This window comes from Amblyraja radiata, chromosome 38 (assembly GCF_010909765.2).
Source record: "Amblyraja radiata isolate CabotCenter1 chromosome 38, sAmbRad1.1.pri, whole genome shotgun sequence".
NCBI lineage: Eukaryota > Metazoa > Chordata > Chondrichthyes > Rajiformes > Rajidae > Amblyraja > Amblyraja radiata.
The window spans coordinates 5899797-6027909 of record NC_045993.1 but is presented as its reverse complement, the minus strand read 5'-3'; the positions used below and the strand labels follow the sequence as shown (position 1 = coordinate 6027909).

Genomic DNA, 128113 nt, shown 5'->3' with positions numbered 1-128113 from the left:
TTTTATTTATGGGCGCCTTTCAAGAGTCTCAAGGACACCTTACAAAAATTTAGCAAGTAGAGGAAAAACATAGTACATCTAAACAATATAATAAGCGAGAAAAAAGTTCAGTGTGTGTATATATAAACTAAATATTATTTATATAGTATATATATACACACACACACATTGAACTTTTATACACACACACACACACACATATATTAGGTATGTTGCAAAGCCTACCTGAAGCGTCCTTGAAAATCTTCCGTTGCGGGTGTGCGCGATTTTGGCGCCGTTTAGAGGGGGCGGGTTTAAAACGCGATTTTCTCTAAGCTGTTCCAATCGAAAATGTTCAGCCTAGTTAATTATTAACGAAAAATCGCTGGAAGACCCCGTCGCAAAAGCTATTATTAGGTTTAAAGGCCTTGAATAATAGTTATAGTAGTTTAAAAATCAATCTTTAAACCCGCGACCGTCACCAACCGCTGGGTCTCATAAAGCAAATAGCAGAAGTTAGGTTGTATATTTTTACATTAAAAAGGGCTTCTAAAGATCCCGTTATACAAAGTTTACTATTGCGAGTAGCTCAATTTGGGCCCATTATATCGCGCAGTATTTTTCTCGGCATTTGAGGCACAAATCTACCGCAATGTGAACGTTCTAAACCAGCGCGTTCCACAGGGACCCACTGGAAAGCTGATTTAAATGGGCATTTATTTACAGCAATTAAACACTAAATTCCTTCCATTTGGCCTATAAATTAATGTAAATGAGATTTAAAAATCATGTTTTATTGTGAATTATTTGTGAATATTATTTGGACATTTAGGCTATTTAAAAATGTTAATCATTTATTAAGAAATGGATAGATGTTTAGATCTAGTAATTGAAGTCTGAAATTAGCTACAATTAGGTAACTAACTAATTATATGCTTTAATTTCAGGTCATCCAAGTAAGATTATTTTATATTTGTTTCAGAATGCTTCAATCTATGATAACTGAAAATTTCATTCAGTTCTCTTAATTTTTAAGAAAGTTATGGGCTTTTGACTGTTCACGATCACAGCTTTTTTGTTATGTCCATAGAAAATCAATAGGGAACAAGATGCTCATTTCCCAGTATGAAAATGGCCATAACTTTTTAAATACTTGAGATATGAAAGTGAATTAGGTGTCAAATTAAACTTATTTTTATGCTTTATCTGATGGGATAAATTACAGACTTGATTTTTAAAATCTCAAAATTTTGTAACATTGCTACATATATATATATATGCAAGCAACTAGAGATACTGCCTGACCCGCTGTTACACATTTTGTATATATATATACATATACAGCATCTGTATATATATCTGTATATGCATGTATATATATATACATACAGTGGTGGACTGGCCAGGGTGTCAGCTTGGCAAGTGGGCCCCTGATGAGTGGGTCCCCTTTGTCTCCTGGCAACCAATATTTTTAGACCCAGTCCGCCACTGTATATGTATATATATACAAAATGTATATCTGCAGTTCCTTCTTACACACACACATATATGTATTGCATATATATATATATATATATATATATATATATATATATATAATATATGCAATGCCTACACACACATATACGCATATATATAAAACAAACAATAATAGTGCTAGAATACAGACCTGATGCCGCAGATCTATGTAGTTCAGAGCTTATTTGAACAACTCGCAGCAGCTTATGGTGACAACGCGAGGCATCCACCGTAAACAGTCACCGCCGGGGCGACTCTGTGTCCTGGGGTCCGACGATACATCGAGACATTTTGCCGGCCTGTTAATTCAGGTCGTGGAAGCACCGCTTCCTGATTATTATTTTTATACAGGGTTAATATTGTAACAGGGTTAAGTTGTATCCTTCCTGTTTATTATCACCAGTTGCTGCTTCCTGTGGTTGGCAACACATTAAGAATCCGGACAAAGCGGTGTTTGTATTGCAGAAGACGCTGCCAAAATAAACGGCGCCTTCTAACAGCGGAGTCTCCGCGCACTGTGCTGCCCGCAGGAACAATAGAGAGGCGAGAGAGACCGAGCAACAGGCGCACAAACTCTGCCCTCTGTTAACATTCATAGAAAATAGCAGGAGTAGGCCATTCGGCCCTTCGAGCCAGCACCGCCATTCAATATGATCATGGCTGATCATCCAGAATCAGTACCTTGTTACTGCTTTCTCCCCATATCCTTAGATTCCGTTAGCACTAAGCTATATCTAGCTCTTTCTTGACATCATCCAGTGAATTGGCCTCCACTGCCTTCTGTGGCAGAAAATTCCACATTTCAGGGTCGGGCCAGCAGTTATAGGCTCCGGGCACCGACCTCAGCGAAATAATCTTCTCTGACACAATTAATACACAGAGACTGCCCGTCGCTATCCACGTTGATACACAATCTACACCAGAAGCTCCCAGACTTTTGTGTTTAAGAAGGAACTGCAGATGCTGGAAAATCGAAGGTACACAAAAATGCTGGAGAAACTCAGCGGGTGCAGCAGCATCTATGGAGCGAAGGAAATAGGCAACGTTTCGGGCCGAAACCCTTCTCAGACAGACTTGTTTTCTAAAACAACCCTCCTCAGTCTCCACTCGCAACATAAACACTGAATACAACCGATTATTTTTTTAAATATTTGATCCAAGACTCATCAAGAACTCTGAAGAAGGGTCTCGACCCGAAACGTCACCTATTCCGTTTCTCCAGAGATGCTGCCTGTCCCGCTGAGTTACTCCAGCATTTTGTGTCGATCTCATCAAGGACTAGTTTGAATCCCTACCAATAAATTTCAAGGCGCTAAACTGAGTCTGTATTTATTTCCAAACGCTGCCTGCCCACCAGCTTTCGGACACACAATTCTGTTTGCAGCGAGCCCTTGTTTCAAGCAATATCATTGAACACAAACTAAGTGCATCTCAGATATTGTGTTAGTACCTGATAATACCTGATAGAAAACGCAGGCAGGTGTGGGCCAAATGCAGGTAGGTGGGACTAGTGTAGATGGGACATAGAAACATAGAAAAATAGGTGCAGGAGTAGGCCATTCGGCTCTTCGAGCCAGCACCGCCATTCAATATGATCATGGCTGCTCATCTTAAATCAGTACCCCGTTCCTGCTTTTCCCCCCAAATCCCTTGATTCATTTGGCCCTAAGAGCTAAATCTAACTCTCCCTTGAAAACGTCCAGTGAATCGGCCTCCACTGCCTACTGTGGCAGATAATTCCACAGATTCACAAATCTCTGGGTGAAAACAAATCCTCATCTCAGTCCTAAATGGCCTACCCCTTCCTTATTCTTAATATTGTTGGTATTTGGTCATGTTGGTCAGTGTGGGCATGTTGGGCCGAAGGGCCTGTTTCCACGCTGTACGACTCTATGAGTGGTTAGTTTTTCTTCTCCAGATGCCTCCATCAGACCTTGCTCTCGGGTTACGGGGCCCCAGTAGGTTTCAGGGGCCACAACATCACCTGTGGATTAGATGAGTAGGAAGGAATTGCAGATGCTTGTTTAAACCGAAGTTTAGACATAAAAAGCTGGAGTAACTCAGCGGGTCAGCCAGCACCTCTGGAGAGAAGGAATGGGTGACGTTTCGGGTCGAGAGCCTCTTCAGATTTGAGGGAAGTTCTGTGGATTAGATAGCGGACCATCAGGATCTCTCTACACATGTAAACGAGAACTGCAGATGCTGGTTTAAATCGAAGGTTGACACAAAATGCTGCAGTAACTCAGCGGGTGAGGCGGCATCTCTGGAGAGAACGAATGGGCGACGTTTCGGGTCGAGAAGTCTTCAGTTTGAAGAAGGGTCTCGACCCGAAACTTCTCTCCAGAGATGCTGCCTCGCCCGCTGAGTTACTCCAGCATTTTGTGTCCACCTAGGATTTCCCCAGAGCCAGATTAGCAGAAGAAGTTTACTGATGGCCTTTGCATTCGCAGTCCGCAGTCGGCAGCGCCACCTTGTGCAGACTGCTACCCGTGTGTAGTATTTTTTTCTGGGGCAGCCGTCCGCACACCTTGTTTGTTTGTCAGTGTGACCGTGAGGGGCTGAGCCCCCAGCCCCGGGAGGTGAGGTGTCGCGGGCGGAGAGAGGCGACATTGCAAATTGCAGAAGACATTTTGTACTGATTCACTTCTCCAGTGTGATCGCGGGATATCCCTCCTCCCCACCCCGCTCCTGATGTCACGAAGGGTGGAGACTCCGCACAAAATGTCTGCTCCAATCTCCAGTGTCAACACTGAGACCGCCTGCTGACTGACGGGCTCTGAGAAGCGGGGTGGCTCATCTGGTGTGTGGGAAGGGACTGCAGATGCTGGTATAAACGGAAGATAGAGACAAAATGCTGGGGTAACTCAGCAGGACAGGCAGCATCTCTGGAGAGAAGGAATGGGCGACCCTTCTTCAGAATGAAAGTCACGGGAGAGGGAAACGAGAGATATAGACGATGATGTAGGGAGATTTAGGTTTATCTGACGTTAAAGCAATCGGCAGAGACAGAAACTCGGTGGTTGCCCAGACCTAGTTTCTGGTAATAATAAAAAATGAACTGCAAATACTGGTTTATACCAAAGATAGACACAAAAATCCCCAGAATAAGTGAACCGGGAACCAGAAGACATATGTTTAAGGTAGACAAAAATGCTGGAGAAACTCAGCGGGTGCAGCAGCATCTATGGAGCGAAGGAAATAGGGAACGCCGACCTCAGCGAAATAATCTTCTCTGACACAATTAATACACAGAGACTGCCCGTCGCTATCCACGTTGATACACAATCTACACCAGAAGCTCCCAGACTTTTGTGTTTAAGAAGGAACTGCAGATGCTGGAAAATCGAAGGTACACAAAAATGCTGGAGAAACTCAGCGGGTGCAGCAGCATCTATGGAGCGAAGGAAATAGGCAACGTTTCGGGGCGAAAACTTTCTCAGACAGACTTGTTTTCCTTCTTCTGAAACCCTTCTTCAGGCATATGTTGAGGTGAGGGGGGGGGGGGGGGGGGGGGGGGGGGGGGGGATTTAATCGGAAACTGAGGGTGACTTTTTAAACATAATGGATGGTGGATATATGGAACAAGCGGCCGGAGAAGTTTAAGTTTAGTTTACTATCAGGTATACCGAGGTAGTTGAGACAAGTACATGGATATGACAGGTTTAGAGGGATATGGGCCAAACGCAGGCAGGTGGGACTGGCTATGGGGCTTGTTAGGGTAGACAATAAGGGGTGTTTGGACGAAGGCCTGTTTCCATGCTGTATGACCCGATGACAAAATGTTGCAGTTACTCAGCGGGTCAGGCAGCATCCCAGGAGAATTCTCCACAAATGCTGCCTGACCCCCCGAGTGAATGCAAACACAAGAAATGGCAGATGCTGGAATGTTGAGCTAAAACAAAGTGCTGGAGGAATCCAGAAAAGTCATTCTGATTTCAACACAGACCCAGAACACAGATCCATCCAATTTCTTGCTCCAAGAGGTGAGGCTTGTGAGCATGCCCAGGATTCTGTTGTCCAGGCCCTGACTCACAACTCTGTCCACACCCGAAATGTCCTCTATCCATTATTCTCCAGAGATGTCCCCGCTACACCAGTCCCACCTGCCCGCGTTTGGTCCATACCCCTCCAAATCAGTCCTATCCATGTACCTGTCTAACCGTTTCTCAAACGTTGGGATAGTCCTCTATCCATGTTCTCCAGAGATGCTGCCTGTCCCGATGAGTTACTCCAGCACATTGTGTCTGTCTAGATTCAGAAGATGGGGAGAGGCAGAGTCAGGGCCATCTAGCCCCTGCAGTCAGTGACCTTCCATCCACTCCATTTTGGTCGCAGCCCAGGTTTCACCATTAATCTCACCGTACCACAGCGTTGAAACAAGTCCTTCGGCCCAACTTGCCCACACCAGCCCACTTGTCCCCGCTACACCAGTCCCACCTGCCCGCGTTTGGTCCATACCCCTCCTAATCTGTCCTATCCATGTACCTGTCTAACTGTTTCTTAAACGTTGGGATAGTCCTCTATATTTCTCCAGAGATGCTGCCTGGCCTGCTGAGTTTCTCCAGCAGTTTGTGTCTATCGCCTTGAGATAGACGTTGGTGAGACCACATTTAGAGTATTGTGTTCAGTTCTGGGCACCATGTTATAGGAAAGATATTGTCAAGCTTGAAAGAGAAGATTTACGAGGATGTTGCCAGGACTAGAGGGGCTGAGCTATAGGGAGAGGTTGAGGAGGCTGGGTCCGTATTGCTTGGAGCGCAGGAGAATTAGGGGTAATCTTATTGAGGTGTATAAAATCACGAGAGGAGTAGATCGGGTAGATGCACTGAATCTCTTGCCCGGAGTAGGGGAATCAAGGACCAGAGGACATAAGTTCAAGGTGAAGGGGAAAAAATTTAATAGGAAACTGAGGAGTGAATTTTTCACACAAAGGGTGGTGGGTGTATGGAACAAGCCGCCAGAGGAGGTAGTCGAGGCTGAGACTATCCCACCATTTAAGAAACAGTTATACATGTACACGGATTGGACAAGCTTGGAGGGATATGGACCAAGCGCAGGCAGGTGGGACTAGTGTAGCTGGGACATATTGGGCGGTGTGGGCAAGTTGGGCCGAAGGGCCTGTTTCCACGCTGTCGAGCCACTGCTCGCTGGCCAAAGCAGTGATTACAAAGATAGATACACAATGCAGGAATAACTCAAATGCATCTTTGCTCCATAGATGCTGCTGTACCCGCTGAGTTTCTCCAGCACTTTTGTCTACCTTCGATTTTGCAGCATCTGCAGTTCCTTCTTAAACACAAATGCAGGAATAACTCAGCGGGTCGGGCAGCATCTCTGCCCGTTTGCTTGTCAGCTGACTGCTCTCCCATCTTCCCGTTTCCACCATCAGCGAGGATTGCAATGACTTCGAGTCGTCGCTGCCGGCGGCGGCGGGGACCCGGGTGAATGGATGCGTCTCTCCTCCGCCGGCTGGACATGCAGGCTGCGGGGCCCGGGCAGCTGGGCCGCCTGCTCCAGCAGAGTCTGCCGTTCAGCACGGCCGGGGACCCGTGGCGCTTCGGCGGGCTGGCCGTGCTGCTGCTGCTGGCCGGGCTGGCCGTGTGCTGCTGCGGCAACTGGCTGCGCTGACTCAACCCCCGGGCCTGGGGGACAACTACAGCCCGGCCCTCGGCAGCCGCGACCGGCTGGAGATGAAGCAACGAGCCGGCGCTGACTGACCGCTGCCGCTCGGCTACTCTCCCCCCGGCACCGGGCAGCGGGAGCCGCGCCGCCCAGGATCAGTCACCGTGGGGCCGGCGCTGCTCGGATCACAGGCGGGGACTCACAACCAGGGGATGCCCCGCCACGGTGAGTGTGAGTGAGTGAGTGAGTGAGTGAGTGAGTGAGTGAGTGAGTGAGTGAGTGTCCCTGGAATAGGAGCAGCGGCACCGGCGGGGATTTCCTCGACCACGGGGGTTGAATGCACCCTGGACCGGGATAGGTATTCAGTATAGGTTGGTTGCACGAAAGGTCACTGGGTCATAGGGCTCGAAGCACGGAGCCGCTAAATCCAACTGGAAGACATCCGGCACTTTCGGTATAGGGTGATTTCACGAAAGGTCACTGGAGCGTAGATCCGCACCCACGTGAGCGCAAAATTTAACTGGAGTACAAGCGTCACTTCTGGTACATGTTAGTGAATGGGAAAACACGCACTTTCACACCCGTTAAAAACATCGAAAACGGCCCGTGTTTGAGCTGCAATTTACTGTACCAGTCGGGGTGACCGTGAGGCACAGCTACCTAAATTTACAGTCCAGAAGAAAGATAGAAACTAAGGTAAATTCAAGAGGGAGCTGAAGGTGCAAAAACAGCGGAAGTGCTTAGCGGACATTTGTCGTGGAGATTTAAAGTTCGAAATTATCGGGAATTATCGCGTTTGCTCGCTGCATTTCATCAAAAGTGGCATTATTGGCTTTTTATCTTTATTCATTTGTTATATGAAAAGTTTTAAAAGTGAAAAATCCGTCAGTAAAATTGCAAAATCGCCCATGGTTCTCAGGTGGGTTTTAACATGCAAAATGAAAACGCTTCTGAAGCTCCATTTACCATTTAAATAATCGTAAACTATCAATGCGTTTTGAAATAAATTTTACTGATTGTGCAGGCTTTAAACAAGAAACATTGAGAAATATATTTTGGCAAATAATAAAATCTCCTGATTTTGTCCAATGAACAGCTGACAATTATCCCATTCCTTAGCTTGCATCTGAGTAAAATTTATTTCAAAACGCATTGATAGTTTACGATTATTTAAATGGTAAATGGAGCTTCAGAAGCGTTTTCATTTTGCATGTTAAAACCCACCTGAGAACCATGGGCGATTTTGCAATTTTACTGACGGATTTTTCACTTTTAATACTTTTCATATAACAAATGAATAAAGATAACAAAGCCAATAATGCCACTTTTGATGAAATGCAGCGAGCAAACGCGATAATCCCCGATATTTTCGATCTTTAAATCTCCACGACAAATGTCCGCTAAGCACTTCCGCTGTTTTTGCACCTTCAGCTCCCTCTTGAATTTACCTTAGTTTCTATCTTTTTTTGGACTGTAAATTTAGGTAGCTGTGCCTCACGGTCACCCCGACTGGCTCAGTAAATTGCAGCTCAAAAACGGGCCGTTTTCGATGTTTTTAACGGGTGTGAAAGTGCGTGTTTTCCCATTCACTAACATGTACCGGAAGTGACGCTTGTACTCCAGTTAAATTTTGCGGTCACGTGGGTGCGGATCTACGCTCCAGTGACCTTTCGTGAAATCACCCTATATGTTATTAATGCTAGAAACGTGTACTTTCCTACCTGTTAAAAACCGCCAAAATGTTGAATTTCTGAGCTGAAAAAAATTGTGGGATTCGGGGTAAGTGTGAGAGACATGTACCCAACTTTAGAATTCCAAACGTGAAGCGAAATGAAGGTATAGAGAAGCGAGAACTGAAGGGACAACAGCAGCTAAAGTGCTTGGTAAACATTGAAAATATTGGGATTTATCGCGTTTGCTCACTGCATTTCATCAAGTAGGGCATTATTTGTGTTTTTTCTTGATTCCTTTGGTATCTAAAAATTCTCAGAAGTGATAAATCTGGCTGTAAATTTTTCTTCAGGTGCGTTTTCATTTTGTACGTAAAAACCCACGAGAACCATGCGCGATTAAAAAAATTACAGCCAGATTTATCACCTGAAACTTTTTAGATGCTAAAGGAATCAAGAAAAAACACAAATAATGCCTTACTGTTGATAAAATGCAGTGAGCAAATGGCCAATGTTCGCCAAGCACTCTGGCTGTTGTTGTCCCTTCAGCTCTTGTTTCTATCTACCGTCATTTCTCCTCACTTTTTGAATTCTGAAGTAGGCTAAATGTCTCTCACGCTTATCCCGATTTCCATAATTATTTACAGCGCAAAAAAAAGACAATTTCAGCGGGGTTTAACGGGCCCGCTACGCTGGAAACAATGGTAAGTGCCTACCTGCAGTACATCGCGTGTAATCCATTTGGAGTAGCCTAGCAACAGTACGGGTCATGGATCGTGACCTGACTGCCGTGAAACCTCCCTATAAGAAAGAACTGCAGACGCTGCTGGTTTAACCTGAAGGAAGATAAGACACACAGTGCAGGAGTAACTCAGCGGGACAGGCAGCATCTCTGGAGAAAAGGAATGGGCGACGTTTCGGGTCTGAAGAAGGGTCTCAACCCGAAACGCCGCCTATTCCTTCTCTTCAGAGATGCTGCCTGTCCCGCTGAGTTACTCCAGCACTTTGTGTCCACCTAGGTATTTAGTATGTATATGGTATAGACAACAGACAATAGGTTCAGGAGTAGGCCATTCGGCCCTTCGAGCCAGCCCCGCCATTCAATGTGATCATGGCTGATCATCCCCAATCAGTATCCCGTTCCTCCCTTCCCCCATATCCCCTGACTATTTAGGAATATTTAAGAAGATTTGGTAATTTTTGGATTTAGTGGTGAGTATGTTCTTACTGTTTGTATTGTAGATATTATTGTCGTAAATAATTGATGACATTTATTTTTAGTTGAAAAAACGGTGGTGGTGAGTGAGGGGCTCGAACTCGCGGCTGCAAGTGAGGCCGTGACGTCATATGGGACGTGGCGTCATGTGGGCGTGGTATCAACTGGGATGCGATGTCATAGGGGGGTGTGACGTCATACGGGATGTGGCTTCACGGGGTGGCATTAGGTGTGACATCATAGGGAGGGTGTGGCATCATATGGGGCGTGGTGTCACAGTTACATCATCACACTGGAGGTATCACCTCAGGGCAAGCAAGAGATCATAGTTACATCATCACTGAGGGTGTGACATCGTTGGTCAACGAGGAGGCGCAGCGGTAGACATAGAAACATAGAAACATAGAAAATAGGTGCAGGAGGAGGCCACTCGGCCCTTCGAGCCAGCACCGCCATTCATTGCGATCATGGCTGATCGTCCCCAATCAATAACCTGTGCCTGCCTTCTCCCCATATCCCTTGATTCCACTAGACCTACTGCCTTACAACGCCAGAGACCTGTGTACGATCCCGACTACAGGTGCTTGTCTGTACGGAGTTTGTATGTTCTCCCCGTGACCCGCGTGAGTTTCCTCTGAGATCTTCGGTTTCCTCCCACACTCCAAAGACGTACAGGTTTGTAGGCTAATTGGCTTGGTGTAAATGTAAAATTGTCCCTAGTGTGTGTAGGGTAGTGTTCATATGCGGATATCACTGGTCAGCGTGGACTCGGTGGGCCAAAAGGCCCGTTTCCGCGCTGTATATCTAAACTAAAGAGGAGAGATCAACAAGCGAGCTGACCAACAATCACTCATATATTAGTTCTATCCAACACATTAGGAGTAATTAACGGAGGCCAATTAACCTACAAACCTGGACGTCTTTGGAATGTGGGAGGAAACCAGAGCACCCAGAGAAAGCCCACGCGGTCACAGGGAGAACGCACAAACTCCGTACAGGCAGCACTCGCAGTCAGGATCGAACCCAGATCTTTGGCGTTGTGAGGCAACAACGTTACCGCTGCGTCACAGTGGCACAGCTGCAAACTCCTATTAGATCTGCGTTTTGGGTTAAATTTCCAATAAAATGCCCATACTACGTTGCAAAATACTAAATGGACAATGATTGTGGATGTGAACTTCAGCTTGTCTTGTTTCTGTTCCTGACTCAGGATGGTCGAAACCAATTGCTGTGTCTGCCTGCCACACCAGGGAACTGCAGGATCTATTCTGCCACAAGATCAAGTCAAGTCAAGTTTATTCGTCACATACACATACGAGATGTGTAGTGAAATGAAAAAGAGATATCTGTATCGATCAGGTTTCAGCTGCAGTAAAAGCAACAGGCTGCCTTCATTTTCTTTGCATTGTACTGTTGACTTCATTAGCACCAAACTCAATGCATAAGTTCTGAATTTCGTATGGTTTATGGTAAATTACACAAACTTCAGATTTGGATTGTCGAGTATCACTAATAAAAACAGTGATGTTGTGTCAAAAGGTTTGCTTGAGTGACTGCATATATCCCGTTTCCCTGTCTTTCTTATCACACTTGGTTTGGTGACATGGAGGAGATGTGGGATCGCTGTGGAAGATTCTCACATCCTGCTGCCGACTGTATTCATGTGGTGGGAACATGGCAGAATTGGAGAAATCTCCAGGCTCCAGAGATAATGCCTGACCCTCTGAGTTACTCCAGCATTTTATGTCTATCCCCACAAGGATATTTATTGGTCCCCCTCCAGTTCTGATGCAACCTGCTCCTCTTGCACAGGTCACTTCTGCCCCAGAAGACGTCTCGAAGGTCCCTTTATCTGAAGCCCTACCGCCTGTACCAGTTCTTCAGCCAGATTGTTTTGTGCCCCTGTCCCACTTAGGAAACCTGAACGGAAAGCTCTGGAGACTTTGCGCCCCACCCAAGGTTTCCGTGCGGTTCCCGGAGGCTTTTGTCAGTCTCCCTACCTGCTTCCACTACCTGCAACCACCTGCAACCTCCGGGAACCGCACGGAAACCTTGGGTGGGGCGCAAAGTCTCCAGAGCTTTCCGTTCAGGTTTCCTAAGTGGGACAGGGGCATTATATTCTCTCACGAAATGCAGGAGTAACTCAGTGGGTCAGGCATTATCTCTGGAGAAAATGGACAGGTGAAGTTTCGGGTCGGGACCCTTCTTCAGACTTTTTATTGATAGTGCTAACCAGGATGGTTTAGGGTGGCAGGGAGATGGGAACAAAATGTAGTGGTGTATCGGATGAGAATATTGAAACAAATATAGAGATTAATAATAATAAAAATAATAATAATAATAAATACTTTATTGATCCCCTCAGGGAAATTCAGATGTCCAGAAGCCCCCAACCAACAAACCCACAGATTCAAAACGAACGCAGACAGAAAATACATAGAATACAATGTGGACACTACCTGAGAGCAATAAATACTTAAAAAGACCAATAATTAACAATTAAAAATTAAAAATTGCAAAATGCATCCCCCTACAGCCTAGCGGTCCGAATTATAAAATCTAATGGCTGCAGGGGTGAAGGATCTCCTGAACCGCTCCGTTCTACAGGGCAGGGAGAGGAGCCGGTTGTTGTTCCGAGTGCTCTTTTGACTCTCCAGAATTACATGGAGGGGTTGCCCGGGGTTTTTCAGGATGACCTGCACCTTGTGCCTCATACGCCTCTCAAGCACATCCATCCCAGAGTCTACTCTCCCCTCCAGCACTGAGCTAGCTCGTTTAACCAGTTTGACCAGCTTCTTGTTGTTTTTTGCACTAATGCTGTTGCCCCAGCAGACAACAGCGTAGAAAATAACACTTGCAACCACAGTGTTGTAAAACATGTGCAGCATATCATTACACACATTGAAGGATTTGAGCCTTCTGAGGAAAAAGAGTCTGCTCTGGCCTTTTTTGTAGAGGGAGTCAGAGTTGACAGACCAGTCCAGTTTTTTTATCAAGGTGCACTCCAAGGTATTTATATGTCTGCACCACCTCAATGTCAGCCCCTGCAGCGTTGACCGGCTGAAGGGGGAGCTTGGACCTGCCAAAGTTAACCACCATCTCTTTAGTCTTAGTTGTGTTCAGGATGAGACAGTTCTCTTCACTCCAGGCACAAAAGGAACTGGTCAAGTTCCTGTATTCCTCCTTCTGCCCGTTCCTTACACATGCCACAATCGTTGTATCATCTGAATATTTCTGTACGTGGCATGTGTCAGACTTATAGTTAAAGTCTGCTGTATACAGGGTGAAGAGGAACGGGGCCAGAACCGTTCCCTGTGGGGCTCCAACATTGCACACCACTGTGCCAGAGACACTGTCCCCCAGCTTGACAAACTGTGGTCAACCCGTCAGGTAGTCGTATATCCAGGAGATAAATGTGGAATCCACCCCCATCTTCTTAAGCTTGTCATTCAGAATCAGGGGTTGGATGGTGTTGAACGCACTTGAGAAGTCGAAGAACATAATCCTCACATAGCCACCGGGTTTGTCCAAAAAGGAGTAGATCCGGTGCAGCATGTAGAGGACTGCGTCATCCACCCCAATGTTCTCCTGGTATGCAAACTGTAGTGGGTCGAGTGCGTGCTGGACTTGTGGTCTCAGGAGACGAATGAGTAGCCGCTCCATTGTTTTCATGATATGGGATGTAAGGGCCACCCTGCGGTCTGTAGTCGTTGATCTCGGTCGGCCGCCCTGCTTTGGGAACCGGCACGAGACATGATGTTTTCCACAGACCTGGTACCCTCCCTGACTGGAGGCTCAGGTTGAAAATGGTCTGGAGCGACTCCGCCAGCTGAGCCGCACAGTCTTTTAGTAGCCTGGGACATACACCATCAGGGCCAGCTGCTTTACCAGGGCGCAACCTCCTCAGCTCAGCTCTCACCTCGTCCTCCGTGAAGAACAGTTGAGGAGATGCCGGCATAGGAGGTGCTGCAGCTGTGGTGTTGGGGGGGCTGCCTCGTGGAGGTGATGGTGGGGGAGAGGCTGCACCTGTAGAAGTGGGAGGGGATACCAGATCAAACCTGTTATAGAACAGGTTAAACTCATTGGCCTTGTCCACGTCTCCTGATGGCTGGCTTCTCTTCTCCTTGAAGCCAGTGATGGTCTTCATTCCTCTCCACACCTCTTTGATGTTGTTGTACTGCAGTTTCTTCTCCAGCTTCCTTTTATAGTCCCCTTTTGCCTGCTTCATACTCCTTTTCAAGTGGTGCTGTACCCTCTTGATTTTTTCCCGATCACCAACCTAAAGCAAACAATTCTAGTGGACAGGTCAGACAGCGACAGGATAGGGGGCGAGGAAGGTCAGATAGGCTCATCTGCACTTAATCCAAATATTTGTTTGATGAGGAAACCAAAGTTATGGTATCGATGTTGCGTTGACACCAAGAAATGCACTGGATCTTCAGGAGAAGTAACTTTATTCGGAGTGTTTAGAATGTAGAATGCATTATCAGATCGGTTGTGATAAATGGATGTCTTGGAGTCATAGAGCTGTACAGCATGAAAACAGGCCCTTCGGCCCAAACTTTGGCCATGGCGACCAGGTTGGCTTGCTGGGCTAGTCCCATTTACCTGGCCCATATTCCTCCAAACATTTCTCATCAATATATCGCTCCAAATATCTTTTCAAAGCCTTTGGCAGCTTATTGCAGAAATGGATAACTGTGCTTGAAGATGCTGCCCTTGAGGTTCCTCTTAAATCTCTCCTCTCTCACTATGCTTCTGCCCTCTGGTTTTAGACGGCTCAACCCTGGGAAATGATGAAAAGTATTCATTTTGTTCGTGCCCCTCATGATCTTGTACACCTCAATAAAGTTACCCCTTAGCCTGCTGCACTCTGAAGAAAAAAAGGGCCAGCTTATCCAAACTCTTCCTATAACTCAAACTCACATAGAAACATAGAAATTAGGTGCAGGAGTAGGCCATTCGGCCCTTCTAGCCTGCACCGCCATTCAATATGATCATGGCTGATCATCCAACTTAGTATCCTGTACATGCCTTCTCTCCATACCCCCTGATCCCTTTAGCCACAAGGGCCACATCTAACTCCCTCTTAAATATAGCCAATGAACTGTGGCCTCAACTACCTTCTGTGCAGAGAATTCCACAGATTCATCACTCTCTGTGTGAAAAATGTTTTTCTCATCTCGGTCCTAAAATACTTCCCTCTTATCCTTAAACTGTGAACCCTAGTTCTGGACTTCCCCAACATCGGGAACAATCTTCCTGCATCTAGCCTGTCCAACCCCTTAAGAATTTTGTAAGTTTCTATAAGATCCCCCCTCAATCTTCTAAATTCTAGCGAGTACAAGCCGAGTCTATCCAGTCTTTCTTCATATGAAAGTCCTGACATCCCAGGAATCAGTCTGGTGAACCTTGTCTGGCAAGAATGTCTTTCCTCAGATTAGGAGACCATAACTGTACGCAATACTCCAGGTGTGGTCTCACCAAGGCCCTGTACAACTGCATTAGAACCTCCCTGCTCCTGGACTCAAATCCTTTTGCTCATAAGCCTAGGCAGCGTCCTGGTGAATCCTTTTTACACCCTTTCCAACATTTATGTCATTTTCCTATATCTGGGTGACCAGAACTGCACAAGTGTTGTCTCACCAAAGTCTTGTACATCTGCAGCATGATGTCCTACATTTAGTACTCAATGCTCTTTTAGCCACTTTTAGGAAACTGCACTCGTGCTTCCAGATCTCTAGGCTCTACCATTTACTGCTTGACATAACAAAGTGCAACTCCTCATTACGGACGGAAAAAATAAAGGAATATGCTGATGTGGGACAAACAGTATTCAGAGGAGATTTGTGTGTGGCATAAGTATAGAGATAGACCACCCTGCTTACTGGTCATAGAGTCATATAGCATCATTAGAGGCTCCGCAGTGACCATCAAGCACCTATTTACACTCCTCATAGACTAGTCATAGACATGTTTTGGAAGATCAATAATTTGTAATCTTAACTTAGTTTTTCTTTTCACAAAATGTTCTCCCTGTGATTTTCCTGTGGGTTTCCTCCAGTTTCCTCCCACATACCACGTGCGGGTTTGTAGATTCTTCGGACTGTGCAAATTGTCCCTAGTGTAGTGTAGGATGTAAAACATAGAAAATAGGTGCAAGAGGAGGCCATTCGGCCTTTCAAGCCAGCACCGCCATTCATTGTGATCATGGCTGATCGTCCCCAATCAATAACCCGTGCCTGCCTTCTCCCCATATCCCTTGATTCCACTAGCCCCTAGAGCTCTATCTAACTCTGTAAAAGTAAAATAACATAGAACTAGTGTGAACGGTGTGGGCTGAAGGGCCTGTTTCCATATTGCATCTTTCAATCAGTCAAAAAATGCTGCCTGACCTGCTGCGTTTTCCTGGTATTTTGTTTTATTTCTGTTGTCTAGACTCTGCAGGTTTATCGTATTATCCAGTATTTTCTTCTCTCTCCTGTTTTTACCCATGTCCTCTGCAGAGCAGGTCAGTTACAGTTAACATATATTTACTATTCTTTCTCAGTCAGAACCATGACTACCCACAACATTCAGTCACTCTCAACTTCCCAATCGCAGGCACTTCCTTGTTCGTTCCACAGGTCTCTTTCTCTGTAACAAAGCATGCTTGATTTCTAACTGTTCTCAATTCTGATCAGCGATTCATGTAACTCTAAAGCCCCTGTCCCACTTAGGAAACCTGAACGGAAACCTCTGGAGACTTTACGCCCCACCCAAGGTTTCCGTGCGGTTCCCGGAGGTTGCAGGTGGTTGTCGGAGGTTGCAGGTAGTGGAAGCAGGTAGGGAGACTGACAAAAACCTCCGGGAACCGCACAGAAACCTTGGGTGGGGCGCAAAGTCTCCAGAGGTTTCCGTTCAGGTTTCCTAAGTGGGACAGGGGCATTACTCTCTTTCCAAAGACATTGCTTAACCCTACTTTTTCAGGTTTCCATCTGCAGTCCTTTTGCATCTTGTTATAAAACACAAATTGATTTTCCTAAGTCCTTTCGAGAAATGCAGAATTGTGGACAACACAGGAACCAAAAGATATGGGGATAATAGGAGAAATGAAGTTGACGTGATTTTATTGAAAGGCAGAGAAAGATTCATGGCTAAATACCTGTACACAATCTGATTATCTGTACACAGGCAAACATCAGTGCAACACACCTGTATGCAATGGTAGTGTTAAATTACTGGACCACAGTCAAGATTTCTGGATCATCGATCTGGAGGCGCTAGTTTGAATCCCACCTCAGCAGATGAATGCAGCGTTAATGTAATTAGTGGAATGAAAACGAGTCCCAGTAATGGTCACCATGATACCAGCAGATTGTGACAGAGTACCCAGTTGACTAATGTTCTTCAAGAAAGGAAATCAGCCAACCTTACCTGGTCTAGCCCACATGTAAGCCCAGACTCTCCACAATATTGTTGAATCTTCACTGCCTTCTTAGCTCAAGAGTAATCAGTAAAGGATGATAAGTATTAACATTGGTTACATCCTCCGTAATATTGGCTATATCCTCTGTACTAATAAATAAAAAACAAATCAATGATGTCACACAAAAAAGCTGGGGAAACTCAGTGGGTGCAGCAGCATCTATGGAGCGAAGGAAACCATCGCTCCATAGATGCTGCTGCACCCGCTGAGTTTCTCCAGCTTTTTTGTGTACCTTCGATTTTCCAGCATTTGCAGTTCCTTCTTAAATAAAAAATCAAAAAAATCAATGATGTCCCGCTGGCTCAGTTATCCAGGAGGAAGAAAGTCTCTTGAGCTGTTCTCTGTTCATCTACAGCCTGAGACTGGGCAGGTACTGTTGCAAAAGGGATAACTGAAGAAATGAACATACATTTCTACAGGCACTACCATTTACCGTGTAAGTCCTGCCCTGTTTGACATGCCAAAGTGCAACACCTCATATATATTTAGAAGTTATTAACTGGAGTAAGTGGAGATGGGAACAAATTAAATACACACCAAAACTCATTTTTCAATTATGGGTTAATAACAGCAAAAAAACTTATACTTAAATTTTGGAAAAATGCTAATATACCAACATTTAAAATGTGGATCAGTAATATGCTGGACACAGCACATTTGGAAGAAATGAGACTCCTCCTAATAGACGAACAAGACCAATTCTTAATGAGTTGGTCCCCATTTATCGATTTATTGGATTCATGTATTGACATAGTATCATGAAAACTAAAAGTTTCAGGTATGGGTGAAAGATGATTTAGAATATAAAAAATTCATCTCCTTGTGGCGAATGAATAATCTCCCTCCTGCTTTCCTTCACTTATTCCTTTTTTTTCACTTAAAAAAAAAATCTGTTTTTCTCTCACAGTCACTAGACTATTCACTTTTCACAACCTCTTTTTCCTCTCTCTTTTCTCACTTCTCTCTTTAAAAAAAAAAGGAAGTTGTACAGAGAATGTAATATGTTAACATAATTTTTGTACCAATGCATTGTACTTACTTCTAATAAATAAAATTTAAAAAAAAACCAAAAAAAAACCAAAAACATTCTGGGGGAAAAAAATAAAGGAATATGCCGATGATTCCTTTGGGTACAAAACAGTCAGAGGGAGAAGAGCAACCAGAAGGTCCGTCAACATTTCAATATCAATGGAAAACAGATAAATGTGCCCAGGGAAACCTTTTACCAACAGAGAGGGTGGTTGAGACAATTTTCCGGAATCAAACTGGGTATAAGGACAGGGTCTCAGCATGGATCAACTTAGCTGATCGCGATCATAACTTATCAATAGACAATAGGTGCAGGAGTAGGCCATTTGGCCCTTCGAGCCAGCACCGCCATTCAATGTGATCATGGCTGATCATCCCCAATCAGTACCCCATTCCTGCCACTATTTTTAAAAGCCCTATCTAGCTCTCGCTTGAAAGCATCCAGAGAACCGGCCTCCACCGCTCTCTGAGGCAGAGAATTCCACAGACTCACATCTCTCTGTGAGAAAAAGTGTTTCCTCGTCTCCGTTCTAAATTGCTTACTCCTTATTCTTAAACTGTGGCCCCTGGTTCTGGACTCCCCCAACATGAGGAACATGTTTCCTGCCTCTAGCATGTCCAAGCCCTTATATGTTTCAATGAGATCCCCTCTCATCCTTCCAAACTCCAGAGTGTACAAGCCCAGCTGCTCCATTCTCTCAGCATATGACAGTCCCGCCATCCCGGGAATTAACCTTGTAAACCTACGCTGCACTCCCTCAATAGCAAGAATGTCCTTCCTCAAATTAGGGGACCAAAACTGCACACAATACTCCAGGTGTGGTCTCACTAGGGCTCATAAGGTAAGCACAATGTTAGGAAAAGACCAGGACAGAACTGCCCTACTGGCTGTGATGGGCATCAGCGAACTGCAAATTGCCACTTAAAGGTGAGCCAATGTCAGGGCAGTGGGAAGCATTTGAGCTGGAAGATCGGATCAAGTACCAAGCCCCAGATGAAAACGGTTGGACCATGTGTATATGCAGTACTTTAAATTTGCTGGTCTTTGGAGAGCCATTTTATGCTTTTTAAGTCAAAAACTGGGGTGGAAGATTGCAACCTTCACGTGGTCCGCCCTGTTTCGACTAATGCAATCAACTCGACGTGCACAAACGGAAGATCAAATAGAACAAGTTGTCCAACAACTTTAGGCTGTGCACGCCACACGAAAGAAGAAGTCAAAAACTAAGAAATGTAAAGGATAATTGGGAATTGAGATTTTACTTTGAACCTTATGCGTGACAGGTTCCCGAACCCAATGACTGACAGAGTGACAAAACCTTCAGCATATTTTTGAAAAATCCTTGTATACGTACTTGAAACACAATAATCGAAGGTCATGAACCCAGGACAGAGCTGTGAGAATAATAACACATGGATCAAATGGTTCTTGGTGCCATAATTTGCTAAGATTACAGTTCTGTGAAAGGTCAATATCAACATTTTAAAGAAATGGTAATGGTTTGAAGGGCAGTTGAGATTATTATATCATTGAGCAAGTGATGAGAGTCTGGAGCTCACTGCCAGCAAGATAAAAATGGCAACAACTCTCATCACATTAAGGATCTACCCAGACACTGTTGTGCCCAACAATGGTATGGTTGAAGGGGTAGAGAGGAGGATTAACCTGGGTAAACCCTGCTTCAACCAACACGTACGTTCATGATGGGCTGAATGGCCCCATTCTTTTCTTATGGATGTCAGTCATTGTATGGGGGCAGGCAGCACTGAGGGAATGCTGGAGAATCGCAGCTGCTGCCTTTCAGATCAAATGTTAACTGGGGTTCTGACTATCCACAACGTTAGACATGAAAGATTGCATTTGAAGAAGATACTTTTGAAGAAGAGAAGGGGAGTTTTCCCTTTATCATTCAATCAACAATCATGTTCTCTGGTTGTTATCGTCTCATGTGATCTTGCTGTGCACAAACTGTCACGGCATTGCCTCCATTACAACAGTGACTATAGCTCAAAAGTGTCTCATTAGCTGTAAACTGCTTTGGGATGTCCTGTAGTCATAGACATGTATGTCCTTCCCTCATAGAACAAAGCGAGTTCCTAACTCAATGGCCACTTGATTCCATTTGAAAATATCTCAGAGATACTGTGTGACTCTAATCAGAGGTGGGATATTTTACATCTGAGCAGTTGGTTCAGTTTTAAGGTAACAGAATGCTTAGGTGTCCTGGGACTCTTTGATCCACTCCACCAAACTATATTCAGGTAGATGCATGCGTTGGACAGCTTCAGTCGTGAAAGGGTCGGGTTCTTCATGATCATACCGCTCTGTGTTTTCATCCACTGATGTTGGCTGTGACCAGAACTTGCAAGAGATGTCTTCCTTGACAGCCTGGTCTTTGAGGTCCAGACTCCGTGTCCGAAAGTACTTTTTGTCAGCCTTCCCGTGTCTGTGCTGTTCACTGCGGAGAGCGCAGTGCGTCTGTGGCTTTGTACAGTCTGTGTCTCTCGCATTCTCTGTGCCCCAGTGATGGTGCTCTCCGGCTACGGACCACACTGGATCCAGCTGTTTGGGAGTGTGGACCTGCTTGGAATCATAGTCTCTTTCCATAGGCAAGAAAACGTCATCTTCATCCAGGATTTCTTTGCAACCTACAGAAAGTGGAGATGGAAATGGTGATAGTTCTGTAGAATTTCACAAAATTCACACGGCAGAAACAGGCCTAACTGCTCAATGCTGTTACGCTGTCCCCTCCCTTTCATTTGATATTCTCTGCTTCCCTTCCACTACTTTTGGCCTCTCCTGTTAATCCAGTTTCCCCCACACGTTGCTCAAGGTCACTCAGAGGTGTTGCGTTACATTCTAATCACTGTCTTAGTAAATACCTTTGACTTAAAATCCTATTTGATTTATTTGTGGTTACCTGATATTTATAATACTCACAATTAAGTGTAATAAAAGCTCTATTATGAAGACCGAGCAGAAAGAGGATATACCAACTTCGTATTTTTCATCCCCCCTTTCCAGATCCTGACACCATTTATTTTTAAAGTACTGTTGCACCTTATACTTGTAGTATGTCGATAAATGCAGACCAGATAAATAGAGCTTTTGTTTCTTTTTCTCTTTTTTCTTTTCTACGGCCTATTTCTTAATTTTTTTCCCTAACTCTTTGCTTAATGGGTCTTTCTTTTCGATCACTTTTTCACAATATCAAGACTCTTTCTCACTTTCTTTACTTTCTTTACTTTTTTTTCTTTTTAAAGCTTAAAAAATGAAGTGGTACAATAAATGTAATAAGTTATATTTGGCTTGCATTATTGTAATGTACTGTACTTCTAAATAACTTCTAAATAAAAAAAAATTTAAAAAAGGAAAAAAAAACACAAAAAAAGAAAAAAAAGAAAAAAAAGAATTAAGTGTAAAATTAAAACCCAACCCCAAACCACCCTGCTCACAACCACTTTAGTCATGTGGTCATGCAGAACGAAAACAGACCCGTCAGCCCCCACGAGTCCATCTTACCATCAACAGCCCACTTAAACCCGACATGCATCCCATTTTTAATTCTCCCCACGTTCTCATCATCTCTTCCCGAATTCTATAATAGGACTGGACAAGCTAGACGCAGGAAAATTTTTCCCAATGAATGTTGGGCGAGTCCAGAACCAGGGGCCACAGTTTTAGAATAAAGGGGAGGTCATTTAAGACTGAGGTGAGAAAAAACTTTTTCGCCCAGAGAGTCGATAATTTATGGACTTCCCTGCCACAGAGGGCAGTGGAGGCCAAGTCACTGGATGGATTTAAGAGAGAGTTAGATAGAGCTCTAAGGGCTAGTGGAGTCAAAGGATATGGGGAGAAGGCAGGCTCGGGTTATTGATTGGGGACGATCAGCCATGATCACAATGAATAGTGGTGCTGGCTCGAAGGATCGAATGGCCTCCTCCTGCACCTATTTTCTATGTTTCTATGTTTCTACTATGTTTCTACCATTCACCTGCACACAAGGGGCAATTTACAGTGTCTATATAACCTACCAACCTGCGGGTCTTTGGAATGTATGAGGTAACTAGAACACCTGGGGAAAATCCACATTGTCATGACCTTCAGAGAAGGGAACTGGATAAAGATCTGAGAAGATGGTCTGGAGATGATATAAAGCATCCAGGAGATGGATTTCTCTATGAAAAGACTAATACAGACATGAAGGTAGACACAAAATGCTGGAGTAAATCAGCGGGTGAGGCAGCATCTCTGGAGAGAAGGAATGGGCGACGTTTCGGGTCGAAATCAGATAATAAAGCTTAATAGGCCTGAAATAATGGAAATAACGTTGGCTCATTGTTTGCTGCTGATGAGAATGGGGGTAGTTCTACATTGGGTGGTCAGTCATTGACAATAGACAATAGGTGCAGGAGTAGGCCATTCGGCCCTTCGAGCCAGCACCGCCATTCAATGTGATCATGGCTGATCATCCCCAATCAGCACCCCGTTCCTGCCTTCTCCCCATATCCCCTGACTCTGCTATTTTTAAAGAGCTCTATCTAGCTCTCTCTTGAAAGCATCCAGAGAACCCGCCTCCACCGCCCTCTGGAATTGCTCTGGAATTGTTTGTGAACAGTTGTGGATAGTGTTGACCAAGACCGAGAGGCAAGATGCTGCACAAGCCCATGTGAAGTAAGGATAGTTAAGCATGCACTAAGTCCCAAATGCATCTTTGTAAAACACATACCCAGAGTCTTCTTCATGCCTTTACAATCCGGAGAGGAATCAGCGGAGGTCTGGAGGTTTGTGACTGTATTTGCTCTCCTACTGTCCACTGTGCTTGGGATCTCCAGGATCCAGGATAAAGGGGTCCCGGTGGGAGGCTGGCGATATCGGGCATATTGCAGAACATCCGTGATCCAACGGACTTCCTTCCAACTATCATCCAATTGCTAGAGTTGAAACAATTCCAGTTTGTTATTATAAATATTGTGGAATAGGGAGAGAAAGGCATCAGGAATGGAGAAGGTGGAAGAGGGACAGAGAGGGTGAGAGACAGAAGAAATGAGGAAAAAGGATTTATGGGAGCAATCAGGAATGACATATTAAGATGGTCTTTATTGCAAGAGGAAATACAAGAGAAGATTACGGAGAGTCGGTTTGTCAAGGAAGACTCTCTCGAACTTCTACAGGTGCACAGTAGAGAGCACGCTGACCGGTTGCATCGTGGCTTGGTACGGAAACTTGAGCGCCCTGGGGAGGAAAAGACTACAAAAAGTAGTAAACACTGCCCAGCCCATCATTGGCTCTGACCTTCCTTCCATCGAGGAGATTTATCGCAGTTGCTGCCTCAAAAAGGCTGGCAGCATCATCAAAGACCCACACCATCCTGGCCACACACTCATCTGCATGCTACCTTCAGGTAGAAGGTACAGGAGCCTGAAGACTGCAACAACCAGGTTCAGGAATAGCTACTTCCCCACAGCCATCAGGCTATTAAACCTGGCTCGGACAAAACTCTGATTATTGGTGGCCCATTATCTGCTATTTGCACTTTATCAGTTTATTTGTTTATGTGTGTATATATTTATATTGTGGTATATAGACACACTGATCTGTTTTGTAGTAAATGCCTACTATGTTCTGTGTGCTAAGCAAAGCAAGAATTTCATTGTCCTATCAGGGACACATGACAATAAACTCACTTGAACTTGAACTTGAACTTGCTCTCACTATCCAAGGAAGGATATACTTGCAAGAGGGAATACAGTGAGGTTGAGCAGACTGAGCCCTAGAATTGGGGGAAGGGTGGGTGGAAGGTTGTCCTATGACGAGAGATTAAACTAACTGAGCCGCAGACTTTTTCCTATAATTTGGGGAAGTGGGTTGTCCTTTGAGGAGACATGAAGCAAACTGAGCATGTACTCTCTGCAATTTAAACAGAGAAGTGGTGATCTCATTGTAAATTCTTACATGGTGGATGCAGGGTTGATGTTTCTACTGGCTGGTGTGTCTGGAACAAAAGCTCACGGTCCCAAAGGAAAGGGTCGGCCATTTTGGACAGATATGAGAAGAAATGTCTTTATCCAGAGGGTGGGGACTCTTTGAAATTCTCCAACTAGAAAAGCTGTGGAGGTGTCGTCAATTAGCACAGTTGAAAGAGAGATCAGCAGATGTTTAGTTATTAAGGGAATCAAAGAAGATGGGGTTAGTGCAGAGAGTGGCAGTGACATGATGACCCTCAGTGGGAGAAAAGATCGAAGGACTGAAAGGCCCACGCCTGCTTCTATATCTTATCAGGGAAGGAGAAGAAGTGTGGGAGGATGGAAGGGTAAGGGAAAAACGATAAATAATAATAATGTATCTTTATTGTCATTGAACAGAGGTACAACGAGATTTGGAATGCAACTTCCATCCGATGTAATAACTTAATTAGCTAAAAATTTAGACACCCAGAGAAACAAGATTTTAAAAAACAGTTAAAGCAGTATAAAGTGCAAATAGGTCTGTGCTGGGTTGATGTGCGACGTGACCATCCGAGGGAGACAGTTCATGGGGGGGGGGGGGGGGGGGGAGGGCACTCAGCAGGACCGGTTTAGAACAGCTATAGCTCTGGGGATGAAGCTATTCCTAAGTCTGGAGGTGCAGGCGTAGAAGGCCTTGTAACGTCTGCCGGATGGTAGAGGTTCGAACAGACTATTGCAAGGGTGTGAGGAGTCTTTATGAATGCTGATGGCCTTCCTGAAGGAAAGTCAATATCATACATCACAGAAGTTGGCATTTTGGCCGACCATGTCTATGCTGACTAGCTGCCTATTGATTTTTATTAGTTATCATGGGCATATTGGCCGAAGGGCCTGCTTCCTTGCTAAATGGCTATATGACTAACCCATTTGCCCATATCATTTATCTTTCCTTCTATGCCATGCTTATTTACGTGCACTACTCTTCAATGTAGTAATTATATTTTGATTCCACCTCCTCCTCTGTCTACACATTCCAGACATCAAATGAGTCAGAGACCATGAGGGAATAAGAGGAAAGATGAATAGACGGGGGGCAAAGGGAGTGGTTCAACAATTTTAAGTCAGTTTCCTACTTTACTATCTGCAATTTACTTTAAGGATGGGCCAGGATATTGAATGCATCTTTACCTGAATAAGGTCTGTCACCTGGCCATGTTTCTCCTTTGCTTCAATCAGTTCCATGTTATCAATGGCTTCCCTCAAAGCTTGTTGAGACAGCAGAGAATCAAGTTCCAATAAAATCGAGGTCTGGCAGTATTGTGCAAAGAGATCTTGTTCATAGGTGCAGAAGTGTACTGCAATGACCAATTGTAAATGCTTAGAATAACACATTCTTCATAAGTATGTACAAATGTATATATTTATATTTATATCATGGTATATGGACACATTTATCTGTTTTGTAGTAAATGCCTACTATTTTTCTGTGTGCTTAAGCAAAGCAAGAATTTCATTGTCATATACAGGGACACATGACAATAAACTCACTTGAACTTGAACTTGAACTTGAAACATGAAATCAATCTGTGTACTCTGACGACATTAAGATTCTTATAACGAGTCTAGTCAAGATAGATACCCATTAGCCTGGATAGTCACTGGGGTGGATAATGTGAGTAGGGGATTGGGGAACAGGAGATCCTTGGTTGTCTGAAGATCCTCGTTTGTAGTTTAAGTAAGTAAGTAAGTAAGTTTCGGAGAAACTCAGCGGGTGCAGCAGCATCTATGGAGCGAAGGAAATAGGAAACGTTGCCTATTTCCTTCGCTCCATAGATGCTGCTGCACCCGCTGAGTTTCTGCAGCATTTTTGTGTACCTTCGATTTTCCACCATCTGCAGTTCCTTCTTAAACACATGGTATTGCTGTCTACTCCTGACAGCTCCACACATGAAGGGAAGTAAAGCCTGTCAGACAAACGGGGGATAGAGAAAAAATGCTGGAGAAACTCAGCGGGTGCAGCAGCATCTATGGAGCGAAGGAAATAGGCAACGTTTCGGGCCAAAACCCTTCTTCAGACTGATGGGGGGTGGCGGGGAGAAGAAAGGAAAAAGGAGGAGGAGGAGCCCGAGAGCTGAGGGATGTTTGGAGCGGGAATCCTTCCAAAGCATAGGGATCTGGTGGGAGTGGGTAGGGGGTGGGATTGCGAAGGGGGTGTGTATTTAGGCCGCCAGGACTTATTCTGTCCCAGGAGGATGGTTGTAGACAATGGCAGGGAGGAAGGAGTGTACGTAGAACATAAAAAACGTACAGTGCAGGAGCAGGCCCTTCGGCCCACAATGCCCGTGCCTAACATGATGCCAAGACTTGGGGATTAAATTAAAACACAAGATTGATGTACCCATGGTCACAAGATACTGAGCCAAAACCCATGATCATTTTATATAAAGACTTTCTGCCCAGCAGGCAGTGTGAAATGTAAAGACTAAAATGTGAGGAGAGTTGAGTTCCACGTACTGGGTGATCAATTATTCAGTTACAGATTGATCATGACAATGGATGACTTGAGGAGCTGACCAGCCTCTTCTTGTTTGTCAGTAATGTGGATAAATTATCAACAGTCATACTCACCAAGTTCGAAGATCTGAAGAGGCAGGGTGAGAAACCCCGAGGGGTGTCCATCCTGACCTGGGGCTGAGCATACATCATCTATTGGAGGAAGCAATAAGAGGAAGGAGACCTTATCTCCAAACTCCAGAACTTCCTGCGTGTACAAGCGAAAATCCACAGCCTGGAGAAAATAAAATACATTTGATTCTTCCTCTCTCTTTAAATAGTTTTGACTGCAGTTGCCAAAACATGAGTTCTACTTCATCCAAAAATTAAAGCTAGAGTTCTCTTTGCGATTTCACTGTGAACCCAGCTTCAAGAGTTGAATGAGACATAGCTGTTATATGAAGTAAGTAACATAATAATCCAGAAACTTAATGTAATATTGGCTCAGCTTTGGAAATAGATTGATGCTGGTGTTCTGCACCGTGAGTCAACACTAGCACGATTGTCCGGAAATTCAACTTGTCCCGATATGACTTTGACATCGGCAGAAGAATGGAGAGAGCAGGGGAGAGACAAGACTTTGCCTTCCATCACAGTGAGGAGGAGATTCACTGTGATGGATGTTCGTGTAAATTGTGTTGGTGTGTCTTGGTTCTTTTTTTGTTGTATGTCAAGGTGATCCAGAGCTGAATGTAGTGCAATGAATGTAAGATGGCGCTCACTACCTATTTTTCCTATATGGAAATTGCAGGATACTGAGTTGGATGATCAGCCATGATCATATTGAATGGCGGTGCAGGCTCGAAGGGCCGAATGGCCTACTCCTGCACCTAATTTCTATGTTTCTAAAATTAGGGTCTATCCTAAACAGAAACCTTAGATGAGCTGGGAGATTCACTTGCTGCGACAGGTCAGATCCAAGGCTTCCTAGAAGGATGATCCTGCACTGCACAGGAAGGTTAAGTATGATCACCACAAGGCTATCTGTAATGCCAAGATCAAATCAGGCTCAATTAATTCAAGCAGATGTCAGGCGACTGTGGCAGGGCCAGAATAACATTAGAGATGATAATCTGCAATTTCCATATAGGGAAAATAGGTAGTGAGCGCCATCTTACATTCATTGCACTACATTCAGCTCTGGATCACCTTGACAATAAGAACATCTATGTCAGGATGCTAATCATTGACTACAGCTCAACCTTCGACCTCATAATACCGAATGAGCTCAGGTACAGGATATTAAGTTGGATGATCAGCCATGATCATATTGAATGGCGGTGCAGGCTCAAAGGGCCGAATGGCCTACTCCTGCACCTATTTTCTATGTTTCTATGTTTCTAATGGGTAATAATGAAATAAGTGGATTGGATGGGATTACTCTCAGACCTGGCATGGATTCAATGGACTGAGTGTCCTCCTTCTGTGTTGTGAGATATTTTGAGGGATATATATAACATGAGGTTACCTGGCTGAGGGATACATCCACTTGCACGAGGAGGTTCTTCACAGCCGTGCGGACTTCCGCTAGGAAATGGCACTGCGGGCTCCCTGCGTTCCCTTCAGTGACGATGGAGTCATTCAGAGACGACACCTTTTGCAGCCACTCCCACTCCTCCCTGCAGAATATTAGAGATATATCATGAGACCTCGCTAGATCCTGTGCTGGTACGGCTGTTTATCTTCATGCATCCTCTAAACAATGCGGCTGAGTGCACAGGGTGAGGGATTTTAGTGATGGCTAGTTTTTACCATCAGGATTGTAATTTCAATGGGCACCCTGAAACATTTCCCACCTGCCAAAGCCTGGGCATTTTCCGGGACCGCTGGGCTCCGCAGGGTGTTGAATGTATCCTCAATAAGGATTGTATCATAGGTGTATAGTAGTTTATTACATGTTTGTATTGTATTATGGTGGTGGGTTCTGGCTTGTTTTATTGTAGTGTAATATTATTTTTTAATAATTGAATAAATTTATATTAAAAAAAAAAAAAAAAAAAAAAAAAAGCCTGGGCATTTTCACTAGGTTATTAGCTTAGCTGCTGCATAGATCACTAAAGTTGTACGATAGGTGAGTAATGCCCCTGTCCCACTTAGGAAACCTGAACGGAAATCTCTGGAGACTTTGCGCCCCACCCAAGGTTTCCGTGCGGTGCCCGGTGGTTGCAGGTGGTTGCCGGAGGTTGCAGGTAGTGGAAGCAGGTAGGGAGATTGACAAAAACCTCCGGGATTCGCACGGAAACCTTGGGTGGGGCGCAAAGTCTCCAGAGGTTTCCGTTCAGGTTTCTTAAGTGGGACAGGGGCATAAGGCATAAAAAAAGCCAACTAATATTTATTTCGCCAGGCAGTGAATTAAGAAGTTATACAAGCAGTACTGAACATTGTTTAGACCACACTGAGATGACTGTGTCAGGGTCAGGTTGTCATTTTGTGAAAGGGGCCTAGAAGGTAGGGTAAACACCAGGAATAGTGTGTGTTATACATACATCAGGATAGGATGAGTCTTTTTCCTTTGAAAAAGGGGCAAATTAATAGAGGACTTCAAAAGGATGAGGTTTGTCAACATGAGCGCTAAGAAAACATTTCCATTTGTGTGGAGAAATTGGAGGTTAAGGATTCAGGTTGTAAGATGGTTACTGAGGATAAGTCAGGGGTAAAGGGGCTGTCCCACTGTACGAGCTAATTCAAGAGTTCTCCCGAGTTTCCCCTTGATTCGAACTCGGAGAATTACGGTAATGGCCGCTCGTAGGTACTCGGGGCTCTCGTGGACATTTTTCAACATGTTGAAAAAAGCTTCACGAGCTCACCGCGTTTCCCGTGTACCTGCCGTTAGCGTTACGAGCCGCTGAGGGACGTCCCCGAGCTCCGACGTGCCCGCTACGTAATTCTACGTGCTTACCACGAGTTTGATTTTTTTCTAAACTCGGGAGAGCTCTTGAATTACCTCGTACAGTGGGACAGGCCCTTAAGATTGCTCGGGTCTGGGAGAAGACTGTCTGCCTGGGAGAAGATTGCCTGAGGCAGTTTGTCCGAAAACCGCTAATTAAAGGCAGGAAGAAATATACACAAAAGTTTATCATCCGACACAGTAAGTGAACAACTATAAGAAAGACAGATAGCAGCAGAAGAACAAGTAGTGTGATAGAACACAGGCAACAACAATTATGGATAAAGAAAGTCATTAAATAGGACTTGGATCATTCAACCACAATGACTCTAGATTTCCCCAGGGAAACATCCATTGCTTCTTAATTGATTCCAATGATTAGATCTCTGTCAGCCTTATCTCTGTCCCTGACCTCTTATCATTCTGTATAAATTCTGTATATTCTGTATTCTGTACATTCTGTATATTAGTCTGTATAAAATGTTCCTGAGAGCAACTGCAGTTACCTTTTACTGATTTGCTGTCGTCTCCTGTCAATAGACAAGGGACAATAGGTGCAGGAGTAGGCTATTTGACCCTCCGAGCCAGCACCGCCATTCAATGTGATCATGGCTGATCATCCCCAATCAGTACCCCGTTCCTGCCTTCTCCCCATATCCCCTGACTCCGCTATTTTTAAGAGCCCTATCTAGCTCTGTCTTGAAAGCATCCAGAGAACCTGCCTCCACCGCCCTCTGAGGCAGAGAATTCCACAGACTCACCACTCTCTGTGAGAAAAAGTGTTTCCTCGTCTCTGTTCTAAATGGCTTACCCCTTATTCTTAAACTGTGTGTGGCCCCTGGTTCTGGACTCCCCCAACATCGGAAACATTCCTGTTATCGGAAACATCGGGAACTGTCCTGTTATCGTGCAGTTAATAGTATTTCCCATAAGATCTTCTTAAATCTCCTGGATAAACGCCTGCTACATAATACTGGAGCAAAACACAAAGTGCTGGAGTAACTCAGCAGGTCAGGCAGTCCCTGTGTTGGGAATGGATAGGTAACGTTTTGGATTGGGACCCTTCTTTAGACCTTCTGAAGAAAGGTCCCGACTTGAAACGTCGCCTTTCTATTCCCTCCACAGATGCTGTCTGATCCACTGAGCTACTCCAGCAATTTGTATTTTCCTCAAGATTCCAGCATCTGCAGTTCATTGTGCTACAAAACACTACACTGTTTGGCCCTACCTCTGGAGATATTAAGGCAAATTGAGTTTATTATCACATGCTTAAGCATACAAGCTATTGTACGTATTAATATGTACAATGAATATCTTGTTTGCAGCACCATCACAGGCACATAGGCTCAGATAGCAACAAAAAACATAATCACATAACCCATTCCATTAACCAACCTGTTTTCTCAACATGTGCATCTAAAGATGCATCATTCCTCCTTCATGCTAAACAGAAACCATCCATATCCTTCATTCCTGGGTGGATGATATTTAACTGGAGCCAAACAGATCTCATTGCCAAACAAAGTGAGTTTCATGCACTCCCAAGAAAATAAATAATTGTACAAAATAACACTAATTTTTCCCCAGGGTTACTGAAAGCCACATCACGGGGATTAATTCTCACTTGCTGGAGATTCCTGGCAAACCTGGAGAGCTGGCATCCCACGAAAGGAGGCTTGGTTGGGAAGCTCTTACCAGTTACTGTCTAATGGGATTGTGGAGCAGTAGTCAGAAACACTTAAGAAAACATAAGTCTCTTGAAGATATGAGACTCGTCTTAGCGGGAAAATCAGAGCAATTTTTAAAGATATGGTCTCCTTTTATTGATTAATTACAAGTATAGTATGGTGCAACACAACTCTGGAATTAAACTGATTCACGAACAGGGTGATGGGTGTGGTGAGAAATGAAGCAGGTATATCAACACAAGGGTCTCTTTTTTTATTTTTATTTATTATTTTTGGTTTTTGTCTTCCTACTCTTCTACAGGCTTTTACTCGTTCACTCCTGGACTGCACTATCTGCTAGTCTAGGGGTTTACACATCACTATTTCTTTCAGTCTGTCTCTTTCTCGCTCTTTCTCTCTTGTTCTACTTTTCTCTTGTTAAATTTAAAATAGAAGATGTACATTAATTATATGTTGTCATACGCCACGGTCTATACTATTGTACACTGCTTCTAATAAAATATATATTTTTTAAAAGAAAGAAAAAAAGAAAAAGAAAAACAAATGTCTTTGAAGACAAAAGAGCCTGTTTAATTGGGAGAGCATCCAGGTTTAGGCTTATTATTAGGTACACAAAATTGCTGGGGAAACTCAGCGGGTGCAGCAGCATCTATGGAGCGAAGGAAATAGGCGACATTTCGGGCCGAAACCCTTCTTCAGACTGATGGGGGGTGGGGGGGGGGAGAAAGAAGGAAAAGGGGGGGAGGAGGAGGAGCCCGAGGGCGGGCGGATGGGAGGGTGGGAGGAGACAGCTAGAGGGTTAAGGAAGGGGAGGAGACAGCAAGGGCTAGCAAAATTGGGAGAATTCAATGTTAATGCCATACGGACGCAAGGTCCCCAGACGGAATATGAGGTGCTGTTCCTCCAATTTCCGCTGTTGCTCACTCTGGCAATGGAGGAGACCCAGGACAGAGAGGTCGGATTGGGAATGGGAGGGGGAGTTGAAGTGCTGAGCCACCGGGAGTTCAGGTAGGTTATTGCGGACTGAGCGGAGGTGTTCGGCGAAACGATCGCCCAACCTACGCTTAGTCTCCCCGATGTAAATCAGCTGACATCTAGAGCAGCGATGCAGTAGATGAGGTTGGAGGAGATACAGGTGAACCTTTGTCGCACCTGGAACGACTGCTTGGGTCCTTGAATGGAGTCGAGGGGGGAGGTGAAGGGACAGGTGTTGCATTTCTTGCGGTTGCAACGGAAAGTGCCCGGGGAGGGGGTGGTGTGGGAGGGAAGGGAAGAATTGATGAGGGAGTTGCGGAGGGAGCGGTCATTGCGGAAGGCAGACATGGGGTTTTTTTGAGGAGGAGAACTTCTTCAAAGTAGGCATACCTTGAGGAGATTTTTTGAGGAGGAGTGTCAGGTGTACAAAGGTACAAAGGTACAAAGGTACAGTGAAATAAATTGTTTTGCATGCTTCCATACAGACCAATGCATAAATACAATTGTCAAACTCAAGTACAACGGGGGAAGATACAGTGTACCGAATCTAGTTCTCACATTATTGTAACACATCAGTTCCACCACGGAACGATACACCCGGCTGGAGTGTGTTTAATCTACAAAATGTGGTACAGTTAATCGCCTGGACTAATCTGAAGCATCCACCAAGATGGAAAAAAGCAGCAGCAACAGCAGCACCCCACCAAGCAACACACCATACTGATTTAAAAATACACTAAGTAACTCAGCGGGTCAGGTAGCATTTCTGGAGAATGTTTCTTCTGCAGTTGTATAGGGCCCTGGTGAGACCACATCTGGAGTATTGTGTCCAGTTTTGGTCTCCTAATTTGAGGAAGGACATCCTTGTGATTGAGGCCGTGCAGCGTAGGTTCACGAGATTGATCCCTGGGATGGCGGGACTGTCATATGAGGAAAGATTGAAAAGACTAGGCTTGTATTCACTGGAGTTTAGAAGGATGAGGGGCAGGATCTTATAGAAACATATAAATTTATAAAAGGACTGGACTAAGCTAGATGCAGGAAAAATGTTCCCAATGTTGGGCGAGTCCAGAACCAGGGGCCACAGTCTTAGAATAACGGGGAGGCCATTTAAGACTGAGGTGAGAAAAAACTTTTTCACCCAGAGAGTTGTGAATTTATGGAATTCCCTGCCACAGAGGGCAGTGGAGGCCAAGTCACTGGATGGATTTAAGAGAGAGTTAGATAGAGCTCTAGGGGCTAGTGGTGTCAAGGGATATGGGGAGAAGGCAGGCACGGGTTATTGATAGGGGACGATCAGCCATGATCACAATGAATGGCGGTGCTGGCTCGAAGGGCCGAATGGCCTCCTCCTGCACCTATTTTCTATGTTTCTACGTTTCTAACATGGATAGGTGATGTTTCGGGTCTGGACCAAGGAGAGTCCCGGCCCCTGAAACATCATTTTTGCATGTCCTTCAGTGATGCTTGCTGATCCTCTGAGTTACTCCAGCACTTTGTGCTTTTTTATTGTAACCACTACCTGCAGTTCCTTGAGTCTTCTTTTTGAAAATGAAGACAATCTTTCACCATCACAGGGACTAAACCCTGCAACTTCCTGAGAAGGTCTTAGAGTTCCCACGATAGACTCACGAGACACTAAGGTAAATGCACGGGCTACTACGTTCTTAAAACGAGTTTAAGTGTTTCAATTTTTAACTTCAGCAGTACATTTTACTCGTGGAAAACTTTAAACATGTTTGAATTTTTCCAAGAGTTAACAAGTTTCACGGGTACCTGCTGTTAGCGCCACGAGTCGCTAAGTTGCGTCCACGAGTTCCGACGTTCCCGCTACGTTAATTGTAACTGATTACCACGAGTTAAATTTGTTTTAAACTCGTGGTACCTCGTGGATCAACTCGCACCGTGAGACAGGGGTTTTAGTCGTTCATGGGGCTTATCGCCACCTCCTCAAGGGCAAGTAAGAAGGGGTAATAAACACTAACCTTGTGGGATCAGTAAAGTGGGATTGAAGGATGAGGGGAGAGAACTGAAAGAGGACACAAAGAGGAAAATTCCAGTATTCCAATTACCTGGACACATTTCTGTTGTTCCGTATCTTGGTGTGACAGAGAATGTTGGGGACCCTGTAAGGAACGAGGACTTTAATCTGGTCCACAGAGCTGCAGAGTTTGAGGTAGCCGAGGTAGAGTCCGGCAGGCAAGCTCCGCCTGCTCCGCTGGTGGTACTCTAGCTTGTCCTGGAGAGGAAACATGAAGAGTCATCATGGCTGGGTCCGTGACATGCGGCATGCCTCACACCATACTATCATTTGTGTGTTCGAGCGGAGATGGAGGTTGGAGCGGCAAAGCTGGCAGTGCGGCTGCCTCATAACTCCCAACAACCTGGCTTTGATCCTCTGTTGTCAATAAGATGAATCAACTGTTGTCAAGTGTCCCTTGTAAGTTTGCAAGTGGTAGCGTCTGGGAGGAATTGATAGTAAAGTTGGGAGACTAAAGTTTGACGTTCAGGGCTGACTTGGTGTGCTGTAGACCCCCGTTGTGGTGGTATGTGACTCTATTTTATCCTGACAGGGAAGGTAGGAGTTCCTTCTGGAACTGTGGAAACACCAAGTGATTAAAAGATAAGAGTTGCAATTGATCTGCTCAGTCCTGCTTGGCTGATTAAGTTAATATTGATCTGAACAAGGATGGGCTCATTACTCTTCCATTCCCTGTCAATGATGGCCCAGGGCCCAAACATTCCATGGGAGTGAGGAATCTGTACCCACACATACACTGACGGTGAAAGACGTATCCAATTCCAATAGAGGAGAGGGCCTGTCCCACTTTCCCGAGTTAGTCACGAATTCCCCAGAGTTATTCACGAATTCTCCCGAGATTTCAAACTCGCAGAATGTTCGTAACGAGTCCGTAGGAGTCTGTGGATATATCGTAGCGGCTCGTTATGCCAGCAGTAGGTAATTCGGGCCGTTTTTTCAGCATGATGAAAAATGTCCACGAGTAAAAAAAATAGCCCAGAGTACCGACGGCTGGCATAACGAGCCGCTACGATATATCCACGGACTCCTACGGACTCGTTACGAACATTCTGCGAGTTTGAAAACTCAGAGAACTGGTGAATAACTGGGGAATGTGGAGCAGGCCCTTAAGGAATCTATACTCAATTTGTTCTATGGATGTGAGAATCCCACACATTCCCAGAGACAGTGGGGGTAATAATGAATGTGGTGAGAAGCAATGAGCAATATATGGTGAGGGAGATGGCAGGTGAAGTGGGGAACAATGAGGAGTGTGATGGGGAGTGTAATGGAGGGACCATGAAGAATATTATAAGTGAGGGATTCATTGAGAGGGAGTTGAGAAGTATATTGATAAAACTATGATTTATTCAGCAAAGCAACCAGCAGGGATATTGTGGGAGAATAATGAAGGTCACTAAGTGGGGAAGAAGGATATATATAGTAATGCCCCTGTCCCACTTAGGAAACCTGAACGGAAACCTCTGGAGACTTTGCGCCCCACCCAAGGTTTCCGTGCGGTTCCCGGAGGTTGCAGGTGGTTGCCGGAGGTTGCAGGTAGTGGAAGCAGGTAGGGAGACTGACAAAAACCTCCGGGAACCGCACGGAAACCTTGGGTTGGGCGCAAAGTCTCCAGAGGTTTCCGTTCAGGTTTCCTAAGTGGGACAGGGGCATACGGGGGGAGTGATGGAATAGAGTGAGGCAGTAGACAGAGTTTGTGAGACTTTTCCAAATCTGACCCTTTCCAAGTACCTTCATGGTCATGAGCAGTATGTCCAGTGCGGTGAGACAGTCAAGGGCAGACACGGATTTCCGATAGTTGTGAAGCTTGGACAGTGGGATCCACCGGACACTGTCCAGTGCTTGCGACGGCAGCAGCTCCTTGACCGTGAGGATCAAAACATTACCCAGCTTGTCCTTGATGGGCTCAAAGTGCACCTGGCCCAGGTCTTGTGTCCCCAGCATGCTCTAAAGAAAAGAATGGCACAACGTCAGCTCGTCTCCATTCACCTTTGCAGTTTCTCCTGCCTTCTGCCTTATAAAATAACTTCTCTGGTAGACAAAAGTGCCGGAGAAACTCAGCGGGTGCAGCAGCATCTATGGAGCGAAGGAAATAGGCAACGTTTCAGGCCGAAACGTTGCTTATTTCCGCTCCATAGATGCTGCTGCACCCGCTGAGTTTCTCCAGCACTTTTGTCCACCTTCGATTTTCCAGCATCTGCAGTTCCTTCTTAAATTCCTTTGATCTCTTCTTTTTCCACTTTCTTTGTAACCTATAACTTGTTTTATCTCTATATTTTCCCAGTTCTGATGAAAAAACATTGACCTAAAAAGTGAACTATTGCTGCTTGACTGGCTGAGCATTTCCAGCCCTTTCTCCTTACACCTTACATTCCCTTATCTTTGTTTCGTCCTCTCCCCCGATTCAGCCTGAAGAAGGGTCTCGACCCGAAATGTCTCTCCAGAGACGCTGCCTGTTCCCGCTGAGTTACTCCAGCACTTTGGGTCTATCTTCGGTTTAAACCAGCATCAGTAGTTTCCTTCGCTCCATAGATGCTGCTGCACCCGCTGAGTTTCTCCAGCACTTTTGTCTACCATCAGTAGTTCCTTTCCACACCAATTTCAAAATTCAAGGGTTCACAATGACGACTGCAGTTCTGCTGAGTGACACCAGATGGTGCTACAAAATCATGGGAACCACAGACAAATTGTAAAGTTCGGATAAAAATAGTAATACATTTATTTAAAAGCCGAATCGCTGACGTTTATAGAAGAGGGAGTACAGAGAAGGTTCACCAGACTGATTCCTGGGATGTCAGGACTTTCATATGAAGAAAGACTGGATAGACTCGGCTTGTACTCGCTAGAATTTAGAAGATTGAGGGGGGATCTCATAGAAACTTACAAAATTCTTAAGGGGTTGGACAGGCTAGATGCAGGAAGATTGTTCCCGATGTTGGGGAAGTCCAGAACTAGGGGTCACAGTTTAAGGATAAGGGGGAAGTCTTTTAGGACCGAGATGAGAAAAAAAATTTCACACAGAGAGTGGTGAATCTGTGGAATTCTCTGCCACAGAAGGTAGTTGAGGCCAGTTCATTGGCTATATTTAAGAGGGAGTTAGATGTGGCCCTTGTGGCTAAAGGGATCAGGGGGTATGGAGAGAAGGCAGGTACAGGATACTGAGTTGGATGATCAGCCATGATCATATTGAATGGCGGTGCAGGCTCGAAGGGCCGAATGGCCTACTCCTGCAGCTATTTTCTGTGTTTCTATGTTCATCCTATAGCACAGGTTTTGTAGCATTACCCAAAATTAATGATGTAAAATTAAGTCATGAAAATTAAAAAACTCCAGACTTTGAAAATCTGAAATAACCAGAAAATGCTGATAACACTCAGCAGGTCAGGCAGCATTTGTGGAGGAAAACAGAGTTGATGTTTCGGGTCCGAAACCCTTTGTTAGAACTGGGAAAGTGAAAATAAGTTTAGTCTTCAGTTGCAGATAAGTAGGGGAGGGTCGGGACGTTGGTGGAACAAAGGGTGAGACCAAATGAGGTAATGTGTAGTCGGAAGCAGACTTTATTTTTTGGTTTGCGTTTAGTTTAGTTGAGAGATACAACGTGGAAACAGCCACCGAGTTCATGCCGACCAGTGGTCACCCATACACTAGTTAACATTAGAAACATAGAAAATAGTTGCAGGAGGAGGCCATTCGGCCCTTCGAGCCAGCACCGCCATTCATTGTGATAATTTGGATATTGTGCCCTGAACACGCGTGTCCAGTTCAGGGCAGCACTTATCCTGATACTAATCACTCATTGTACTTCGCTCCAGACTCCAGTCAGAGAAACAACCTTTCACACTGCTCCTTGTTTTTATTTCTCTCGGCCAATGTTTTATACATGTTGCTGCAACCTCTTTCATTTCCTTGGTTTCAATCTTTATGATAACATTGAATATGATTCGATCTTCATCATCACATTATGATAACATCAATCTTTATGGTAACATTAACCTTTTCATTTTTTTAACAGCTTTCTAAAGTCCTTAAACATCAGGTTAACCACATTTCCCTCATCAACATTCTCTGTTGCTTCATCAAAAAGATTTATTGTTAGATAAAGATGATTTTTTAATAAAGGGGCTGTCCCACTATACGAGTTTACCCAAGGGCTTGCCCGAGTTAAAAAAACAAAAAACTCTTGGTAAGTACGTAGAATGTACGTAGCGGGTACGTAACGCTAACGGCAGGTTAGCTCGGGAAACGCGGTAAGCTCGTGAAGTTTTTTCAACTTTGAGAAATGTCCACGAGAGCCCCGAGTACCTACGAGCGGCTATTACCGTAATTCTCCGAGTTCGAATCAGGGGAAACTCGGGAGAACTCTTGAATTACCTCGTACAGTGGGACAGCCCCTTAAATCCACTCCTCTCCAACAGTACAAATATAATCTGCTAGAGGAACTCAGCGGGTCAGGCAGCATCTATGGAGGGAAATGGACAGACTAGTTTTAGGTCAGGACCCTTCTTAGGCTGCTGACGTTTTGGGTTGGGACTCTTCTTCAGATCTAAATCCAACCTAAGATATTGTTTGTCCATTTTCCTGATTCTGGCGGCTGTCCGAGAGCAGTCTGCATATTCTCCCAGTGACGCAAGGATTTCCCCAGTGTGCTCCATTTTTCCCACATCAGAAAGTGCTGCAGATTGGTAGGTTAATTGGCCACAATAAGCACATGAAAGGGCATGTTACTAGAAAATATGCCTGCGTTCTTTAAGAGATAATGATATCCGATTGCTGTGGGATGTTACACGACCACAGGCTTTTTCCAGATTGGATCTGATTTGCCCTTTAAAACCCGATAAGATAGAACGATTACTAAAAGTGGAGGGAAAGAGAAAACTAATTCTGCTGATCATGGGATTTTTGAATTTAATAATGTTATGGGAGCTCGTTCGTATGAATGGGAATTCGTAACTCAGGCACGGCCTGTAGACTCTACTCCCATTCAAGCAACATCCAGGTATTGAAATCACCGCAATCTGCTCACACCCAGGCTATGCTGCTACATCCTCTCCTATCCCATGTACCCAAGGTTTATCTCTTGTATTTATTTTTATTTAGCGAATGCAAAGTCCTTTAGCCAAGCAGTTGCCTCTTGATCTGCTGTATGAAGGGTGACAAGTCCTTGTACAACACATTATATGCTCATAATTCATAGATTTCGGTTAGCTGAGGTTTCAAGCCAATACATAAGCCTGGTTGGTAGTTGGGGGCTGAGGTAGACAAAAGTGCTGGAGAAACTCAGCGGGTGCGGCAGCATCTATGGAGCGAAGGAAATAGGCGACGTTTCGTGCCGAAATCCTTCTTCACACTGAACAGACTGAAGTTAGCCACAGTCTAATGAGTGGTAGAACAGGTTTAATTTCTCCATTGTCCTTCATTTATCTCAGATGCCATCTGAAATGTGTGCGGTTTGCACATTCTCCTTCTGACCGATGGACTTTGTGTGGATGCTCCAGCTTCCTCCCGCATCTTAAAGATGTGCGGATCGGTACATTATTGGGCCACTGTAAATTGCCCAAGTGTAGGTGGGATGGGTACGTGGGGACTATGGGGTTGCAGTGGAAATTGATGGAAACAATGGATTATTCTGCAAACTTGCAGAGACTAGATGGGCCAACTGGCCCTCTTCCATGTTGTAAGGAAGTGGTCATTTGACAAAAAACTGACCTGTACTTGATTACCCGTTTAAGAAAGAACTGCAGATGCTGGAAAAATTGAAGGTAGACAAAAATGCTGGAGAAACTCAGTGGGTGAGGCAGCATCTATGGGGCGAAGGAATAGGCGACGTTTCGGGTCAACCCGAAACGTCGCCTATTCCTTCGCTCCATAGATGCTGCCTCACCCGCTGAGTTTCTCCAGCATTTTTGTCTACCTTTGTACTTGATTACCTTGTATATTTCCAAACACCCAATCACAGCTACCTCATATTAATTACAGGAGTTCATAGTCAATCCTAGTCAACAAAAGAGAATGATATTTTTATTCAGGATGTCCAAAAGGGCAGAAAATGAAAGTCCTTGCTTCTCTGGTAAGATCCTGATGCTGGGGAGGTGCTGCTTTCAACTCGAGCCCAGAACCAGGGGCCACAGTCTTAGAATAAAGGGGAGGTCATTTAAGACTGAGGTGAGAAAAAACTTTTGCACCCAGAGAGTTGTGAATTTGTGGAATTCCCTGCAGTGGAGGCCAAATCACTGGATGGATTTAATAGAGAGTTAGATAGAGCTCTAGGGGCTAGTGGAAGGAATCAAGGGATATGGGGAGAAGGCAGGCACGGGTTATTGATTGGGGGCGATCAGCCATGATCACAATGAATTGTTAAGGGTTTGGACACGCTAGAGGCAGGAAACATGCTCCCGATGTTGGGGGAGTCCACAACCAGGGCCACAGTTTAGGAATAAGAAGTAAGCCATTTAGAACGGAGACAAGAAAACACTTTTTCTCACAGAGAGTCTGTGGAATTCTCTGCCTCAGAGGGCGGTGGAGGCAGGTTCTCTGGATGCTTTCAAGAGAGAGCTAGATAGGACTCTTAAAAATAGCAGAGTTAGGGGATATGGGGAGAAGGCAGGAACGGGGTACTGATTGGGGATGATCAGCCATGATCACATTGAATGGCGGTGCTGGCTCGAAGGGCCAAATGGCCTACTCCTGCACCTATTGTCTATTGTCTATTATCTATTGAATGGCGGTGCTGGCTCAAAGGGCCTAATGGCCTCCTCCTGCACCTATTTTCTATGTTTCTATGAGTGAAGATGCCACATACCTGGAGCTGCGACACTGCTACTAACATCTTCTGCCTGGTCTGCAGGACCGAGGAGGAGGAAGAGAGTGTGGAATTCATTCCCTGCTGCAGCCACTGGATGTCCTTCCACATACAGGAGAGCTGGAAGGAGAGAAACAAAAGCACAATTGCCGTCAATTCACCATCAGGAAGAGCAAACAACTGGCCACAGCCCTCCCACAACTCCGTCCTCTCACCACTGGCTCCACACCTCACGATGGCCTCCCTCCGAGGTGCGACAGATGGTTCACATTCTCAACGATCTATTGAATCATAGAAATTTGCAGCATGGAAGGAGTAGATTCTGCATAGATATGGTAGACAGTCACCCCTTTCCCCCCCCCCCCCCAGGGTTGGAATGTCAAAGACTAGGGGGAATAGCTTTAAGGTGAGAGTGACAAAGTTGAAGCAGTTATGATAGGGGCAGATAAGAGGCTAATGGATAGGCACATGGATGTGCGGGGAATGGAGAGACATGGATTACATGGAGGGAGAGGAGATTAGTTTTACTTGGTATCATGTTCGGCATGAACACGATGGGTCGAAGGGCCTGTTCCATGTGCTTATTGTGTTAATGCTGAAGAAAATACATGTCCCAGTTTTCTATGTGTGGCCCCTGCAGGCCACGACTCTTCAAGTGGTCAACTGTTTCAATGTGATGGGGAGTTTGGCCACTGTCATCCTTTCAGGCAGTGAGTTCCAGACACCACTACCAGTTGAGTGCAATATTTTTTTTTGCTTGACTTCTATCAGATCCTTCCACCAATTATTCCTGGTTGCTGGCCACAGGTTGCAGACACCTGGTTGCTGACATCTCTCCTGAGAGAAATAGATCAATTCTGTTTCACCTACTCATATTGTGTGGGAAGTAACTGCAGGCACTGGTTTAACCCGAAGATAGACACAAAATGCTGGAGTAATTCAGCGGGACAGGCAGCATCTCTGGAGGGAAGGAATGTCAAGTCAAGTCACTTTTATTTCTATAGCACATTTAAAAAACTACTCTCGTTGACCAAAGTGCTTTACATTGGTGGAGGTACTAACGTTATACAACAGAGGTTCATGGATTAAATACATACATCACTACATACATATAGCCCTCGCTAAGAGGATGTCAAGAAAGGCTTGGGAGTAGAGATGAGATTTAAGTCTTGACTTAAAGGAGTCGATGGAGGGGGCAGTTCTGATGGGAAGAGGGATGCTGCTGTTCCACAGTCTAGGATCTGCAACCGCAAAGGTTATGCCTAGACTGTGGGATGTTCAGTAACCCCAAGTCGGCCGATCTGAGGGACCTGGATGGAGGTGGTGTGGTGGGTAAGCAGACTTTTGATGTAGGTGGGGGCAAGCCCATTAAGGGCTTTGTAGACATAAAGGAGGACCTTGAAATTTATTCGTGGGTGACGTTTCGGGTAGAGACCCTTCTTCAGACCTACTCATATTATTTGCCTCACATAAATGTTCCCATAGTCACCTTTGCTTAAAATAAAATAATCCCGCCTGGCCAAGACCTCTTCACGACAAGTATTCTACTCTGCATCCTGTCAAGAGCTATCACATATCACCAGTAGTGTAGTGACCAGGAACTGCACCCTAGCTCCGGCTGCCTTCTAACTGCTGTTCCAACAAGCCTCCCTGTTTTTATAATCAATGCCTCAGCCAATAAAGGCAAATGTTCCAGATGCTATCTCACCAGGGTCCTTTATAATTGAAGGAAGAAGCTCCGCTCTTGTATTCAAATCCTCTTTCAATAAAGGCCAACTTATTCTTTGCTTTCTTAATTGTTGCTGCAGCTGCAAGCAACTGACATTCTGATCTTTTGAGATTGTACAAGCAATTATCAAAAAGTAATTCATTCATTTACAAGGACAATCGGGTGTCTCTGAACAGCAACACATTTCAAACTCTCAGCCGTTTGTAAAAATGCTCCACCTTTCTATTTTTACGAGTAGAGCTGACCTCTTCGATACCTTCCATCTGCCATGTCCTCGCCCATTCAGTTTGACTGGCTTGAAGTTCATTTGAAGGTCTCTGTATCCTCCTCACAACACGAACTGGCTCCCTACTTAGTTATCATCAGCACACCTGGATATAGCATTATTGGTGTCCTCAACCCAATCATCGATACAGATTGTCCAAGCAGCTTGGAACCCCAGCACCAATCCTCGCAGCACTCCATTCATCACAACCCCCAACTTGAAAATGAACGATTTATTCCTATTCTTTACTTTTCATCCATTTTCTGATCCTCAATCCAATGATTGTGTGCAGTTCTGGTTGCCCCATTGCAGGAAGCATGTAGAAAGATAGAAACATAGAAAATAGGTGCAGGAGTAGGCCATTCGGCCCTTCGAGCCTTCAACGCCATTCAATATGATCATGGCTGATCATCCAAATCAATATCCCATACCTGCCTTCTCTCCATACCCCCTGATACCTTTAGCCACAAGGGCCACATCTAACTCCCTCTTAAATCTAGCCAATGAACTGGCCTCAACTACCTTCTGTGGCAGAGACTTCCACAGATTCACCACTCTCTGTGTAAAAAATGATTTTCTCATCTCGGTCCTAAAAGACTTCCCCTTTATCCTTAAACTGTGACCCCTTGTTCTGGACTTCCCCAATATCGGGAATAATCTTCCTGCATCTAGCCTGTCCAACCCCTTAAGAATTTTGTAAGTTTCTATAAGATCCCCCCTCAATCTTCTAAATTCTAGCGAGTACAAGCCGAGTCTATCCAGTCTTTCTTCATATGAAAGTCCTGCCATCCCAGGAATCAGTCTGGTGAACCTTCTCTGTACTCCCTCTATGGCAAGCATGTAAAGGCTTTGTAGAGGGCGCGCAGCAGCAGAGGTTTACCAGAATGCTGCCTGGATTTGACAGTATTAGATATAGGGAGAGGTTAAACAAACTTAGATTCTCTGTAACATCTGAGTTTAAGGAGAGACCTGACAGAAAGGTATAAAATTGTGAGAGGTATAGATAGCGTAGACAATCAGATCCTTTATCCTTTATCAAGGTCTAGAGGGCGTTGCATTAAGGTGAGGGAACAGGGTTTAAAGGAAGACAAATGTGCTGGAGAAACTCAGTGGGTGCAGCAGCATCTATGGAGCGAAGGAAATAGGCAACATTTCGGGCCGAAACCCTTCTTCAGACTGAAGGGTTTAAAGGAGATGTGCGTGGCATGTTTTATTATACAGAGAGTGGTGGATGCCCGCTATGCGCTGCCATGGGTAGTGGCGGAGGCAGACATGATAATGATGTTTCAGAGGCTTTCAGATGGACACATGGATATGTAGGGAATGAAGATATGTGGATTATATGTTGTAGAGAATATTCATTTAATTTGGCATCATGATGGTCATTGAGAATGTGAGCTGAAGAGCCTGTTCCTGTGGTGTCTGTAATCCATCCCAGAATATCATCCAACTCCCATGTGATCGAATTTTACAATGGTTACATGCCATGTCTGTGTGGAGTTTGCAGGTTCTCCATGTGACCTCGTGGGTTTCCTCCGGGTGCTCTGGCTTATCCCCACATTCCAAAACGAGTGGGCTAATAGGCTAATTGGCCACTGTAAATTGTCCCCGGTGTGTGGGAGGGAGGGAGGATGGAAGGGGAAAAGTTGATGGGACTTAGAAGTAAGTACAATACATTGGCACAAAAATTATGTTAACATATTACATTCTCTGTACAACTTCCTTTTCTTCTTCTTTTTTTTTAATGAGAGAAGTGAGAAAAGAGAGAGGAAAAAGAGGTTGTGAAAAGTGAAGGATAGACTAGTGAACGTGAGTGAAAAACAGATTAAAAAAATAGTGAAAAAAAGGAATAAGTGAAGAAGGAAAGCAGGAGGAAGATTATTCATTCGCCACAAGGAGATGAATTTTTTATATTCTGAATCTTCTTTCACCCAAACCTGAAACTTTTAGTTTTCATGATACTATGTCACCACATGAATCCAATAAATCAACAAATGGGGACCAACTCATTAAGAATTGGTCTTGTTAGTCTATTAGGAGGAGTCTCATTTCTTCCAAATGTGCTGTGTCCAGCATATTACTGATCCACATTTTAAATGTTGGTATATTAGCATTTTTGCAAAATGTGGGGAGAATTAAATGCTGTTTACTGCAATTGGGTGTTTGTTGAATGGCTGCGATCCTGTCGGCCTATTTCCGTGCTACAACACAGAACAATCCTGCCATTAGGTAACTCCTCGTACTTGACCGATTGCCTCAACCAAGCACGATTTAAAATGAGTGAGTGCTGGGAGTGACACTGCCTGCAGCACACAGATCCAGAGTAACCTCACATTCTACAACTGTCTCATGTCCCACAGTCTTGATAGATCACCTATCCTTCTAATTATGATCATTTATTCTTTGCATTAATATATTTCTAGAACTGACAGAATCAGTGACATCTAGATTATAAATGAGTGTACAGATGAAATGTAATTTGAAATTAATAATTTATTTACCATCTAGTTATTTATTCATTCACTTCATTATTCATTTTAAATCGACGGATTGTTTTGTAGTTGAAAATGGCGTGTGGGTAGTATGTTAATGCAGTGCTCTCAGCCCAATGGGCACCACGGTGGGGCAGCGGTAGAGTTGCTGCCTTACAGCGCTTGCGGCACCAGAACCTGGGTTCGATCACAACTACGGCTGCTGTCTGTACGGAGTTTGTACGTTCTGCCCGTGACCTGCGTGGGTTTTCTCCGAGATCTTCGGTTTCCTCCCACACTCCAAAGACGTACAGGTTTGTAGGTTAATTGGCTTGGTATAAATGTAAATTGTCCCTAGTGTGTATGTGTATTAAAATAAAAGTAGTAAACACTGCCCAGTCCATCATCGGCTCTAGCCTCCCGACCATCGAGGGGATCTATCGCAGTCGCTGCCTCAAAAAGGCTGGCAGCATCGTCAAGGACCCACACCATCCTGGCCACACACTCATCTCCCCGCTACCTTCAGGTAGAAGGTACAGGAGCCTGAAGACTGCAATGTCCAGGTTCAGGAATAGCTCCTTCCCCACAGCCATTAGGCTATTAAACTCAACTCAAACAAAACTCTGAACATTCATAGCCCATTATCTGTTTATTTGCACTTTATCTGTTTATTTATTCATGTGTGTATATATTTATACAATGGTACATGGACACACTGATCTGTTCTGTATTCATGCCTACTATATTCTGTTGTGCTGAAGCAAAGCAAGAATTTAATTGTCCTATCTGGGACACATGACAATAAACTCTCCTGAATCTTGAATCTTGAATGTAGGGTAGCGTTAATGTGCGGGGATTACACACTGGGGCCGAAGGGCCTGTTTCCGCGCTGTATCTCTAAACTAAACTAAAGAGTTATCAACGCTCAGCCTGTGAGTGGTGTGGTGCTGGTGAAAGGCCCCTACACCCTGATACAATGTCACAGAGGGATCATCCCACCTTATGTTCAAGACAAGTGAGAAAGCACTGCGGTACCTTGGAGAACCAGAGGAATTCTTGCATGTCAGAGCCCGAGCAGCAGCTGTCAACCTCAACGATGGGGAGCTGGTCCTCACTGGTCACCAGGATGTTCTCTTTGTAGAAGAAAATGGCAGCTAAGTACACCCCCCTAAAAAATGAAAAGGTGTTAAAAACTGCCTTTGGTCAGTTCACATACACAGCCGGGCAACACATAGGAACAAATTCCAGTAACTGACACCAGATTAGAGAATATTAAAAAGTGAAGCTACAAGTGAACTTACTCACTGATTCCACACGAGTTTCAATGGGGTAAAATGGGACTGGTGAACCTTGCGGCCACAAATTATCATTGAGTCACGGGTAGACGTCCAGACTATCTTATCTGGCCCATTACTGATGTGTGGAGCTTGGGATGTTGGAATCTTTTTTTAATTAAAAAAAAAAATCAATCTATTTATTTATTTATTTATTTTGAGCTTTAAGAAAGGTAGAAATAAAGGAAGTAAGGAAAGTGAAAAAGAGTCGTGATAGTGCGAGAAAGTGTTGGGGGAAAAAGCCCATTAGAAAGAGAGTTAGAGAAGAAAGTTAAGAAATAGACCCTAGAAAAGAGAGAAAGAAAGAGAAATAATCGCTCTATTATAAAAAACTACGCAAATGTTGGAATCTTGATCCGCGATCCTCCTCTTAACTTCTTCCTGATTGCCGTCTCTTCACCTCTCACACACCCCTGCACAAAATTGTTCCATCCTCCCGATTGTGGCTTCCCCAGATCAACCCATTTACCAATCAGCCCCGGCCTCCCAGTTAGCCCCCTTCCAATCAGTCTCCTCTTGCCAATTGTCATCTTCCGCCTTGCTGACCCACACCATCCACGTTAAAGACCTCGCCCCTTCTCTTGACAACCACAACAGCCATTTAACTCCTTCCTTCCAATTGCTGTTAGCTTTTTTGCTCCTCTTCCTCAGAAACAGCTTCTTCCCCAGAGCCATCTCTGATTGAACTCAACTCAAACAAAACTCTGAAGATTAATAGCCCATTATCTGTTTATTTGCACTTTATCTGTTTTATTTATTCATGTGTGTATATATTTATACAATGGTATATGGACACACTGATCTGTTCCGTATTCATGCCTTCTATTATTCTGTTGTGCTGAAGCAAAGCAAAAATGTCATTGTCCTATCTGGGACACATGACAATAAACTCTCTTGAATCTTGAATTTTGAATTGCCTAATCTTGTCAACTTGAGTTAAAATTGTATCTTCTGGGTTCTGGTTATTAATTCATTTCTGAGTGACAGGATTAATGTCCATTTATGTTGGTTGAGAGCATCTTTCTGAGAAATGAGCTCAGGTCATCCGTATTGCAGTTCCTATTGACAGGCAGCAAACCCCAGAGAATTTATTGAAGCTAATATTTATCTTTCTTTATTTTGAGAAATGACTGCAGTTGGTGAATTGAAGTCTTGTCTGACTACATCCGTTTGCCTGAACGTTCAACCTATCCTATACCTTCCCCATCCATAGCTCAGGTACCTTGACCCTAGCTCCGGCACCTTCATTTAGTTCCGAGATTCGTTTCCCGATTCTGATCATTCCTTTTACATCAACCTCACTTCGGATATGGGCAGTGACCACACTCACCTCTGCAGTGTCTTGACAAATTTGCTTGTGTTTTGGAAGAGGTACTTGAGGCTTCGTGAGACCATGAGTCTTTTACTAGTCGCGTGAACCTTTGATGCTTCTGGAAAAGACCACAAGTAAGATAGGCTTGGGGGTTATTGTGGGTACATATTCAATGTGGTAATTTAGGACCGAGATGAGGAAAACTTTTTTCACACAGAGAGTGCTGAATCTCTGGAATTCTCTCCCGCAGAAGGTAGTTGAGGCCAGTTCATTGGCTATATTTAAGAGGGAGTTAGATGTGGCCCTTGTGGCTAAAGGGATCAGGGGGTATGGAGAGAAGGCAGGTACAGGATACTGAGTTGGATGATCAGCCATGATCATATTGAATGGCGGTGCAGGCTCGAAGGGCCGAATGGCCTACTCCTGCACCTATTTTCTATGTTTCTATGTAAAGCAGGAGTTTAGAAGGATGAGAGGGTATCTTATTGAAACATATAAGATTATTAAGGGTTTGGACACGCTAGAGGCAGGAAACATGTTCCCGATGTTGGGGGAGTCCAGAACCAGGGTCCACAGTTTAAGAATAAGCGGTAAGCCATTTAGAACGGAGACGAGGAAACACTTTTACACACAGAGAGTTGTGAGTCTGTGGAATTCTCTGCCTCAGAGGGCGGTGGAGGCAGGTTCTCTGGATGCTTTCAAGAGAGAGCTAGATAGGGCTCTTAAAGATAGCAGAGTCAGGGGATATGGGGAGAAGGCAGAAACGGGGGTACTGATTGGGAATGATCAGCCATGATCGTATTGAATGGTGGTGCTGGCTCGAAAGGCAGAATGTCCTAACTCCTGCACCTATTGTCTGTTGTCTATAGTGCGATCCATAATGAGCAATCTCCTTTAAGGTGAAGTTTAAATCTTGGTCGGGAACAGGATGGACAGCTACAAGGGCTACAGTACATACACAGAGATCAGTAACCAAAAAAGACACAAAGTGCTGGAATAACTCAGCAAGTCAGGCAGCTGACACAATTGTCACTACATGGCACAATTTTAAGTAAAACTAGATCAAGTGCAGACCCATTGGGTCTGTTCCCTCAATGTGCGGTTGAGGGGGGTGGGGGCGGCATGCGGCGTCACACATATTAACCACCTCCACACACACACTAACTACCCCCCCGCACACACGCTAACTACCCCCCTTGTTAATATATTAATATTATTAATTTGCTCCTTTTACCCCATAATCGCCCTATCTACTGACACATAGCCCCCAACTCGCAGGCGCGTCTAGAGAGGGAGGGGGGCGGGGGGTAGAGAGTGAGGGCAGAGGGAGAAGGGGGGAGAGGGAGGGGGAGAGAGAGGGGGAGAGAGGGAGGGGGAGAGAGAGGGAGAGGGGGGGGGAGAGGGGAGCGAGAGAGGGGGAGAGAGAGGGAGAGGGGGAGAGAGGGAGGGGGTGAGAGAGGAAGGGGGGAGAGAGGGAGGGGGGGGAGAGGGAGGCGGGTAGAGGGGGGGGGGTTAAGTAAAATGCTACCTTAAAGGTCCACAGTTCATGATTTATTTTTCGGACTGCCCATGCTCCTGATGCATTAAGATACCCAAACTGATGGATAGGAAAGGTTTATAGGAATATGGGCCAAACGTGAGCAGATGGGAATGGTGTAGATGGGGCATTTTGTCAACATGGACAAGTTGGGCCGAAGGGCCTGTTTCTGTGCTGTACGACTCTATGACATGCAATAAGATCCAGCAAAGTGCAATGCACAGCTGTGACATTGATTAATCAGGTATAACATGCTTACGAAGCACCGGTATAACTGATGCTGTCATCACTTAAACGGGCCATGCCCTGCGATGGAATCTGACACCTTCTTCAATTTGGGTCTTCCAAGTAAAAAGCTTCCCTTCACAAAGGGCCTACCACCCCATTCCAGTCATGGCCCTAGCATCAGCATCCCCCTCGACTCCAACATGACTCAATCTCCAGCCAGATCATCAGCTCCTCTACTCTTCAATCATTGAGTTCTACCCCACGCGTACCACTCTGATTTCCTCCATCCTGCACCCTACACTAGCCAAGCCCTCTCCCCTTCCTGACTGTGAAACTGACCCCCACCTTGTGGACTTGAACTGAGCGACAATGAACCCACAGATTGAAGACCAATGCTTCTTCCAATTTTAGGGGTTTCTACCCTCGGCAACTCTCCCACACCTCAAACATACCCGATTCCTGTTTCCATTTGAGTGTTTCAATAACATGCCACAGCAGTCTTTTGAATGAACTCACATCAACCCACAATAAACTTCCAAATCAACCCAACTCTCCATGCACAGTCTACCCAACAGACCCTTTCATAATTTTAAATGCTTCCATAAAGTTCTTAATGTGCGACAGGTTTTCTATGTAAGAATGTCACATCCGTGCTGCCTCCTCTATCGAAGCTTGGCTGGCCTGTGCTACGGATAGAAAATGTGGTTCAGGTTCTTGACTGCACTCACCCACGACAAAACTGCGACGACAAGGGCCCTTCACTCTCTCCAGAAGCTGCAGCACAGCTTGGCTTTGGTCCTTGTGCCTCAGCTTAATATCTGAGCACTCTTTCCAACCTGGGCAGGGATCAGAGAACAGAGAACACAAATCAGTATTGACAAATTACTACGGTTATAAAAGTTGTTTTCGAATTCCATCGTGAGGGAGGCGATGTTGGAACAAAGAATAAGGGTGAGTCGTTCACTTTTCAGTAGGTGTCCCAGCACTGTACTGGGCTGTCAATAGCAGGTTGTCCTGGGATTATCAGGCAAGGCAACGAGGATAACATACTCCTGATGTGAAAAGTGCCCCGGGGAGCAAGAGAGAATCCCACTAGGATGTGCCCAGGCAAACTTCCAGAGTCATGCAAAACCGCCTGGATACAGTTTGGGAGGAAAATAATTTTCAGATGCATGAACTGAATGAAAACAGGATTAAGCATTTGAATATAGAAACATAGAAAATAGGTGCAGGAGTAGGCCATTCGGCCCTTCGAGCCTGCAGCGCCATTCAATGTGGTCATGGCTGATCATCCAACTCAGTATCCTGTACCTGCCTCCTCTCCATACCCCCTGATCCCTTTAGCCACAAGGGCCACATCTAACTCCCTCTTAAATATAGCCAATGAACTGGCCTCAACTACATTCTGTGACAGAGAATTCCAGAGATTCACCATTCTCTGTGTGAAAAAATGTTTTTCTCATCTCAGTCCTAAAAATATTTCCCCCTTATCCTTAAACTGTGACCCCTTGTATCAAGGTTAAACACCAATAAATATCACCACTTACTAGAAGGAGCAGCACATGGGGGAGAGGAAGACTTTGGTGGACCCCATCCTTTCATGTTGTAAGCTGAAACACGTACATAGTAGAGAGCACCCTGTTGGTGAGAAACATGTTGTTTTAGAACAAGCAGATAAAGGACATTTGCTCCTTCATGTCTGCTCCACAATTAAACCATGGCTGATTTTTCACCACCGGATCACTTAAATAACCCCACACCCCTTGAATCCCTTCACACCCAAAGATCTATCTACCTCTTTCTGTATATACTACATGGCTCCACAGTCCTCCTGGGTAGACAATTCTAAAGTTTCACCAACCTATGGTAAAGGAATTCCATATCTGGATGGGTGAGCCCTTTATTTTTAGATTGCGATCCTTTGTTCTGGACACCGCAGCTAGGAGAGACATCATCCTTGCATGTACCCTGTCAAGCCCACCTCTCCTTAAGCCTACACACAAAATATGACTTTTACCTCAAACCCCCCCATCCCAGCAACCAATCTGGTGGGACCCGTAAAGTATTATTCCATTGCCTTTTGTGGGATTCTGCATCAGGTCATTATTTCTGTGTTGGCAATGAGGGGGAGGGATCAGATCTGCATTCAGGTAATGTTACAAAGAACTGGCAGCTCTCTGGGGTAGAGCTGGGGAAGTGAATATCGGCGGAAAGCAGGAACGGAGTATTGGGCTCCCTCTGGCCAACACTTACTTGGGGAGAGGGCTGCATCTCCCTCCCTCATTGTCCTTGGAACTCCTGAACTTCTGAGCATTCTTAAAAAAAAACAGATCTGCCCCCGATAATAGAAAAATATTAACCTGAACAGTGACCTGGACTTTTCAAATGAAAGAAAGAGAAATATGGTGAGCTAGAATCAGACAGCATAGAAATAAACTATTTTGCCCATTGAGACCCTGCCAACTATCAATCAACATTTAGACCACAATATCTATCCGTCCGTCTGTCCGTCTGTGTCTGTCTGTCTGTGTCTGTCTGCCTGTGTCTGTCTGTGTCTGTCTGTCTGTCTGTCTGTCTGTCTGTCTGTCTGTCTGTCTGTCTGTCTGTCTGTCTGTCTGTCTGTCTGTCTGTGCCTGTCTGTCTGTCTGTCCATCCATCCATTCATCCATCCCCATTTTCCCTGTGCTCCACCCGGATTCGCAGCCTCTTCCCCCTCCCCTGTCTGCTTCCACCTATATTCCTTCCTCTAGCTTCACAATTCGCACTTCTATCCTTATCTCACACGTTTTGCCTTCTCATCTCTGGCCTTTACTCAACCATCTGCCTATGAAATGCACTTAAAATCTGTATCCACTTATCCATCTTCCAGCTTTCTCCCCCCCTTACCACAATGAGTCTGAAGAAGGGTCCCGACCCGAAACGTCACCTATCCATGTTCTCCAGAGAAGCTGCCTGATCCGCTGAGTTACTCCAGCACTTTGTGCCTTTTCTTGCATTAACCAGGATCACAGGGATGAGTGGGTTAACATATGATGAGCGTTTGACGGCACTGGGCCTGTATTCGCTGGAGTTTAGAAGGATGAGGGGGAACCTTATTGAAACTTACCGAATAGTAAAAGGCTTGGATAGAGTGGATGTGGAGAGGATGTTTCCACCAGTGGGAGAGTCCAGGACTAGAGGTCATAGCCTCAGAATTTAAGGACTTTCCTTTAGGAAAGAGATGAGGAGGAATTTCTTAAGCCAGAAGGTGGTGAATGTGTGGAACAGAAGGCTGTGGAGGCCATATTAATGGATATTTTTAAGGCAGAGATAGATAGATTCTAGTACGGGTGTCAGGGTTTATGGGGAGAAGGCAGCAGAGCAGGGTTAGGAGGGAGAGATAGATTAACCGTGATTGAACGGCAGAGTAGACTTGATGGGCCGAATGGCCTAATGACCTTATGATCACCAGTGTTTGATGTGAAATCTCGGTGTTCAAACTCGAATCCTTTGTACAATTGTTGGTAGTGCAGTACGACCAAAGACAGTGAAAGTGATTTTTAAAAACAAGACATGATTGAGTTTTCTTTTGTTATTTTTAACAGTGGCAGTGACCTGGATAGTACTGCAGGAACTGGCAAGAAAATTTGCATAGTTTTGCATATTCATTTATATAAACAAATTATGGATCTAATGTGGATTTAATAGAAGTGTCCCATTCTTTGACCAATAATGCTGCACCATTGCGTTTGCAAATTAAATTGCAAATAAGTATACAAACATTGACTTGCAGATTACAGGGCTACAATACAAATATCTCATGCAAAGTGTGTTTATTAACATAATGTAAATGAGACCTTGAGCCAGATAGTACAGTGAAGTTGTTAGTGCAGAGATACCTCAATTTGTGTTCAGTGCCTTCAGTGATGAGATTTTTAATATGAATGCTGGAGGAAGTCTATAAAGAAGATACATGATGTCCCAGTGGAGACACTTTCAATAACTTATTTCACAACTGATTTTATTATTAATAATAATTACTACTTTTTTAATTGAGTGCTGTATTTGGTGATCATGGCCTTGATTTCTGTTGGTGTATAATTAACGCTTAATGTGCATGTTGATGATATTGTTGGTGTGCAAAATACAACAGGGAAATGGCCCGCTGAGTGAATCAGAGCTGTAACTGCCCAATCTATTTTACAACTGGCCAGGGTCTCAACATCAAATGGGACCTTGTAGCTCAAAATATTTGCAGAATGTCTTTTTTTGTGTGCTTAAATAGGAGCAATTTCTAAATGAAGGATAAAGAACAGGTTGCTAGTAGGGCATGCTTCTGCTTACCGTGACAAGGCTTTCAATCGACAACTGCAGGAACCTTCAATCCTCGACAACTGCAACTCCTGCTCTGGTTTCAAAACTTTCAGAGTAACTCCATTCCACTGAAAGAGATGGGCACACAAACAAGAAGGATATGGAGTTAAAACAAAGGTGAATGTAACTTCAGCGCTTGGCACGGTCATGCACCACCTACTGTTACTGTCTCACAGATCTAGTAACCAGGGTTCGATCCTGGTCTTGGGTGTTGTCTGTTCAGAGATCCTTAACCTCTAATCTGATCTTCCTCTATCCCTATAGAGTTAGTGATCCTCCAATTACCAAGCTCTACGTTAAGTTTCTCCACGCAATGTTCCTTAACTATTTCCTTACACCGTTCTTTATTACCAGCATATACCACATGATATGATTTTGCACTGTCCAATGTAAACTTGGTCCATCACATTCTCAAGAACAAGATTCTGTGATGGTATCATTATGTTTGTTTTTCCAATCAATACTGCATTTTTGAGTTCATTCCCTATCTTTTCTAAATATCTCATATCCTGGGAACAGGATATTACAAGGTTAATTCCCGGGATGGAGGAACCGTCATATGCTGAGAGAATGGAGAGAATGGGTTTGTACACTCTGGAGTTTAGAGGGATGAGAGGATATCTCATTGAAACATATAAGATTGTTAAGGGCTTGGACACACTAGAGGCAGGAAAACATGTTCCCGATGTTGGGGGAGTCCAGAACCAGGGGCCACACAGTTTAAGAATATGGAGTAAGCCATTTAGAACGAAGACATGGAAACACTTTTTCTCACAGAGAGTGGTGAGTCTGTGGAATTCTCTGCCTCAGAGGGCGGTGGAGGCAGGTTCTCTGGATGCTTTCAAGAGAGAGCTAGATAGGGCTCTTAAAGATAGCGGAGTCAGGGGATAAGGGGAGAAGGCAGGAACGGGGTGCTGATTGGGGATGATCAGCCATGATCACATTGAATGGTTCGAAGGGTCAAATGGCCTGCTCCTGCACCTATTGTCTATTGTCTATTGTCTATTGTAACACTGAGTGTGCAGACCTGTGTTATGGACCTATATGGGCCATATTTTAATTATTTCCACTGTGTTTAATTGCACTTTATTGTCACATGCACCGAGGTACAGTGACATTCTTTTGTTTGCATAGAATCGGTGACAATCCCATATACATTCGGGACAATCATGCTAAGTATAAAAGTGTATGATAGTAGACTACACTAAGAATGTACACAAGAGTCACCACACTTTAGGTGGCACCTTGTATCCTTCAAATCCAACATTTAAAAAAAGATGTTAGAGTCTTAACTTGGCTATAAAGGCCTGTTGTCTTGGCAGCGACACTGGGTTGGACCTGGGGTTGCAGTGGTTGGCCTGGCCAGGTGATCTGTCTATGTCCTCTACCGCTGCTCCGTGCCACTGCAGGCTGTGTCCGTTCTGCATGCCTGTCCACTTGGAGCGGCGCCCAATCTAATTGAGACCCAGGCTGCTTCAGGGCCTCCAGCAGATATGTGTCACATTCCCACATGGTTAATTTAGCCTGAAGATTTCCAGCCTCATTCACCACAACTACACATGCATTTTCGACCAGTGCCTGTCTTCCTTGCAGTTGTATTTAGACTGGATAGACTCGGCTTGTACTCGCTAGAATTTAGAGGATTGAGGGGGGATCTTATAGAAACTTACAAAATTCTTAAGGGGTTGGACAGGCATGTTGTTCCCGATGTTGGGGAAGTTGTTCCCGATGTTGGGGAAGTCCAGAACAAGGGGTCACAGTTTAAGGATAAGGGGGAAATCTTTTAGGACCGAGATGAGAAAAACATTTTTCACACAGAGAGTGGTGAATCTCTGGAATTCTCTGCCACAGAATGTAGTTGAGGCCAGTTCATTGGCTATATTTAAGAGGGAGTTAGATGTGGCCCTTGTGGCTAAAGGGATCAGGAGGTATGGAGAGAGGGCAGGTACAGGATACTGAGTTGGATGATCAGCCATGATCATATTGAATGGCGGTGCAGGCTCGAAGGGCCGAATGGCCTACCCCTGCACCTATTTTCTATGTTTCTATGTTTCTATGTCTTTCCCTTCCGAAAACAATACTAATATTTAGTCCAATCCTATCTGCCACTTCCACTACATTGTTCACTGTGTTCCAAGATGATGAGCATTGCCTCATTGTGGGCAATATCTAGTCCATACTCTCTCACTGTGGAGAGGGATGCTACTATATAACCAATCAATTGTTTCTTGATGCTTTGGAATCTCTTGCTTCTCCTCTCTGCCTAGCAACTGGTATTAGTTTATTTGTGTTATGCCAGATGCTCAGTACTGAGACTAATCATTCTGCCCCAATAGTCAATGCCAGTGTTAGTGTTCACTTTACCCCCCTCTACCCTACTTCATTTCACCATATCTACATTTTTGCTCAGGCAAGTTATCTTGCTAACTACTAAAAGCACATATTTCATTCATCTCACTGACGCCCACTTCAAGATTAAACATTCTCACGGATTCCCAATTGAACATATCAGTAACTATCTTAGATCCATCACTCCTAGTTGGAGACTCCACATATCCAAACATGTCTGCACAGTTCTATTCAATTCTCCTGTCTCCAGAGAAATAAGTTATTCCTCTCAGCCTCAGGAAGTTCTGCATCGATCTTATCATAAAGCTCCATGCTTGGGTTCAGCTGTTCAACTAGCTGTGGCCTGGAATGGAGGCCAGATTCACTCTGTTGGAGTAGCATAAATCTGTGTGTTGATCTGGTGTTCTTTGGAGGCAGCTATATAACACATATCCCTAATGTTCTCTACAGCTCTTGATGAAGTCAGCACTCGCACCTTCAAGAAATGAAATGGACTTCAGGATTTTTAACTTTTTACAAATATCTTTTACTTCCAAGTTTTATTTTCCCTGTCTCTTCTGTACTTGGCAGTGTTTTTTTCCTCTGGAAAAGATACACCCGTGAGAGTTGCCTTCTCAGCCCTTGCCCAAATCCCAGTGCATCATTAGATTGCAGTGTAAATAGACTTATTTGTCAGTGAATTTAAGGTCTTAATTAGGTATATTTGTCTCTACTCACCAACACAATTAGGCTTGCCCTGCAGGAATCACTGCACAGAGATCCAGAGCAACACACTTAGTATCTATCTCCCTAAACCTGATGTACTGAAGGCAATTGCAGGGTTATGAGCTGTAGTCAGCTAACTCATTGTAGATCATGTTTGAACAGGTCGGTAGTTTAATTAGTTGCTGTAAATTGACCCTAGAGTGTAAATAAATGGTAATGTCCGAGTGGAATTGATTGTAATATTAGGAGAATAGGGAAATTAGCTGGGCAAACGGATTGCTCTGTGAGCTGGCAATGATTGATGGACAAATGGCCTCCTTCATTGCTATTGAGGGAGTGCAGCGTAGGTTTACAAGGTTAATTCCCGGGATGGCGGGACTGTCGTATGCTGAGAGAATGGAGCAGCTGGGCTTGTACACTCTGGAGTTTAGAAGGATGAGAGGGTATCTCATTGAAGCATACAATATTGTTAAGGGCTTGGACAAGCTAGAGGCAGGAAACATGTTCCCGATGTTGGGGGAGTCCAGAACCAGGGGCCACAGTATAAGAATAAGGAGTAAGCCATTTAGAACGGAGACGAGGAAACACTTCTTCTCACAGAGAGTGGTGAGTGTGTGGAATTCTCTGCCTCAAAGGGCGGTGGAGGCAGGTTCTCTGGATGCTTTCAAGAGAGAGCTAGATAGGGCTCTTAAAAATAGCGGAGTCAGAGGACATGGGGAGAAGGTAGGAACGGGGTACTGATTGGGGATGATCAGCCATGATCACATTGAATGGCGGTGCTGTCTTGAAGGGCCGAATGGCCTACTCCTGAACCTATTGTCTATTGTCTATTATCTATTCAATATCATAATGAAATATGTTACCCTCCTGTCTGTATTAATCAGCTTTTTGCAACATTAAGATATTTTTTTAAATTCTGCCAACACATAATTGCAACTACAACAGTAAATAACGTGTTTTAAACTACCTTTGTATCGCGTGATCATCAAGCTGTCTGTCTTTCGTGGTTCTTCAAATGTCACTTGAAGAGATGTGCTACCAGTTACCAACAAACGCACATTCTCTGGAGAATCAGGAACATCTGTAGAGAAACGGGATTAACTCACGTCACCCTCTCATCATCATTGAATTGAATGAGCCAGGACTGTCAACATAATGTCTCGCTGATTAGGGTGCTCCATGGCAGTTTCTTTCAGTGCGCATACAACATTAAAACTGAAACTGCAATTGCAGGTAATGGATTGAAGTAGGATGGTAATAATCAGGGTTAGGAATGCACATTCTCACACACTTGGGAGAAAATGCTGGTGTTATTGTTGAGGAGACTAAAGAAGGTCCATCTGTCTCCTCAGATCCTGGTGAACTTCTACCGCTGCACCATCGAGAGCATCCTTGCCAACTGTATCACAGTATGGTATGGCAACTGCTCTGTCTCCGACCGGAAAGCACTGCAGAGGGTGGTGAAAATTGTCCAACGCATCACCGGTTCCTCGCTCCCCTCCATTGAGTCTGTCCAAAGCAAGCGATGTCTGCGAAGGGCGCGCAGCATCGTCAAGGACTGCTCTCACCCCAACCACAGACTGTTTACCCTCCTCCGATCCGGGAGGCGCTACAGGTCTCTCCGTTGCCGGACCAGCAGGCTCAGGAACAGTTTCTTCCCTGCGGCTGTTATACTACTTAACTCTGCACCTTGGTGATTGCCAGTCACACCCCCCCCCCCCCCCCCCAGACACTCCTTCCCCCAGAAAAATAATTGCACTACTACTACTGTTTGTACATATATATATTTTACTGTTCATTATTCTATGTTCGCTCTTCTGGGTGAGATGCTAACTGCATTTTGTTGTCTCTGTACTGTACACTGCACAATGACAATAAAGATTGAATCTGAATCTGAACATCACTTTTAGATCAGTCTGAAGAAGGGTTTCGGCCCGAAACGTCGCCTATTTCCTTCGCTCCATAGATGCTGCTGCACCCGCTGAGTTTCTCCAGCATTTTTGTGTACCATCACTTTTAGCATTGCATGCATGAAAGATTTGTGTAAGCATCCTATTTAATGATGTTACAAAACTAGGAGGGATAGTAAATATTTGTGAGAATCGATGGATCCTTTAAGGGATATTGATTGCGCAGTGGACAAAGTGAAGTCAAAATGAATTTTCTACTGGTACGTAGGAACAAAGGAGCAAAAGGAGATAGGTCCACCAACCACTGCCCTAGTAAACGGGTAATAAAATGAGAATTGTGTTGTTGACAAATCCAGATGATCGATCTTGCTTTATCAATTAGTCTGCATCAGATCTATTCACAATGTGAGAAAAAAAAACATGGGGAGACAGCAATTAGATACCAGAAGCCCAGAGTCACCTGTTCCTCTCAGCACATTGAAATTGCCACACATCATGCAGCCAAACATGTTATTTTCTCAGAGAACTCTATCCAATTTGCCCGAGATGAATCAATGTGAACTTCTTCACCATCTCCCTAAGGAACTGCTCCATTGATTGCACATTCGTTCAATCATTTCTTCCACAGTTTAACTTTGACCCTATCCCTATCAAGCACAAGCTGTGTGTGTGTCAGAAGGATTTTAACTTCGGAAAGGGTAGGAGTGTTGATCGGTCATTGAAAAAAGGGAAGAGGCTAGAATATTCAGCGCAGGAAGAAATGCAACAATGTCAAGTATCCCGGATACATATCTCTTGCAGGATGCAAGGACATTGAAGTAAAAACAAAAAATGAGTGATTCCAGGTAAAGATATTGGTACTTACACGCATTGTCAAAAGCAGCTTTCATTTGCTTATACAGCTTGTATCGAAATCTCCAAGTGCGAAGTGCTCTGGTTTTGTTGTGGAAATCAGCCTCTGATTCTTCGTTCCTCAGTTCTGTCAGTTCGGAAATCTTTTGCCCTGCATTGCTCACTATTGTCGTCAGATGTGTGGACCAGCTGGCCTCGTTGACTGGATGGACAATATAACAGCATAGAGTATACACAGTGTTTAAGAGAAAAAGACGAAACACACACAGAATGGTGAGGAGAATGACACAGAGATTTTCAACTAGATTTTATACCGCTTTCACTCGATTGGGGAGCGGTGGCCCAGTGCGTTAAGTCATAGACATAGAAACATAGAAAATAGGTGCAGGAGTAGGCCATTGTAGCCTGCACCGCCATTCAATATGATCATCGCTGATCATCCAACTCAGTATCCTGTACCCGCTTTCTCTCCATACCCCCTAATCCCTTTAGCCACAAGGGCCACATCTAACTCCCTCTTAAATATAGCCAATGAACTGGCCTCAACAACCTTCTGTGGCAGAGAATTCCACAGATTCACCTCTCTCGGTGTGAAAAATGTTTTTCTCATCTCGGTCCTAAAAGACTTCCCCCTTAAGTCACTGCACTTATAGCCAGAGTTCTTGGAACATCTTGGTAACAGCCGTCACACAAACGACTGGAATGTTGCACAGGTTTAGCTGGTTCACCAATATTCTTCTTGCACGGACATCTACTATCTTTGCTGGTTTCTGTGCAGGTGACTCCAGAAAACTTTCTTAACTGTCCTCCTGAGTCAGGGAGACTAAGCAATGGATGATAAGTGCTGACATTGCCACATTTCAAATTCTGATCTTTGGTGCAAGATCATTTGGAAGTGTTATCTTTCTGTTGCAGGAACTCAGCCCACTTTTTTGCTTCTGATCTGTATTCCACTCCCCAGGGCAACACGTCTAATCATTACTTACTATATCCACATCAATGGTGAACAAATAAATTGAATAAAATGGGTCCCCAACACGGATAAGCACAAAAAAACATTGTGCATTTCAAAGAAACACACTCTCTGTCACAGGTTCTTTGAAATGTTAGATATCCAATATTATATAATTAGCCAAGACAGGCACAAACTTGACTCCTATGTGAGGAGTATAGGGACAAGGAAGTGCTTCATCGCAAAACCTCTTTAGCACACAATGCCTTCACACAAAGGTCCAGCCCTGTGCGTGATTGCCAGGCATTGGGGATAGAAGGGATAGATGGTGTTCACTGATCATATTTAAATAACTCTACGAATGAAGAAAAATAGACACAAAGTGCTGGAATAACTCGGCAGATCAGGCAGCATCTCTGAAAGGTGCCGTATCGGGTTGGAACGCTTCTTCAGTCTGTTCTCCTGGGATGCTGCCTGACCCGCTCCAGCACTTTGTGTCTTTTTTTGTAACCCAGAAGCTGCAGTTCCTCGCTTCTCTCACCCCAACCATGGACTGTTTACCCTCCTACCATCCGGGAGGCGCTACAGGTCTCTCCGTTGCCGGACCAGCAGGTCCAGGAACAGCTTCTTCCCTGCGGCTGTCACACTACTCAACAATGTACCTCGGTGACTGCCAATCACCCCCCCCCCCCGGACACTCCTCCCACAGGAAAAACACTATGACTGTATGCATGTAAATAGATTTATTTATTGAAATCATATTCTATGTCGCTCTTCCAGGGAGATGCTAACTGCATTAAAGTTGAATCTGAATCTGAATCTGAATCTGAATCTGAATAGAGAATAGGCATGGAGGTGACCCAGTTCTTGATTTGCTTTTCATGGAAGTCTCAGAATTCTACAATAGCAGCCATCATATTTCTCATGAAGTCAGTGTACTGTAAGCAAAGGTAGACAAAAGTGCTGGAGAAACTCAGCGGGTGCAGCAGCATCTAAGGAGCGAAGGAAATAGGCAACGTTTCGGGACGAAACCCTTCTTCCGACTGTTGAGGAAGGATGTGCTGGCTCTGGAGAGGTTTACAAGAATGACAGAGTGGATGTGGAAAGGATGTTTTTACTGGTGGGAGAGTCTAGTACCAGAGGCCATAGCCTCAGAATTAAATGGTGCTCTTTTAGAAAGGAGGTGAGGAGGAACTTCTTTAGCCAACCGGTTAATCTGTGGACGCATTGCCACAGAGGGCTGTGGAGGCAAAGTCAGTGGATATTTTTAAGGCAGAGATAGACAAATTATTGATTAGAACGGGTGTCAAGGGTTATGGGGAGAAGGCAGGAAAATGGGATTAGTAGGCAGAGATCGAATGATTGAATGACGGAGGAGACTCAATGGGCTGAATGGCCTATAACATGCAAACCTGTGACTCCTGGCTTTGAAGGTTAACACAGGCCTTAACATTGTTTATCCCTCTCCCTAGTTTTGACCACTCACAATGATGGTTATCCCTGGCTCCAGCATTTATTAAGAGGTTTGCCATTGAGATGTTATTAGTCAGGACAGCAATGTCTAGAGGCACCAGGCCATGGCTCGTAGCCTCGTTGAGGTTGCCAAGTATGCCAGGTCGTTCAAGTATCCGCTGAACTGCATCGAGGTCCTCATGCTCCACAGCGTCAAAGACTGAATCATACTGAATGTTCTAGAAATTAACAAAAGTGAATATATTAAAGTCTACAAAAATACATTAAAATATGTGTTTTAATATACATCAGACACTAAAAACATATCTTCTGAACCCAAACTAGTGTTGGTGTAATGGCAGATTTCTGGTGCTACCTGCAAATCACCATCTGGGTCATAATCACAGAGGCCTGTCACTGACACTGAGATCTGCTCTATATTTTAGGATCCTTCTGAAGAATTATCGTTAAGAACCGACCCACCAGTGTCACTGAGCCATCGTTGTCATTGTTAATGAACGTGACACAGTGAAGAATTGCTGGCAGGTATGGTTTCAGCCATGATCATATTGAATGGCGGTGCAGGCTCGAAGGGCCGAATGGCCTACTCCTGCACCTAATTTCTATGTTTCTATGTTTCTATAATTTCACAGAGCTCCCTCCTAAACTAATAGAAACATAAAAACTAGGTGCAGGAGTAGGCCATTCGGCCCTTCGAGCCTGCACCGCCATTCAATATGATGATGGCTGATCATCCAACTCAGTATCCTGTACCTGCCTTCTCTCCATACCCCCTGATCCCTTTAGCCACAAGGGCCACATCTAACTCCCTCTTAAATATAGCCAATGAACTGGCCTCAACTACCTTCCGTGGCAGAGAATTCCAGAGATTCACCACTCTCGGTATGAAAAATGTTTTTCTCTCTCGGTCCTAAAGGATTTCCCCTTTATCCTTAAACTGTGACCCCCTTGTCCTGGACTTCCCCAACATCGGGAACAATCTTCCTGCATCTAGCCTGTCCAACCCCTTAAGAATTTTGTAAGTTTCTATAAGATCCCCCCTCAATCTTCTAAATTCTAGCGAGTATAAGCCGAGTCTATCCAGTCTTTCTTCATATGAAAGTCCTGACATCCCAGGAAACAGTCTGGTGAACCTTCTCTGTACTCCCTCTATGGCAGATTAGGAGACCAAAACTGTGTGGTGAAAGTACTCACCCATGGAGATTTCAAAGAATCACCACAGTCCCAAATGTTTTCTTTTAATGTAGCCAATAGATGCTGATTTATAGAGATCCATCTGAAAATTTACTGATGGTTATTGACCTACAAAATTCCCTTCTCGCCATCACTAGTGGCCGTAGACCTAGAAAGTTCTTACCACCATTCTGCTAACTTTGATTTTATTAGAGACTAGACCAAGGGGGTCCCGTTGGGTCCCGTCCCCTCAACGCGCGGTTGCGGAGGGGGGGAGGCTGCTGCATCACACACACACACACCCACACACACACACACACACACACACACACACACACACACACACACACACACACACACACACACACACACACACACACACACACACACACACACACACACACACACAGTTTTAATAAGTATACTAGACCAAGTGCAGACCCGTTGGGTCTGGTCCCCGAACGTGCTTCAGGCCCCGAGTATGGGGTGGGTGGGGGGAGGAGGGGGATATCACTCTGGATGATGTAACAGTTCAGAACTATGGACCTTCAAAATGTAATGCACAAGCAACTACAAATGTCACTTTTGCACAGGTAGATACACCCACAAACACACACACACACAAACACACACACCCACAAACACACACACACACACACACACACACACACACACACACACACACACACACACACACACACACACACACACACACACACACACACACAGTTTTAATAGTAGATAGATAGATAGATAGATAGATAGATAGATAGATAGATAGATAGATAGATAGATAGATAGATAGATAGATAGATAGATAGATAGATAGATAGATAGATAGATAGATAGATAGATAGATAGATAGATAGATAGATATAGATAGATAGATGATATGAATCAAATGCAGCCAAATGGGACTAGTGTCAATGGGCATCAGGCTTGACATAGGTGAGTTGGGCTGAGGGCCTGTTTCCATGCTGTATGACTCCATATCTATTTTTATTTGCCCAACTCGTGTCAACATCCAATTCACATGGAGATGTCACATGGAAAGAAGCAGGAAACTCTGGCTATGATTTGTTTCTATGGTAACAGCAATGAGAGATCGCATTCTAGTAAATCGGGACGCCTGAATGACATTGTTGCAGATTCCTTCACCATGTACCAACTGTGACTCACACTGCAGGGATATTTTACTTATACATGAGTCATAGTTTTGTACTATTTTACCGCATAGGCTGCTACTGTGCTGCGTGAGTTCAACAGCAAAGTCGTGTAACACTGGAAATTACAGGGTAATTATATATTTGGGGGTTATTGCAAAGCGCAGTTGTCAGCACCCTCGTATCTGATGTGAACTGATGCATATGCAGCATTGACAAGCTGAAACCTTGGTTATTGAAATATTCTGAGCAAGGGCGCTGAAGTGCAGGAGACAAAGTAGGTCAACATGATACAGACTACGTTATGTCCAGTTCCTTGGTTTGGCATCTTTGCCACTCTATTGGTTTGAGATTTTGCAAAGATCACTAATACTGGAGACCATGGCTATTCATATACTGACTAGCACAGAGGATAAACGTTGTGTTTAAGAAGGAACTGCAGATGCTGGAAAATCAAAGGTACACAAAAAAGCTGGAGAAACTCAGCGGGTGCAGCAGCATCTATGGAGCAAAGGAAATCGGCAACGTTTCGGGCCGAAACGTTGCCTATTTCCTTCGCTCCATAGATGCTGCTGCACCCGCTGAGTTTCTCCAGCTTTTTTGTGTACCTCAGAGGATAAACGTAGCTTGTTGAGCCCCATCGTCCACTTCTAGTGCCCAAATACTTGCAACTATTCCATTTGACATTCTGATTTACGGGAAGAATCAGTGATGGTAGAGGGGAAGTCATTTGGCAACAAACCAACAACTAGCACAGTGACGCAGCTGGTGGACTCACTGCCTCACAGCACCAGACCCCCGGGTTCAATCTCAACCTCGGGTACTCTCTGAGTGGTGTTTACACAATTTCCCAGTGACCGCGTGGGTTTCCTCCAGGTGCTCTGGTTTCCTCCCGCATCCTAATGCCCCTGTCCCCACTTAGGAAACCTGAACTGAAACCTCTGGAGACTTTGCGCCCCACCCAAGGTTTCCGTGCGGTTCCCGGAGGTTTTTGTCAGTCTCCCTACCTGCTTCCACTACCTGCAACCTCCGGCAACCACCTGCAACCTCCGGGAACCGCACGGTTCCGTTCAGGTTTCCGAAGTGGGACAGGAGCATTAGGACGGTGGGTTTGTAGGTTAATCGGCCTCTGTAAATTGCCACTAGTGTGCAAGGAGTGGGTGAGAAATTGGGATGAACAGGTGATCGATGGTCGGTGTGGACTCAGTGAGCCGAAAGGCCTGTTTCCATGCTGCATCTATCAACTAAGCTAAACGATATTTACTCTCTGAATCACTTTTCTGACTTGCACCGTATAAATAATTAATTGATGGTCCAATACAAGAAATGCGCTCATACCATGCATGAAGATTTCTTGCTTCTTTCCCTCTCGATTTTTTTGATGAGGCAGCCCTCCTCCGAGCTGGGACTGCCCTTTAATCTGAAGGACAGGTTGCGATAGAGTCGTTTCGCAGCATTTGGGGACATCGGTCCCAGTGACTTCCTCCTCTGCAGAGGTTCCCTGATTGGCTGTGTCATTTTATTCAGCATTCACCTGAGAAGAAAGGAATTAAAAAAAAATATATTTCTCAAATATTTACACTGGGAAACAAAATAATGTGCATAAATATTAGATATTTGTGTTGCCTAAAAAATGCCCCTGTCCCACTTAGGAAACCTGAACAGAAACCTCTGGAGACTTTGCGCCCCACCCACGGTTTCCGTGCGGTTCCCGGAGGTTTTTGTCAGTCTCCCTACCTGCTTCCACTACCTGTAACCTACGGCAACCACCTGCAACCTCCGGGAACCCTTGGGTGGGGCGCAAAGTCTCCAGAGGTTTCCGTTCAGGTTTCCTAAGTGGGACAGGGGCATTATCTTTCTCTCAAGGCCCCCTTTCATATCTCATATGCCTCTCCCTTTTCTCATACTCTCCCCTTTCTCTCCTATGCTAAAGGCTGATTAACAACATTGAAACTCAAGAAATCACAGGTTTAATGGCAACATGAATTAAAGAAATCTCTAATGGACAGAAAGCATGTTGTTTTTCTAATGGTGGATAGTACAGACATATTCCCTTGGGTTTAATACTAGAATATATTTTCGATATATATATTAATTAGCAATGTTACAAAATTTTGAGATTTAAAAAATCAAGTCTGTAATTTATCCCATCAGATAAAGCATAAAAAGAAGTTTAATTTGACACCTAATTCACTTTCATATCTCAAGTATTTAAAAAGTTATGGCCATTTTCATACTCAGAAATTAGCATCTTGTTCCCTATTGATTTTCTATGGACATAACAAAAAAGCTGTGATCGTGTGCAGTCAAAAGCCCATAACCTTCTTAAAAATTAAGAGAACTGAATGAAATTTTCAGTTATCGTAGATTGAACCATTCTGAAACAAATATAAAATAATCTTACTTGGATGACCTGAAATTAAAGCATATAATTAGTTAGTTACCCAAATGTAGCTAATTTCAAACTTCAATTACTAGATTTAAACATCTATCCATTTCTTAATAAATGATTAACATTTTTAAATAGCCCAAGTGTCCAAATAATATTCATAAATAATTCACAATAAAACATGATTTTTAAATCTCATTTACATTAATTTATAGGCCAAATGAAAGGAATTTAGTGTTTAATTGCTGTAATTTAAAGTCCATTTTAAATCAGCTTTCTAGTGGGATCCTGTGAACGCGCTGGTTTAGAACATTCACATTGCGGTAGATTTGTGCCCTCAAATGCCCAGAAAAATACTGCGGGATATAATGGGCCCAAAATTAGCTACTCGCAATATTAAACTTTGTATAAAGGGATCTTAAGAAGCCCTTTTTAATGTAAAAATAAGCAGCCTACCTTCTATTATTTGCTCTATGCGACCCTGACAGCTGCCGGTGGTCGCGGGTTTAGAGATTGATTTTTAAACTACTATAACTATTATACGAGGCCTTTAAAACTAATAATAGCTTTTGCGACGGGGTCTTCCAGCGATTTTTCGTTAATAATTAACTAGGCTGAACATCTTCGATTTGAACAGCCTAGAGAAAATCGCGTTTTAAACCCGCCCCCCTCTAAACGGCGCCAAAATCGCGCACACCCGCAGCGACAGATTTTCAGCGACGCTTCAGGTAGGCTTTGCAACATACCTATATTAATGATTTGGATTTGATGTGCAGAGGCACATTTCTAAATTCCCCGAGGACACCAAACAAAGTGCAGGTAATAGCGAGGAGATAAACAGATACCAGGATGGAGTATTGTGTGCAGTTTTGGTCCCCTAATTTGAGGAAGGACATTCTTGCTATTGAGGGAGTGTAGCGTAGGTTTACAAGGTTAATTCCCGGGATGGCGGGACTGTCATATGCTGAGAGAGTGGAGCAGCTGGGCTTGTACACTTTAGAAGGATGAGAGGTTATCTCATTGAAACATATTAGATTGTTAAGGGCTTGGACACACTAGAGGCAGGAAACATGTTCCCGATGTTGGGGGAGTCCGGAACCAGGGGCCACAGTTTAAGAATAAGGGGTAAGCCATTTAGAACGGAGACGAGGAAACACTTTTTCTCACAGAGAGTGGCGAGTCTGTGGAATTCTCTGCCTCAGAGGACGGTGGAGGCAGCTTCTCTGGATGCTTTCAAGAGAGAGCTAGATAGGGCTCTTAAAAATAGCGGAGTCAGGAGATATGGGGAGAAGGCAGGAACGGGGTACTGATTGGGATGATCAGCCATGATCACATTGAATGGCGGTGCTGGCTCGAAGGGCCAAATGGCCTACTCCTGCACCTATTGTCTATTGTCCATTGTAATGGGCAGAGAAGTTGCAGATGAAATTTAGCACAAAAAGATTAAGAGTGAAATTTTGTAAAAAAATTAGTTGAGGAAAACATTGTAGACTGATAATGTGGTTTAAAAAATGTAACTTGATGTATTTGTACATGGTTTTTCTTTAAAAATGTCAAGAATTGTTAAGCAGTTAGAAAAGCTAATGGGATCATGGGCTTTCTAATTAGGTCTATGGAGTTTAACAGCAGGAATATTATTGCACTTAATTCTGGTTGCTAGTTGTTGCAGCACTCTATTCCCTCTCTCCCAGTTCCAACTATTGTTGTTCCCAAATATAAGTAAATATTATTATCTGGGATGACATCTTGGAAACTGGGAAGACATCTCTGAAACATTAGTCCAGGCATTTGGATTACTAGCTCTGTATTGTAACCAATGGTGGCTGCTACTTCCCAGAAATTTCTAAACCCACGTTTCTCTTTGCTGAAACAGTGGGCAGTTTGCCATTTACAGTTGTATCTAGCATTAGGTTATCTCAACAAAGAAGTACAGGGTACTTGCAACCGTTGTCCTTTCCTGTCTACACTTGATGTTGGTGTTACTCCAGATGAGTTCACTGTTTCCAGCTAAGGTTAAAGACTGCTCTACTGTGGTCGATGCCCATCTATAATTAGTCATGATTACAGAGTTGCTGACAGGCAAGTCATTGTGAGATACATATCAGCTCCGCATTAATACTGAGCAAAGAATCCCTTTCAGTATAATTCCACCACAGTTAACCAGAATTTTTACATAAATATTAAATATTCTTTTGCTGTAATGTATACATCAGAGTACACAAATAAAGACATGTTTTGTTCCTATGCAAAACCAGTGAACAGAAAGATAGTATGAATTCATTTTGCATTTGTACATAAACAGAACAGCATATCCTACTTTTCATTTGATGCATTCTTGCACATGGGCAAGTCTATGAAAAATATCAGAATTTTAATACTCATTCACTCCTGGACTGCACTATCTGGTCCTCTATTCACTATTTCTTTCATTCTCTCTCTTTCCCTCTTGTTCTATTTCTTTCTTGTTACATTTAAAATGGAAGATGTACATTAAATGCATTTTGTCATATGCTGCAGTTTACATTGCTTCTAATAAAAATATTTTTTAAAATAAATTTAAAAAAAAGAATTTTAAATTTGTGGTTATTATCTTGTGGGCCACATCATGAAATGTAGTTTCCAAAAGTATTTTATTGTTTTGAGAGCAGATCAGTATGGAAAGAAGATGCCTGTATTTCTATGATTCTGCTGTGGGGGAGGTTCATGTTGAATTCTATAATGTGTTCAAAAGGGAACTGCAGATGCTGGAATATCGAAGGTACACAAAATTGCTGGGGAAACTCAGCGGGTGCAGCAGCATCTATGGAGCGAAGGAAATAGGCGACGTTTCGGGCCGAAACTGAAGAAGGGTTTCGGCCCGAAACGTCGCCTATTTCCTTCGCTCCATAGATGCTGCTGCACCCGCTGAGTTTCCCCAGCAATTTTGTGAATTCTATAATGTGTTGTGTCATTTTTCTTTTCTTTTTTTAAATTTTCTAAGGATGTACGGAAACTTAATTATTTCTTCTATGTAAAGCACTTTGGTTTCAACGTGAGTTGATTTAAACGTGCTACATAAATAAAATGTACTTATTTACTTACTTACTATGGCACAAGCTCAGAGCACCCCAAAGGCAACAGAGTTATTTTATTTCGTACGAACACTGTTATGATGTCAGGAAACACAGCAGCATATTTTCATGTAATGAAATCTTACAAGGAGCAGTGAGCTAAACTGTCTGATATTTATATTTTATAAATGTTGGTCAGGAAATCAGGGACAGCTAAAAGTAAAAAATGGTATAAACATTCAACAGGTCAGGCAGCATCAGATGCGAAGTGCTTCTGCATTTCTGTTTGTGTTTCAGGTTTTCAGTATTCACCCTGTATACATTTTTTCATTTTCAATTATTGGGGAAAAAACCCTGCTCTTCTTTAAGTCACTCTTTAGAACTTTCTGTCCTGGGCCTCCTCCATGGCCAGAGGGAGTCCCACTGCAAATTGGAGGAGCAGCACCTCATATTTCGCTTGGGCAGTTTACACCCCAGCGGTATGATCATTGACTTCTCCAATTTCAGGTAGTCCTTGCTTTCTCCTTCCTTCCCCTCCCCTCCCCAGCTCTCCCACAGCCCACTGTCTCCGCCTCTTCCTTTCTTCTTCCCGCCGCCCCCCCCCCCACCTCATCAGTCTAAAGAAGGGTCTCGACCCGAAACGTCACCTATTCTTTCGCTCCATAGATGCTGCCTCACCTGCTGCGTTTCTCCAGCATTTTTGTCTACCTTTAGAACTTGTATATTGGTTTACTATTGTCGCTTGTACAGGGATACAGTGAACACAATAGACAATAGACAATAGACAACAGACAACAGACAATAGGTGCAGGAGTAGGCCATTCGGCCCTTTGAGCCTTTATATGTGTTCCTCCTTCTCTCCAAAGATGCTGCCTGTCCCACTGAGATACTCCAGCTTTTTATGTCTATCTTGGGTTTAAACCAACAACTGCAGTTCCTTCCTACACCTATATATGTGTGCTCTCCATCATCTCATTCTGTGCAAGAATACAATTAAGACATACACAAGTACAACAGCTGATGCAGAGACAAAAATACTAGAACATAGTATCATAGTATTGTAAGTACAGTTACATGGCCACATTTGGAAGTACCATCCAAACGATGGGTGCATGGGGGACTGGTTAAAGCTGGCACATCTGGACATTGACCAGCCGATGCTGGTTGCCCAACCTCGGCCGCGAGGTCGCCCCCCTTCGCGGCTCCCTCCGCCTGTCCCTCCGCCAGCCCCTCGGTCGGCTGACTTCTGTACGCGGTCTGGTCGTGTTGTACGCCCGCCGGTGCATTTTGTGCCTCCGGTTCTGGGGGGGGGGGGGTCCTGTGGCGGCTCCCAAGGGTCGGGCCATTCCCACTATCAAACCGCTCGGCACGGGAATGGATGAGTCCAGGTGTAACATTTCTTTAGTATTACAGTGTGGAATTGACCTGTATTTTGTGCTGAATTCTCTAGATTAGGATTTGAATTCATAATTTTGTAAATCAGAAGTGAGAGTGATATTAGAATTACAAAATGAAAGAATATATAGAGGGTAAAATCATCCAGATTATGATAAAAATAGGGAAATAAAATTGAAAGAAATAGTAGAAATATTTCTCAGTCCACAGTGCAGCCTTCTATCTTTTAATTGACAGATTCAGATTCAGATTCAGATTCAGATTCAGATTCAGATTCAGATTCAGATTCAATTTTAATTGTCATTGTCAGTGTACAGTACAGAGACAATGAAATGCATTTAGCATCTCCCTGGAAGAGCGACATAGCAAATGATTTGAATAAATAATAATAAGTGATAATAAGTGTCCGGGGGGTGGGGGGGTGATTGGCAGTCACCGAGGTACGTTGTTGACAGATCGGGACTATAAAATATTTTAACCCATCCTTTTAGTTATTAAATTACCAGACCAGGCTAAGTCTGTACCGGTTTGGATTATGATATGCAGATGCCTCTAATAAAAATGTATTTAAAACAAAGAAGAAAAAAATAAAAAAACGCACAGAGTGTTGGAGTAACTCAGCAGGTGAGGCAGCGTCACTGGAGAGCATGCATAGATGACGTGTATATAAATGCCAGCATGTCATCGAAGAACCAAGGTCATTGGAAATTATAGTTGTGGCATTATTCATTTATCTGAATTATGGAGGACTACTGCTTCCCTTTATTCATTCGGTATCTTGTGACTTTCAGAGTTGTTGCAGATAGTCAAAACCCACAAGAGGTCAGAGAAGAAGGAATTATGAATTTTTGCTTCCTCCCACTGTCTCTTCCTTCTCACAAGCCTGTTCATTTCCAATGACCTTGGTTCTTCGATGACATGCTGGCATTTATACACATGTCATCTATGCATGCTCTCCAGTGACGCTGCCTCACCTGCTGAGTTACTCCAACACTCTGTGTGTTTTTTTATTTTTTTATTCTTTGTTTTAAATACATTTTTATTAGAGGCAACTGCATATCATAATCCAAACCGGTACAGACTTTGTTTAGCGGTTACATATTAAGTATCCTGGTTTCCAGGTACCCAGTTTCAAAAGTAGCTGGGATCCTCCTTTGTCAGTTACCTATTAACATTGCCTCTAATTACTTATTTATATTTATAGATAGAAAAAAAGAAAGAAATTAGAAAAATAGAACAAATTATCAATAATACAACTTGGGAGATGGGTCCGTAGGTCAGAGAACATAACTATTCATCTAGTCCTGGGTTCAGGCTTCAGTCCGGCCTCCGTGCCGGTCAAATCTACCCCTTCAAGTAATCTATAAATGGAGACCATATTCTAATAAATAATTCTGGTTTGTCAATTAAGACATATCTCATTTTTTCCAAATGTAAGGTCTCCGACATCTCCATCTGTGTGTGTGTTTAAAAAAAAATAAACTTACCACCATTTTTCCTGCCACTTTTAAATTAATGTTTCTATTTGATGAAAAATTGAATGGCTTGTTGAGTGCATCAACAATCCAGAGTTGTTACAGACTGCTGATAATGGCAGGCTACGTACTTTCATGTTCACACTTGCCTTTGGTGCTACTCCGGAACAGAACAGTGCATTCAATTCTACGTATAGATTCCTCTGTTGTGGTGGCTCCATGTGTATATTTAACCCAGGTTACAGCGCAATCCGATGAAGAAAAACGCATCAGCTCAACACAACAAACAGAGGTAAATTGCTTTCGGAAACTGCACCACTATGATCACATGAATGTTCACCCCTCTTCTGTTGTTATGCAGTATGTGATCATTTCCAGAAGTTCCATAGAGCCCATGCACGGAGAACCAATTGAAAGCACCACTTTGTCACCACAAGGTACACAAAAATGCTGGAGAAACTCAGCGGGTGCAGCAGCATCTATGGAGCGAAGGAGATAGGCAACGTTTCGCGCCGAAACCCTTCTTCAGACCCTTTGTCACTGCAAATTCACTGAATGGAAATTGAGCAAGTTCTATAGAATTTTAGTCCTTTGTTTTGCTATAGCAGCTTTCACCAGCATCAATATGTCCTTTACAGCCACTGAGGTCCAATCAACTCCTTGTGGGAAAACATGACAACTCATTTTCATAGAACAGCAAGGAGATAAGCAACCTGGATATTGATGGAGGAATACAAGTTCCCTGGATACATATACACGATACAGGTGCATAATTCCCTGCTCTTTTTCAGCCAGTCAATGGCATTTTGCTCCTATTTTACCTGAAAGCCTCAACTCTCCGTACGGTCAATTATTGTCCTCAAGTCACCAGATTAAGCATTCATTCTTTCATTCAAAATGATGACTAGTTTAAGTTTAAGTTTTTATTTGTATAGGGACAGTGCATATTAATAAACATTTACATGTAATACGCAAGATTGTAGCCAGTAGCTAATTTCCATCTTTAGTCCCTCTGGTAAACAAGGTAAACATATCACAACACAATCAATCAATAAGAAAAGAGACAAAACAAAAGACAAAGACAAAACAAAACAAACAATATGTTTAGCCTGCAGTCATAACATAGAATAAATAACAAACACTCAACACAGTATAAAGTCCCAAAGTCATTGTCTCTTCCCTCCTTGCTCTCCCTCTGCGCTGAGGCAATCCAAGCCTCCGATGTTGTGACCCCGCCGGGTGATGGTAGGTAAGTCCCGCAGGCTGAATCCGAGCTCCGCAAACGGGCCGGTTCAAACTCCGCGGCCCGGGGCGGTCGAAGCTGCCGAAGCTGCCGCCCTCCAGTCCAGCGGACGCAGCTGTAGTTGCAGGAGCTCCGGAAAACAGAACTCGAGCTCCCGATGATGTCGTCCACTGGCCCGCGGCCGAGCCTCCGAGGCTCCAAAGTCGGGCCGGAAGCCGCGTCGCACCGCAACCACAGCCCCGAAGTCGGCCAGGCCCGTGCTGGTAAGTCCTGGCTCTGCCTCCACAGCCTCGAGGTCGGTCGCAGTTGGAGGCCGCCAGCTCCGCGATAGGCCTCAGCACAGACGGACACGGAGACGGGGATACGGCAGGAAAGGTCGCATCCCCCCGAAGGAAGAGTCAAAAAACATGTTACACCCACCCCCCCACACATACACAGCTAAATAAACCGAAATAAACTGTAAAAACAGGACAAAAGAAAACAAAAAACAGAAAAGACAAACGGACTGAAACTGTACTGAAAAAAACAGATTTCTATATCTGCTTCTCAAGAGAGGAGGTCCAGTAATCACACCTCTCGGTCATGGGTCAAGTTCTACTGCACACATCTAGTCTGTCACTTCACTGCAGTTCTGGGGAATGTTGTGTTGTCAGAAGTGTCTTCTTCTGCCGGTTATATATGATCATGTGGCAATTGTTTCAACAATATGTTATCTTCTGACCAATGCCTCGCAAACCTGACCACAACCAAATGAGCCCGAATTCTAGCCCCGAAATGTACAGTGCATCAAACTCTATTTATAGACTCCTCTAGATGCATTATGCTGTGTTTTAAAGGAAGCGTGCAACATGAAAACTAACTGCTGTGCTTCCTACAGTACATTAAAAGCAAGTTATTTTTCTCATAGTAATATGGGCACTTTTAAAGCCAAATTAGCAATTCTTTGCACCAAGTTTCTCCTCTTGTTTGTTAAAGGAAACATTTCAGAAGCCTCTTCCATTGTGTTTAAGAATGTTGAAGATTATTGAAGATCAAGACCACCAAACTGTTCAAAGTAAAATCAAACGTGAACCTGTAACTCGATTAGGAAAATCCTTCCTGTAACATTGGGAAAAGGGCTGTATAGTTGAACATAGGTTTAGAGAGAAATTGCACCCATTCCCACACTTCTGGCATCTGGCAGGAAATTCAAGCCTCTGTAGCGGCGCCTGCTGGCGTACGCAGAGATCGAACCCGGCGTTCGGAAGCCGCGGTCACGTGACTCGGGAGGGGCCGTTTGTTTCGCGCAGTTTTTCACTTGCGCGCGTTAACTCAGCGCTGACCACCGTTGTGGGCAGACGTGTCTGAAGAACCTGTATACTGGATATCGAACTTTTGAATAAAGATCTGTTGAAAACTCCAGTAGTCGTTTCTCAGACCACTAAACCTTAAACTTTGGTAGTACTTTTGACACTACTAACACGTTTTGGCATAAAACCACCAAATAACAGCAAGCATAGTGCAGTGCTCTGTTCTGTCTCCACTGTGGTTTGCAACCTCACTAGTCTGAAATATGCAGTCTAATTTACTCACCGAAAAATCAACATCTATGAACTCTCCCCTAAACTGTACTATTTAAAGGGGCCAACCAACACACAAATTTCAGTCAGAACTAACTATAAATATTCAATGCTTATCTAGTTATGGATACATTATTTTATTTATTTGTATGAAATTAAAGGCAGGATAGAATAATATGATTAGTAACTTACTTAGTTACATGCATTTTTTTACAACAAAAATTGATCATGTGTTTTGTTGTTACTGCATGGTACAGTGGAGTAATGCAGATGAAAAATGTTTGGCATTTTGTAGCACAATATGAAATTTAAAAATACCTGACAGAAATTCATCTTTCATTATGTTTAAGAAGGAACTGCAGATGCTGGAAACTCGAAGGTAAACAAAAGTCTTCTTCAGTCTGAAGAAGGGTTTCGGCCCGAAACTTTGCCTATTTCCTTCGCTCCACAGATGCTGCTGCAACCGCTGAGTTTCTCCAGCACTTTTGTCTACCTTCATCTTTCATAATGTTTGGCAGCTGATGATGCGATTTTTCCTTGAGTGGCTATATTTTCTATCTTGGAATCCTGAAGTAAATGACTTGCAAAGGTCACGCCCAGTGGCGGACTGGCCAGGGTGTCAGCTTGCCCGATGGCAAGTGGGCCCCTGATGAAGTGATAGCAAGAGATGGCAAGTGGGCCCCTGTTAAATGATAGCATTGTAGTTGTGGGTGGGCCCCCTTTGTCTCCTGGCAACCAATATTTTTAGACCCAGTCCGCCACTGGTCACACCTTACCTAGATCATGCTTGCTGGTCTTGGAGAATCTCGGTAAACCAATGCCGGCATGTCCCTCACCCAGCACAGAGAATCATTCGACATGGATCCCCATCTACTTGTGCACTAGAGCGGGTAGAGAGAAGACAAAAATGCTGGAGAAACTCAGCTTCGGGTTGAGACGGTCACATCAGTCTGAAGAAGGATCTCGACCTGAAACATCACCTATTTCCTTCGCTCCACAGATGCTGCCTCACCCGCTGAGTTTCTCCAGTATTTTTGTCTCCCCTTGTCACTTTGTCAGTCCGACCCATGGTTCGACCCTGCGGCGTTGACCATTCCTTTCACTCCACAGGTGCTGCATGACCTGCTGAGTTCCTGCAGCAGATTGTTTGTTGCTCCAGATTCCAGCATTTTCAGTCTCTCGCGCTCTATAATTTAGCTCCCACTAATGCCGTGCGTTCTGTTGTCAACTAAAGATTTATTTTACAGGCACAATTTGTACAATTCACACTGAATACTTTAGAGCTAGGAGTGACACATACATTGCTGTACAACATAAAACTGTGCAATCTACATTCCATTGGGTCTATGCCAGCTCCAGCAATCCCATTCCCCATTTATTTGCCTGTAATCTATTCGCCCTCACATGTCCATTATCCCCACCCCTCGATTCTTCCACTTATTCACAATTTTTAATCCATAAATCAGCAATTATATTAACAGAACAACTTTAATGCAGTAAAATGTCTGAAGTATTTCATAAAAGTATTATGGAACAAAACTTAACAAATATGAGAATGAAATGATAAAAAGCTCTGTCAAGGAGTTTTTCTGTAACGGTAAGATCGTGATGAAGCTGAATTTTAGTTAAAATATAAGAAGATATTAAATTGGCTTCTGGGCTAGCTTACAGCTTATATTTAGTCTCAAATTAGGCTTGCCTCAAGTTGCAGTGTGTGGGATAATAAATACTATAACATTGTCTCCCAAGTGAGGAAGTGACAGAGAAAGAAACAGCTAGTCACATCTTTGAAGTAAGATGCCATAAACCAAATGGCCTATGTTTATGAGGGACCAAATGACAGAGAGGAAGCAGCGAAAGAGCTAGGGTGATCTCTGTGAAGATAAAATGTCGTAAACCAAATGGCCAATGTTATCTTGTACTATGTAAACAAAAGGCCTTTGATGTGATGCATTCTGTGGAAACCTTTTCCTGTACCTCTGACCATGACTAATGTCTGTGAAATGTGCTAAGGGGACAAAAAAACCCTATTTAAGGCAATGTAATTCTGTTGTTCAGTGTGGTGGACGGAGGACGGTCAAGTGTCTGTATTGGTCACTTGACTGGAATTCTCCCTCCCTTCCATCGGCCGATGTAAAGTAAAGTTTTGAACTGGTCTACCAAACAGTTTGTGTGGTGTCTGTTTATTAAGAAGCGAACCTGGTTTAGTAGTTATAAAAGTAACTTTTTCAATCGTGTTGTTTAGGGAGAAACTTCTAAATCTTAGAGAACAAGAAGTTGATGGCAATACTGCCAAATGAGCAGAGATGAAAATGAGTTATATGCAAGGAACCAGAATTAGAGGAGCACCTAAATTTATCAATGTTCTCACGCATTTCATATTTTATTGTGGCACAGAAGCCATTCACCCTACTGAGTTTATGATGGCTATCTCAACTTCTTGGTCTCTAAGATTTAGAAGTTTCTTCCGAAACAACTTTACCTGTAACAATGCTCCAATTATTTACTTATAAGCTATACTCTTATGCCCTCTTATGCCCTATACTCTTATGCCCTTAACATTGTCCCATTCCTTGATTCCCTTACGACGAACCTATGCCATAGTAGCTAAGCAATCTAACAGCCAGCATGTCTTCAGGATCTAAGAGGATACTAGAGCACCTGAAAGTCATTGGGAGAACACACCAAATCCGGAGATCAGGATCTAATTTACGCCACTGGAGCTGAGAGACAGCTGTCCCACCCGTAATGCCATTGTGTTGCCCACACGTTGTAAGGGGTGAAGAAGATTAGACACAGGGAGTTTAGTTTAGAGATACAACATGAAAACAGGACTTCGACTCACCAAGTCCACACTGGCCATCAATTACCCGGTCACACTAGTTCTATGTTATCCCACTTTCTCATCCACCCCCCAACACATTCGGGGGAATTTACAGAACAAATCAACCTACAAAACCGGGAAGTAGGAGGAAACCGGAGCACAAGAAAGAAACCCATTGGTGGTCACAAACTACATGCAAACTCCAAATAGACAGCACTTGAGGACAGGATCAAACCTGGGTCTCTGGTGCTGTGAGGCAGCAGCACTACCAGCTGCGTCACTGCGGACAAAGTCGTAAAGGAATTTGCAAACGAAGATGAGAATCGTAAAATCTAGCCAGACTACAATGAGTGATAATTAAGGTCAGTAATGACAGGTGATTTGGCTACACCACTTTGGTAGTCTAGGGGGTCTATCTTTGCAATTTTCACTTTTTCTCTCTCTTGCTTTTTCTCCTTTCTTCTTTTCCAACTATAGCTAAAGGATAAAATTGAAGCTGTACAATAACTGTATTATTTCATATGCCGTTGGTTATATTTTTGTACATTTGCTTCTAATAAATTTTAAAATCTTTTTTTTTTAAAGTAATGACAGGTGATGAATATGCATGAAGCTGAGCTTTGCATCAGCTGGAGTTTGTCAAAGCATGGAAGACGAAGGCTGAGCTGGGTGATCATTACAGTAGATGAATCTGGAGTCGAGAGGTAATGTTGAACGAGGTTATGCACTCTGGGCATGGAAGAACACATCGGAATACATTGGGTTGAAACATTGAGCATTTGTACTGTTCTATAAACTTAAACCAGCATATTCCAATAGCAGCAACACCATCTTATTTCTCCCATCCTCACTCCCTGTCCTTTCATGAGGCCCATTCTCAATGCCCAATGACCCAAACACTTCAACCAAGTGAACGAGCAACTTACCTGTGCTTCATTATTTTTAGCTAAATGTTTAACCGGCTCATGAGGTGGTCCCCTCTACATTGAGAAGACCAAATGCAGAATGATAGGTACACAAAAATGCTGGAGTAACTCAGCGGCAGCATCTATGGAGCGAAGGAAATAGGCAAGGTTTTGGGCCGAAACCCTTCTTCAGACATCTGCAGTTCCTTCTTAAACAAATGCAGAATTGTGATTGTAATGCTGAATATTTCTCTTCAGCCTGCACATTTGTCTGTTGCTTTCACTCCCTGCCCAAACTCCTACATTGACACCCCTGTCCTTGGCACTATTCCCACAAACATTTTTTTTTGTCAGCTTGAAGAACAAAGATTCCTTTCTTTCATTGGACACATTGTGGCCTTCTGCACTTAATATTTAGATCAACAGTTTCAGACTTCACTGCTCCAATAATTCCAGGTGGATATATTTGCAAAGACACTAAAACACTACAGATTCTGGAATTTGGAGCAAAAAGTTAACAACTGGAGGAACTCGGCAGTCAAACAGCATCAGTGGGGGGAAGGAATTATTAATGTTTCAGGTCGAGAAATTCAGTGATTTCTGTGATGCTATTTGCAGTGTCTCATCACCCATTTTTTTTTTTTTTTTAATTAGATACATCTTAATCATGATATGCAACATAATACACTTTGTGTACAACTTCTCTTTTTTTTAAACTTTAACCTGTAATAGAAAAGGAGAAAAGAGAAAGAAGAATGAGGATAGTAGTGAAGTGTAGTCCGCAGTAGTTTGCGTTAAATGAATGATGATGGTTATGACAGATGGCACAATGGGCTAAGTGTTCGGCTGGCGACCGGAAGGTAGCCGGTTCGAATCCCGCTTGGAGTGCATACTGTCGTTGTGTCCTTGGGCAAGACACTTCACCCACCTTTGCCTGTGTGTGAATGTGTGTGAGTGATTGGTGGTAGGCGCAGAATGGCAGCCACGCTTCCGTCAGTCTGCCCCAGGGCAGCTGTGGCTACAGAAGTAGCTTACCACCACCGAGTGTGACTAAGGAGTGAATGAATAATGCGATGTAAAGCGCCTTGAGTATTAGAAAGGCGCTATATAAATCCCATCCATTATTATTATTATTATTACGTAGACTGCGTGCTTGAGAATGTGAAAAAAAAAGAAAGAAAAAAGAAAAGAAAACAAGACCCCAAAGAGAAAAGGGCCTTAAGAAGGGAAACATAGAAACATAGAAACATAGAAAATAGGTGCAGGAGTAGGAGATTCGGCCCTTTGAGCCTGCACCCCCATTCAATATGATCATGGCTGATCATCCAACTCAGTATCCTGTATCTGCCTTCTCTCCATACCCCCTGATCCCTTTAGCCACAAGGGCCACATCTAACTCCCTCTTAAATATAGCCAATGAACTGTGGCCTCAACTACCTTCTGTGGCAGAGAATTCCACAGATTCACCACTCTCTGTATAAAAAATGTTTTTCTCATCTCAGTCCTAAAAGATTTCCCCTTTATCCTTAAACTGTGACCCCTTGTTCTGGACTTCCCCCAACTTCCCCAAAGGAAATAAGTAAAAAATCCAAAGAAGGTGGAGCTAAACAAAAAAGAAAGGGAATGTGCCTAATTCATAACCATTCACACCCATTAGTTCTAAAACAATTACTTTCCCTGGAAACTCATCACCCATTTTTGTCCTCACCTTTATATGACACCATTTTCAATAGTCATTTAATCTTTGCCTTTTCTCGTGCTGCATTTTGTTAAACCCTGTTACAGTTCTAACCTTTCCCAGTTCTAATGAAAATCAATGTCGTCAAACATGATCTCCCTTTCTCTTGTCACAGATGGTGCCTGACCTGCTGAGTAGTTGCTGCATTTTCTATTTTTAATGTATGTAAATGCCTATAGAATGGTGGGGGAGGATGGAAAAACCTTCATGCACAATGTCTCATACCAAGTGCTCAGACTTGGCGTGCCTCATGCCTTATTCAGCGTCGCTACAGCTGCTTGAGGTACAGGCGCTGCAGGAGATCAGCAGCTGTCCACCTGAGTAGTGTACCTTCCCCCAGCTCAGAAACAATTATAGAAACATAGACAATAGGTGCAGGAGGAGGCCATTCGGCCCTTCGAGCCAGCACCGCCATTCATTGTGATCATGGCTGATCATCCCCTATCAATAACTCGTGCCTGCCTTCTCCCCATATCCCTTGACTCCACTAGCCCCTAGAGCTCTATCTAACTCTCTCTTAAATCCATCCAGTGATTTTTGCCTCCACTGCCCTCTGTGGCAGGGAATTCCACAAATTCACAACTCTCTGGGTGAAAAAGTTTTTTCTCACCTCAGTCTTAAATGACCTCCCCTTTATTCTAAGACTGTGTGGCCCCTGGTTCTGGACTCGCCCAACGTTGGGAACATTTTTCCTGCCTCTAGCTTGTCCAGTCCTTTTATAATTTTATATGTTTCTGTAAGTATGGAATCTGATGAGCAATGGCAGTAATGTTTTATAGAAGAGTGCATCTGCAATCATGATTGCCCAGGGTGGAGGAAGTGAATGTTCAGAGAGATAGATTGGGTGTTGATTATGTACACCAGATCATTAGCCATATACTTTGTCCTGGATGGCACTGGGCTCTATGAGTATTGATACAGGTGCACTCCCTTTGGCAAATCACAACAAACACAGGCATATTGTACGTATGCAAAGAACAAACGGCTTTGTTTAGTGCCCTTCATGTTGTCAGGACATCCAGCGTGCTTACAGATAATAGATCACATGTAAAGTAGTCGCTGTTGTTTCATAACTAGTGACCCATAGGTCATAGCTCAAATTTCACCCCAGCAAACGTCAATTATGTCCTGCACACACGGAACAGAAAGAACATGGGCTCATATTTCCAGTCAATTCAGTGTTATGTGGAGGGCTCAATAAAACTGATCAAGCTTACATGAGTTCAGCATTAGGATTACGAAGAAAAAGTTAAATGATGCAACTGAAAGACACAGGGTGGCACGGTGGCGCAGCGGTAGAGTTGCTGCCTTACAGCGCCGGACACCCGGGTTCGATCCTGACTACAGGTGCTGTCTGTACGGAGTTTGTACGTTCTCCCCGTGAGCTGCGTGGGTTTTCTCCGAGATCTTCAGTTTCCTCCTGCACTCCAAAGACGTACAGGTATGTAGGTTAATTGGCTTGGTGTAGGTGTAAATTGTCCCTAGTGTGTGAAGGATAGTAGTCGGTGCGGATACAGAAGGCCGAAGGACCTGTTTCCGCGCTGTTTTTCTAAACTAAAATAAACTAAACATGAAGCTAAGAATGTAGGGGGGAGTCATCTGATCCCTTGAAGCTGTTATGCTGTTTGATAGGTTCATGTTGATCTGTATCTAAACTCTAGCTACCAATCATGTTGTTTAAGAAGGAACTGGGTGTTTATGCGTGCTATTTTCATGATATTTATTTTAGTTGTTTATCTTTTTTTAAATATTTTACCTTGTATGTATCGTTAGCTTTTAGAAATGTTTGAATGGTGCACTGACTGGCTGACATTTTACAATTTTGTTGTACATGGTTCATGTTACAATGACAATAAAGAAACTATTCTATTCTATTCTGAACTGCAGACGCTGGAAAATCGAAGGTGGACAAAAGTGCTGGAGAAACTCAGCGGGTGCGGCAGCATCTATGGAGCGAAGGAAATAGGCAACGTTGCCTATTTCCTTCGCTCCATAGATGCTGCTGCACCCGCTGAGTTTCTCCAGCACTTTTGTCTACCTAGCTACCAATCAGTTCACTAAGAGAATATTATTGCTGCATATGGATTGTATTCCTGGATATTGGTTAACATGATTGTTCGCATGGAAATGACTTGTGATGATAGGAGTGAACAGTCTCACATGTGCCCAGGAGGGCAACTGAGGTTGCCCCAAAGTTTGTAATTGTGCCAAGGTCCTGATACTGGAGATGAAGGCATATAAGGCAATGCAATGTAATCTATCAATGAATTAGATCCAGTGGTTCTATGAACCTCTTGCGGCTATGTTAACTCCTCAGTCATCATTCCCTCAGTCGTTGAGAGGAGGGACAGGCTGCAACTGGGCAGATGGGAAATAAAGTCCTGTCCACACATCATTTTTGACCATTCATCCATCATCACATCTGCCACAAATTGCAAAGGTGCCTCGTGATCAGAGACATTTGGAAACAGTTGAAATAAATGTGAAAAAGGTAGAAAATAATAATTTTCTCTCCATACCCCCTGATCCCTTTAGCCACAAGGGCCACATCTAACCCTCTCTTGCTATATTTAAGAGGGAGTTAGATGTGGCCCTTGTGGCTAAAGGGATCAGGGGGTATGGAGAGAAGGCAGGTACAGGATACTGAGTTGGATGATCAGCCATGATCATATTGAATGGCGGTGCAGGCTCGAAGGGCCGAATGGCCTACTCCTGCACCTATTTTCTATGTTTCTATGTTTCTATTAATCAAAACAAATTTATTCTAATAACATTCATCTGGTGTTAATTAATTGAAAACATTAACATTCATTAAAATTAAAATAAACTTACCCTCTTTTATCTTTTTAATGAAGATTGGTGACTGTGTTTAGATGAGAGAGCCTGTAGTGACACAAAGCATGTAGTAATGGCATACAACAAAGCATATCCCCTTGGCTCAATAAGTTACACAACAACACAAGGCTCAATGATAAATCTAAGGACACTGCGAGGGACGAGGTGCACCCGCATCTGACCTCCTGCCAATTCTTCTACTCCACATGTACAGATGTGATAGTCCAGAATGCCCATACACACATACTGCAGCTAACCACGATTCTCTATGGAGAACACAGTAGTCACTTGGTGTTGTTAGGTCACATGGTGTTGAATAGCGCCATGAGAGCAGGGGAGAGACAAGACTGCCTTCCATCACAGTGAGGAGGAGATTCGCTGTGATGGATGTTTGTGGAAATTGTGTTGTGTCTTGGTTCTTTTTCTTGTTTGTATGACTGTAGAAACCAAATTTCGTTTGAACCTTCAAATGACAACAGATAAATTGTATAATTGTATCATTGTTTGGCACATACATTGTGAGCCAAGGGACCTGTTCCTGTGCTGTCCTGTTCTATGAATGAAAGCATCCCACATGTCACTTTAATCACCTTATTGATCTGCTCGGTTACTTTTAAGGATCTGTTGGCATATGTGTCAATGATGCTTTGTAATTTCACAACACTCAATATGCTCCCATTTATTGTGCTCAATGTGACTTGTTGCCACTCTCCAGGCACATCACTTCACACTTCTCTGCATTGAATTCCGTTTGCTACTTTTTTGGCCAGATTCACATTAGTTTATTGTTATATGCTGCCGGCTGTTGGCTTCAGATGGAAAACCCCAGTGTGACACAGTCTCTCTCTTAGACATTTCTGAAACTTGCAGATGGGGGTCAAACAGGTTTCCATTTGCAGCTTTTTGCAGGGACCAGGAAGGCAATAGGATGAATAGACAAGTAGACAATAGGTGCAGGAGTAGGCCATTCGGCCCTTCGAGCCAGCACCGCCATTCAATATGATCATGGTTGATCATCCCCAATCAGTACCCCGTTCCTGCCTTCTCCCCATATCCCCTGACTCCGCTATTTTTAAGAGCCCAATCTAGCTCTCTCTTGAAAGCATCGAGTGCCTGCCTCTACCCCCCCTCTGAGGCAGAGAATTCCACAGACTCACCGCTCTCTGTGAGAAAAAGTGTTTCCTCGTCACCGTTCTAAATGGCTTACTCCTTATTCTTAAACTGTGGCCCCTGGTTCTGGACTCCCCCAACATCGGGAACATGTTTCCTGCCTCTAGCGTGTCCAAGCCCTTAACAATCTTATATGTTTTCATCTGTTAGGTGAGCACTGGATGTTTGTTGAAATCCAGTCCTTTGCTGGCAAACATTTGAGAAAAGAATACTGAAAGAACTGTGATAGATGTAGAAAAGTCGTTTCTATATGTGGGGGTGTCCAGAAATAAGGCAGTTCCGCTCTAACAGGTGCCTCATTAAAACATTCATCCGCAAACGCGCCTGTAGTTTATTCTTATTAATAGAAATCTCACATTCTCATGCATTACCAATTCAAGGCAAGGCAAGGCAACTTTATTTATATAGCACATTTCATACACGAGGCAGACTCAAAGTGCTTCACATAAAGACATGTCATACAATAAATGAAATAATAAAATGAAATAAAATAGAACTAAAAGAAAAGAAAATCAAAATTAAAAATGCATTATAAAAAGTGCAAAAGTTAAAAGTGCAATGTAGTTAAGATTTAGCTGAAAGCTAAAGTAAACATAAAAGTTTTCAGTCTTCTTTTAAAAGTGGTCAAAGTTGAGGCAAATCTTAAATCTTCAGGAAGTTTATTCCAGCTATTTGTTGCATAGTAACTAAATCCTGCTTTCCCATGTTTTGTATTTACTCTGGGAATCACTAGCAGATTGGTTTCAGAAGATCTTAGCGGTCTAGAAGGCTTATATAGTGGAAGCATGTCAGTGATATACTTTGGCCCTAAACCATGTAGTGATTTATAGGTGAGCAGCAGGATTTTAAAATCAATTCTCTGACATACAGGGAGCCAATGTAAGGATTTAAGAATTGGTGTAATGTGTTCAAATTTTTTGGTCTTTGTTAGAACTCTAGCAACAGCGTTCTGAACAAGCTGTAGCTGCCTGACAGTTTTTTTTTTTGGAAGACCTGCAAGGAGACCGTTACAATAATCTAGCCTACTATTAATAAAGGCATGTACAAGTTTTTCTAAGTCTTGAGCTGACATGAGTCCTCTTAATCTTGCTATGTTTTTGAGGTGATAGTAGGCCGATTTTGTTACTGATTTGATGTGACTGTCGAAATTTAAATCTGACTCCATAATGACCCCAAGATTTCTGGCTTTGTTTGAAGTTTTCAGGGACAGAGAGTGAAGATATGCCTATTAGTTGGCTTAGCTCAAGTGAAGTTGATTCAGTCTACCAAACTGTGGCAATCCAGAAAACTGACAGCTTATGTTCAATCAATTTTTAACTTTCCAATGTAATGACTATAATAATTTTAAATATATATCTGTTGTTACTTTTTAGCATTATTCCATCTATTGTGTCGTTTAACCTACTTTACCTCTCATTCTCTTGACTCTGAGAGATCCTCACAGAGTGAGGCAAAGTTGGGAGTTGGGTGGGTTGGAATGTATGACTTCCCTCTTCAGGATCGAGGTGATCAGGGCATGTTGGAGTATTGTAATCTACCAATGACAACAAAATGTGGACTGTTGTGTACTCAAGGTAGAATCATTACACCTTCAATGTCTCTGTCGTATCCTGCTCGTATATCCTAACTTCACTTGAGCTAAGCCAACTAATAGGCATATGTTGGGGTGGAAGATTGCAACCTTCACGTGGTCCGCCCTGTTTCGACGAATGCAATCAACCCGGCGTGCACAATCAAATAAGATCAAATAGAACAAGTTGTCCTACAACTTTGGGCAGTGCACGCCTCACGCAAGAAGAAGAAGAAGGCATATGTTGCTTGGGACAAAGTGAGAAATACCTGAATCTTCACACATTATACCATTTCATATCTCTAGTTTCCCTTTCCCCTGACTCACAGTCTGAAGAAGGGTCTCGACACGGAACGTCACCTATTCCTTTTCTACTGAGATGCTGCCTGACTTGCTGAGTTACTCCAGCATTTTGTGAAATATTGTCCATGGTTTTGAGCTTGATGTAAGTCCCAGAGATTTACAAGGATATCAGGAACTATAAGATGGTGACTGTAGTGGAGAATCATCAGGATTGGCTGGCCCTATTCTCCAGAAAAGAGAAGGCTAAGGGGTTAACAAACAGAGATTTCTAAAATAAGGAAAGGATTTGAGAAAGTGAAAGTAGATTTTCCAGTAATGGAGGAAACAAGCAGTGGCAGACTGGCCAGGGTGTCAGCTTGCCCGATGGCAAGTGGGCCGCTGATGAAGTGATAGCAAGTGATGGCAAGTGGGCCCCTGTTAAATGATAGCATTGTAGTTGTGGGTGGGCCCCCTTTGTCTCCTGGCAACCAATATTTTTAGACCCACTGGAAACAAGGACCAGGGTAAATGCAAGATAGTCACTAACAAATCCAGCATAGAATTCACAAAAAACTTGATGTGAGTGTGGAACTTATCGTCACATGAAATGATGGAGAAAAATATGAATTTATTACAGAGGGTTCCATCAACGTTCTTTAGCAAGGAAGGAATGGAATGATCTACTAACAGGGAAAGATGAAGAAGGTTGCAAACTGGCCCGCATGGAACATAAATGTTGGACAGTGCACCTCAGATAACAGGCAGGTTACCACAGGGTCCCCATCTAAGTTCTTGTGACAACTTATTCTTGATATCTTATCATTAAAATAAATTGACATGTTCAGCATTATCTTTAATCATAACATTAAGAGATCCCAGCAGTTGCCAATGACAATAGCGTGCTTATCTCCTGCACAAAGCCCATTCTGGGTCTGGCTCACAATCCTCCATAATGCAGCAGAATGTGAGACAAGAGGCAGGCATGGAAAGTTATCCTCAGAAAAACACGAGGCTTTGTACACCTTGTATGCTCTTTGACTTCTAGCCTCCTGCAGTCAGAAACTTCTGCTGTTTATCTCAATAGAAAGCTGAATCTGCAGTGAGATTTCAAAGTGTTGTTTAATGTAACCAGTACTTATATTAGACTCAAGATCACACGGAGAAGTCCCATTCCTCCCGTCTGTACTGTCCTTCTTTATGTTTACAAAGCCCTTAACGGGCTTGCCCCCACCTACACCAAAAGTCTGCTTACCCACCACACCACCTCCAGGTCCCTCAGATCGGCCGACTTGGGGTTACTGAACATCCCGCGGTCTAGGCATAAGCTCAGGGGCGACTGCGCCTTTGCGGTTGCAGCTCCTAGACTGTGGAACAGCATCCCCCTTCCCATCAGAACTGCCCCCTCCATTGACTCCTTTAAGTCGAGACTTAAAACTCATCTTTCCTCTCAAGCCTTTCTTGACGTCCTCTGAGGGAGGGCTATATGTATGTAGTGTTGTATGTACTTAATCCATGAACCAATGTTGTATAACGTTAGTACCTCCACCAATGTAAAGCACTTTGGTCAACGAGAGTTGTTTTTTAAATGTGCTATAGAAATAAAAGTGACTTGACTTGACTTGACTTTATTACAATGAAGCAGAGGAGTTTATTTGGCCTATTGGATCCGTACAGACTCTCAGCAATGCAGTCCCAATCCTCCTCTCCTTATTGACCCTGTGCCATTTCCTCTCATGTGTCTGTCAAACCCCCTTTGTCTCTTTAGCAAAAAAAAAACAGTTGGAAGAACTCAGCAGGTTGAGTATTTCTCTGCAGGAAATGGAATTGTCAACATTTCACTCATGAAATGGCCTTTTTAGAGGTCTTTAGAGATGTGAAAGATTTAGATAGAGTAGTCAATGCTATAGCATTCATTTTGGGAAAGGACCACTATGTACAGACACTTCTATGTTTAGTGCAGGTGATGAGGGAGGACAACATTATATCGCAATTGTTGCAGGGCAGAGCAAAACCAGAGGCAGGCAATGTAACATTGCTACCAATAAATCCTGCAGAAATCCATTTACCCAAAGTGTGGTTAGAATATGTACGCACTACCATGGAGAGTGTAACACAAATAACACTGTACATATCATGGATGCCAGGGTAACACAAAGGAGATAATACCAAATGATGTTGAAGGTTTAGATGAGGGATGGTGGAAGGCATTATAAAAGCAAGTTGGATCTGTTTCAGCTTATTTCCATGTATAATGTTGTATAATTCTACATGAGCCCTTGTTGAGTTTCCGTCTGAACAAGAGGCGTGGTTTGATTAATCCTTAACTTCCAGATAATCGGAGACTCAAGGAACAAGTCACAGGAGGTACATCATATGCCAACTTTGTGAGAATTATCCCACAGTTGCTAGTAACACCTCTGGGGCATAATCTGGCTGATAGAAATATCAGGTAGATGATGGAGCAATACATTTGCTACAAACAGCAGGGGTGTAGACAAATGAATTGACTCATTATGTGGACATTGCCTGGCATTTACAGGATAGGATTCAGCTGCCTGTCGCCCTGGACAACTTCCTGCCTTCAACTGTCCTGGTATTGGCACCAACATGCCTGGTGCCAACGTGCCCATCCTGAAAACTTTCCTAATCCAATTTAATGTCATCATCGATATTTTCACAATTAATAAACACAGAATTTCAAACAAAATGAAGAATGAGCATTTTTTTTAAATTACAGATAGTGATCTTTCACCTAGGTGGCTTTCTGCTGAATCTTGGAAACTGGAGAGTATGCAGCCTTAGTAACATTGATTGGTATCACTTTAAGAATTGCACCTTGCATCCAAATACATTCTTTGTGACAACGGTGTTTTGTGTGGAAGAATGCAGCCTGACATTGTAAGGTTTTCTTTTACTTAATAAACATCTTAATTTGCTTCATCTCGGTGAGACCAATGGCAATCGTTTTGCCGAACACCTCCGCTCGGTCCGCAATAACCAACCTGACCACCCGGTGACTCAGCACTTCAACTCCCCCTACCATTCCGTAACCGACCTCTCTGTCCTGGGTCTCCTCCATGGCCAGAGCGAGCAACACTGGAAATAGGAGGAACAGCACCTCATATTCCGCTTGGGGAGTCTGCATCCTGGGGGCATGAACATTGAATTCTCCCAATTTTGTTAACCCTTGCTGTCTCCTCCCCTTCCTATCTCTCCCTCAGCCCTCGGGCACCTCCTCCTCCTTTTTCCTTTCTTCTCCCCGCCCCCCCCTCCACCCTCACCCCCCATCAGTCTGAAGAAGGGTTTTGGCCCGAAACGTTGCCTATTTCCTTCGCTCCATAGTTGCTGCTGCACCCGCTGAGTTTCTCCAGCATTTTTGTCTACCTTCATTTGATTACCAGTTTCTTTCTCAAGGAGGTACTGAACTTCAGGGCAGTCCTGAAATGTTGTCAAACTTATTTTGGGAGATTTTCTTCCGGTAATAAAAAGTAAGAGTCTACAGTTAATCTTATAAAAGTTAGCATCTCTGAGGTGAGGTACTGCAACCCATTCTTATTGCATTAATAGCGTAGATCTGCCATGGCTGTAACGAGTATGTATTTGTGAGTTGTTTCCAGATCAGTTCTATATTATAAATATAATCCAGTATAGGAAAACACTTAAAGGGCTTTCTCACTGTGCGACCTGAAGCAAGACTTAACAAGATTTAACATCGTGGGAACCTTCTGCGATAGCAGTACGGCATTCGTGGACCACCGAGGACCTCCGTGGCGCTAACGGCAGGTAGTCGTGTGACTTGGTAAGGTCGGGAGAAAATTCAAACATTTTTGAATTTCCCCAAGAGTGCCTTGAGCACTTTTTGGTGAGCGTTGCAACATTGTATGAACGCAGTGGCCCGTGCGATATCCGTAATAACTCTTGCGGGTACCGTGGGAACTCCTGCGAACGGTGAGTAACTGAGCAGTTTGATTGTCAGTGCTTGTTTTACCTCATTGTTAAATAAATATATTTTTTACTATCTGATTGATGTCTGCAATTCTTCATTAACACATCACTACAAGATGAATGTCTCTAATGTTATAATCCCTCTCATGCTGAAACATAAAATAGTTGAAGGGAGGTGAAATAATCACATTTTCATTCTTTTTCATTTTTGAGTGTTCAGGTACCTCACTTGCTGAGCTATTTTACTCCAGCAGTTTGTGTCTCTTTTTGTCTAAAGCAGTTTCTGAGACTGGAGGAACTCCGCGGGCCAGACAGCATCTACGGAGGGAAATGGACATGCGACCCTTTCTTCAGGCTGCCTTATCTCTCTCCCCCCCCCCTCCCCCCAACTCCCACCCCCACACACAAATGCTGGAGAAACTCAGCGGGTGCAGCAGAATCTATGGAACGAAGGAAATAGGCAACGTTTCGGCCCGAAACGTTGCCTATTTCCTTCGATCCATAGATGCTGCTGCACCCGCTGAGTTTCTCCAGCATTATTGTGTACCTTCGATTTTCCAGCATCTGCAGTTCCTTCTTAAACATAAATGTACCGAGTTCCTCCAGCACTTCGTGTTTCGCTCAGTATTCCAGCATCCGCTGTCTCCCGCGTCTCCAATAAAACAAAACTACTGTCAAAAGGGTGAAGAATAGGGGCAGAGATAGATACATTCCTGATTAGTGCGGCTGTCAGGAGATTATGGGGAGAAGGCAAGAGAATGTGGTTGAGAGGGAGTGCCCATCTGTTACTATTAATTGGACAGTTCGGTCTGTGAAACGCAACACACCAGCCCCGACATCCAGCCCGGTGGTCAGTCCTTTGAAGATAGACACCAGTTGCTTGGAGCAACTCAGCGGGACAGGCAGCATCTCTGGAGAGAAGGAACGGGTAGCGTTTCGGGTCGAGAGCCTTCTTCAGACTGAAAGTTTCACCTCTCAGTAGATAATAAAATAAGACAATTATCACGGTCAATGTGAGACAGTCTTTATTCCTATTTGACAAAATAAAAAGACGACTTCTTGCACATATTGAGAGAAGGTGCACCACACCAAACAACATTTGTCTAAAAAAAAACAGATCATTAAAGAGCTCGGGTGAAAAAAAACAATATAGTGTGTGAAAAAAGTAACATCATTTGTGCCACGTGATTAACAACACTACAGTCCACGATGTTCATTCAAGATTAATGGGAAAGATCGGGAGACGAACAAGTCACTCGCACAAATAACAGAAATGCTGAGTACCGTGGGAACTCTTTACCGTGGGAACTCTTTATCGTGCGGAACTCGTGCTGGACCACGACCACTTCACTCGGGTGACATCTTGCTTCAGGTCGCACCGTGAGAACTGGTCATTAGGGTGCATGGTAGTATAGTATATAGTATAGTATAGTATATCTTTAGTGTCATTTTCCTGAGTACTCACATACCCAGAGGAAACAAAAAAACGTTGCTCAACCAGTGTCCATTCAGTGTGCAGTAAAAAATAAATAGAAATAAAAATACATACATAGAAACCTGTTGCAACGTAATGCACCCTTTTCTCATATCTTTGGGATTAAACCTACACAGCATGTTTCTCTACTGAAGGTGTGGGATTCCATTCAAAATTCTAAGCTAGATTTCTAAACTCATCTTATATTTATATATCACTGTTGATGTGGTGGAATATCTTGACATGATTCATAAGAATGTGATAAAAAGGAATGCTTCAAAAGAAGACATTAGAATGAATATAAAAGAACACAAAGAGCTGGAGTAACTCAGCGGGTCAGGCAGCATCTCTGGAGAACATGGATAAGCGACCTTTAAAATTAATATAAATCGCTTTTTGGAAGCTCATTGGGATGGGTAGAGACGCAAAACCGTTGGGGGGTCGAATTCCAGAATTTGAAACTAAGGCATCGGAGAGAAATTGTGAGAAAGAATGATTATGTTGAAGGGAACAGAGTTAAGATATTGTGAACAATCGCTGGAGGGGCAAGGGCAGATATGGATTTGAAAACAAGGAAGTGAGTTCTAAAATTCACGGGAATATTTGGAGGAGAGAAGCTAACATTATTCTATAACATTATTATCCTTTCCAAATAAAACCCAAACCTCTGGAACTTCAGAAGTTAAGGGGAGACCTTATATAAGTATATAAATTATGAAGGGCATAGATAGGGTCTACTATCAGAACCCTTTTCACACAATGGGAACATTAAGTACTAGAGGGCATAGCTTTAAGGTAAAAGGAACAAAGTTTGAAAAAGATGTGCGGGGCAAGTTTTTTTGACATTGAGCGTGGTGAGTGCCTGGAACATGGTGCCAGTTGTTGGTGGTGGTGGATGCAGATACAATAGTAGCGTTTAATAGACTTTTGAATAGGCACGTGGATATTCAGACAATAGGGATATGGATTATATGCAGGCAGTTTATAGTTGGCATTAGCATCATGTTCGGCACAGACATTGTGGGCCAAAGGGCACAGTATAGAAACATAGACAATAGGTGCAGGAGTAGGCCATTCAGCCCTTCGAGCCTGCACCACCATTCAATATGATCATGGCTGATCATCCAACTCAGTATCCTGTACCTGCCTTCTCTCCATACTCCCTGATCCCTTTAGCCACAAGGGCCACATCTAACTCCCTATTAAATATAGCCAATGAACTGGCCTCAACTACGTTCTGCGGGAGAGAATTCCAGAGATTCACCACTCTCTGTGTGAAAAAAGTTTTCCTCATCTCGGTCCTAAAAGATTTCCCCCTTATCCTTAAACTGTGACCCCTAGTTCTGTATGTTCTACATTCTAAAATCAGCATCTACTTGGTGTTAATGTTTCAAGTATGTCTTTTATGGCTCATAGAGTCCCGCTCTCACCACTGGATTAACGAGTTGTGAGCCTCCATCCCACTTTACAAAATTAATTTGATGCTCTCAAGCAGTGAAGATAAAGGTGTCAGAAGTGCTACCAGAGTGTCAGAGGTGCTATCTTTCAGAAGATAATTTAAATGAAGGTCTTGATCATCACTCCAGTGGATCGCTCAGTGGTTTTACAAAGAGCAGGGGAACTACCTCTGGTATCGTGCCAATATTTATCACTCAATCAATATCACAAAAGCAGAAAAAATGGTCATTATCAGATTTGTGCGAACTTGCTGTGTGCAAATGAGTGCTGTGTTTCCTACAGTACAACTGTGATTACACTTCAAAAAGTACTCCAGTGGCTATTACACAGTCTAGAAGAAAGGCGTGAAAGGCATTATGTAAAATGCAATAATTCTTTTAATATCTACTGTTTTCCTTTTTTCCTAATAATGCTTTTGGTAAGTACCAGGTGAGGGAACTTTTGATGCTTCCTGTGAAAGCTTTACTTTCTAATTTCAGACCATATGTGTGAAGCATCTTGCATATTCACTTACTCTAACCCTGGGGGTTCTGGTATACACAGCCAATCTATCTGGCAACTTCTCAATCAATCTGCTTCAAGAATTCCATTGCCAAGAAATGACATGCCGTAACATATCAGTTGCATAAATCTGAGTATCAAAAGTTTTAATACCAGAACGCATCTTAAACTAAACCGCAGAACGTCACTTTTAACAGAGCTGGAATTGTATTTTGAGAATGAATGTTGTATCGGGCAAAGTGTGAAAACCAAGACATTCGTGGTTGTTGCTAACATGTATTTCAATGTTGTAATGGGTGAACAAGTTTTAATGATGATGATGTCTTCTCCTTGTCCCTGATGCTTCCTATTACAAGGGAAGTTGGAAATCAGCTGAGTTTCCTGCATCTGATTCTTGACGTACGATTGCTGCTGGAGGAAGCATCTGTGTAAACATTGGCCGAGGACAGGGTTGGTGTGTGCCTTCTCCCACGATATTTCAATAATATACGGCTAGTAACTCCAGTTGGATGAACTCCTGGGGATGTCATCGCATGACCTCTGCCCCACATTCCCATTGTTGGTCACAGAACATGTCCATTCACATGAGCATCCTTTGACTATCCATTAACAAGGTAAATAATCCTTTATTTTTCAGTTGAAAGATTCCTGGCTGTCAATCAAACAGACTTTTTCTTATCTCAGATAAAAATTTAAAGGAAAAAACTTTATTTTTTATTTTTTTAATAATTTTATTTATTAGTACAGTACATTACAATTGTACAAGCCAAATATATCTTATTACATTTATTGTACCGCTTCATTTTTTAAGCTTTAAAAAGAAAGAGAAATAAAGAAAGTAAAGAAAGTGAGAGAAAGTCGTGATAGTGTGAAAGAGTGATCAAAAAGAAAGACCCATTATGCAAAGAGTTAGGGAAAAAGGAGGGGGGGGGGGGGTGGAGGAACTATTTTTAATGCTAAAGTTGCTGTTGTTCATGAGCCCAGAAGTACTCTGAATAAACACAGCGATTTTCACATGTTGAAAAAAATATTTCGACCAAACAGCAGGGATGTAGAAAAATGGTCATTACTCCCACAGACACGAGATTCAGCTGCAGGAATTTGACAATAATTAGTTTCATTATATTCAGTATGGTAAATAATGTGCACTAACATAGTGCTGACCACATGAAACCGCAGGTTCCTGTTGCTCGCACACGAGGCTGGGCTATGTAGATGTGACCTTGCAATTTCAGTGCTAGCCATCACGTCAAACACCTCTCAAATTTCAGCCTTCGACCTCCAGCCCTGGGATGCACGTAACCGAAGCAGCTACTGGAAACTCACTCGTGAAGCCAGCAAGCCTTCAGAGATCACTTTCAGTGAGGCTGCAACAGCATCAATGCACAAGGTTTACTTGTAAGAAACACTTGCATTGTACAGTAGACCGACTCTTGTGTATGCTGCACTCTTTTGTCACTTGTTGCCCTTTGTGTTAATTGAGCTGCAGATGCTCACAGTTCAGCAATGCTTTGATGTTAAAATTCTCATCCTCATTTTTCAAATCCGTCTAGCAGGCCCCTCTTGGTCATGACTGACCATGGGTGATGCATCCTGGTCGGATGCAAGCCTGGGTGATGTCATATGGAGGACAGGCTGTTGCCCATGCAGCACGTCCCCCCTCTCCACGTGGTTGATCGATCCAAAGGAACAGCAGGGCCGTTACAGTTTGGCACCAGCGAGCTGCCAGAACGAGGTTGTAGACAACGACGAACTGCCTTAGAGGCTCCGACTCCGGATTTTCCGGATTTTCTCCTGGAGCCTTTTCCATGACTGGATATGGCCACAAGGCAGTGCAGGTTTTAAATCAGAGTTTTCCCTTTCCTGGATGGACTGCCTTCCCAGGCTGACGAGCCCCATCTGCACTAGACTCGTGGGGGCGGGAGCGTCTACCTTCCCGTGCAGGTCTATAGCACCTGCCCACTGCCCAAAATCCGTCTGAGTCATCAGTATCCGCTGCTTTGTCTTTTACTTTTATTTTACATTATAAGATTTTCTTTGTTGATAAAGTACGTGTGTGTGTGTGTGTGTGGGGTGGGGGGGGGGGGGGGGGGGGGGAGGGAACAGCATCATGAACTTCACTGAAGCATGCCCCAGAAGATGCAGCATGCTCCTTAAAGCACTGCAACTGCAATGCCTCCCTGAAAGTGCTTACATAGAAAATAGGTGCAGGAGGAGGCCATTCGGCCCTTCGAGCCAGCACCGCCATTCAATGTGATCATGGCTGATCGTTCCCTATCAATAACCCGTGTCTGCCTTCTCCCCATATCCCTTGGCTCCACTAGCCCCTAGAGCTCTATCTAACTCTCTCTTAAATCCATCCAGTGACTTGGCCTCCACTGCCCTCTGTGGCAGGGAATTCCACAAATTCACAACTCTCTGGGTGAAAAAGTTTTTTCTCACCTCAATCTTAAATGACCTCCCCTTTATTCTAAGACTGTGATACATTACAGGAATACAAGTATCCAGGTCAGTCAAAGGTTTCTTTCTTAGAGAGCCAACGAGCTTCTACAGCTCAATGAGCACAAGGACAACAAGTAACAAAAGATTGCAGAATATACAAGAGTAATTCTGCTTTATAATTTAAGTGCCTTTTACAAGTAAACCTTATAGAGAATCTGGTGACGCTCATGTTATATTTATCGAGTGGGATATGAATTCAGAGGCTTGGACATTGGGGCGATAACTGGAATATCTCTTGTTGGGTTTTATGCCCCTGTCCCACTTAGGAAACCTGAACGGAAACCTCTGGAGACTTTGCGTCCCACCCAAGGTTTCCGTGCGGTTCCCGGAGGTTGCAGGTGGTTGCCGGAGGTTGCAGGTAGTGGAAGCAGGTAGGGAGACTGACAAAAACCTCCGGGAACTGCATGGAAACCTTGCGTGGGTCGCAAAGTCTCCAGAAGTTTCCATTCAGGTTTCCTAAGTGGGACAGGGGCATTACTTGCCACCTATCAGCCTAGATGTGGACTGTCACATTATCTGGAGAGTCGTGAATGGTGCTGAACGTTGTGCAATCATCAATAAACATCCCCACTTCTGACTTTGTGGCTGAAGGGTAATCATTGATAAAGCAGCTGAAAATGGTTTAGCCTAGGATACTTCCTTGGGCAACTCCTGCAGTAATGTCCTGTGGCTGAGATGACTGACCTCCAACCATCTTCCCTGTGCTAGGTGTGAATCCATTTGGCGGAAGACTTACCACCTAGTTGCCACTGACTCCTGTTTGGACAAGAATCCTTGATGCCAAATTTGATAAACTTCTGCCTTGATGTCAAGTGCAGTTACTCTTCCTGCACCTTTGGAGTTCAGCTCGCTTGCCAATGTTTGGACCAACGCCAGAAAGTCAGGCTGAAGAAGGGTTTCAGGCCCGAAACGTTGCCTATTTCCTTCGCTCCATAGATGCTGCTGCACCCGCTGAGTTTCTCCAGCATTTTTGTGCACCGCCAGAAAGTCAGGAGCTGTGCGACTTTGGTGGAACCCAAACTGAACTGTAAGCAGGTTGTTGCTAAGCAAATGCAACTGGACAGGTTCATATGTGTGTATATATTTATATAATGGTATATGGACACACTGATCTGTTCTGTAGTCAATGCCTACTATGTTCCATTGTGCTGAAGCAAAGCAAGAATGTCATTGTCCTATCAGGGACACATGACAATCTTGAATCTTGAATCTAAAAATACTGGATAACCTAGGCATAACCTAGAGTTGAGCAAAACTGCAACCATTTCTGGGCCTCACAATAAGAAATCTATCGCTGTCTTTTTGCAGGAATTTCAAGACTCTAGAAGAATGATTCCACCGTAATACTTATGCAATTGTCATCAATGGCATGCAATCAGGATGAAAAATACTCTGGCGTTATCATAAACTCAGTAATTCCAGAGTTATTTTCATCCCGAATGGTCACAAAGCAATCTGCTCATACTGACGCTGTTCTCCAAAGGCATGCTAATTAAAGAGACAACATTGAAACCATGCAGTTTTTTTGTGCTGCTGTTGACAGCACATACGACTGAAGTTAAGAATCGTGCCTTCATCGCATCTTCAAATACTCTTCTGCAAACAAACTTACTTCTAGGGGGTAACTATCTGGACCTTTCTCCCCCCCAATAACATTTTCCAGTGGTTTGAGGATTACAGTTTGAGCCGTGCATGTTTCCTTTAAGGGCTAGCTCTCAAGATTTTATCTTCTGGGCTAAGTGCCAGCAACTGCAAAATTGTATAAAGTACCAGAACAACATTGCATGCTGGAACTGAAAAAGGGTGTAATTGCACAAGGGAACTGGTGACAGCGTTATAAGACGTTTGCCACAGACCTTTTAAAACAGTTTTAGTATGTCACACTGTTTGTACATTATCCCTGTGACCGCGTGGGATTTCTCAGGGTACTTCGGTTTTGCCACACACTTCAAAGACGTGCGGGTTTGTACGTTAATTGGCTTCTGTACCCCAAGAGTGTAGGATAGTTCTAGTGTTTGGGGTGATCACTGGTTGTCGCCGACTCAGTGGGCTGAAGGGCCTATTTCCACGTTGTATCTCTAAATTAAACTAAAATAGCATTATTCTTTACAGACATGTTCCTGGCAACCTGGTAAAAGAGCCTAGGTACACAAAAATGCTGGAGAAACTCAGCGGGTGCAGCAGCACCTATGGAGCGAAGGAAATAGGCAACGTTTCGGGCCGAAACCCTTCTTCAGAACTAAAAGAGTCTGACTGGAGCCTGGATGGTCTCCATGGCCCCCCTGCACAGATACTGATACTGCTTTTTAACCAGCTTGTCCAGGGCTTTTTCTCATCCCCTCACAGAAACACAGCATTCATTCACTGAGTAACAACCCCCCCCCCCCCCCCTCCCTGTAATGGAAGAGTATTACTGTATTGTGGTATGTCCTCTTAAAAGAGCAGACTGCTGAGATCACACCTGTGAGCCTAAATGTTGGCAGCTGCCAATATTAGCAACAAATCAATACAGTATATGCTATGCTAGAACCTCCACAGTGTTGTTACACAGTGCAACCTGTGCACATTACATACAGGGGACATTCACAAACAGGACTAGGATGAATTATAATTTTAGACGAGGGTGCCTGTGCTAGTAGCCCCATTCTACAACCCTTACATTCGACTAAGTCCCCCCCTTCCCCCCTCCCCCCCATTCTGGTATACCAATATTGATGTGTTTAAGAAGGAACTGCAGATGCTGGAAAATCGAAGGTAGACAAAAGTCCTGGAGAAACTCAGCGGGTGCGGCAGCATCTATGGAGCGAAGGAAATAGGCAACGTTTCGGGCCGAAACCCTTCTTCAGACTGATGTCAGGTGGGGGGGGGGGGGGGGGGGGGGGTGGGGGCTGGGAAGAAGAAAGGAAGAGGAGGAGCCAGAGGGCTGAGGGAGAGCTGAGAAGGGGAGGAGACAGCAAGGGCTACCGGAAATTAGAGAAGTCAATGTTCAAGCCGCTGGGGTATAAACTGCCCAAGCGGAATATGAGGTGCTGTTCCTCCAATTTTCGGTGGTGCTCACTCTGGCCATGGAGGAGGCTCAGGACAGAAAGGTCGGATTCGGAATGGGAGGGGGAGTTGAAGTGCTGAGCCACCGGGAGACCAGGTTGGTTAAAGCGGACCAAGCGGAGGTGTTCGGCGAAACGATCGCCACGCCTCCGCTTGGTCTCACCGATGTAGATCAGCTGACATCTGGAGCAGCGGATGCAATAGATGAGGTTAGAGGTTAGGTGCAGCTGAACCTCTGTCTCACCTGGAACGACTGCTTGGTTCCTTGAATGGAGTCGAGGGGGGAGGTAAAGCGACAAGTGTAGCATCTCTTGCGGTTGCAGGGGACAGTGCCCGGGGAGGGGGTGGGGAGGAAAGAATTGACCAGAATCATCAATATTGATTCTGTTTCTCACTAACTGTGGAGACGATTGCGAGGGAGGAATGGCATAACAAGAGGAAACATGCAGGAATTGCGATGTATAATTAATTGTTGCATGTCTGACTCGAGGATATAAGGTACATATACATAAAATTTGTGCTCTCATTCATCATGAATTCAGCCATTAATTTCCTCAGCTCAGATCAAAACTGATTTAAAATGTTCTGTATTTCATAAAGTGCGTTTGATGCCCGCACTGCAGGTGAAGTTATTCCATAGCTTTCGAAGCTTGCAGGAAGCAATGGCAGAACTAGTATCTGGTATTCAGACATAGCTCTAAATGCCTAACTGAGGTGGAGAAAGAGCTTCCACTGGATGGGCCCTGGAAACCTGCTGGAACAGGCATAGTGTTGTTACACAGCAAAACCTGACATTGGTCCTCTGTGTATATTACATACAGGGGACTTGCGCAAACAGGAAATCCTGCAGATTCATAGTCAGGTGATGGTGATAGGACATTGCACTGGAGGTCAATACTAGTTGTGGAGCCCATTACCTTGAATACAGTGCTGCAACGGTATTTAACTTGCACAAGTGATTAAGGTTCTTCTTCTGTCATATGTCTTTTAGACCTGCAGCTCCGTTGAGGCGAGCCAGGCCAACATGTCATTGTCCAGGCCGATCAGACCTCGTTCGCCATTCAGTGGCCGGTGTTTGGGGCAACTGGTGACGATGTGCTCCACTACTGTGTTGGGTCCCCACACTCGCAGGAGGCGCTGTCCACGAGGCCCAACCTCTTCATCGCTACTCCATAGCATCCGACACCTGTCCTCAAGCGGTTGAGGGTTGTCCACTGCTTTCGGGGCAAGTCCTGGCCAGGGACGTCCATGGGGTCATCAATGTAATGGTGTAGCCTAGATGGTTCCGCTGACTTCCACTGGTCTCTCCATCTCGTGTTGACCCAGGCATGGAGATCTCGTGTTGACCCCGCGGTCTCTTGTCATGGAGATCGATTTCAGGAACTTCAAGCCACGGGAGTTTCGACTGCCCGGACGCGGGATTTTCGATCGCCACGACGCGGGAGCTTCGACCTCCGGCTGCGGGAGCTTCGACCGCCGGCTGCGGGAGCTTTGATCGCCCCGACAGCGGGAGAATAAAGAGGAAGAAGATCGGACTTTTTTGCGTCCATCACAGTGAGAAATGTGGGGAATCCACTGTGGTGGATGTTTATGTTAACTTTTATGTAGTTGTGTATCTTGTTGCTTTTATTTTTCCGTATGGCTGTATGGTAATTCGCTTATCACTGTCCCTTAATTAGTACACGTGACAAGAAAAGACCTTTGGAAACTTTGAACCCATCCTTTGAAAAATGGTATGAAGATAATGTTATGGGTACATATAGGGATTTTATAAAGCCATGGTGCTTTATTTATAGTAAATGTCGAATAGTGAGATTGGTTAGCTCATCATGATTCACCTTCAGCATAAATAACTGCTGCATGATTGAGCGCACAACTGACTGAAACTACGTGCAAAATAAAGCTCTTGACATTTGCAATGGCATTCAAGTTTGGGTAACTCTTCACACCACACACACACTAGTGCTCACCACAGACCGAGAATACTTATATTTCCCGAAATATACTATTGAAAATGGCCATATGTTGTGCTTTCTTTCTTTGGCTGGCTTTCTGAAAGGGCCACTAATTAGTTCCACTCTCCTGAACGTCCCCTGTAGTCTTACATTTTATTCCTTCACTTCCCCGTTTGCACATTATTGAATCTACCTCTCCTGCTCTTTCAGGTGGGGCATGGCAGACTAGTCAAGTCAAGTCAAGTCAAGTTTATTCGTCACATACACATACGAGATGTGCAGTGAAATGAAAAGTGGCAATGCTCGCGGACTTTGTGCAAAAAGACAAACAAACTACAAACAGAATGGAACAGAATCACATATTCTTTTTCATATTAAATATTGTGGGCGGAAGGTATAATATGATCAGCATAATACGTTTACATTCTAGGGTGCTATTTCACATAAATGTATCGACATGACGATTGAATGTGCACGGGAGCAGAGGCAGAAAGACAGACAGCATGCAGGCAAGCATGACATTAGGGCAGGCATCACCACTGAAGTGGAGGAGGAAGAGGAGGAGAGAAAGCCAGCTCACATTAGGAGTATAAATAGTACCAAAAGAACGTGATAATACTGTGGGTTAATAATTATTCTTTTTTTTTCTCTAATTAGGTGCCTTCTTTGTAAGATTGCACTGCAGCCGATATATCATTTCCCAGGAATTCTTCCTAACCCATCAGATTGGAGACAATTTATGAGTTTTTGTAATTTTTCACCAGGATTTGTAGGCACAGATTTGATATTTGTTTTTGCTGGTTGAGTCATGCCTGTTGCAAAAAAAATCCCTTCACAATAGGAAGCTAATTCCTGTATACATATTCCAGCTTAAAATGAGAAGAGCTAAATTTGGCAGCAGATTTAAATCCATGTTTTTTGATCAACAACTTCATGTTTACACTGAAGAAATAAGAACTGAACCGAGGTGTTCATGTAGCCCTGGAAATCCATTCCACTCTTCAGTTGTGGGTCCTGATAGATGGATGGTATCCCAGTAATAGCGTAAAAGAACAAACTATCTGAAAAATGTTGCTTTCTTGGAAGACCTAGCTGTAATAAGTCTGAAGAAGGGTCTCGACCCGAAACGTCAGCCTATCCCGCTGAGTTACTCCAGCATTTTGGGTCTAACTAGCTGTAATATCGGCTGTATTATACACTAGGACTTTCCCCAGAGTGAAGGAGGCTGAGGGGTGATCTTGTAGAGGTTTGTAAAATCGTGAGGGCACAGATAAGGTGGATGGTCACAGTCTTTTTCCCAAGAGTAGGTGAGTCTAATACAAGAGGGCACAGTTTTAAGGTGAGAGGGAAAAGGTTTAAAGGGTAGCTGAGTGGCAAATTTTTCACACCCAGGTGAATAAATGGAATGGGTTGCCCGAGAAAGTGGTAGAGGTGGGTGCAATTACAATGTTTAAAATATATTTGGGCAGGTACTTGGATAGGAAAAGGTTTTACAGGATTTGGGAAAAATGCATGGAATTGGGACTAGTTCAGGAAAGCATCTGGGTTGGCATGAATGAATTGGGCCGAAGGGCCACATTATTCCTATATTGCATGGAAGGAGAATCCTCCATCAGCCTTACAGGTATAACTGACTTTGTATTGGCACACTGGGTGAGTGTGGGGGCTGCTGCTAGATTTTATTAGACTTATGTATATTAAATAACTGATGCAATTAATTATTAGTACAAACAAGGAAACTTTCTAGCAGGGTTTAACACCTCCTGAGACTGTAATGACAAAACCAATCCAGGAGAGAGTTTTTGAAACAACCTTTGTTTTTCAAACAACCCCTACCCTGACAGGTGAGTAATGCCCCTGTCTCACTTAGGAAACCTGAACGGAAACCTCTGGAGACTTTGCGCCCCACCCAAGGTTTCCGTGCGGTTCCCGGAGGTTGCAGGTGGTTGCCGGAGGGTTGCAGGTAGTGGAAGCAGGTAGGGGGACTGACAAAAACCTCCGGGAACCTCCGGGAACCGCACGGAAACCTTGGGTGGGGCGCAAAGTCTCCAGAGGTTTCCGTTCAGGTTTCCCAAGTGGGACAGGGGCATAAGAAGCTTAGGTGGTGAGCAACCTGCAACAGTGTCAAGCTAATGTTAATGTTATTCAAAGAGATGAAGAATTGGAGACATCACTATGATTCCGTCACAAACTATCCACCTGGCCAGAACCTCTCTCATCTGTGGAAGAATCCGTGATCTTCATGTTGTCTCATCAACTCCCTCAGAGCCCACAAAACCAGAATGGAAGTAGGTCATCTTTGACCCTGAGGGTCTCTTAAGAAAAGGAAGAACTATGTTTCCTTTTAATGTCACTGCTTGATTTTCCTTATAGTTATTGAAACATAAAGAGCAATACCTAAAATGTAAGCCTACCTACCAAGCTAGAACTAGGGCAATTCTTCTAATAAAAAAAATAATAGAGATGTCCAAATTTATAAAAGATTCTGGTATTTATAGTGTTGTTCTCAGAGGAATAAGTGCCCATAACCAGATGATAAAGACTGTAAATAATCTGTAAAAATAATAGATGGAAAATAAGGAAATTTCTTTAATAGCAGTGAACTGGAATTATCTGAAAGGTGGATGGAGTACAATCAACTCTAACTTTTAAGTGGAAACGAAGCCTAAAAGGTAATACAAGTGTAATGAAGAGGAAAGTGAAAGGGAGTGGGGTGAGCTGAATAACTCAGAGCTAGAACAGTTACAACAGGCTAAATAGCCTCCTTCAATAATATCGTGAAACCGTGTGACTGTAATCTTATTATCAGAAATTAATAGGAAAATGTGCTCTTCTCATTACTGCCCTACAACGTACAAAACCTACCTTCAACAATCATTTCTGTCCTCCAGCAGAGATTTTAATAGCATATCCAAACAATACTGTCTGAGGTTTGCTGATTATTCTGAGGAGTTTGCGACTCTATATAATTTTGTCTTACACTTCCTATGGTATGATCTGTACAGCAAATATTTACACACGCACGCATGGTTTATCAGATAAGTACATGTAAACAAAATGTATAAATATTCCACTGATCACAATACTCTGACGTAGTAATAATGATTAAACAATGAATATGTTTCCGATTTATAAATAAAATAAACATATAAACCACTCGTGTTAGTCCTTTGCATATTCACAGCTTACTGAATTAACAGATCAGAGCCTCTGAATCATTACAGTATCATAATGAAGGCTTCACATTTTGAATTTAATATTGCGTTTATGTAATTCTGCTTAAACAGCTACCAGCCATGATGTGAAAGCAAGCATTAACTTCAAGAGAAAATAAAAATAGGAGAAAAGGCAGTAACAGAACAACAAAAACCTACCAGATTCTGCCATTCGGAGTTACTTCCAGCACAGCAGTTTGAAATGTGGATCCTGATCCTGACAGGTGAGCAGCAGAGTCCTGAACTGAGGCAGCAACGTCAGACTAAAGTACAGTTTCCTGCTTTCAGTAAAACAGAGGGGGTTGAGGCAGGAAGTCTGCAAGCTTATCGCAAAAACTGTAGAATTACGTGGGAGGCCAAATTAAAAAAGCTGACAAAATCAGAGAACTGGCATGTTTGAAAGCAAGGTGGGTTTCCAGTAAACACTTACCCTTCACAATGCCTGTAACCACACAACATCATAACCTTGCTGCTAAATGTATTAAACTAGACGTTTCCTTTGGTGATAATACGAGTATCCGGTGGAAAATTGTAACTAAAATTATATTTACATAACAGTAAAATAGTAATGTGACCAAACATGACATAAGGACTATTTTATCATCTATTCCTGGTATCAATCACAGACTAGAATGTGCCTCCATGGAAACTGGCTATGGTCTTATAATCTGTCATGTATGAATCAAAATAATGAGTATCGAGGACCATCAGTCCTGTTCTTGCTCAACATCTCAATACTTTCCATTTGTGATGAATGGCAATATGACGCAGGAGATACTAAGAATGTCGAAGGTGACTAGCTCAAACTCGTTAACCAGACACACGGACCAGGAATTGAATTTTCCAATTGAAATTTCTTATTCCTTGCCTTATTGTCATAACCAAATGGGTGCAGTTTGGTCACCGCATAACAGGAACGATGTGAAATTACGCAGAGATTCACGAAGCTGTTGTTTGGGCTGGAGAATTTAAGTTACAAGGGAAGTATGACTTAGCAGTTGTTGCTTTCTTTGGGGAAAAAGCAGCTGAGAGATTTAAACAAGGGTAGTAAAATTAGCAGAGGCCCATATAGGGTGAACAGTAACAAATTATTTCCTTTTGCAGAGAAGTGAATCAAAAACAGGAGACGCAGAATTCTCAGAAAAATTAAAACAAAACTGAAAACTTTGTTTACCAAAGGAGTAGTGATGAGGGTCTGAAACTCAGTTGCACAGTTCCTTAAGGGGCATTGATGGTGTAAATCCTCGTCTCATTTAAAAAATACTTGGATGAACACTTCAAGTGTCATAGACTGCATGGGAATAGGCAAAGGCTTAACTAGGAAATAACCTAAATAGGTCTTACTTTTCCAAGTATGATTACCAAATGATAATATGATTAACATATGATTAGGGGAATTGTAGCACCTGCACAGGTATTTATGTTGTGTGGATGTATCTTCTGCAATGTCTTCATATTTTCAAGCTTGTCATGTACTTTTTTTGTCTGTACGTAATCCTGTTAGTCTTTGTCCAAGATGGGCGCCGTGAAGAGAGAGTGGACGCTGGCGCGCTTTAGCTGCCGCTGCTCTCTCTTCACATTGTGTTTTTGATTTTTTGTTTTTGGACTGAATTCTGTTTTTAATTTGTGTTTCTGTGATGTCTTTATTATTTATTTTATTCTGATTATATGTTTTTTATTCCTGTTAATCTTTGTAAGGTGTCCTTGAGATGTCTGAAAGGCGCCCAAAAATAAAATGTATTATTATTATTATTACTTACCCTGAACTTTTAGATATTGCTAATAGGTAAGGGAGGGGACATGGTGAATATATGTTGATATCTCAAAGAGGAAGCAATGACCACTGGATAGTCTTCCTTTGGATATCAGGGGTGTGTAATTATGTGGAGAACATTCATATGTTCCTTTGTGATTAAATTCAGTGGACTTAAACATAAGAATGTTATTAAGATGACAGATAAGCATGACACCATGAAGAAAAGGTGCCAATGGAAAAAATCTAACCTGTTAAATTATATTATAAAACATAGAATAGTACAGCACAAGAACAAGCCCTTGGCCCACAATCTCTGCACTGAATACAATGTCAAGATCATCTCTTATCTATCTACACATAATCCATATCCCTCCATACCCTGCATATCTATATTACTAAAAGTCTGATCTTGACCGCTTTTGGCCCACTGTGCTGCGATTTCCGAGAGAACGCCGCCACCTACGGCCGTCATTTTTGGCCACCTCGCTCAGAGCCCCCCTCCTCCTTCCTGGACCGGAGGATATTAATGTTTTTTAAAAATTCATCATTCTCTCGGCTGCCCCTGCTGGAGGGAGGGGGAGGGACTATAAAACCAGGAAGTGGTGTGCCTCACTCATTCTCTGCAGGATGGATGAAGCCAAAGGGTCACGTCTCTCTGAGCTCTGAATAACACTGAACACATGTCTACTCAACTGTGAGTCCCCTTAATGTGGTTTGTTTGAAGTAAAAAGGTACTACTTACTGCAAATGGTGGCTTGGGTGCTTTGGCTTGAAGTTAAAAGGCACTACTTACTGCAAATGGTGGCTTGGGTGCTTTGGCTTGAAGTTAAAAGGCACTACTTACTGCAAATGGTGGCTTGGGTGCTTTGGCTTGAAGTGGAAAGGCACTACTTTCTGCAAATGGTGGCTTGGGTGCTTTGGCTTGAAGTTAAAAGGCACTACTTACTGCAAACGGTGGCTTGGGTGCTTTGGCATGGAGTTGAAAGGCACTACTTACTGCAAATGGTGGCTTGGGTGCTTTGGCTTGAAGTTGAAAAGCACTACTTACTGCAAATGGTGGCTTGGGTGCTTTGGCTTGAAGTTGAAAGGCACTACTTACTGCAAATGGTGGCTTGGGTACTTTGGCTTGAAGTTGAAAGGCACTACTTACTGCAAATGGTGGCTTGGGTGCTTTGGCTTGAAGTTAAAAGGCACTACTGCAAATGCACTTACTTCCTGTTTGCACTGTATATTGATTTTAGATAAAATGCTACCACTTACGGCTGTGATTTTTGGCCATCTTACTCAGTCCCCTTCTGCTCAGCAGGTGCAGAGAATTCTTCCCATCAATGAAAAATAAAAGTGTTATTAGTGTTTAAAAAATGTTGAGAATCTCTCTCCTGTCAATCACGCCATGAGGGCCACACCTTTTCCGGTAGGAGGGGGAAGGGTTATAAACCCCGGAAATGTGGGTGTGGCTCAGTCTCTGCATGATGGGGGAGGGAGAGGTCACGACTGTCTGAGCTGTGAATCAGCCGAACACACTGAATGTCTACTGAACTGTGAGTTTGGTGTTTTGTGTGGTTTTATGGTGGTTTCTCCCTGCATGAAATGGTATGAAGCTGCATTTGAATTTGGCGGCCTTGCACCCTGCTTGTAATGGAATGAAACTGCACTGAATTTGGTGGCCTTGGATCCAGCTTGAAGTGGTATGAAACTGCACTTGAATTTGGTGGCCTTGCACCCTGCTTGAACTGGTATGAAACTGCACTTGAATTTGGTGGCCTTGCACCCTGCTTGAAATTGTAGGAAAATGGATTTGAATTTGGTGACTTTGCACCCTGCTTGAAATGGAATTTCAAGGAATAGCCATGAGTCAACTGCCAGCCCACCAGCCGTGAGTGAGCTGCCAGCAGATCAGGCTTGAGGGACTGAGCTGCCACCCCAAGAACCCATACCAGCGCTCCAGAAAGCCCCCCCACTGGCCACCAATATTGGAATTGGTGGAGAGGTGGAATATTGCGTCGAGGGACCAGCCCTCCCATGTGAACATGGGACCCAACTTAGTCTAGTATATATATATATGCCGATCCAAAAGCCTCTTAAATGCCACGATCTGCTTCAACCACCAACAGTTTTCCAGGCACTCAGCATCCTGTGTAAAACATTTGTCCCACTCATCTCCTGTAAACGTTGCCCCTATCACATTAAAGTAATAATTTCTCCATCTTGAGAAAACGTTCTGTCTACCCTATCTATGCCTCTCAATTCTATATACTTTTATCAGTTCTCCCCGGCATACCAGAGAAAACAAACCAAGTCTGTCCAAACTCTACAGAAACTCATGCAGTGATGTACTTGATATACATTGAGAATACTGACCTCAAAGAACCACAAGCATCTTTCTTTGGGTGAGTTGTGACTCTGGCCATTACAGTGTTTCACTTCTGACACCTGTCTTCAGTTTTACCAGAACTCCTTGATGTCACATTTGGTCAAACGCTGCGTTGATGCAATAATTCTCACCTCCGGTCTATTATTCAACTTTATTTATTCATGCTTGAATCAAACATAAGATGAGATTTGATGCAAAGTGATCCTGTTAAGATCCAAACTAGGCATCGTTGATCAGATTTCAGATGAGCAAGTGCTGCTTGATAGCACTGTTGACAATACTTTCAATCATTTTGCGTTTGACAATACTTTCAACATTTTGCTGATTGAATGGAGAGCAATTAGACAGATCGGATTCATCCTGATTTTTAGAACAAGATATATCTCTGCAACATTTCACATTATGTGCTGCATACCAGTGCTATAAAAATGATGGAACAGCTTGGCCTAGCTACTTCTGAAGAGCAGGTCTTCAGAACTGCATCTTGGATGTACAGCCTTTGCAGTATCCAATGTTTTCAGCTATTTCTTAATATCAAATGCAGTGGCTCTGTTACAGTGGCATTTGGCTCTGTTACAGTGAGGATCTCATGCCTTGGATTGTGGATCTCATTCGTGGATCCTTGCTCTCTCTTTCTAAAGTCAACAATCAGCTCCTTGATCTTGTTGACTTTGAGGGCAAGATTGTTGTTCTGGACCATTCAAGCAGATTTTCAACCTCCCTCCTATATTATGATTCACATCACCTGCTATTCATCCAACAATGTGGTATCATCAGAAATGTTAAAGACGGCGTTGGAACTAAGTCTGGTTACCGAGCCATGGGTGTGGTAGAGCAGGGGACTGAACACAAAGCCATGAGATGCTCCTGTGCTGATGGTTGTCGAGGAGGAAGTGTTGTTGCCAATTTGTACTGATTGTGGATTGCTGATGAGGAAGTCAAGGATCCAGTTACATACAGATGAGTAGAGATCCACTTCCCCGAGTTTCTTTTTAAATTTTTTATTTTATTTTATTTTTGTTAGAAGCAATTGTACAGAGATAAAACATTCAGCATCTAAAATTATACAATTATTGTACAGCTTCATTGTTAACCTTATAACCTAAATTATGAAAATGAAAAAAGAAAAGAAAAAGAAAAGAAAGAATAGTAGGAAGTGAAAAGATAGATTGAAGAAGAACCAAAGAAAATCCCCTAACTACCAAAGCAGTGTAGCAGAAAGATATAGAAATGAAAAAGAAAAGTGGAGATATACCTTGCCCCTCGGCCCCCCCATCCGCCTCACCCAATCCAGCATCGGATTTAAATTTAAATTTGTGTTGCACCATACTATTGTTGTAAGAATTCGGTAAAGGGTGTCCATGTCTTCAGAAATTGATCTGGTTTTTCTGCCAAGACAAGCCTAATATTTTCCAAATGTAGTGTCTCGGACATGTCTGTGATCCACATCTTCATTTCCCCGAGTTTGATAACACATTTTGAAGGCATGATGGTGTTGAAGGTCAAGCTGTGATCGACTGCTTTGTTTATAACTTCCAGATTTTAAAGACTTTAACCTGGAACTACCATGGTGGAATCTACATTTGGGACTCTGGACTATTAGTCCAGGATCCTGGGTTACTTGTCTGGAAACAATGTGAATACTGTGCCCTCATTAAAATTCAGAGAATACGTTTCTCAAGAAAGAGAATTTGCTCAATATTACGGCTGCTGCAGATGACACAGGATGACACTGGACCCCCACCCCCCATCAGTCTGAAAAAGGGGTTTGGCCCAAAAAGTTGCCTATTTCCTTCGCTCCATAGAAGCTGCTGCACCCGCTGAGTTTCTCCAGCTTTTTTGTGTACCCTGGATTTATATTGTATGGCATCTATATTGCAGGCAATTGTAGTGTGAGACAAAGAGACCTTAAGGTTACAATTGTGATTGAAAAGAAGTTATTGAAGGTGCAGGTCAACATGCAGTAACAGCAGACTGTTATTCACGAGGACATTTTTGACCTGTCATCGAACCTTAAAAATGAAGAAGGTAATTTCTTGGAAACAGTTCAAGGTTTTAAGTTTTAAAGAGGGAACTGCAGATGCTGGAAAATCGAAGGTACACAATTTTTTTTTTTTTAAATGTAAGTTTTGAAAGGATAGGGAGAGAGGTACAGGATACTGCTTTGCAAGCCAGTGTTTGTAATGGATTAATTGGCTGACGAACTATAAATACACAAGTATTTCGCTCCATAGATGCTGCTGCACCCGCTGAGTTTCCCCAGCAATTTTGTGTACCCTCTCTTATAAATACACAAGGATGCGTTAAGAAGATAAGAAATTTTGACTGGGTGGAAATTAGCTGATAAAACTGATGCTTTATCCAGATCAAAGCATGAATCAGCAGATCTTACAATTGCAATGAAGGATAAATACTATACTGGCTGATTAATACTGATTAATACCGGGGAACATTCCATAAGGCCCATTTCCCCCACTCTGTTTTTTTGGACTCCCTGCAATGTATTTTTCTCTCACACATCCTTTCAGCCTTCCAGACCATAGTCATACAATATAGAAAAAGGCATTTTCACCTATTGTCATCCAACCATCAAGCACCTTTTAATTTTAATCCCATTTACCAGCATTGATCCACACCCTGCTGTGTCATGGTGATTTAAATGCTCATCCAGATTCTTCTTAAATATTGTGTTAAACCTTAACCACCTTTTCAGATGAGTGTGTTCCAGATTGCGACTACCTGTTTAGTTTCGCTTTAGTTTAGAGATACAGCGCAGAAACAGGCCCTTCGGCCCACCGAGTCTGCAGCGACCAGTGATTCCCGCACATTAATACTATCCTACACTAGGGACATTTTACATTTTATACCAAGCCAATTAACCTACAAACCTGTGCGTGTTTGGAGTGTGGGAGGGAACCGAAGATCTCGGAGAAAACCCACGCAGGTCATGTTGAGAATGTACAAACTCCGTACATACAAGCACCGTAGTCAGAATCAAACCCAGAACTCTGGCGCTGTAATGCCCCTGTCCCACTTAGGAAACCTGAATGGAAACCTCTGGAGACTTTGCGCCCCACCCAAGGTGTTTCCATGCGGTTCCCAGAGGTTGCAGGTGGTTGCCGGAGGTTGCAGGTAGTGGAAGCAGGTAGGGTGACTGACAAAAACCTCTGGGAACCGCACGGAAACCTTGGGTGGGGCGCAAAGTCTCCAGAGGTTTCCGTTCAGGTTTCCTAAGTGGGACAGGGGCATTAAGGCAGCTACTCTACCACTGTTCCACCGTTGGGTGAAGAATATCCTTACTTAGATCCCCTTCAATCCCACATTAAAACTTGGCCCTCTGGCCTTAATACATTTGCCATAAGAAAATGTTTCTTACTATCTACCCCATCTATACTTCACATAATTTTGTATAGTTCCATCAGATCATCTTCAGCTTCAATGTGGGTTGTGGGGAGGAGACCTATTGCAAACTCCACATCCAAGGTCAGGAGCATACCCAGATCCATGGAGCTATCAGGCAGTAACATTGTTGTGATAATGTGATATTAGGGGTGAAAGTTTGATTTTCACACTGAAACTTGCGGATAAAGTGTTTGTGGCACCAGCTACCAATGATGCTCAGGTAATTCAGCCAAATGAAATACCAAAGCAAATCAACAATAGACTTTTGATGGATGTACTAAATTGAACCAGTATTCAAAGGATAATGTTTAGAATGGGAACAATTATAAGTGTTCTCAGATTGCTGGCGAGCTAGGTGTTGAACAAATTACAAAAAAACAATTTTGACTCCATTATCTGAAACCCAGCTGCAAGTCTTTGAAGTTAAAAGTAGAATGAAAAACAGCTCAATGAATCTCTTTGTATCATGAGAAAACATCTGTGATGGAGACTAACAGGTTATTTAGGTTAAGTCATTGGAAAAGTAAAATTGAATGCGAAGTAAGTAGTCTAATGTACTATCTGAAGGTACAATGGGTATGTATACAAGTTACTGCTAGTTAGGAGACAGCCAGTGGAAATTTCAATATTATTGTGCTGGAAAAGTGTGATGTTTATACCATGCAAAACCTTGTTATTTTCTACAACACTGACGCTCACATACCAGTGAAAAATAAGGCAAGTAAGATGCTGATCAAGGGCATTGCGTACTGCTGGACTGTAAGCGTTTAGGTGAAAAAATCCCTTCACATTCTTGCATTATACATGGTTGTAAGGCTGTCGTGAGTTCAGTGATTTGTCACAGAGCGGGCAGCCTCTGATCTGGTCTTCTTCTTGCGAATAAAACATAAACCAAAGGAATAGTTAGATCTCAAGCCGGGTGTTGAGCAGCCAGGTTGCTGCCTCTGTTGGCGTCAATGTCTGCCAGGCCCTGAGTTCCATTTGGTGGGTGGTAGAGCGGGCACCCAGAGATGACATGGTTGGCTGTCTGTTGTTCTGTCTGATCTGGTCTTCCAAGAATAGTAACTTTATGACTGATCTATGTTAGATTTCTGGTCAGAAAATAAGTTATTGAAGGTGCCAGACCCACAAAAAGATAGAGGGAAAGAGGAAATTGGCATTGCTATTGAATTCATAGGGTATTTTCTAGATTCATTCTTGTCGGCAATAGCCACTGTCATTTGTGTTGCAAGAATATTTTGTGTAGGAAGGAACAGCAGATGCTGTGTTATACCAAAGATAGACACAAAATGCTGGAGTAACTCAGTGGGACAGGTAGCATCTCTGGAGAGAGGAATGGGTGCTGTTTCCGGTCGAGACCCTTTTTCAGACTTGCATTTTGAGCTAGAAACTTGAATGTAGACATGCTTTACTTCATTATTATCTTAAATACTGTGCATGGAACTGAATGGTGTGCATTTTTCAGCAAGCATATCATCTTTGGCTCAATGGTGTAGGGAAGGTCAATATTGATGCACCGGGCAGTGCAGGATAATGAGGAACTCCCAGAGTAATGATGTGATACCAGTCGTTGGGCACACACAAACGATGAATGAGCCATTTCTGTTAGTCTGTTAGATACGGTGATTCACTTTGCCGTGAATGTGTTTCTCATCTCTCCCAGAATCAGTGCTTCATATTCCATACTTCATATTCTATAGTTCCTGGATGGCTAAAATTCCATGATTAATGCCTGTTGCATAATAGGATAGATTTTAAAACTGTGGTAGCAGCCAGATTATTGCAAACACTCAGAAATTAGGTGACATTGGACAACTTCAATTCAGATGATTGTTGATTTAGTTTGGTTTGGAGATACAGCGTGGAAATCGGCTCTTCAGCCCACCGAGTCCACACAGACCAGCAATCCCCACACATTAACACTATCCTACACACACTAGGGACAATTTACACTTATACCAAGCCAATTAATTTATAAACCTTTGTTGTGTGGAGTGTGGGAGGAAACAATAGACAATAGGTGCAGGAGTAGGCCATTCGGCCCTTCGAGCCATTCAATGTGATCATGGCTGATCATCCCCAATCAGTACCTTCTCCCCATATCCCCATACTCCGCTATTTTTAAGAGCCCTATCTAGCTCTCTCTTGAAAGCATCGAGAGAACCTGCCTCCACCGCCCTCTGAGGCAGAGAATTCCACAGACTCACCGCTCTCTGTGAGAAAAAGTGCTTCCTCGTCTCCGTTCTAAATGGCTTACTCCTTATTCTTAAACTGTGGCCCCTGGTTCTGGACTCCCCCAACATCGGGAACATGTTTCCTGCCTCTAGCGTGTCCAAACCCTTAACAATCTTATATGTTTCAATGAGATAAAACGTAGATCTCTGAGAAAACCCACGCAATCACGGGGAGAACGTACAAATTCCATACAGACAGCACCCGTAGTCGGGATCGCACCCAGGTCTCTGGTGCTGCATGCTCTGTAAGGCAGCAACTCTACAGCTGTGCCTCCGTGCCAGCCTAAAATTGTTATAAATCTCTCCCAGACTTCACTGAGATGTTTGAATAATAGCATCAGAAAGAATTTATTCCCTTTTACACAAAGCATCGAAAATTAGAATGATCAATTCATTTCTAGCCCTAATCACTTGGGAACAATTGTATGAACTAATGGTAATGAACTTTATGTTTGGTCACCTCTGCAGTTCCATCTTTAGCATCTTTTGTCACTGTGATTGCTGCTGGCAACCATCATGTGACAGAATCATTATACAACAATTATTGTGAACTCCCTTATGTGTCAAATACGATGTTGACACAATTGTGCTGTATCCCTGGGAAGGGAAATGCAATCAGCTCTGTGCCAAGTACAGTGTGTGAGTTGGTTTAATGAGGCACACCTATTCCAATTACCACCAGTTTTCAGAACAAAACCATAATATAAATTCCCCAAGTTTTTTGTCCAAGCTTACTTTTGTTATGACATTCTCACATAATTCTTATTGGATATTTTGGAGCCTTTTTGTTGTTTTAACAGAATTGTCATGGGATGTAAGGATCCAAACATTTAATGGGACATTGAGATCAGTACTGGAACTGATGCACCAAGTGAAGGAAGAGCTTAAGGAAGAACTCTGTCAATAGTAGGACTCAAAAAATAAAGATGAACCAGAGTATTGGTGAGATTTATTTCAATATGTCCTACAAGTGAAACATAGAAAATAGGTGCAGGAGTAGGCCATTTGGCCCTTCGAGGCTGCACCGCCCTTCAATATGATCATGGCTGATCATCCAACTCAGTATCCTGTACCTGCCTTCTCTCCATACCCCCTGATCCCTTTAGCCACAAGGGCCACATCTAACTCCCTCTTAAATATAGCCAATGAACTGGCCTCAACTACCTTCTGTGGCAGAGAATTCCACAGATTCACCACTCTCTGTGTAAAAACTAAAAGGTTTAAAGTGTTTAAGAGAGAAAATTAAAATTAAAATTATGAGAACAGAAGGGTGTGGCATGATGCATACCACAAGTGAACATTTTTTACAAGAGTAAAAAGAAAGACTGAAAAAGCTGAAATTTTACACATAAAGACATCATTAGGACATAACTGGGGAAAAAACTGCAGTTGGGTGGTGGAATGGGAGATCCTGAGCTATTAAGGATTAAATTGCTTTTGTGATAACAGAAATATATCAAGAGGTAAGAAGCCACAGAGTTCATATTTGGAATTAAAACTAGGTAAGGATTCAAAACTGTACTAGGAATTGTGTCCAGGCCTCCTGGTGGTGATAGAATGTATAAATGTAGATATTAGCCAAGCATCTACAGTTACGAATACTGGAGTTACAAATAAACCTAATTTAGTATGAATAGCATATAGCTCCTACAGGAACACAAGTGAATGCAGAAGTGTTGTGGTCACTTTTATTACTGGAGATTTGTATTTTGTTCTTTAGAATAATTAATTGAAATTATTCAACTGTTGTGGTTTGATTCCTTTGGCTTAGATGATTGATCGAAGCCTTGGTCACTACATTATTCTTCATCTCTTCCAGTCTTAATTTCCCATTAGGAGATGAATGGCAGTCGGATGTTGAAAGTAATATCATCTTAGAGTTTACTATACCTTCAGATTTGTTTTCATGTAAGTCAGAAATATCCCAGCCGTAAGTGCCACGCTAAAGGTGAAACAATGATTGCAGAGAGAATGGAGAATAATTCAAAGGGTAACATGTAGGATCAATTCTTGGTGTACATTGTGTGTCCGTTACAAGTAATGCAACTACCAAATAATTACAGACTAGGCAACAGTTCTACAGAACACCTGCACACTGTCCGCTAAGGCCATCTCCAGGCTCTGGTTGCATGTCATTTTAATTCACCTTTCCACTCCCACACTGACACCCCCACAATACATATAGGCAGTCTTTCCTCTTCCCTCTCAGTCCTGATGCAGGCTCTTGACCTGAAACATCGACTTGCACTTTTTGCCTCCTAGATGCGGATTGACTTGCTGAGGTCCTCCAGCATTTTGTGTTTTTTGTTCCAGTTATCAAATGATACTTAGTGGCCAAACTCTGAATAAAAGGTTTGAGAGTTAAAGTCTTCCTTTGGAGATGTGATCACATAAAGTAGCAATTACAATACTTTTTGTATCAGACTTTAAAGCAACACCTCATATGTTCTAACTTATCCCAGCATACTAAAAGTGTCCCGGACAATTATTTTTCCCGTGCCCAACATCACTAAAACCATTTAATAAGGCCAAATAAGGCAAAGACTTGAAGCTGAAATGAAAACAGAACATGACAGAAATAGTCAGTGTATCTGCCAATATCTGTTGAGAGAGAAATTAGTTTAAATACTTCAGGTCAATGACCCGAATAAAACCTCTCGGAGACAGTATCATTAACTGTACAATAATTAATTTTCCTGGATGTAAACTGACAACTGGGTGGTGCCGCAATGTTTTCTTCGCCAAGAGTCTGTCTCGTCCTTTTCTCTCTTGTTGTTTTTTTAGTATGTGTTAAATGTATGTTTTAGTGTTCTTTAGCTTTTTTTATGTGTGTGGGGGGGGGGGTGTTGTGGGAAACTTTTTAAAATCACACACCTCGATGGAGATGTGTTTTTTTTCCCCGTATCGTATCTCTGTCCGCACAGCGGCCTAACATCGAGGAGCTGGCGGCCTCTTGCTGGGGATCGACTTTGGGTGCTCTAACCGCGGGAGCCTGCGGGACTTAACATCGTGGAGCTGGTGGTCCTTGTCGGGGTTTGACCTTGGAGCTCCAACCGCTGGAGCCTGCGGACTTTAACATTGTGGAGCTCGCGGTCCCTTGGTTCGGGACCGACTTCGGGAGCTCCAAGCCGCAGGAGCTTTGACCGACCGCACCGATCGCGAATGCTTCGACCGCCCCGACGCGGGAGCTTCGACCGGCAGCTGTGAGACCTTTGATCGCCCCAACTGCGGATGGTTCGACTGCCCCGTCCGCGGGAGAATAAAGAGTGAACAAGATTAGACTTTATTGCCTTCCATCACAGTGAGGAATGTGGGGAATCTGCTGTGGTGGATGTTTATGTCAACTTTCTTCTTCTTATCGAGTCCACACACAAGATTAGAAGCCAGAGCTGAACACACTTCTCGGTATCTGCATACAATGGTGTCTGTCTTGCGCTTCTTGTGCTTCTTGTGGATGGTGGTGGAAAGATTGGTGAAAACAGGGCTCTTTCCTTGACCCCATGTTAACTTTTATGCAGTTGTGTGTATTGTAGCTTTTTATAGTATGGCCGTCTGGTAAATCGAGCTCACTGTACCTTAATCGGTATACATGACAATAAAATACCCTTTGAACCCTTTGAAATGTGATAAAAGTAACTAACTGCATGTGTCCCCCAGGGATACAGACCTTTCAACCGACAAGTATAAATTGTTTCCTTGAAGATTGTTATTGAACACTGCTAGTTGGGTCGGCTTAGCTGGCCTGTTACGCTTGGTCTCTTGTATTGTCCTTAGATATATCTGATCACGCCCAGGAGATTGTAAAACATTAAATATACAATTGGCTCTTTCAAGTGCATGTTAATGACCTCTGTCTAAATAAAATTCTTTATGCATGGGTGCTTTTTGCTGCATAGAAATGATTTTAAAAATTGTATGTATGCTTAATGCTTACAAAGTGAGATTGGAGCAATACAGGCCTGAAGTGAAAAAGCAAGTATGCTAAAGGATCTTTTCTTGCCCAAATAACAGAGCTCTTTGGCAGCACACCCCACAGCCGGTGTAATGGTATGTTCCTTTAAGAGCTGGCTGCAAAGCTTGCATTCTTTTAGTACATTCTCATATCAGGTAAACATTAGAGATATTGAGCTGCATTTTGAAGTCAAATGCTGACAGTTTCATATGTAATTTACAGAATCTGTCACATAAATGGCAGTAAGTTTGCAATTACTGCACGTATATGAATGCAGCATTCATAAAACTTGTTGACAGCTGTTTGCCATTGTTTCCTTGACTATACTCTAATCTAAGATTCCTCATAGTCTCCAGTATGAAGCTCAAAGCTACAGAGATTCTCACCAGGAATCTCCATGAACAGACTGTGCCAAGTTAGATCTGTCTTAGAGAGATCTCTGCTTCACTGCTTTCAATAGACAGCAACCGACTAAATATAAGTGTTAATGATGCTTTTAAGCTAGAAAGGGCGCAGTAAAGATTCACCAGGATATTACCTGGATTTGCATGCTTCAGTTAGGGAGAGGCTGGGTCTTTTTATTTAGAGCCTAGGAGTCAGAGGGTGAGTTTACTAAGGTATACAAAATCATCAGGAGCATGGATTTAGGGAAAAATTTCCATCAGGTTGATGATTGGTGAGATGAGGAACCTCAGGGGCAACTTTTTCACTCAGAGGGTAGTCTGGCAATCACCAAGGTGCAGAGTTAAGTAGTGTAACAGCCGTTTGGGCCAACTTGGGCCAAAAGGGTCTGTTTCCATGCTGTATAGTTCTCCAACTCTATGATTCTAATGGTTTGGAATTTTTTTTTTTAAACGTTCATTCAAATATTTTGAATATTTTTGTGTTTTGAAGTGTTTATCAAAGATTTTAATTTTCATAGATACAACATGGAAACAGGACTTTTAACCCACTGAGTTCATACCGACCATTGGTCATCCTTCCACACTAGCTCAGTGTTATCCCATGATTTCATCCACTCCCAACACGCCAGGGGCAATTTGTCGAGGCCAGGATCAGGATCTAACCTGGGTCTCTTGCGCTATGAGGTAGCATCTCTACCAACTGCACCACTGTCCTGCTCTAATGATTTTGACAATTCATCAGCAATTTGGAAAACGCTATTATATTTCATAAGACATTGGAGGGTTTTTTTTACATCTGATAGTTGGCTAAACTCAGATTGCGGCTTGGTTAGCTGTGAAAATTATTTCACTAGTATTGTTGCTGGAGTTAGTTTTAACGACAACCCTGCCCTCACACACATACAGTGTCGTTCATATAATGGAAGGTCCCTCGCCCTTGCAGTGACTCACCAGAAACAATTCTGACTGCTTCTCAAATTTCTGATGGAGGTCTGGAGAACATGGATAATGGGTTAGGAATTCCATTCTAGAGATAGTGAAATGACAAAGGGGGAAACCAGTACTTATGTGGTGTATTGCATTCAGTGGTCATGACGTGGTCTCCTCTGTACTGGCAAAATCAAAAAGCTATTTGGGTGAAAGCTTTGTAGAACACCTCCATTCAACACCTCGGGTGTTGTATGTGTGTTTTGTACATTCTCCCTGTGTCCATGTGGGTTTCCTCCAGATGCTCTGGTTTCCTCCCATATCCCAAAGATATGTGGATTTGTGGAATTAAGTCATTAATTCTCTTTCACACTTCCTTTCAGCCATGATCACAATGAATGGTAGTGCTGGCTCGAAGGGCCGAATTGCCTCCTCCTGCACCTATTTTCTATGTTCTATGTTCCTGTGGACACATTATTAATCTCTTTCCACAACCATTGATATCATTCACTCTCAATGCACGCTATGAGCAGTTAATAGTGGGAATCCTCATAAATCCCTGCATTTTCTTTGGGTTCGTTTTTTTGCACAAGCAGATGACATTATTTCAGCTTGAGTATGAAGACACGATTACTCCCCCCGGTGGAAGTGTGCTACTACTTGCAAAGTTGGATCAGTGCCTCCAAAACTAGCACATCAATTTTGTTCTTTCCTTTTGACAAGGTTATGCAGCTGTAGATGAGCATGCAGCATGGAGTAGAGACTTGGGAGGACCTTCTTCAGAAAGACGTCTCCTTAAGTATTTCTTCTTGGTCAAGTTAATAGAGGAGAAATCCTGGGAAGCAGCTGTGATTAGTGCTTCCTGCTCATGGATTTTCTCCATTTGCATGTGACAGGCAGCCATACGTCATGGGACCTTTCTTTCCCGTCCCCGTCATGCTGAAAGTTTAGAGATTATAGTCAAAGTCCCTATGTATGGTTGCATCTTGTTAACTGTACCTTAAAGTACAGTACAGTCCTATGATTTCTCAAACACCAATGATATACCATAACAAAACTCCAGCAGATTTACACAAGACATATTATCCTTTCAATCAATCAAAAATAAACCTGCAAGTAATTTAGGATTCTTTTAAATAGCACAGGTGGGTGGTGGGGGTGGTATCTTCCTGCTGTTCACCACTGAGTCCTATCTGTGCCTAATAGGTATGACTTCAACAGGATCATCATGGCCCAATTTGGCAATGCTGTTACTACATCATCAATATACGATGATTAACATAACAATCTGCGTAACATTGGTGTTTGCAAGTTTCACAAGCGCTATTGACTTCCTACTACTTTTACCAATATGTGGATCGCACGTTATATTAAAACGTACATGAGAAATTTGAACAAAGTAATTGAAGAATTAACACGGGCACTATGGTGCCCAATTTAATTTCCACCAGTTTATTTAGACAAAAACAATTAGGTGCTTAAAACAGCTGCTTTAGATATGAGGTCCAGTGCCTTTTGAAGGATCAAATGAAGATGATGGCAGAGCAAGCTTTAGCCCATTCACCTCAGGAATTTGCACATACCCACCATCAGCAGATGTGGGCAGTTTACAGTAAAGAACTGGGAGAAACAGCATCTCATCATTAATTTTCCCTCTTCCATGCTAGGACAAGTACAAAGGGATGTTGTTGTGTCATTAAGTACATCCAAGGGATCAAGGGTATGAGGATCAGGCAGGAAGGCTGCATTGACATCAAGTGCCACTTGAGGACAATGGCAGCATTCTTTCTTCCATCCTTGTGGTCCCAAAGCTATCATTATACTGTAACTGTGCTCAGTACAGCATAGTTACAGCCCACATGTCTACCGTGAGCAATATGTCAATCTAATTTAATCCCTTCTGGCTGCACATGGCAGGTCTCCCACTACGACTTCGGAAGTTGTGGAAATGATTATCCTTATATTTCTATATCCAGCCGTTGGGGCAGAGTGGCTGCTGAAATGTGGCAACACAAATCAAAATAAATGAGTCCTGCAAACTCCCTGGCTACACGTCAGTGACTATGAGAGGTTTCTCATGGATAGGGCCATGTACATTTAAGGAGGGATTTCCATTGTTATTCATGAAAAGCTCTGGGATCCACTGGTGAGCAAGAAGTATATCTGTGGAATTCTCTGCAACAGAAGGTAGTTGAGGCCAGTTCATTGGCTATATTTAAGAGGGAGTTAGATGTGGCCCTTGTGGCTAAAGGGATCAGGGGGTATGGAGAGAAGGCAGGTATGGGATACTGAGTTGGATGATCAGCCATGATCATATTGAATGGCGGTACAGGCTCATATTGAATGGCCTCCTCCAGCACCTATTTTCTATGTTTCTATGTTTCTATATCACCCCCTTGAACCATTGGGAAGCCTATATTCTTTGCAAATCCACATGCTCATCCAACTTGGATGCTCATCCATATCAGGAAATATAGTCAGAATTCCATTTCTTTATATAGTGATCAACACACTCCACATTGCTGGTTGAGCAGCAAACTGTGATTGAGATAGCCACTGTCGAGAAGCTCAGGGTGAAAGTGACTGCAGTAGATCAGTCCATACAAGGTCACAGCTCTGCCTACAGAAATTCACGACACTTGTCAACAATTAATTTGAAAACCTTGCCTTCGGACATTTTTTTGGAGCTAGAACTAAGAACTGGGTCTGCAACTGATAACTATCTGGAAACATCCAGTTCATTCACCAGGACCAATGCTGATTCACCAAATGGTTAGAAGGTGATAAATATTCAAATGGAAAACACCTCGTCCAAAGTTACCACGAGTAGCAGGAACAGCCTTCCAAATATACTGTATATGCAATCCCCAAAATTCTCCAACAGACCGTAGTAGTCTGCGGTAAGTGCTTATTTAAATGCTCTATGAAAGTATGTTCTTATCTGAATGACCAATGATTTGTGCAAACTCTGTTTATCTTGGCAACATTATACATGAGCACTGAAGAAAGAGTTGTATCACACTGTGAACGTGCCAGACTTGTGATGAATGCCTGTACACATTGCAACCAGAAGTGACTTGCTGAATTTCCCAAACTGTGTTTCTCAAGAATTAACTGTATTTTCTTGATTCTCTGCATCAGACCAAAATTGTCAATTGTGCAGTGGTGAAAAAAGGAACAGAAGCTATCCACTTTCTTGGCATATGTAAAAGTCAACTGGGAGAGAAACACTCTGGTTCATGGAATAGATTATTGCTTTATGTAATGATGGAAAATAGATGGTATTGAGTCAGTAGCCCATTTTACATGATTGCTGAATTTTCTTTCTGTTGATAATTGTCCAAATGCTATCACTCATTTTACACCACTGTACAACATCCTGATCTACATCTGTGTGACAGGCATATAAGTAATTGTTTAAATTTAAGAGCTGCAGAAGGTTATGACTAGGCAATCTACTTGTCATGTTAATGTTGGAATCATATGTGTGATTAGGCTTGGCGGAATAGACATATTAATGTAACATATCACTACTGCCCACATAAACAGCAATCATTATTGATCAATATACATGTGCAAACTGATCTTAATTATTTAATACAAGTTTGTTTTTGATAATATAATAAACCTGACAGTATAGATGCAATAATATCAGTACTTGAAAAGGCGAAAGTACACAAAAGTGATTAGATGTGACTCGCCCAGTACACAGATCCTAAGAATAAGAATAATATGGTCATAGAATCTCTCCTAATCTCTTCTGGTTCAATTAAAATTAATTGCACTTTGCCTGTCACATGCTACCGTGATAATCTCATGTCACTGTTAAACAGTCATGCATTACTGCCTCTTGAGAGAATCTATTAAAGTGTGAAGGGGAGTATTCTGGCTCCGTCAGTTGTCACTCAGAGGTTAGGTTGTGAATCTATGGTGCATTCTTCATTTACCATGATCCCAAAGTTCTGTCAATGAAAGGCATTAAGAAGAGAAAGGTCAGAAAGAAGTGCACATGGCACTGTCTTCCCTGAGTTTCCAGATCTTTTTTTCATATTGCTGCATTCCCAGGGATGGTAGTAGGTTGGATTGAAACATGAGCCCTTAAGGTTGTGATCTTCATAGTGGAGAAAAAAAGACAACCTACCTAAAAATAATTTGCCCAAATCATGTTTGAACCAACATTGGTATCAGTGTGAAGGCCAATAGTAACAGACATAGGAAAATTGCATCAGAAGAGACTGCAGGTGCAGAGCCCCCACCACGTGGAAATACATCGTCTCATCTGCTACGATCCTGTGCAGATGAAACTGTGCCTCTACATGGGCGAACCAAACTTGCGGTCGATCCGGCCAAAACATGGGCAGCTTGAAACCCGGTGAGCTCTGCCTCGTGCCGGCCGATTCTGCGGGAACGTAGTCCTCCTGCATGATCCCTGTCTAACGACGGCTAGACATGTCGGGGTCACCAATTTAGCGGATGCAGAGACGACCACCAAGTTCTTAGAACGATCTTTATTTATAACTCGCTCCTTAGTCAACAGGTCTATGCACACGCGACTGGCCACAACAGTGGTCAGTCAAACAAATGGAGCGCGAAAGGGAAACCGCGCGAAAACCCCGGCCCCTCCCTAGTCACGTGCCCGCGGCTCCCGAACGTCGGGTTCGATACACAACCCTCTCTTGTTGCTTTTTCTACTACCCCACGCCCCCCTCCTTCTCTTTCCTGTCCCTCCCCTTACTCTGATTCACACCCATTTCACCCACTGCCGCACCTTTACCTCCCCTCCCCCGGACCCTTCCACCTATATCCCTTCTTCTGGCTTTACATTTCACTCCTCCTCTCCTTATCTGACATCTTTGTGACTCCTTGTCTCCTTTAGGCCCTTTTGTCACCATTTTGATAATTTAATCGCTTGCATTTTCCCACCCACCTGCCAATCAACCCCCCCCCCCCACCCCCATCCACCAATCATTAGCCAGGCTTCGTCATGCTTGCGCCCCAACTTTTTTCAGCTGTCTCTCCATTGCAATCAGTCTGAAGAAGGGTCAAGACCTAAAGCATCACCTATCCATGTCCTCCACAGTTGCTGCCTGACCCGCTGAGTTACTCCTGCATTGTGTTCTATGACAAAAGCCTCAGTGGCCCCATCATCCGTCAATAGCTCAGCAACGTGAAGCAACTGCCCCAGGGATAACTCCAGAAGCAGATTCAGTGGCTACTGAAACATGAGCTTAAAAAAAGACCTTGAAAAAGGTCAAGACTTGAAGAGCCACCATTTATATGGCACCTTTTACAATCTGGAAAAATCCTGCATTGTTTACAACCAGTGAAGTATCTTTAAACTATAGTCACTCCAGCCAAGTTTTACCTGCGTCATTCCATTATCATCAGATGACCAGTTTTAGCAATATAGTTTGAAAGGTATATATTGACCAGGGCAACTGAGAGAACTCCTCTGCCTTTCTAATACTACTCTGATAGTGCGGCACCCCTTCAAAAATGTACCGCAGTGGCAGCCTGGATTCTGTGCTTAGGTTTTTGGAATGGATCTGAACACCATTCTCTCTCAGCTACTGACTGAGGCATAGATGACGTGCACTTTGCAGCAGGAGTCATTTCATGATAATGACTAGTAGGAGCTTTTGTTGATTGTTCCCTTTCTTAGCCTAGAGGGCACTGCGTGAGTTCATCAATTTAACCTTTGCAAAAATAGAATTCTAATAGGACTAACATTTAAGATAAGTCATCCAAATGTCTTTGCTTAGGTTCTATGCGGATCTAAGCTTCCAGCTTGCCGACAACTTATCTAAACAATCTGCACAGACTCTTTTAGTTAATAAGCTCATCATGGACATATCATGAATAAAATAAGGAACAATTTTGTGACAAATGCATCGCCAATTACCATTTCCTTTTCCTGAGGGAAGAAATTCTCAAAAATGAGAATTAAAAAAAACCCAATATTATAAAATGGAACAGAATTTTGAATGCAATTAATTATGCATGCCTACTGTTGACATATCAAGGAATTTCATGACAGATATTTTGACAGGCAATGGTCACTAGCTGCTCTGTGTTAGGTATACCCGCAAGATAAAAATTAGTCCTTATTGAAAAAGCATAAAGCAGGAGTAATCAGAACTAGTTTCAGGAATCAGCATCCTGTACTTTGGGGATGATTCTGAAAGATATCTGACTCCAATTCAAACCAATGTATAACTTTGGATTAGACTGCATTATTTTATTATTGTGCTTTAGTCGCTTCCTTTTGTAAATTTAGGACTATTTAATCAAAACAGATTGCAATGTGCCAGATGCTCAGAAATCACAAGAACCTTCTACATTCTTGGCTACAGTATAATGCTTAATAAAACTCTAGTGAGTAATGTCAAGCCTACGTCATTGTCTCTGATTTATATATATGTTTGAAAACAGGCCATTACCAATTTAAACCCGACCAAAGCACCCATCCCCAATAAAGAGTGTAGTTTACATATCCACTCACCAATGCAACATATCTGCAATAAGCATTATCTGTAGAATGTACTTACAGTGACCCTCCAAAGTTTCTTTGGCAGCATCTCTTATACATACAAACCTGTCTCCACTACCTAAAAAATCAAAGGTAGCAGGTGCATGGAAAGACAACCATTTTCGAATTCTCCAAGTTACACAATATCCTAATCAGTTCAATTGTTACTACTTGGTCAAAATCCAGGAACTGTTCCAAAAGCATTATGTGAATACCCATCCCTGGCCACTTCCAGGCTGGACTGCCAACGTCACCGTCTGCACCGCTTCCAGGCTGCACCTACTGTCGCCACCATCGGCCCACACAGCTTCCGTGGCTGATTACAGGCTGCACCTACCACCAACCCTTGTTTGCACTTCGGCTGCCCATTTGCCGCAACCAATAATCCTTGCCTCTCCCACGGCCACCAGCAGTCCGGGGCGTCAACTCACCTGGATTCTAGGCCCAGTTCCGTACCGAGTGTCTGAAGAAGGGTCTCAAAGAGAAACATTACCTATCCATGTTTTCCAGAGATGTTACCTGACCTCCTGAGTTACTCCAGCACTTTGTGTCCTTTTGTGTATTATTCAGCACCTGCAGTTCTTTATTTCTATTACTTACACAATGATACTCTATAACTCGATAATTCTTTACTCGATTATAGTGGACAATCAGCAATAGGTAATCGACAATCGGCAACGAGGGTAATCAATTATTTTTCAGAACAATAACATTGAAAGATGAAAAATTGAATCTCATTTGTGACATTTATTTGATGAGATAATCTGAAAAGAATGGACAAAAACATTGTCTATAAAATGCAAGA

At 43.4% G+C, this 128113-nt stretch overlaps 1 protein-coding gene across 1 annotated transcript; it reads right to left on the bottom strand.

Annotated features, from left to right (window-relative positions):
* Window positions 1-19716: 19716 nt before the first annotated feature.
* On the bottom strand, window positions 19717-106004 carry LOC116966924 (ankyrin repeat and fibronectin type-III domain-containing protein 1-like). The gene is given in 19 exon segments (XM_033013304.1): window positions 19717-21151; window positions 23233-23437; window positions 25640-25806; window positions 27080-27239; window positions 28473-28623; window positions 34627-34793; window positions 36327-36542; window positions 41395-41514; window positions 46895-47027; window positions 48524-48623; window positions 50999-51106; window positions 51818-51908; window positions 54594-54691; window positions 58645-58758; window positions 60453-60641; window positions 62878-63082; window positions 66539-66734; window positions 84611-84661; window positions 105890-106004. Coding segments are annotated over 17 exon segments (2850 nt in total). The 5' UTR covers window positions 66731-66734; window positions 84611-84661; window positions 105890-106004; the 3' UTR covers window positions 19717-20717.
* Window positions 106005-128113: the final 22109 nt, after the last annotated feature.